The sequence below is a fragment of the Notolepis coatsorum genome, assembly GCF_963971535.1.
Source record: "Notolepis coatsorum genome assembly, chromosome: 20".
Classification (NCBI taxonomy): Eukaryota; Metazoa; Chordata; class Actinopteri; order Aulopiformes; family Paralepididae; genus Notolepis; species Notolepis coatsorum.
The window spans coordinates 11,603,466-11,747,644 of record NC_140184.1 but is presented as its reverse complement, the minus strand read 5'-3'; the positions used below and the strand labels follow the sequence as shown (position 1 = coordinate 11,747,644).

Genomic DNA, 144,179 nt, shown 5'->3' with positions numbered 1-144,179 from the left:
AAAGAGAGGTCATAGATGAACAGCCAAGAAGGTCGACAAGACATAGGGAACCTCCAAAAACCCTGACTTATCACCGACTAGGAAACCCACTAGTGACGATATTCAATATTACAGAGTCTAAGCTCAGTAATCGCAGACTCGTTAGGTGACTCTGACTCCCCAGAACCCCATAGGATTGTGATAATGTAGTCCTGGGATAATATGCACAGGGACGTGCATTAGGATAGAAGGGGAGAATGTAACCCAGGGTTCAGATTCATAACTAGCATAGGAACATAAATAGTTAATGTTACAGTAGTAGGTAAGAACTTTCTAGAAAGTAAAACATTCTAGGACCAGACTCCCCAGAACCCCATAGGATTGTGATAATGTAGTCCTGGGATAATATGCACAGGGACGTGCATTAGGATAGAAGGGGAGAATGTAACCCAGGGTTCAGATTCATAATTATCAAAGGAACATAAATAGTTCCTGTTTATCTGTGAGCTACCACTTCCTGTTTTACCATGAGGTCCCACTTCCTGTATATAGAATGTAAACCAGCGTATGATGTCATGATTGTAACTGAGGGGTACAATTCCCTGACTGTATTGAATAAGTATGGTATCATTAAACCACTACTGAGTTATGTACATTACTACTGGCCATACAGTACACATGTATATGAGATGAACACCCCCACAATAACACGGCTTCACAAGAAATACTGTTTAGAAGAATATTTATTAGAAGAGCACAAAGATTATCTTACATTACTTATCAAGATTGAGAGTTGCGCTTGTAAGGCGAAGAATGTGCATGAATAGGTCAAGAGCGTAAGTCCATGAGCATATTACGCAGGAGAATTAATACCACCTGTATCATAAGAATTATATATGGTACATTAGTAGATCAGCTGGAGATACTAAGAGGGTTCCCTCCGGTTGTAAGCCAGCAGGGGAGAGGATTTGTCGGTAGCAAAAGTCTGGGTCAACGAGGAATAAGGAGACTCCAGGTACAGGAGACAGTGCAATAATCCCTTGATCCGTAGACAAACAACAGCTATTCTCCGGTATGCAGTGCCGCATGGAGGAAAGCTAGCCAGCCTCAGAGTACTAGAGGCGGGCTCGACGGTGCTCCTCACAGGGTAGATCCCACACAGTAGTGGGTGCAGTCACATACTTCTGATGTCGCCAGATTCACCTCCCCGAGTGTTGGGAACTGGGCGGAGATCATTCCTAGGTCCACGCAGGCTGCGCGGGAGAGAAATATGCGGTCTGAGGTGTCCGTCACATACGCGATTTGGCGTGTCTCCAACCTTCGAGCATCACCACTGTTGCCGGCGAATCTGACTACCGCAGCTCTGAGGATCCGAATTCCCTTATTGTTCGCAGCCTTCATGGTCATGGATACGGGGATGAGGTCCTCTGTGCTTAGGCCCATTTGTTGAGCGACTTTAATGCCGATCAGGCAGCTTTGGCATCCCGTATCGGCCATAGCAGGCAGGGATACTGCACGGGTGCGTTTTAGGAGGTCAAAACCCAGAGCCTTGTAATCCTCGTGCTCGGTGGTGAGAGTGAGGTTGACGTATGGCTGCGGGCTGAACGCACGCTTCATCCACTTGTCGCACATGTCATCGTACAGGTGGTGAGCGAGGGGAAGCGTGCGTAACTCGCCATCTGTGCTGATTGTGCATAGCTCAACAAATGCTGCTGTCTGCTCGTCACACGTCCAGTCAGTCTCTCCGGGTGGGGGCCTAGTCGATCGGCCACCCAGGCAGGCCCTCTCGAGGTGATTCTGGCGGCCACACTTCCGACACTTTTTACCGTATGCGGGGCACTCGGCACGTCTGGCGTGCCACTGGGGTGTTTTGCCGTGGCCCACCTCGCCGCAGTGGATGCATACCCCTTCGGGCTTGGCCTTTGGTTTCTCTAGCCTGGCTCCTCCTCTGGCGCGGGTGTCCTGTTGTCTCACCCGCCTGTACGAACTGCTGACCATGTCCGCGCTCTGAGGGTCAAGCAGGCGCGATGCCGAGCGCTTTCCAGACTCCTTAGCCTCGATATACTCGATCATGTCCTTTAGTGGCATGTTCTGGTTCTTCTCACCGAGCAGGTCGAGCTGTATTTCCGAATCTGCAATGCCACGGGCAATCACGTCACGTAGGATCTCTTCCGTGAAGTCGTTGACTTGGTCGCACCCTGTCCTAGTGCATTTCATCTGGTACTTGCACGTGTCCGCCTGCCCCTTGATGCGGGCGTGGAACGACCTGCCTCAAGCTACCATGGGCTGCCCGAGCTACCATGGTGTTCTCTGCGCGAACGGCGAGTGCCTTCATGGCAGCGAGGACGTCCTCCTCGTCGTTGCCCGCTAGGCTCCTGCCTGCCGCGCGTGTGAGGTCCTTCCTCAGATCCTCCTCGCAGCACTCCAGTAGCTGTGAAACTATGTCGGGCCCGACCAGCTTGGTGCCTGTTTTATACTCACCCCAGCGGGTTACGAAGTATGACCAGGCCTCGCTCGTTCCGGCCAGTGCTATGGAGGGACGCTTTAGCTTCTCCATTTTAGCATTTGCGCCCGGCGCCCAGGGGGCTGCGCCTGCGACATGTATAGTGGCGTGTACACTTAACATGGCCGCCACCACCGCCGCCGCTACATGCTCAGCTACATAGTCACAATCCTCAATAGGGCACTCTGCATTTATAAGCACCATTGTCAGTTATTTGGATGAATAATTAATAGCTTGCTTCCAATGTATAAAAATTACTTCAGACTACAGCTGTAGCTCCAAAAAAATAATCCCTTTTGGCATCTTCCGTTGGAACTAATAATAAAAGTCCACTATAATCCAATGAAATGATCCTTTACATGAAAGCAAAAAATCCATACCAATTGTCGACGTTAACAGTGTCCTGGTCCTTTAAGTCGACAAGGTGCCGTGTTGTTTGCCGACGGCTCCATCGACTATCCGACTTTCTCCGTGGTCTGTTTGCGCACCTCGTCGTCGTCCTCTGATCCACTGATCATATCCGTTGGACTACGTCCAGATGTTTGTATATAAATAAGAACGATATTCCATTTGTTCCATCCAGTTTAATAAAAGAAGAAAACAATATACAAACAAGTCTCGGACAATAGCAGGTGTATTTACAAGTAGCGTCTCAACTTCCTGTTCTGGTCGCTGCGCTACTGTGCAGGACCGTCTGTTATAGAGGCACTGTCTAGATATTCTCTAAATACCACGACCACAACACCAGAGGAAGCTCCACAAATCATGTCCAAGTAACCCAGATTTGGCTCAAACAAGGGACTAAACACGTTTCTCAATTATGCCACAACAATGTGGAACGCCTTACCCAGAGCCGTAAAAAAAGATGTGAATCCCTACCCACCTTCAAAACCGCTCTTAAAGAGCACCTACGGCTGCAATTAGAAACTGGCCACCGTAAATGTCCAAACCCCCCCACCCTCCCACCCCCTCCTAATGTACAGTCTCCTCCCCATCATATGTATATTTTTTCTGTTAGGATCTCTGGGTAACAGTACTGTATATTTGCATATCGTATATGTCACAAATGTAACAGTACTATATACCTGTATGTCATAATGTCCCTATGTCATAAATTGACATACATGATATAATGTCATGTATGTCATGTATGTCATAAATGTCACTATGAATTGAAAATGGGGGACCCTGATGTAAACAAGACGAAAGCCTTTCTCTGGTCTGCATCCCCTTAACAATTGTGTGTATTGAGCTGTACTGTATTGTACCCATTCTGCAATCTGTTAATAAAGTTTTCATTCATTCATTGATACTACTGAGCAATAGTGTTAATCAGATGTATGTACAGAGTTGTTGTATTAATATGTATCTATCCATAATATATATTGTGACATCCTCCAGGCACGACGCAGTATACAAGTAGATTTCTTGAACTGATTTGAATGAAGCTTGTCCATTCTCCATCCAAACCGTAAAATCTGTACACAATACATACAAATGATACCATTAGCAATTGAAAGCCCATCAAAAACGTAGCTAACATCAACATATAACGAAAATCATCATCCATAGCAATCAATACCTTAGTGGCTGCGTGCCAATATAAGAGAACATCGATTGTGTTGTGTCTTTGTCCTTTTTCTTGTTTTTTTTTTTTTTATTTATCTTTTTCCCAGTGGCGAATCCTTGTGGAAGCCAACGGAAGCCATGCCTCCCTATAAATTTCATATCAAATTATGAAATATGAAAAAAAAAAAAAAAATTTAAATATAATTTTTTTTTAATATAGTTTACATTCATTTTCATCTGTGCATCTGTGTTTTTTTTTTTTTTTTTTTTTTTTTTAATGTCTCCCTCTTCTCCTTCTCACTCCCTCTAACACACTGTCAGACTGTGCTCACTACTGCAGCTAGTATAGGAGAGAAGCAGTGGGTAGGTCTCTTTCTCCATGCTTCCAGCATTATAGAGTGAGTCCAAACTCCAAATCCGATCCTAGCCAATCAGATTCGAGCTGACTGCCACTGGCCACACCCTAAAAGTTTAAAACGGAGCTGGGAGGAAGACGTTCAGCATAATATTCCACCTGGAGGCGGGGCAGGTGCCATATTTTCCCCTCTGCACTCTGAACATTGTATTAACCCGTAACTGTTCCCACGGGCCGAATATTGCCCCGATCCTCGCGAGATTAAATCCACGGGGACCTCTCGGCGTGCCGAAGCTTTTCCTAAATCACTTCCATCATCGAAAACGAGGGGAAAAGGTCGGCTCGCGACCCTGAAAATGTCGCGTGATTTTAAAAACGCTGTATTAAGTGAGCCTATTATGGGATCCACGCGAGCTTTCTATCGTGGAAACATCTGGGCGTCCCGCAACTTTTACTGATTCACATGTAGCCCCTAAAATGCTTAGAAAAGGAAAACAGAAAGCGTGGAATAAACTCGCCGAAACGGAAAAGTGTCCCACGGGCGCGCCGTGATTCCGATCCGCGTGAAAATATTCACGGCCATAGAGGAGACCGTGGGACACCTTTTTGCAACCGAATATGTGTCTCGAATTTGCTCCCACGCGGCGCGCAAAATCGCGCAAGGAAAAATCGGACCAAAAATTAACCAATGCTCCAGCAGTATTAATGACCCTGATGTAAACAAGACAAACGTCTTTCTCTGGTCTGCATCCCCTTATACAATTGTGTGTGAATGAATGAAAACTTTATTAACAGATTGCAGAATGGGTACAGTACAGTACAGCTCAATACATACAATTGTTAAGGGGATGCAGACCAGAGAAAGACTTTCGTCTTGTTTACATCAGGGTCCCCCATTTTCAATTAATCGTAAATGTGTATTGAGCCGTACTGTATTGTACCCATTCTGCAATCTGTTAAATAAATAAAAATAACGTTTGACTGGCCGCCGAGCCATACTGTAGTGTACATGGTGACTGCTTGACTTAAAAAAAAAAAAAAAAAAAAAAAAAAATTATTAATAAAAATATTGAATACTTTTTTTTTTAATAATTTTTTTTTGGCTTCCCCTGTTATTTTACCCACGCGACGCCACTGCTTTTTCCCCCTCCATTTTCCTCCGATTTTCTCCCATCCCAATGTTAGTCGTTATGCCAATTCCCAATCCCCTTCCTGGTCGCTGCGCAATTACCCCCCACAGTCGGTCTGGGAGAGTGGAGGCTACCACGTGCTTCCTCCGACACACGTCCAGCCAATCAACCGCTTCTTTTCACCGCAGCGCGGATTCTCATTGAGAGGGCGTAGCGTGTGGAAGGATCACACTATCCCACTCAAGTCCTATCCGCGCTTAGCAGGCGCCCCGACCGAACTGTAGGAGTCGCTGTTTACAACGACCCGGACCCACCCCGCCAGCTTCTCCCACCCTCTAATACTGCCAATTGTATTAGTGTGAACGGCCAGCCAAGCTGGTGACAACCCCGGAGCTGTGAGCTGGATTCGAACAGGCGAATCTAGCCGCTCCGGGGTTTGGTGACGAATGCAATCTCCGTTACGCCACCTGACCGATGTCCCTTTTCTTGTTATATTGTCTTGTGTTAGACAACTATTTTACTTGCTTGAATTGACCGCGAAGTCAAGACAGCCATCCATCAAGTCATGTCGGGTCTCAAAGAAAGGCGGAAACACGTCACCGGATATTAAGTGGGAAACAAGTCTCGCGAGACTAAATAATTGCACAAGCAAAAAGAAATCATGCGCCACTCATATTATCTATATAAACCCATATGAAATACAATCCTGAGTATTATTATTAATATGCAAAAATGAACGTATAAAATTGTAAGCGAATATAACCATATTAACAAACTGTTAACCATAGCTGCATTTACATATATCCACATCTGTCTGTAGGCTGGTGTTGTTATTCACAGCCTCAAACCTTGCATAGAAGGAATTGAGATAATTTGCTAAGGAGATGTCACTGTTCAGTTTGAGGGGGGTGCCTTTGTAGTCTGTCATTGTTCTGAGGCCCTGCCACATGCCTCTAGAGTCAGCCTGTTCAAACTGAAGTTCAACTTTATCCCTGTAACGCCGTTTTGCCTCTATTACTGCTCTCCTGACGTTGTATCTTGCCATCTTGTGTTCTTCCATGTTGCCTGTCACCAGCCCGGTGTTGTATGCTGATGTGCGCACTTTCAGAGCCTCACGGACGGATTTGTCTACCCAGGGCTTTTGATTTGGGTAGATTTTAATTTTGGTGGAGGGGATTGTTTCTTCTACCAGAGTACAGACATAGTCAATCACCGTTTCGGTGTATTCGTTAATATTGGCTGTGTTATCACGGAATACACTCCAGTCTGTGCATCCAAGTGCAGCTTGGAGTGACTCCTCTGACGTCACGGCCCAACGCTTAACCTCTCGCGAGACCACCGGCGTTCGCTTGAGACTTTGTTTGTACTTTGGCAAAAGAAATATGGCGGTGTGATCGCTTTTACCGAATGGACTAAGAGCCTGTGACTTGTACCCATTCTTAAATTGCGAGTATACATGGTCTAATATGTTCTCGCCTCTGGTGGGACAGGTCACATGCTGATAGAAATTCGGCAACACCTTTTTAAGACGCGCGCTGTTGAAATCACCCAGAACCAAAATGGCAGCGTCAACATTAGCTGTCTGGAGTTTGTTTACCTCGTCGTGAAGGTGCGACCCCAGTGTTCGCGTGTGGTGGAATGTACACTCCGATGAGGATGATGGACGTTAACTCTCTTGGGAGGAAGAAGGGTCGACATTTTATCGTGATAAACTCCAGGTCTGGGGAGCAGTGGTTAGACAGTTCCTTTGTGTTGCCTAAATCGCACCACTCCTTGTTTATCATGAAGGCAATGCCGCCTCCTTTCTTCTTTAGTGACTCTTCTGCCGTCCGGTCCTTGCGGAGAACGAAGAAGTGGTCTGCCGGTTCTATTGCGTGATTCGGGACATCTGGACTCAGCCAAGTTTCTGTGAAACAGAGGACGTTACAATCCCGAATGTCCCTCTGGAATTGGATCCGTGCTCTAATGTCGTCCAGTTTATTTCCTATCGATTGCACATTGGCCAACAATATGCTGGTGTAACAGAGGCAACTCGCCCCTGCCACGAATTTGACCATGCCTTGAGTGGGAGTCGAACCCCAGGCGTCCGCACTGCGGGCGACATCACAAACCGCTGCGCCAAGAAAGGAATTCCCTACTAACTAACCACGTCTATCCTGCCTCCGAGGATTTCTACTCCACCCAAGGCACCACTGTAACAGTCCAACACTGAACCTGCCACTTCAACTATGCCTTGAGTGGGATTCGAACCCCGGTCTCCCGCACCGGGGGCGACATCACAGACCTTTGCGCTGGGAAGGAATTCCCTACTAACTAACCACGTCTATCCTGCCTCCGAGGATTTCTACTCCACCCAAGGCACCACTGTAACAGTCCAACACTGAACCTGCCACTTCAACTATGCCTTGAGTGGGATTCGAACCCCGGTCTCCCGCACCGGGGGCGACATCACAGACCTTTGCGCTGGGAAGGAATTCCATACTAAGCGCTCAGTTTGTATGCCTCTGGGGAGTGAGTTTTACACCCGTTACATTCACCCCCCCTAAACTCACACCACCCAAGGCATCCGGGTCTACGGCACCAGTGTAACAGAGGCAACTCGCCCCTGCCACGAATTCGACCATGCCTTGAGTGGGAGTCGAACCCCAAGCGTCCGCACTGCGGGCGACATCACAAACCGCTGCGCCAAGAAAGGAATTCCCTACTAACTAACCACGTCTATCCTGCCTCCGAGGATTTCTACTCCACCCAAGGCACCACTGTAACAGTCCAACACTGAACCTGCCACTTCAACTATGCCTTGAGTGGGATTCGAACCCCGGTCTCCCGCACCGGGGGCGACATCACAGACCTTTGCGCTGGGAAGGAATTCCCTACTAACTAACCACGTCTATCCTGCCTCCGAGGATTTCTACTCCACCCAAGGCACCACTGTAACAGTCCAACACTGAACCTGCCACTTCAACTATGCCTTGAGTGGGATTCGAACCCCGGTCTCCCGCACCGGGGGCGACATCACAGACCTTTGCGCTGGGAAGGAATTCCCTTCTAAGCGCTCAGTTTGGATGCCTCTCGGGAGTGAGTTTTACACCCGTTACACTGGGCAATGTGGTTCTGTGTCGTTTGGACCTCAGTCTGTTTCGGACCCCGGCTCTCTTTCCACGTCTTCGCGGCGGCTTCTCCTGGTCTTGGCCATGGCCATAACAAAGGATCTCGGCGGGCCATTTCTGCTGTTCAGCGATCCGATCCAAATCGGTAAGTTTTCCTTAATCCAATGTCAATGATTGACTGACGGTCATACACATATAATGCACCAACAGTTGGTGCAAATAAAACTCCTAATACTATAAAAATTAACAAAAGAAAGCACAGTCTCGACGGAGCGATCAGAAAGGCAGCCATCAGTGCAGCGCCAGTTATGTTTGGGGTCTGGTTGATCAGCTGGATGTGGGAGCTGTAGACGTCTCTCTCAGGTTGGGGTCTGGTTGACCAGCTGGATGTGGGAGCTGTAGACGTCTCTCTCAGGTTGGGGTCTGGTTGACCAGCTGGATGTGGGAGCTGTAGACGTCTCTCTCAGGTTGGGGTCTGGTTGACCAGCTGGATGTGGGAGCTGTAGACGTCTCTCTCAGGTTGGGGTCTGGTTGATCAGCTGGATGTGGGAGCTGTAGACGTCTCTCTCAGGTTGGGGTCTGGTTGACCAGCTGGATGTGGGAGCTGTAGACGTCTCTCTCAGGTTGGGGTCTGGTTGATCAGCTGGATGTGGGAGCTGTAGACGTCTCTCTCAGGTTGGGGTCTGGTTGACCAGCTGGATGTGCGAGCTGTAGACGTCTCTCTCAGGTTGGGGTCTGGTTGACCAGCTGGATGTGGGAGCTGTAGACGTCTCTCTCAGGTTGGGGTCTGGTTGATCAGCTGGATGTGGGAGCTGTAGACGTCTCTCTCAGGTTGGGGTCTGGTTGACCAGCTGGATGTGGGAGCTGTAGACGTCTCTCTCAGGTTGGGGTCTGGTTGACCAGCTGTAATGCTCTGCTAATACCAGCTGTTCTCAATCTTTTTGGTTTGTGGCCCCCGACAGAAAGAGGGATACTTATTTTCAACCCCCAATGTTTTTCTCTTTACGATAATAATAATAATGATACACTTTATTTGTATAGCACATTTCATACAAGAATTGCAGCCCAAAGTGCTTCACGGCAGTGATGTAGACGCAAAATAGGCATCAAATGAGCAGAGACATTGATATTGAAACAGCCCTGCATTTCTTTAAAAATGTAAATAGATTTTTTTCATTAAAACCTATGAAAAAAAGTATTAAGAAATATTGTAATACATTTCTGTTATAAAAGCAGCCACGTTTCTTTTGTTTACTTACAGTAGCAGTGGGAAAGTGGGAAATTGGACAATAGCAATATTGGCAATAGCAGCTGGTAAAACGTTGGCGATTTATGGAATGACCGTTGTTATGTGTCCAAAGCCCGAAATAAAAAATAACTGAACTGAACTGAAAGTGAAACAGGGCAGTTCAGTTAGATGTTTTGTTTACATAGCAGTGGGATAGTGAAACAGGGCAGTTCAGTTAGATGTTTTGTTTACATAGCAGTGGGATAGTGAAACAGGGCAGTTCAGTTAGATGTTTTGTTTACATACTGTAGCAGTGGGATAGTGAAACAGGGCAGTTCAGTTAGATGTTTTGTTTACATACTGTAGCAGTGGGATAGTGAAACAGGGCAGTTCAGTTAGATGTTTTGTTTACATACTGTAGCAGTGGGATAGTGAAACAGGGCAGTTCAGTTAGATGTTTTGTTTACATACTGTAGCAGTGGGAAAGTGAAACAGGGCAGTTCAGTTAGATGTTTTGTTTACATACTGTAGCAGTGGGATAGTGAAACAGGGCAGTTCAGTTAGATGTTTTGTTTACATACTGTAGCAGTGGGATAGTGAAACAGGGCAGTTCAGTTAGATTTTCTAAATTCAACAATCAGAAATATGATGCTCCATCCCAACCACGTCTCTGTCTGGATGTATTGAAGATGTCATTGTAGAATTGTAATCTCCCAGATTAATTGAATCTTTCAGATGAAGAACTATATTATGTCCCAACGATTTCAAACCTATATCTCAAGATGTTAACTCATTCTGCGGCAATCACGTAATATTACGTGTTTGCTCGCCAGCGGTTGAGTGCCAAACACGTAATATTACGTTTTTAGATCCTTTGATCTTTTTCCTCTGATCCCCGTTCTAAATCATCATCCGGGTCATTCTAGCCGTCCCTGGGTCGTTTGTATACGTTGGAATTGCAATGCCGATCGAATATCACTAGGTGGCAGTATCGCCTACCTTTTGAACTCGGATAGAAAGGCAACAGGATAGTCAGTGAATGCACCGGACTATCGAGGCTCGCTCTGTGGGGGAGGAGCTCTTCCAAAGCAACCGTTGGCGGATCTGATCGCATCGGAACCTTATTATTAATTATATATGAACGGGTAATCGCGATCGCAGATGGGATCATTGGAATTATTCTTTTTGGATTACCTTCTGGCTGAGGTAAGGACCCCCTATGTCTATTTTACCAAACGTGAAACATGTTTATGTAACGATCACAGTGGCTTAATTTACCGGTCATAAACAAGGCTTTTTCTAAAGTCCAATGCATACGGCTGGCGACCGATGTCGCCTGGCGATGCGATCGTCTGTCGCTCAACGACAATCGCTTAGCGCCCCACACCAGACCCGACCGTTAACAGGTATAATAAGCTATTATGTGTCGCTCTGTTTAGCTGGGGGGTGTTGTTTCCCCCCGGGAGATATGGGAGGACGGACCGGACGTTAGGTTGTCGTGAAGCGAGCATATTAGCAGGTAGCGGTGTTGTGCATTATGAGGGAAGTATTAACCTGTAAAACCCATATTGAGCTGGAATTAAACCACCATATACGAATACAACCTCTCCTCATTCTTCCTGACATTACTGCATCACTGATCGCTACAATACGTTCACTACCACCGATTGGACAAGTATTGTAATACACCTGCTGAAAGAGAATGTTTTTTCACGGAAGACGCTGTTCTGTTCTCAACCATCATTTTCTTTGGACAATAAACCTTACAAACTACATCAGCTGCAGCCTGGACATTAAACTCTGTCAACATCCACAACTTCTTTTGTTACCAGAGTACAAAACCATCTAGTAGGTGCATCGTGGCACATTGTCAATTTATTAGTTAATGACAAACGGCCACTATAGCTTCTCCAACTAACGTTATTTATTTAAATTGTTCCTGTTAATAATAATTAACATAAGTAGCATGGTAATAATACGTAGGTTATTGATCAATGAATGTATTGATAAAATAATTTATATTACAAATGATACACCAGTAGAAGTCATGTTATTTGCTCATTGTCCTTGCTGTGTCGCCTGCCGTCGCCTCAAAAAATAGGATTGCGGCGATATTTAGCCAGGCGACAGAAGTTGCTCCGCGATCATCCCTCGAAAATCTCCTGCCGTGTGGGTTGTCTCATTCATAACAATGGAAGCGATACAATTCTGTTGGTCGCCTCGCTTAAAAAATCGCCCGCTGTGTGCATTGAACTTAACAATCTACATGTGTGTAACAAACTATTTTTCCATGTTGAACTACAAGTAGTGTCTGTCAAATGAGCCACACCATTGTCTCCACAGCTACAATACAGAACACACACAGCTCTGCAAACATCGTGAAACACCGCAGACATGACTATTTTAAGCTGGCCTTCTAGCGGCAGGGATGGGGATTAAGCGTGGCGCTGAAAGTGTTAAAGAGGCACTTCACAAAAAAAGTATGCAACTACAAAAACATGTAATCTTATCTCACACATAATTATGAAATCAAATATAGGCCAGGGCTTTACAACTTAATAAAGAGATTGAATATATATTAAATGGGATATAAACTATATTAAATATAGCACAATAGAACCAAGGTCGCTTATAGGGGAAGACAATAGAAACAACAAACAGACACAACTTTAAAAGTGGGAAATTAGGGGTTAAAGGCCAAGATGAAGAGGTGGGTTTCAACTTGGCCTTTAACCCCTAATTTCCCACTTTTTTGTAGCAGGTTTATAGAGGGGGGGGGGGTAATACAAATTACAAACAGACTGTTAAGGATCGGTGTTGGCGAGGACCCAATTGCAGAAGAGGATGAGGAGGAAGCAGGCAGGACACAGAGGTAAAAAATATAGTTTACTTAAAGGCAGCAACAAAAGGATAATCTCAAACGAGAGCACAGTAAATGCTGGCAGAGAGCAAAGGTACAAAACAACAAACGAAAAGCACAGCAGAGCTGGCAGGGAAAAGGTACAACCTAACTACAAATAAAACACTAAGAAACAAGACGAACTGTAACACGTAAACAAAGATGGTTGAAACAACAAAACACTAGAAACACTTACTGACAAGGCACAGGATACAGAGAGCATGAGCAAGCACGAGGAACCTCAACATGGAACACTAAACATCATTCTACAATGGCATGCAAATATCTTGATTCTGATTGGCTGAGTCAAGTTAGACGTTGTTATATCGTATAACACACTCCACATGACCCCAGATCCCTCCCACAACCGAATTACTTAAAAAATGAGTCCGCCATAGATAGACAAATGGAAGTATGAATATCTTTTGAACGAATCCGCCAAAAAAGATAGTCAACTCACTGGAATATGTTAGTTCGTTACACATATGTTGGATTATGTAATTGGTTTGTCATGACCCATTGTGAAACAAAAGAAAAACTGCGCCCTTAAAATAAAAAAAATAAAATGGCCGCTGATTATTACTTATTTATTTTGGTCAGACCATTGGATCTACTTTCTCTGTGGATGGTTGTGAATAAATCTCCATTATGCTTCAATTACTGTGTTTATTGTATAGCAATACGGTTGGGTGAATTGGGCCATTGTATAAAAGCATTAAATCACTTGAAGTTGTATGTTACTCATTAGATCACGCCTAGGGGGGGGGGGTCTAACAACCACCCCTAGGCATGATCTAATGAGTATAACACACACCTGCGCATGATTTAATGCTTTAACACAAACATGGACATCAAACTGACCATCGAGTACAGGAAACAGCAGATATAGGGAGAACAATTAACACATGGGACACAGCAGGGCTAATTAGCTAAACGAGAAACACATGGGGAGAGAAACAACCTGACAGGAAACAGACAAGAAAAGACTGAACACAAGACAAGAGTAACATAACATACAACAAGGAAACTAACAACTAGGAACATAACACTTAACAGGGGAACATGAAGGGCAAGAGACACAGTAACAGGGGAAGGACACAGAGGAACGTGGAAACAATAAAGAGCCACCACTGCAGCAGGAGGGTATGGTATGCACTGGTGAGGGTAGTCCAAGGGTGAATGATGGGAATTGTCCAGCAGGTGGGGGAAAGTGAGGAGCAGGGAGAGGAGTCTGGGCAGGGAATGGTGGAACGTAACACAGACACAACTTTAAAAGTGGGAAATTAGGGGTTAAAGGCCAAGTTGAAGAGGTGGCTGGAGTTGGTATCTGCCGTCACCTATGATACAAAAGCACATACTTTTTCCCCCCATACATTTGCAATGAATATTACAGCACAAATGTTTTCTGAAAAATACTTTCTTACCCAGTAACCAGGTATTGCCATACATGGCTTGCATCATTTGGTATAGACTGCTGTTCTGAAAGATGTAGCTGTCATGTATTGACCCAGGGAACTTGGCAACCACATCAGTAATTAAATTATGGGCGTTACACACCACCTGGACATTGACGGAATATGTATGTTTCCTATTTCGGAAAACGTGCTCATTTTCCCCGGGTGGTACAATTGCAATGAGAGTGCAGTCAATCGCGCCCACGACATTGGCTTGGGGACATTTAATGTACCTCGCCACGCTGCGCAGAATGGCTGGAACTACGTCCCACATCGCCCTGCTGATTGACGACTGGGCTATTCCAGAGCCACCTGCAATCGGTGTCTGAAAGGAGCCAGATGCCAAATGTGTTTATTTAGTTTATTCCGTATTGTATTTAGTTTATTTCGTCACCAGATGCCAAATGCGTTTATTTAGTTTATTCCGTATTGTATTTAGTTTATTTCGTCACCAGATGCCAAATGTGTTTAGTTTATTCCGTATTGTATTTAGTTGATTCCGTATTGTATTTAGTTTATTTCGTCACCAGATGCCAAATGTGTTTATTTAGTTTATTCCGTATTGTATTTAGTTTATTTCGTCATTGCATTTGTTTGTCATCCACAAATAAAGAATTTTGAGCTTTATGGATTATGAGCATATTTTGAGAATTATGATGAATTGAAAATGGGGGACCCTGATGTAAACAAGACGAAAGTATTTTTCTGGTCTGCATCCCCTTAACAATTGTGTGTATTGAACTGTACTGTATTGTACCCATTCTGCAATCTGTTAATAAAAATGTCAATCAAATCAAGCAGACTGTCCATATTGCAGAATATTTATACCGAATTTAGGCACTGTGCCAGTGAAGATATTTTCTAATTACCGAATATTTAGAGGGAGCAAGTTGTATTTAATGTTTAGTTAGTGTTATGGTTTGTAAACAACCCCAACAGCACGACACAGACAGGTAGTTCAGAGTTAGCCAAAAACGAAGGGCGTATTTATTTTCACAAAACAGAAATGTGAAACAATAATATTAATCCATTTGAGGGGAATGTCCTTTAGCCAAGTTGGGCTCTGCGGCTCTGCAGCACTGCCCTTAGCAGAGTTGACTCTGCGGCTCTGCAGCACTTCCCTTAGCAGAGTAGACTTCATAAATGGTAAGGCAAACATACTGTGCTTCTCAGAAACTAAGCTTGACGATTCTGTAAAAGATCCAGAGATAGAGATTGAGAACTACTCAATAATTAGGAATGATAGGAACAAACATGGAGGTGGTGTCTGTATGTACATACACAAAGACACCAAATTCATCAACAGAACTGACCTGAATCATGAATCAATTGAAACTGTATGGGTGGAAATCCTATTTGAAAGGGCGAAATTCCTACTAGTTGGCTCAATCTACAGACCGCCAGATCATAGTGGCTTTTATGATACACTTGACGGGTGTTTAGCTGGAGTTGAGGATGTAGACAAAATTCTTATTGGAGACTGGAACACGGATATGCAACGAAAAGATGCACCCGTCTTCAAGTCATTCAGTGGGTTTTGTGATCTGCACGGCCTCAGCCAGCTAATCACCCAACCCACACGTGTATGTGAATCAACTCAGACTACCATTGACCTCATCCTGACCTCTGACAAGTCCAAGATCTCCAATAAAGGGGTTATAGCATGCAGGTTAAGTGTGAGGTTTGGTCCGCTCCCCACCCACACGCTCCGTTCCTTTAAGGTACTTTGTTGATTAATTGCATTCCCCGCCACACGCTCCGTTCCTGTAAGGTGCCGTGTTGATTGGTGCTCTCCCCACCACACGCTTCTGGAGCAATGATCAATTTCATCCCGCAGCTGTCACAGCTTGTCATCAGCGCCCTGTGGCTTTATATACCCTGATCCCCCTAATATCGATGTTGGATCGTTTTGAATATACTCCTGCATTTGCCTGTTCTTCCCCGTCGCTGTTTCCCTGTCTGTTGCTCCCCAGGACTTTCGTGAAGTAATCCCTGTGGAGAACCTGATTCCCCGTTCGAAGCTGCGCCTCGTTATCAGCCCGCTTTACGCGTTGCGCTCTGGTGAGTTTTTGGAAACAGTTCTTTTTGGATCACCAGTTTTTTGTGTGTTAGTGAAACACCGAAGAGATCCCGTTTTTGTTTATACTGTTCTCACCTATTTTTTGTGTTGGATTTACACTTTGGATTACCGTATTGTTTTTTCTCTGGACTCTGCTAACTGTGTGTATTACACCGAAGATCAAGTCACTTGGATATTTATTTGGATCAGTCACCTCTCTGTTTCTGTTGTGCGCTGGGCTAACTCAGATTTCTCTCTCTCTCCGTTTCCACCTGGAGTGAAAGCTGGGAGGATCTGCAGAGCGGCTTCAGACGTCACAAGCTAATTCCTCACCACCACCTACTGGGAGAATCTGCAGAGCTGCAACGATCTTCACATGCCAGATTCCCCGTTTGTTCTGTTGCTCAACTTAATTCAATCTTGTGACTCTGAGAATAAATACGCCCTTGCTTTGGCTAACTCTGAAACAACTCTCTCTGTGCCGTTGCGCTTGAGGTCGGTTACAAACCCTAACATTCAGGTCACTGCTGGTGAAGGTGCAGTGATGACATGAAGAGAGAAGCTTCACCACCACTGCCCCTGGAGTCCATTCACAGAGGTCCAGATGTTGAAATGTGTGTGTGGCCTCCACCGGTCCTCATCAGACTAAGGCTGCACAATACTCACAAAGAAAATCATATAGCAACATCTTTATTGCGATTGTGGTATGAATTAAAGGTGCACTGTGTCGTTTTGAGAGATAACCGTTTACATTTTCAGAGCCTGCTACTTTAACTCTTTCAGCGCCGCGGGCCTAGGCTCTCTTTGTTCCTACTGCGCCACCGCTCTAAGAGATAGGGATACGTGGCAGTGTTTGCAGGGCTATATCTATATTCTAGCTATGGATACAATACTATGGCTCGTTTGACATTGGGTAGTTTTTTGATGCTTTGATCGTCACCAACGGCATACGTTCCGGAGTATGTTACACATGGTTAGAGCCATATGAAATCTGTTTTATTATTTTCCAAATTCCATTTAATTTTTTCCCAAATTCCGTTTTAATATTGCAGAATTCTGTATTTTGCTTTTTATGCTCCTTTTACCATCAGAAATAGTGTCTAATAAGTGGGAATGAATAAATGTCCACAATTTAATAAGATATAACAGTCCATTTAATGTTTTTAAGTGCTGCAACTCAGAAATACAGTTAAATTGTACACAATATTTTTCAAATAATATTGTGACAAAATAAAAATGCACACAAAATAGAAATACACATTTCAAGTGTAAACAATAGATACAGCTAGCTACTACTGACATTATCACAATGACAATGTCAGTAGCCTAGCTATATCTATTATATTGTGATGAAATATAGTAATGCATAATTTAGGCACCTTTAGTTTAGTTTATTTAGTTTATAAGGGACAGTGTGTACTGACAATCATTTGCATTAAACAAATGGATGGGTGCACCAGATTTAGCAAGAAGCTATAATTAATTTTTTTATTTTTATTATTATCTTTTCCCCCCTTTCTTTTTCCGTTTTTCTCCCATCCCAGTGTTAGTCGTTATGCCAATTCCCAATCCCCTTCCTGGTCGTTGCGCACTCTACCCCCTACCGTCGGTCTGGGAGGGCAGAGACTATCACATGCTTCCTCCGAAACATGTGTAGCCAGCTCACCGCTTCTTTTCACCTGGCAGCGCGGACTCTCACTGGGAGAGTGTAACGTGTGGAAGGTCACACTACCTCTCCCAGATCCTTCCCTTGCTGTGCAGGCGCCCCGACCGAACTGTAGGAGTCGCTGTTTACAACGACCAGGACCCACCCACGCCGGCTTCCCACCCGCTAACACTACCAATTGTGTTAGTATGGACGGTCGGCCAAGCCAGAGGCACCACAGCCGGATTCGATCCCACTGGCTCTGTGGTGGTAGACAGACGCTTGGTCCGCTGCGCTACCCGGCCACCCAAGAAGCTATCATTTCTATCTATAGTCCTATGTACTGTAACGTTACATAGCTATTTAAGTTTATTTCGTTTATAAGGGACAGTGTGTACTGACAATCATTTGCATTAAACAAATGGATGGGTGCACCAGGTTTAGCAAGAAGCTATCATGTCCATCTATAGTCCTATGTACTGTAACGTTACATAGCTATTTAAGTTTATTTCGTTTATAAAGGACAGTGTGTACTGACAATCATTTGCATTAAACAAATGGATGGGTGCACCAGATTTAGCAAGAAGCTATCATTTCCATCTATAGTCCTATGTACTGTAACGTTACATAGCTATTTAATCACAATAGTGTCAGTATTTAGCCTCGCCCTCTAGCTGTATCTATTGTGATCACCAGGGATCATCGTTAGAGAGCTGGTGTGTTTTGGGAAGCACAATGTTTTTCCGTGTTCCTGACATGGCTTTTGGAGTGATCTTCGCATGTCTTTTTGCGGGTCCAGTCCATGGTACGTTGACAGAATTTGCAAAACACCATATTGCCAGAGGCATAAAAGTCATTAGGATACTGCTCTGCTCTGAATTTAGGACTTATTGCGGAATTTCTTAGCTTCAGACGCTTGGACACTGCTGCGTGTTGTGTGTAACACGCTGTAGCGTCCCCGGTCATGTTTGCTTTGCACCAAATGTTCCATCTCCTCCCGAAAACGGAATTTCAGTCCAGATTAGGCCAAATTCTGCAATATTCCACGTTTTACAATTGATTCAATTTTATTTGTCAATTCCGCGATTCCGTCTGCGATTCCGTGAACGCGGATTTCATATGGCTCTACACATGGTCGTTGCGATCGATGAGAAATCATGGTTGGATCAAAGCAGGATTGATGTCATATAGTCCTTACCTTCACTAGGAGGTACCCCAAAAAGGATATTCCTGATTGTCTGATTGTCTGATCGCGATTTCCAGTATTGGTGTCCATCGTGTCGCCAACATAATCCACCACAACACATACATCGGGGGCATTGGATGCGTTTCAATGTTATTGAGTGAACCGCTAGACTCGCCTGACCAGAAAAACGGCACCCGGAGTGAATTAAACATAACACCGGGTGTGAAAAAAAGGTTTCGAAGGGTGGGCGATACTGCCACCTTCCAGGATGCGGCCGGTATTGCACTCTAGCGATCTCAGAATGATTCTCTATGGTAACCCCGAGGTCTGTGTGAGAGAAATGAATAAATATATTGAATAAAAGAAATAACGATGAAAACCCGACTATACTCGGGTCTGGCGCTGAACGGTTGGCGAGTTAAACCGACTATCCTCGGGTCTGGCGCTGATTGAGTTAATGTAATTATTTGAATTATATTCTAATTGTTTTATCGTAAATTCTATACATATATTTGAAAACAAAATGTCTGGCTCTGCAATTGTAAACAACAACAAGAACAACAACAACAACAACAACAACAACAACAACAACAACAACAACAACAGTGAAATTATCATTATACAGTGTCCCAGGGACAGTTCTTTACAGACACACCCCTGGACCAATCACCTAGATGGAGCTGAGGTCCCCTAAAGTTTGATGCCCCTGATATGCATATTTTCATATGCTATAGAATTTAATCTCAATTTATATATCCCCCAAAATGACATACTGCACATTTAATACATGTGATGTGGACACAGCTGTTTCTACATCATTCATTGTTCTGTATTTGAAAATAAGATTGGGATTGGGTTGAAATACTAGTGCCTGGGTCAGAGATTCTGTTCGCTTCTGTGCTATGTTAGAGGTAGCTGTCATTCGGAATGTAATGCAGAATTCCGAATGACGGCGACCTCTAATGTTAAACAGCAGCTAGGATTATGCATTATACTACAGGGCCTTATTTAGGAGATTGTTTGAAATGCCACTGATTTTGTAGAAAATTACAATGCAGCACTTAACACATCAAGTGCCAGTCAGCAGGGGGCACTGTGGGCTAGTACTATGTTCAATGGGGAGAATGCCGTGTTTGCAGTGCTACAAACTATATTAAATATTATAGCTATGGATCTAATAACATTGTCGATTGTCAGTGAGTTTCTTCCAGTCAACATGCAAAAAACAGATAATTTTTTCATACATTTCCGTTTTATACCGTGGTGAATATAAGTATAGTTTTAGAGTGATCCTGTCTAATCCCAAGAAACTCCAGCAAACAGCGCATCAATGCATTTCCTTAGAAATTGTGCCATTTCTCGCCTGATTTATGAATCATTCTGAAATAAATGCTAGATTATCGGTATTATGTTTCATCATGCATGCACGAAAGCGGGGGAGGAAAAGCCGCTCCTCCGTGCTTTGATCGCAGCCAACGGCACGCACACACACACATGCTGTGATCGCTGCGAAAAAAACATCGGATCAACGCAAGATTGGTAACAGAGTCCTTACCTCGTCTATGATGTACTGCAAAAAGAATAATCCAATTATCTGATCGCCATTCCAAATATTGATCGCGTCGTGTGTCCAACGTTTATCCACCAAAACACATGATTCCACGGTGCTCCAGTGTCCCCAATCCGTGTGTTATAATGTTACTCATGCCCAAGAAGGAAAACCCGGACCGGACTTCTTAGATCGATGCACAGCCCAAGCCAGAGGGATTCCAATGATGTGCAATACCGGCCGCAAGGCGTTAGGTGGCGGTATTGGCCGTCTGCGATCTCAGACACATTCAGGACAGCATGCACAAGGTGCCTCAATGGATTATGAATGGCAATAGCGAATAAAAGAAATAACAAAACAGAAACGTAGATCTACGTTTTTGGCACTCAACTGTCGGGCCACAGAAACCTAGATCTACGTGAACGGCAGTCAATGTGTTAATTGTGCAGTCACAATTGCTGCATTGGACAAGTAATTGGCTTAATCTTTTCGAAATGTCCAAAGTTAAGTCAGCCAAAAAACTGAATTGGGCACCAGTAAGACCACTAGACTAGCTACAGTACCAAGACCACTAGACCAGCTACAGTACCAAGACCACTAGAAGCCAACTTCCACTTGCTTGTTATCTATACAGTTCTGTAAATATTCTTTATGATTTATATGTATGATCCCATATGATTTAAGAGCATCTGTAAACAGTGTCTCCTCCAGTCACTGTTTTACCATCAGTAGTTGACCGTGCTTTCTGTGAACAGCTTGCTTTGACTTATCGCATCATTTCAAATAACTTTTTTATTTTTTTTTTGTTATCCACTTTTTCTCCCATTTTTCTATATTTTCTCCCATCCCAATTTCGTATCATCCAATTCAACCCTCCCCTGTCACGAACGCTGTTTCTTGCCTCCCACAAGCCGGCTGCAATGTGGACTAAGTCATACATAGCACAAGTCCCCTCCGGTACTTGAGGTAACAGCAGTCGCATCTTTTCACCTGCGCAGCTCGATCTCTCAGTGGCGAGGAGTAACGCGTGGGAGGCACACGCTGCCCCCGATACTTCCTGATTCTACTGCGCAGGCGCACCAACCGACCTGTAGGAGTCGCTGTCCACAACGCCCCATCCCCACCCATCAGTTTCCCACCCCCTAATACGGCCAATGTGTATTAGTATGGACGGCCAGCTAAACTGAAAGCAATGTGGAGCGCTGGGCTCGAACAGGCAAGCCCAGCGTCTCCGTCATTCGTGGCGAGCGCCTTGCCCACTACGCCACGTAGCCGCCCCCATTTCAAATAACTTTAAAGGGTAGAAGCTCTGAACTTGTAACACGCAGCCCCACTTCCTGCTGAACAGCGGCGTTGTTGAGCGGTAGAGTTCTTTCTCAGCAAAATCCATGCTGTTCTTCGCTCTGGACGCATGCAGCAATGGTTAGTTAGCCGCTCCAGTCTGTCCAAGCCTCACAATATTTATTTTTATTTAACTTTGATTTGACAACATCATTGGTACAATAAGTAGGAAATAGGGAGGTGTAGTGGTTACGTCATTGTTGTTTCCAGCGGGTCCACCTCGCTTGAAATTGCAACGTATTTCCAATCCACACATTTCTAAATCGTCTTGTTTAAAACAAATAAAGCATGAACATTGGCATGGTGTACCTTTCTGTGTGTATTCATCCACAACCTATAGCTCAAAATGAAACAATTCGCAATTAATCGTAAAATAATTCAAATGGAAAACTTGCCAATGTTCACGAGGCAGAATTATTACAATAGCCTGTAATATCCTAGGGATATCTGTGTAGCCCATAGCCTAACACAGCACAGCAATGATGCGTGCGTGATGACGTGTTACGTATTCCAGTCATCTCATATGCAGGCATGGTTCCTACGTGTTGTCATTGCTGCCCGGGACGTGTGAATAAACGGTAACCCAATAAGCAGTCGCCCGATTCTATCATTCCCTATAGACACTAAGAGTGACATTAAGCGGAATATTACATGGTGCCAGAAGCCGGATCTTTTTCGAACCCATGCCAAGAAAGAGAAAGAGAAAGAAGGACAATATGGAGGCTGCAGCAGTACCAATGCTGACGATGCATTGGGAATCCTCAAACCTACCTGACGCATGGAAAAAATTCCGCCAGCACGTCGAGCTAATGTTTAGCGGCCCGTTCAACGGCAAGACAGAGGAAATCAAATGCAGCTACCTCCTATTATGGATCGGGGAAAAGGGAAGAGACATCTTTAACACCTCGCAGCTGTCCGACGCCGACAGGAAGAAGCTTAAAAGCTACTACGACAAATATGAAGAGTATGTTATGCAAAAGGCGAATCCCATATTTGCAAGGTACAAATTTCAGGAGAAGGTCCAGGGGCCTAGCGAAAGTGTTGACCAGTTTGTTACAGAACTAAGACTGCTCGTGAATGACTGTAACTATCCCAATAGTGAGGAGATGGTTAGAGATATAATTGTTTTCGCTACAAACTCTGTAAGGGTCCGTGAGAAGCTATTGAGCCACGGGGCTAACGCTAGCCAGGACGTGCACGCGGTCGGCAAGAAGCCGTACGGGGCACGTGCACAGCGCCCAGCCGTGGACAAATACAGAAGCAACAGAGAAGACTCGACAGATAACACATGTAGGAACTGTGGAAGAGAGCGCCACATGGAGTCAGAAGACTTCCCAGCTAAAGGTCGCAAATGCAATAAATGCCAAAAATTCAACCATTTTGCAAACGTGTGCAGAAGCCGCACAGACGTGCACGGCAAGAGGAAGGACGTGCACGAGGTATCAGAGGAATGTGCCTGTGCGCAACAGGATGACGAATGGTTTGTGGACTCCATCGTAACGGAGCACGCAGACACGAAGCGAGAACAGGCGTTCACTGAGTTGGAGGTTGGTAAAGTCAACAAGCACAAAATAAAGTTTAAAATTGACACTGGTGCACAAGCGAACGTAATGCCAACAGCAACCTTCCACCAGATGTACGGAAAAGTGACACTAGGCCCACCATCCAGCCGACTCTCAGGATATGGTGGCCATGCTCTCAAGGTAGAGGGGTCATGCAAACTCACATGTAAGCATAAAGAAAATGTGCAAATGTTGGACTTTGATGTTGTGACCACTAATTCCCCCCCTGTATTGAGTTTAAGAGCATGCCTAGATCTGAACTTAGTAAAAATGATACACGTTGTGGATGCACAGGTAGAGGGCCCTGTTAACGTCAGGCAGGAGTTTCCAGATGTGTTTCAGGGCATCGGGCTATTCCCAGGGGAATGCAGTATCAGCATAAACCCAGCGGCAACGCCAGTCATATACCCCCCCAGGCGCATTCCATACGCTCTCCGTGGGCGTCTCAAAGAGGAACTGGACAACATGGAGAAGTCAAACGTCATAAAGAAAGTGACAGAACCCACAGACTGGGTCAGCGCCCTCGTCGTTGTGGAAAGACGCGACGGTAGGCTACGAGTGTGTTTGGACCCCCGAGACCTCAACAGGGCGATCCAGAGACCACACTACCCGCTCCCAACATTGGACGACATAACCCCAAGGCTCGCCGGAGCAAAGTACGTCAGTGTACTCGACGCAAGATCGGGTTACTGGGCGATCAAACTGACTGAACAATCATCAAAGCTAACTACTTTCAACACGGTGCACGGAAGATACAGGTTCCTACGGCTCCCATTTGGGATCATCTCAGCGCAGGATGAGTTCCAGAGGCGGATCGATGACACATATGAGGGACTGTCGGGCGTGTCCGCCATCGTGGACGACGTGTTGGTCTACGGCCACACCAGAGCCGAGCATGATGCCAACCTGCACGCCATGCTACAAAGGACAAGGGAAAGAGGGGTGAAACTCAACCCAGACAAGAGTGTCATCTGTGTGACCGAGGTAAGCTACTTCGGTCACAGACTGACACAGGAAGGCATTCGACCAGACCCAGACAAGGTCAAAGCGATCAGGGAGATGAAGCCGCCAAAGAACAAGGCTGAGCTGGAAACGATCTTAGGAATGGTCACATACCTCTCAATGTTTGCTCCAGGACTGTCCGACGTGAACGCGCCACTGCGCCAACTCGTGAAGGAAAGCAGTGAATTCCAGTGGGACCCTGTGCACGACCAAGCATTCCAACAGATGAAAGAGCTCATAACCCGTGAGCCGGGCCCCGTCCTCACATACTTAGTTCGACCACACCAAACCTGTGAGACTCCAGGTCGACGACTCAAAAAGCGGACTAGGCGCAGTCTTACTGCAGGACGGTAAGCCAGTCGAGTACGCATCTAAAGCTCTGAACAAGACCGAAGAGAACTATGCGCAAATAGAAAAGGAGTTGTACGCTGTCCTTTTCGGATGCAAGAGGTTCCACCAGTACCTGTATGGCCGACAGGTAGTGGTAGAGTCAGACCACAAGCCACTCGAAGCGATCCTCAGAAAATCGCTCGCCGCTGCGCCGCCGCGTTTGCAACGCATGATACTGCAGCTCCAAAGGTATGACATCGTCATCATGCACCGCCCAGCGAAAGACATTCCAGTGGCGGACACCCTGTCGAGAAAGTCTATCACCTACCACGACCGCACACTGAGTGAGGGTATGGACACACAAGTACACACAGTCCTGAGCACCCTGCCTGTGAGCGACAACAAAATGACTGAGATCAAAGCAGCCACCGCCCAAGACCAACAGCTCATCACCCTAAGACAGATCTGCGAGTCAGGATGGCCTGAGACACGAAAGACGTGTCCACCCAGTGTTGCCGACTACTGGAACCACAGGGACGAGATCACAGTGATGGACGACGTCCTCTTTAAGGGTGAGAAGATTATCGTGCCACACACGCTGAGACAGGACATGTTAACACGCATACACACAGGCCTCAAGGGTATAGAAAAGTCTAAAGAGAGGGCGAGGGATGTGCTATTTTGGCCTGGAATGGGTAGACAAATAGAGGAAATGGTAGGCTCATGCAGCACATGTCAACAGTATCGTAGCTCCAACCCCAAAGAGCCAATGATATCTCATCAGATACCTGACCGACCATGGCAGACCGTCGCCACAGACCTCTTTACATTACATGGAGAGGACTACATAGTCACAGTAGACTATTATAGCAGGTACATTGAGGTAGACAAACTACGCAGCACCACTACATCAGCCGTCGTGCGAATGCTCAAAGCCCAGTTCGCAAGGCTAGGCATACCAGAAACCGTAGTCAGTGACAACGGCCCATGCTATAGCTCCAGTGAATTTAAGACATTCGCACAGGACTGGGACTTTAGACATGTAACTAGCAGCCCTACTTACGCCCAGAGCAATGGCCTCGCAGAGAAGGGAGTCCAGATTGCAAAGTCACTGTTAGAGAAGGCTAGAGTAGACAACAAGGACCCCTACTTGAGTCTGTTAGAATATAGAAATACACCAGTTGACAACCTCAAGTCACCCGCACAACTACTCATGAGCAGACGCCTACGCTCTATCCTCCCCACCACCAGTCAGCAGTTACGACCACAGGTTGTAAACCAGAGCACAGTGCGCGCCAAGAGAGAACTATGTCAACAAAGACACAGTTACATTACTATGATCGGACAGCAAGACCGTTGCCCACTCTGCAAGACGGAGAGGCCGTCCGTTTCCAACAGAGTAATGGACAATGGAAGCCCGCCACTGTCATTCAACCAGCAGGCGCTGAAAGGTCTTACCACGTTCGTACTGATGAAGGCCAGGAATACAGGCGCAACAGACGTCACCTGTTACAGACAAAAGAGACTGACCGAGGTACCCACCGAACAATGGCACAGGAGGCCAACACCCAGCCCCAGCAGCCTGAGATGGCATCACCGGAATGTCCACCACCTGAAGGTCCAGATGAACATTCTAGGTGCATCACTACCAGATCTGGTCGCATCGTTAAGCCAAGAGTAAAGCTTGACATTTAAGATCCTAAGACCCTACTCAGTGGACCCTGAATCATTACGGCCACGTGAAATTGAAATGCATGTAAAAAAACAAAAAAAAAAAAAAAGGAGAGAAGAGAAATATTGTAATTATCATAATAATTGACATGTTTTGAGACCGTTTTCTACTTATATTGTTTCAGTATACCGTTTCTACTTATATTGTTTAAATATAAATAATGTTCCACAGGTGTGTGAATATAGAACAAACGGTACCGTATATTGTAAAGTAATGTTTTCAGGATTCTAAGTTGCCACCGTGAGTTTCATCTTAGGAAGGGAGATGTAATATCCTAGGGATATCTGTGTAGCCCATAGCCTAACACAGCACAGCAATGATGCGTGCGTGATGACGTGTTACGTATTCCAGTCATCTCATATGCAGGCATGGTTCCTACGTGTTGTCATTGCTGCCCGGGACGTGTGAATAAACGGTAACCCAATAAGCAGTCGCCCGATTCTATCATTCCCTATAGACAGAGTGACATTAAGCGGAATATTACATAGCCGATCATATATTTTCCCAGTGATAAATCCCTATACGGGTGGACCGCGCGGGAAACTAAAGTGACGTCAGTACACCTCCCTATAGGGCGTCCAAAATGTTGAACTTGCCCTTTAATGACTATTACAGGCCCATGTGGCACAGGCTCTTTATGCTGCCGCCCAGCGGGTGGCGCTATTTGCCAACAAAATTAATCTTTCTACGTAGTGATCTACCTCTACCTTACTGGCATAATTAAACGGAAAATCGTCCTGTTTTTGCAAATACTGACTCCTGATTAAAAGAAAGAAAGACTCTAACACACAGGCTATTGTTGTTGTCTGGTCGCGTTTTGAAACCCGCTGCCTTTTCCACTTAGTTTGAACAAAACCAACAACCCCAGTTGAATTAACTCTCAAATGGTTTGTCTTTATATTATGCCCCGTCAATCGTTTAAGCAAAGCCTAGCTCTCTGGGTGACGGACCTTGTGTCTGTGGATTGTGAACTACCTTTAGCAGTTGATTGTTCCAGACAGCGAGGGGTTAACGTGACGTCAGTAAGAGGATGAATGGATCTTGTAGCAAAGCAGCGTCTGATTAGTGATGGGGAGTGTGGCGCTTTGAAGAGAGCTGGATATGTTGGCTCCGTTCATTTCCAAGAACTGTTCAAAATAACGGATTAAAAGAAACTCAGGGCTAGATCCACAAAGAATGGATTGCACGGAGCAAGTTGCACCCTTACTTACAATTCATTATTAATTGAAAATGGGGGACCCTGATGTAAACAAGACGAAAGTCTTTCTTTGGTCTGCATCCCCTTATTGTGTGTATTGAGCCGTACTGTATTGTACCCATTCTGCAATCTGTTAATAAAGTTTTCATTCAATCAATCACAGTGCAGATTGATTGATTGAATGAAAGTTTTATTAACAAATTGCCGAATGGGTACAATACAGTACGGCTCAATACACACAATTGTTAAGGGGATGCAGACCAGAGAAAGACTTTCGTCTTGTTTACATCAGGGTCCCCCATTTTCAATTCATAATGAATTGTAAGTAAGGGTGCAACTTGCTCCGTGCAATCCATTCTTTGTGGATCTAGCCCTCATTGTTTTGCGCTTGGATTGAGAGAGAGGCCGAGTGAAGTGAATGATACAATGTTGCAGTTTTGGGGAATTCCACCCTTTGTATGAAATGTGTCACGGCTCCCACCAAGCAGGGCTCGGTTCCCTTCGTTCGTATTCCCCACCATAGGTATATATTTTCTCCCCACCGTATATATATATTTTCTCCCACCCACCCACCCCCTCCTAATGTACAGTCTCCTCCCCATCGTATGTATATATTTTCTGTTAGGATATATGGGTAACAGTAGGCCTACTGTATATTTGCATATCGTATATGTCACAAATGTAACAGTACTAAATACCTGTATGTCATGTATGTCCCTATGCCATAAATGTCATGATGTCATGTTTGTATATCTGTATGTCATAAATGTCACTATGAATTGAAAATGGGGGACCCTGATGTAAATAAGACAAACGTCTTTCTCTGGTCTGCATCCCCTTAACAATTGTGTGGGGCTGTCCCCGACTAAGGATTTGGATAGTCGACTTTGATTGGCCGAAATGAGCCGATAGTCGACTATTAGTCGACTATGACATTTTTTTTTATAATTCTTTTAATTTTTTATCATTCCATTTGGGCTGTGGGGGGTGCTTAATGTCTGAAGGAGTCGACTGAAGGCTTCTTGTCCTCTGCAAAAGCATGCAATTGGTCCACTGATGGATACATCTTGATATTTGTAGTGTGTTCATTAGATGGGTGAAATCCTCTTTCAGTGCCTCTGTGCCTGTTTTCTTAGGAAGTTAGCCTCTGGTATGCGTGCCATTAGCGTTAGCCATGCTTCTAGGCCTCTTTTCTTTTGGGAAAGAATGATAAAAAAAAAAGAAAAAACGACGGCTCCTTTCGATCCATTAGTCGACTATTCAACTAATAGGGGTCAGCCCTAGGCCTAGAGTGTGTATTGAGCCGTACTGTATTGTACCCATTCTGCAATCTGTTCAATAAAGTTTTCATTCATTCATTCGTTCGTAGTACCAAAGAATCGTTCAGAAGACACGAGTCGTCCGTGACACGTCACATCACCACGTCTGATCACAGAGCCCCGCCAGTCACACTGAGCAGCCACATAGTTGTGTGTTTTACACAAGTGGATCGCCCTCCTGTAGTATTTCCCTTTGCCTATATTTGACGGAAGTGTCACATTCTTTACGGTGGGAATAGACAATCGATCATCACAGAAAGCCTCGGAATGTTGATAATTTCGCTGTGATGATGGCCGGGGATGTCTGCGCGGGCCCGTGTTTGTCTTCGAAGAAGTGAACTTTATAATCAACGCGAAATGTCGCGGTTTATCTGAGGCGAGGAGGAGTATAATCAATCAATCGTATTTATTGTATGAATGAGAGAACAGCCGAATGCGCAGTTGACTGTTGTTTATTATTATTCCGCGAATCCGCTTGAGGAGAAACGACTGTCGTGTGTCGGACGTGGATATATGATCGGGACGACTGCTGCTCTATAGTCTCAGGTCGGAGCAACACCCCACTGCTGCACGGGGGTTCAACAGGTAACACACACACACACACACACTGCTGCAACACACACACTGCTGCACGAGTGCTGCCTGCAACACACGCACAAACACACACACACACTGCTGCACGAGTGCTGCAACACACACACACACACAGCTGCACGGGCGCTGCAACAGGTAAGGAACTACACACACACACACACACACACACACACACACACACACACACACACACACACACTGCTGCAACACACACACACTGCTGCACCAGTGCTGCAACACACAAACACACACACACACACACACAAATGGGGGACCCTGATGTAAACAAGACGAAAGTCTTTCTCTGGTCTGCATCCCCTTAACAATTGTGTGTATTGAGCCGTACTGTATTGTACCCATTCTGCAATCTGTTAAATAAAGTTTTCAATTCATGCAATCACAATCAATCAATCAATCAATCAATCAATCACACTGCTACGCGGGCGGCGTGTAGCTTAATCCCAGCGGAAGAGTGCGCACGCGCACGGGCGCTGCAACAGGTGAGGGACAGATGGAAACCAAGCCACATGCGACTGATGCGAGTCGGTACTAGGGCTGCATCCTTGCTTGCCTTGGTGCATTTGTATCTATCGGTTTCTATTATGTCTCCACCGCTCGACTTGATCTTAAAACACGTTACGCGAACACGCAGGGGCTTAAACAAAAGCTACATTTGGAATAGGGACAGCTCCTGGGGACTTAAATACATCATGTCTGTGTCAACAACAGCAAACTAGTACCCCGCCGCCACTATAATTTTGACTGAGATGAACTATTCAGCCCATGGGCGTTGACAGCAAGCCAGTTGAATTGTAGCCTAGAACTAGAGCCTCCTCACACTCCCAGTATAGTAGGACAGAATGTATGGGTGGGGGTGATGTGTGGAGTGCCTATGGTGCCACCCCCTGTCCCCAAGCTCTTTCTAGAACACCAACATTATCCCCCATGTAATGGAACTAAAGCAATTATGGTCGGAAGATGATACCCCCCCCCCCCCCCCTCTCTCTAGCTGTTTGAGTTGTTTGTGTTTTTATGGCGTATATGGTATCTAGACAATCTCTAACATATAATCTTATTACATTATGATGTAAAGAAAACAACAATTTTAGAACATTTAGCCTACTGATTTTTAGATTTGTCTGTCCTAAGATACTCTGATTGCTGAGTCACAAGAGTTTTTCTATACCACCTAGACCAGGCTAGTCCTGGTGTTTACAAAGGGATGGGGTAGCCAGAATGGAGGGAGAGAGAGGCGAGGACACTTGAGAGTTAATGTTTGGCAGTACTGGATGCAGTTTACAGTACTAGACGGTGCCAACTTGCCAAGTCAGCCCTTTGGCGCTGTTCACTGAGCCAGAGTGCAGCCAGAGGCACCCTTGCCTGCGGTACCGCTCTATCTAAAGCCCGGGGCACTGGCATGGCTGCTATCCTGGCCCAACATGGCCCCACTGATGTGGTTAAGAAATAAGAGCTCCGGGCTGCATGGAAGCACAGCTGTCCTTGAGAACAAGGCTGAGTCATCCTTCTCTTTTAGCTCCTCTCTGGTTCTCACTCTAATCACCTCCTCCACTCTCCTCTGGTTCTCACTCTAATCCTCTCCTCTCTGGTTCTCACTCAAATCTTCTCTCTCCTCTCTGGTTCTCACTCTAATCTTCTCCTATACTCTCCTCTGGTTCTCACTAAAATCTTCTCTCCTCTACTCTCCTCTCCTCTCTGGTTCTCACTCAAATCTTCTCTCCTCTACGCTCCTCTCCTCTCTGGTTCTCACTCAAATCTTCTCTCTCCTACGCTCCTCTCCTCTCTGGTTCTCACTCAAATCTTCTCCTCTACTCTACGCTCCTCTCCTCTCTGGTTCTGACTCAAATCTTCTCTCCTACGCTCCTCTCCTCTCTGGTTCTCACTCAAATCTTCTCCTCTACTCTACTCTCCTCTGGTTCTCACTCATCTTTTCTCTCCTACGCTCCTTTCCTCTCTGGCTCTCACTAAAATCTTCTCATCTCTGGCTCTCACTCTAATCTTCTCTCTCCTCTCCTCCTCTGGTTCTCACTCCAATATTCTCCTCCCTCCTCCCCTCTCTGGTTCTCACTCCAATCTTCTCTTTCCTCTCCTCTCGTCTCTGGTTCTTACCCTGATCTACTCTCCTAGCCTCGCCTCTCTCTCTACCCTCTACTCTCCTCAACCGTACTCTACTCTCGGATCTGCCCGTGCTCAGCTTTGTTATGATCATTTCAGTTGGACCCAGTCCCAGGTTGTTCACAGTATGAGATGAGTTCATGTTCTGTGATCCAGAAGGTTGATCGGACCGGTCAGTGAGCTCGAGAACAAGGCCTGTCTTTGTCCACCGCTGTCAACAGGTTGCCAGCTCTCTGCCACCAACTGCAGCATCCAGGCACGGCAGTGATCTGCATGGGACAAGAGCACCTGGTGACATGCAGTTGATCTCAGTCCAAACCCTCTCCTCTCCTCTCCTCTCTCCTCTCCTCTCCTCTCCTCTCCTCTCCTCTCCTCTCCTCTCCTCTCCTCTCCTCTCCTCTCCTCTCTTCTCTTCTCTTCTCTTCTCTTCTCTTCTCTTCTCTTCTCTTCTCTTCTCTTCTCTTCTCTTCTCTTCTCTTCTCTTCTCTTCTCTTCTCTTCTCTTCTCTTCTCTTCTCTTCTCTTCTCTTCTCTTCTCTTCTCTTCTCTTCTCTTCTCTTCTCTTCTCTTCTCTTCTCTTCTCTTCTCTTCTCTTCTCCTCTCCTCTCCTCTCCCCTCTCCTCTCAATCTAGCTCCTTCCCAGTGGGGCCGTTTTATATTTTTAGTTGTATATATATCGGTGTCCAGTTGGATTCAAAGCCAATAGGCCATATTCCCATGGAGGAGGCTGGAGTCGCACAACTTCATGAAGCGACTCTGACTCTGGTCGAGACAGGATTGCTCAGCCACTCCCAACAACTTATAAAGAAATTAAATGTGAACAGGAATTGTTAAAGACCACTTCAATGTTAAAATTGTTATTGTATAAGATGATTAATAGGGCAATGTGTTGGGATACTGATAGAACTACAGGATATCTGGCAATACCAGGCTAAAACGGGGTATTGGTAATTTCCCACGATACTAAAATCCCATACCAGTGCGTGTGTGTAGCATGACAAATCACAGCAATTTTACTGCATTTTGGCACATATAAGCATGTTACTGTAGATCGCTTTTATGGGTCAAATTGATTAAGTTATCTAGGGGTGGGGTGGGGGGGGTTGATGCAGCATAGTATAATTTATTCATCCTGTCAGAGTAGTAACATTGTCACAAACAAACGTCTAATAATAATACAAATGTACCTGAACTGGGTTGTTGTGAAGCCAACCCAGTCAGGTCCAGGTAGGAGGAAATAATAAAGCGTTTTTCAAAGTAAATTATATTTATTTAACATAAAGGGGAATGAAACCCACAAACGGGGATAAGGCAAGGGAGAACAGACAGGAATATACAATGTGACGAACAACACTGGGTAGAGGGGTAAACACTAAAAAACAAGTGTCACAAGACACAACCAAACCCCCACAGGGTAGGGACACTGGTAAACCAACCAACCAGCACAACACAAGACACAAGGCTATTACAAAATACTAGAGTGCCACAAGACGCAACAAACCTTACCCGGTGGAAACCAGTAAGGACACAATAAAGCTACTAAGTAGCAGTGTGAACACAAGGAACACACAGTCCCCACACAACAGTGGAAATAAAGGCCAACACTACAAACGATCCATCCATCCAACTCAGTGGCAAATGGCAAAAAGGCCAACATGATATATCCACTCAATAGTGGCAAATGGCAAAAAGGCAATCCAGTCCGCCTATTCTTTAATCCCAGCCGAAGAGTGCTGCCGAGTGCTTCCGCGTTTTCCCTGATTGGCTGCGACACGCCCCGCGGCAGAGCGGAGCGGCAGAGCTTGCGGCATTATGTAGCCGTAATCCCCGCTGTTTTTCCATCGACGCTTAGCTCAACTGGTACGCCGCCGTGCTGTGGAGCCTGCGGTGCGGTTGGTCACAAGTTCGAATCACTTAAATTTTTTATTTTAATTTTTTTTACGTTTATCATCTCTCGCTATAAACGTGCATTCTTTCGCTGGTTAAGTTTAGGCATTCTTTCGGAGTTGGTTAAGGTTAGGGTTAAGTTAAGGTTAGGGTTAAGGGTTGGCATTATTTCGGAGTTGGTTAAGGTTATGGTTAAGTTAAGGTTAGGGTTAAGGTTAGGCATTATTTCGGAGTTGGTTAGGGTTAAGTTAAGGTTAGGGTTAAGGTTAGGCATTCTTTCGGAGTTGGTTAAGGTTAGGGTTAAGGTTAGGCATTCTTTCGGAGTTGGTTAAGGTTAGGGTTAAGGTTAGGCATTATTTTGGAGTTGGTTAAGGTTAGGGTTTGTCACAGAGAATGCCTGTCTGTCTTTCTTGACGTGGAGGATGCAGCCTATTTCCGCACTGCCGCTCTCTCGCGCTGCCGCGGTCACATGGGCGTCATGGCCAATCAGAGAAACGCGACGCACTCTTCGGCTGGGATAAATATAGACGCATCCAGTCCACACAACAATGGCAAAAGAGACGCGCAGAGTGTGTGTAGGCTCTCAGGCTTTATTCACCCGCCCCTTAATGAGTGATTGCCCTCAGCTGTAGTCATCATCGAGTGGCACCTGAGCAGGGGAAACAAATAAAGGAGATTATTATCAACGTGAACACAGCACCTATACAAATACAAATTAAGGCTGTCAAAGTTGATGCGTTAATTAACGCAAGATTAACGTTCATTAAAAAATAAATTGTTACTTTAAATTTGTATTTTTTTTTTACTAGACTTCACTCGGGTGTATTATTGATACTCTCATTGATACTATGTTTGCTTCTGACTCAGTGTGTGTGTGTGAGAGAGAGTGAGAGAGGGGGGGGGGGGGGAGTCCTCACTCAGCCCTTGTGTGGGTGAATGTAACAAGTTCCTAAACGTTTTTCTTTCCCCTATTATTTCATGCACACTTAATTCATTGTTTTAAATAATTTTCTTAGTCACTTACTTACAACGCTATGTTTTGAATTTGATGCAAATTTGCAATGCATGAGGAGGGTCATCCTTTTGTGTTAAATGGCTGCATAAAGCAAGCATTTGTTGACTCATGTTGATAAGAGTATTAAAACTTGAAAAATATCCATTTAAGGTAGATTTAGAACGGATACAAAATATGCGATTCATTTGCGATTAATCGCGAGTTAACTATGGACAATCATGCGATTAATCGGATTAAATGTTTTAATCGATTGACAGGCTTAATACAAATACAATAAGGAGGGGGACCAACCTACCTACATCACAAACATCTAAAACAACACACCCTGTCAGAGTAGTAACAATATCTAAACCCTGTCAGAGTAGTAACATCTAAAACAACACACCCTGTCAGAGTAGTATCATTATCTAAACGACACACCATCTCTCTGACTCATCTCCTTGTCCTCCCGCTCTCCTGATTTCCCCGTCAGGTAATTTTAGAGGTGTGAGGTGGCTCCTCTGACCTGCTCACACAGGGGCCGCTGTTTTCCAGCCGTCTCATTAGTCTCCCACTACAGGCTCCATGTGTGGCATTTCACCCCGACGCCCAGAATCTGCCACCTTGCAGGGTCCTGGTCCTATAACAGGGGGCTGGTCCCGGGGCCCCGCTGCTCATTCAAACAGGCTTGGGATCTGTGGAGAGAGTGGCATCCACAACGACCTGAACGACCAGGCCCGAGCTTCAGGGGATCTAACTGCATGCCGCTGGCTGACTGTACAGCTTGCTAACAAGTCTCTCTCTCTTGTTTCTCTCTCTGTTTTCTGTACGTCTGTCTGTGGATTTCCTTTGGGAATTCTGTCTCTCTCTCTCTCTCTCTCTCTCTCTCTCTCTCTCTCTCTCTCTCTCTCTCTCTCTCTCTCTCTCTCAGGCCTGCAGAGACACATCCTTCTGTCTTCTGCTTGGACATCTGTCCATCTCTGTTTTCATCTTAGATAAGGTAAGTCTCCTCCGTGTTCTCACTCTGGGTTCTGCTCGTACTCTGTGTCTACTGTGTATGCAGTGCGGTTCTACAAGTCCTCTGCAGCTTGTAATTGGTATGCTGCGTCTGTGTTTTTGTTGATGGGATTAAACGCATTCTTTAGCGTTGCCTGGTTATCTCAGGATACGCTGGCTGCTGGCTGTAAACTGATTTCATTAACTCCACGATTTAGTGATTTTTGGGTTGATTTTTACGAGAGAGCAGCCTTTGGTCTGACGGGCTGTGAAGATAAGAAGGTGTATTATCGTCAGTCATTTACCTCAGTATGCATGCCTTAGCCCCCAGGCACCAACACTGGACCTGGCAGAACACTCGAGTCGAATCAAGTCCTCTTTCAATTTCAAAGAAGACGGTGTAGTAAAACACCAGCACAGGCTGAACCATGGTTAGACCTATACTAGGGTTAGACTTATACTATGGTAACACCTATGGGTTAGACTTATACTATGGTAACACCTACTAGGGTTAGATTTATACTATGGTTAGACCTATACTAAGGTTAGACATATATACTAGAGTTAGACCTATAATAGGGTTAAACCTATAATTGGGTTAGACCTATACTATGTGTACTCACAAATGTACTCTTGAAACAGCTACTAAAAACATTAACGTTTATACGATGCTGGTGGCCATGTTTTAAATGAGGCTTGAACTGGGGGCTGAGAAATCGTACCCTAGTTTGCGACCAGGAACCCTGAGTTGACGCGCCGTCTTATTAGATTTCCCCTAGTAGGAAGTTGACCTCTGACCTCCGAGTTCTAATCGAATGCCATGGAACCAAAGGCAGTGAGACGGTAGGGTTGCGTCTATTCGAATCCTAACGCTTGGGTACCGTTCACATTTGAACTGGTACCGGTACCTGTGAATCGATACCGGTACCCAACAACGGTACCTTTTTTCTGTACTTTAGTCTCTTTAAATGTAATCTACCTACCTCAGTTGTAAAAAGAAAAAATCCAAACTTCAAATAATTTATTATCATTATTATTTATTTAGAACAATTTGTTATATATAATATATAATATTGCAGCGAGCGTTGTCTGCATCTAGCTTTGTAAAGTGTAACCACACTTGTGACAGTTTTCGGCTTGCCATTGCCCCGACTGCTTTGTTCTTGAATCAAGTCAAATCCTAGGTAAGCGTGTATTGTGCGCGTGAACGTGCGGCACACTTCATAGGTTTTGTTTCGCGGTAAATGAAACGTTGACATCATCAGACTTAAAAAATATATATATATATATTTTAGACCGTGATTCGGTCGATACCCATTCACTCATACTCATACTCATTCAGCACCATAAGCTGTCCCCATCTCTGCCGCTTCAGGCCAGCTTAAAATGGTCATTTTTGCGGTGTTTCACACTGTTTGCAGAGCTGTGTGTGTGTTCTGTATTATAGCTGTGGAGACAATGGTGTGGCTCATTTGACAGACACTACTTGTAGTCCAACATGGAAAAAATGGTTTGTTTCTACAACCTGTAGTTTGTAGTTTATTACACGCTAAACATTGCGCATTTCCAAGATAATCCAGTCTTTTTCCATAGATCACGAGATAAAACGTGTTTATAAGCCCAAACCGTTCTGGTTGATCCCCTGAAACCCCAAATACTCCCAAATCAAAGGTATATACCATGTACACATGTACCTTCACAAAATCATCAATCATAATGTCTGTCAAGTTTAATTAACTTCTTATGCTGCTGCGAATGTCTCGAGTCGAGTTGATGTCGTCATCAGTCCGCGCACGTTAGCAGTTAGCCGACAAGCGGAGTATCTCATGACAATGTAATAAATATGACACTAAAATACTCTCTTCCGCCACAATATATTGAAACGACGTCCACTGTATACCCCACACTACTATAAACGTGGCCTCAGAATTCACGCCACACACATACTCGGCACGTAAATATATAAAACAGCGCCGTGCAAGCTAGTTATCCTAGCCAGCCTGTTGTTTCTAAGCGAATGTCTCGAGTCGAGTTGATGTCGTCATCAGTCCGCGCACGTTAGCAGTTAGCCGACAAGCGGAGTATCTCATGACAATGTAATAAATATGACACTAAAATACTCTCTTCCGCCACAATATATTGAAACGACGTCCACTGTATACCCCACACTACTATAAACGTGGCCTCAGAATTCACGCCACACACATACTCTGCACGTAAATATATAAAACAGCGCCGTGCAAGCTAATTAGCCTAGCAAGCCTTGTTGTTGAGTGAGTCCTACCTCTGGGTCTCCTTCCGGGTCTCCTTCGCTCTCGGCCATCTCCTTCACTGATTGGTTGTTAGTGCGTGTGCTCATATCCAAGCTTGGAAAATCGATATATCGAAACTTTGCGACCACGTTTCATGTTTATTTCGAGGAAATAATTTATCGCGATAGTTATCGTTATCGTTTTATCGCCCAGCCCTATGTGATCGTTAGAAAAACATGTTTCAGGTTTGGTAAAATAGACATAGAATATACCTTACCTTAGCCAGAAGGTATTCCAAAAATAATAATTCCAAGTGATCGCATCGCCATTGCGATTACCAGTCTACGGTGATACAGGTGTAAAGACCAGTGTCTATACACGTTTTGAAGGGGAAATACGCTTCGGCAACGGAATTTCGAGGCGATCGATGTGAATCTCTGTTCAAGCAGGAGGAGGAGCCCTTACCAAAAAAAGGAAAACGTGTATCCACGCCAAGCCATTCCAATTCAAAGGTAGGCGATACTGCCACCTGGTGATATTCGATCGCCATTGCAATTCCAACGTATACAAACAAGCCAGGGACGGCTAGAATGATCCGGATGATGATTTAGAACGGGGATCAGAGGAAACGGATCAAAGGATTAAAACCTGACTATACTCTGGCATGGCGCTGAATGTGTTAAGTACCGGATTCGGTACCCATCCCTATGAGACGGTAGGGATGGGTACCTTTCACATTTGAACCGATACCGGTACCCAACGGTACCTTTTTTCTGTACTTTAGTCTCAAGAAATTTAATTGACCTACCTCAGTCGTAAAAAAAAAAATCCAAACTTCAAATAACTACAATTTAGACAGTTTTCGGCTTGTCATTGCTCCGACTGCTTTGTTGTTGAATCAAGTCAAATCCTAGGTAAGCATATATTGTGCGTGTGAACGTTGACATGAAAAGAAAAAAGTAAAAAAAAGAAAAGTAAAAAAAGAAAAATTAATATTTTTTTTTTCTTTTTTTTCTTTTGGTTTCTCACTTGATTCGATACTCGGTAGTACCGACGTGTTTCGGTTCGGTACCTCAAAAGTACCGAATTCGGTACCCATCCCTATGAGACGGTGTTGCTCACAGTCCCTCCCCACAAAGTCTGTTCCCAGGTTGTCTGTCCCCAGGACGTCTTGTCTTTGGAAGCGCCTTTTTCTGCGCAGATATTTAGCGAGTGGCCATGTTCCAAGCTGAGCTTTTGAGAAACGCAGAGCAGAGCAAAACCTCATCTTCAGATCAGTGTTTATTTCAGATCAGTGTTTACTTTAGACCAGTGTTTACTTTAGATCAGTTGTTGACTTCAGCTGTAGAATATTTCTCGGGCGTCACATTGGTGGGACTGTAGCACCGATGTCTTTTTTACCCATGGGGGCTCCTCCTCACACACGGCTACCACATTCACCACCGGGAGCTGCACACCGTTACTACATTCATTTCAGCAGGGGTGTAAAGTACTTGAGTAATTGTACTTCGTTACAATACTTACGTACTGTTTTGGGGGGATTTGTACTTTACTCAAGTATTATTAGGTTTGTATACTTGTACTTTTTACTCAATTACATTTCAGAAGAAAAAAAAAACATACTTTTTACTCCTTATTTAAAATGGAAACATTCTAGAACATTTGTGACGTCACAGTATGATGTCATAATCAAACATTCTAGAACATTTGTGATGTCACAGTATGATGTCATATTAACCAAACATTCTAGAACAGTTGTGTATCTATATATATTCAACAATTCTCTCTAAAGATGGCACACCACTAGTGTAGTATAAGAACTGAGGAGGGAAGAAATACGCCAAGAAAGAAGAAGAAGAGACCATCAAAAGAAGTGCGGAGGGCAGTAATACGCCACGATGCGTCTAGATCTCATTGTGCATCTTGAAACAGTACTGAACAGATAGACTAGACAACATAGATTGAAGCCTGCATTTCTAGACCCGGGTGCCTTGCCTACCGTTTTGCTGTGGAAAGAGCCGGCAAGTTGATTTACGGCTTTCCAGTGTGGAGGAATTTTGTCATTTGTTGAGTCGGCGGTGATTTTGGAGACTGGGAAAATAGTTTTCTGACCTTGTAGTAGTGACGTGAATATTTAGGAAAATAGCTTTAGGATCACTTCTGTAAAGAAAGACTTCGCTGTGGAAGAGAAATAAACCATTTGGATATCTTTGTTTTACACTGGAGCGGCTGTGGACATTATTTTTCTTTATCAATGAACGTACTACTCGCAAGTAAGCAACTTTAACCAGTAGAGGTGGAACGTCGGCCCTCATATTAGTAAGAAAACTCTGTTCCAAGAGGAAAAAGGAATCAACACGAACTACTGGAGCGCTGAAAGAAGGATAACAACAAAATGTCGGCGCCTAAGAAGGTTGAGATGACACAAAAGGCCTATGAGGAAGATGTCCGTCATGCCATCAATAAGAGGAAAGCTAAGCGATGTCAGCTAACTGTTCGCATGAATCACATGAATCAATTAATGGAGGAGGATGACAACGGTAACTTGGAAGGTGTACAGACAAGATTGGTAGAATTCAACAAGCTATTTGGAGAGTTCTGTGAGCTTAATACTTCAGTCCAGGTGTTACTAAGCAAAAACATAAGCAAGACATCGGAAGAGGAGATGAAGACGGATCAGGATGGATGGTTAACGCCGAAGGCTGACACATTTTACAACTTCACAGTAAAGGCTGACGCGTGGATGAAAGGGGTGAGTCAGCGTATATAGCGGAGTCTAGGAAGCACCAAGATTTAGATTCGTTTAAAATGTATTGTCATCATACAGCACAAGTACAGTACAACGAAAATACGTTTGGCATCCAACCAGAGTGCAACTGTAGCAGTAAAGTGCAACAGTAATATACAATGTACAGGTGATTTAAACTGGGTACAAAATATATAAATGAGTACTACTGAGCAATAGTGCTAATCGGATGCATGTACAGAGTTGTATAATATATATGTACAGTGATACAGGTGTAAAGACAGTATGGTAGTGGTCATACTGGCCAGCAGCGTAACTAGTAAGAGTAGGATTATGTACAGATATAGATGTAGTAAAGGACTGTGTGCAGGTAAGGCAAAGTAAAATATATTGTTGGTTTCCTGTTGGTTGTCAGTTTGACCATGGGTAGGTAGGGAATTTATTTTATTTTTTTATTTTATTCTTTCCCACGGCGACTATGGATAGGGAATTTCTTTATTTAATTAAAATGTTCACAACAACATGGATGCATGTACTCTGCCAGCATGTTTAATATCCATAATACTAAATGTTTGACTAAGATTTCTATGAAACTTTATTCTAAAAAAAAAAAAAATGTTTAATTTTTTTTTTAAAACTCATAAAATATATTGGGTCGCACCTAAATCGGCAGGGTCGGTCGGCAACCGGAAACCAACTATTAATTTTGTTAGACCTAAGTACAGTGAGACACTGATGCTGGGCTAGTGAGGTACAGTGCAGTGGGCAGCAGAGCACGGGCCTCCTCCTCACAGCAATGCTGTTAGTGGACATTAATCACATTAATGACTGAGAGTTTCCAGTGGAGCTTATGAGGTCTGGTCACGCCCCTCACCCCCCCCCTTCTTCCTCCCTTCTCATCCTTCTCTTCTTTTCCCTTCTCTCCTCCCTCCCTCCCCCCCGCCCGCCTGCCATGACCCACTTCTGCATAAACCCACTGCCAGAATCTGTCTCTCTCTCTCTGTCTGTGTTTCTCTCCCTCTCTCTCTCTCTGTTTCTGTCACTCTTTCTGTCGGTCTCTCTTCTCTCTCTCTATGTTTCTCTCTGTCTCTGTTTCTGTCACTTTTTCTGTCTGTCTCCCGCTCTCTCTTTCTGTCTATGTCTGTCTGTCTGTCTCTCTATTCCTCTCTCTTTCTCAGGCCTGTGGTTGATAGCGTAGTTGATTTAGATGTCTCAGGTTGTGTTGACATTGCCCTACTGTGCTGTTGGTATCTGCCGTAATCTCTAGGGTTTGTGATTGATTTGTTTAGGGTGTGGGTGTGTGTGTGTGTGTGTGTGTGTGTGTGTGTGCGTGCGTGTGCGGAAGAGCGAGCCAGCGCATGCAGCACGTGCATTTGAGTTAGTTTGCTGTGCGTATGAGTTTTTGTGTGTAAGCTATGTAAACCAGTTCCACATGCTTACATGTTGTACTCTAGGAACCACATCACAAGGAGGCTGTGTACAGTATGTGTGTGTGTGTGTTTCACTTAATGGTTTCCCAATGTGTTGCCATGTGCTATCCAGCCCCCCCCCCCCCCCTCCACCCGCCGATTCCCATTGTCCTATATAGACCACCAGCTAGACCTTTTCCACCAAGAGAGCAAGCGCCATTCACCTCCATATCTCTCTCCTCTCCTTCTCGTCCTCCACTACCTCAGCCTGGCTCCTCGTTCCTCCCATGTTGTTCCCTCCATCCCTGGGGGTGTTTTCTTCTTCGGTGGTGCTGCTGTGTTGTGTCAGTCAGGCCTGGCAGGCAGCTAAGTGGCCTCCAGAGGGTTGTCTGTCCTGCTGCTGTTGGAAGTAGCCCCCTCTACTCTACTCTACTCTACTCTACATACTCTTCATCCTCCTCTCTCCTCTTCATCCTCCTCTCCTCTTCATCCTCCTCTACTCTACTCTCCTCTTCATCTTCCTCTCCTCTTCATCCTCCTCTCCTCTCCTCTTCTTCCTCTCCTTCCCTTTCCTCTTCTTGTCCTCTTCCTCTCCTCTCTCCTTCCTCTCCTTTCCTCTCCTCTTCCTCTCCTCTTCTTCCTCTCCTTCCCTTTCCTTTTCTTGTCCTCTTCCTCTCCTCTTCTTCCTCTCCTTTCCTCTCCTCTTCCTATCTCTTCTTCCTCTCCTTCCCTTTCCTTTTCTTGTCCTCTTCCTCTCCTCTCTTCTTCCTCTCCTTTCCTCTCCTTCCTCTCTTCTTCCTCTCCTTCCCTTTCCTCTTGTCCTCTTCCTCTCCTCTCTTCTTCCTCTCCTTCCCTTTCCTCTTGTCCTCTTCCTCTCCTCTTCCTCTCTTCTTCCTCTCCTTTCCTTTCCTCTTCCTCTCTCTTTTCTTCTTGTCCTCTTCCTCTCCTCTTCCTCTCTTCTTCCTCTCCTTTCCTTTCCTCTTCCTCTCTCTTTTCTTCTTCTCTTCTTGTCCTCTTCCTCTCCTCTCTTCTTCCTCTCTTTCCCTTTCCTCTTCCTATCTCTTCTTCCTCTCCTCTTCCTCTCCTCCTCGTGTCCTCTTCCTCTCCTCTCTTCTTCCTCTTCTCTTCCTCTCATCTTGTCCTCTTCCTCTCCTCTCTTCTTCCTCTCTTTCCCTTTCCTCTTCCTCTCCTCTCTTCTTCCTCTTCTCTTCCTCTCTTCTTGTCCTCTTCCTCTCCTCTCTTCTTCCTCTCTTTCCCTTTCCTCTTCCTCTCCTCTCCTCTCTTCTTCTCTTCCTCTCCTCCTCTTGTCCTCTTCCTCTCCTCTCTTCTTCCTCTCTTTCCCTTTCCTCTTCCTCTCCTCTCTTCTTCCTCTTCTCTTCCTCTCCTCCTCTTGTCCTCTTCCTCTCCTCTCTTCTTCCTCTCTTTCCCTTTCCTCTTCCTCTCCTCTCCTCTTCCTCTTCTCTTCCTCTCCTCCTCTTGTCCTCTTCCTCTCCTCTCTTCTTCCTCTCCTCTCTTCTTCCTCTCTTTCCCTTTCCTCTTCCTCTCCTCTCTTCTTCCTCTTCTCTTCCTCTCCTCCTCTTGTCCTCTTCCTCTCCTCTCTTCTTCCTCTCTTTCCCTTTCCTCTTCTCTTCCTCTCCTCCTCTTGTCCTCTTCCTCTCCTCTCTTCTTCCTCTCCTCTCTTCTTCCTCTTCTCTTCCTCTCCTCCTCTTGTCCTCTTCCTCTCCTCTCTTTCCCTTTCCTCTTCCTCTCCTCTCTTCTTCCTCTTCTCTTCCTCTCCTCCTCTTGTCCTCTACAGCAGGGCTGCACAGAAGCCTGATCTGGGATCTCACCAAAAGTTTGAATGCTTTAAGTTCCATTTGCGCCATTAACCCTTTCACCACCACACTACCAAAGGGTTAACCCTTTCAAGGTGACAATGCAGAAGGTTAACCCTTTCACTACCACACTACCAAAGGGTTAACCCTTTCACTGTGACAATGCAGAAGGTTAACCCGTTCACTACCACACTACAGCCTGTTTAACCGTCTGTAGTGTGGTAGTGAAAGGGTTAACCTGTAGTGTGGTAGTGAAAGGGTTAACTTACTGTTTAACTAGGATGATGTTGTTAACTTACTGTAGAACTACTTACTCCTAATTCACAGTTCCTTTATACAGAAAACTTGCTAACTGTATATGATTGAAGAGACATCTATTTTTAGCAATATTATATACAGGTCCCTATGGTTCCACGCTCGGCAGACCCGCTGTCTGTATTAGTAACTGATCTACCGGTCATCTCTCCATCTCCTTGTCTGTTCCAAATCTCCCTCTCTTCTCGTAACCGCCCAGTCAGCTTCACTCTCCTTATGGCCGTATGCATCTTGGAGCAGGGATGCCGATTTGAGAGCAGTTTAGCCATGTGACCTGACCACTGACCACGACCACAGATCAGTACACACGATATTCACAAAGCGTCTCATAAAATTGTACATGTAAGTTAATCTAAAGATTGTTCTTTGAGGCAGTATTATAACGTTTTTGGGGATAAAACATGTATTAAAAATATACTCCAAGGACACCATGGCAAAACTACAAAAGAAAAAGACTTAAAAAAAAATAACGAATACAGTCGCATGCTGTCATACCGTCAAAATAAGATGAATATTGTGAAAAGATATTTTGAGCACATCACCCCCAGCCCTACTTACACCAATGTTCAATAGCTGTTGCACGTCACTCGCTGCCTGGATGTATTAATGAATGACATATAGTCTTCCCAACAGGGCGTTGTGACTTCCCAGTCACAAACTACATTTATAAAGAGGGTGGGTCTCTCCGCCCCAAACATTCAGCACAGAGACACTACACTACTTCTCAGAATGTGATTGATTTGTCTCTCGCTGGTAAAGGGGAAGCCGCTCTCCGATGTTCCTGTGAGACGGAGACACAGACTCATCCGTAGTATGAATAGCCAACGTTTTTTTTTTTTTTTTTTTGGTCTTTTTCCCCCTCCATTTTTCCTCCGATTTTCTCCCATCCCAATGTTAGTCGTATGCCAATTCCCAGTCCCTTCCTGGTCGCTGCGCACTTACCCCCCACAGTCAGATCATCTGGGAGAGTGGAGGCTATCACGTGCTTCCTCCGACACACGTCCAGCCAATCACCGCTTCTTTTCACCTGGCAGCGCGGATTCTCATTGAGAGGGCGTAGCGTGTGGGAGGACCACACTATCCCCCTCACGTCCAATCCGCGCTTAGCAGGCGCCCCGACCGAACTGTAGGAGTCGCTGTTTACAACGACCCGGACCCACCCCGCCAGCTTCTCCCACCCTCTAATACAGCCAATTGTATCAGTGCAGACGGCCAGCCAAGCTGGTGACAACCCCGGAGCTGTGAGCTCGATTCGAACAGGCGAATCCAGCTCACAGCTCCGGGGCTGGTGACGAACGCAATCTCCGCTCGGCCACCTAACCGCCCCTGAATAGCCGACGTTTTTAAACGCATGAAGAATCCAAAAATCTCATTTGAATTGTGACCTTAAAAATCTAAATTCATATTGAATGTGAAAGTGTGTGTGTGTGTGTGTGTGTGGTTTATGCCCCTACTGGTCACATACACCTCTCTCCTGCCCACCCCCACCCCACCACACCCCCAGCAGGCCCTTGTCCTGCTGCAGGGTGGTCCAAGGTCTCTGGGTAAACCGAGGGAACTGAACCAAGCAGGCAGTCACTGACCGATGGAACATAAACATCCTCTGAGAGACACACACACACACACACACGCACACGCACACGCACACGCACACGCACACGCACACACACAGACAGACACAGACACACATAGACACACACACGCACACGCACACGCACACTCACATAGACACAAGCACAGACACAGACACACATAGACACAAGCACACTCACATAGACACACACACACACTCATAGAGACACACACACACACACACACACACATAGACACACTAACATAGACACAAGCACACACTCAAATTGACACACGCACACACTCACAGAGACACACACATACATATGCACACATACATAGACACATATGCACACATACATAGACACAAGCGTACACTCGCATTGACACGAGAACTCGCACAGACACACCCACACACCGAAAGGGGAGTGTGGGTCGGACAGTCTGGATGGGCATTGCATGGCAACTCAACATCGATTGAACAGAGTGATTGGAGTGGGGGAATGGAACAAAGAGGAGAAGACTGGGTAGAATTGCTGTTGAAAGCAAAGACAACCAGAGTATGTGTTTTGTGTCTGGTCAGGATGCCTGTCTGTACTCTGTGTCGGGGTGGCTGTGCTTGTCATGTGTGTGCAAGTGCCAATGTCCATGTTTACCTCAAACTTGTTTGCACTGTTAGGTAGATGTCCCCCGGCTTGCGCAGCCCTTATTACTAGGTGCAGACGCCGGCATGACTCCCTGAGTAAACAAACAACAAGTCCACACACTGCACTCGAGACGGCTGGAGGGCCTTCTCTTCTTCATAACCACCCTTTTTGTGAGCTGAAGTTTGTATCTTTGCACTTGTAAAAGGACATTTATTGCAATCAAAACGGAGGACATTTTCACTCAATGTATTGGCGTCTCTATATCATGTTGTCATGTCGTCAGTGGTTTAATTGAGCTGCTACCACGTCCTCGTATCTATGACAACGGTGAAGAAAAGGGACATGAAGTACAAAATCTAAGCTAAGCCAGTTTAAGCTGTCCGTTCAGTATCTGTTCAATGAGGGAGTGTATTAAGTACCGTACTGTATGGCCGTCCCAAAGAGATTAAAGCTCAAGTGTGCACTTCCTATGTACACCGGCGTAGGCGACAGCCAAGGGTTCCCATTGCTACTGTGCCATTGGAGGCAAATTCCTGTTTTCTACCCAGAGATTCAGTGGTGGTTGGAACACTGGATGTTCTGCATTGCTGTCACTTAGTGGAAAGAGTGACCGGAATCAATAACCTCACTACAGAATGAATCGGAGTCTCTAGTTGGGCGGTATACATTTTAGAACGGTCAGTTTCCCCTCCATAAATTGGAAGATTATCTGACTCAAATGGCCTTGGGCCATGAGGAACAGTGCACACTCGATACATCTAATAATCTAATGCAACTAATATGTCTCTACTACTCTGCACTCAACACTGCAGCATCCACGTTTCAACTTGTTACTCAGCTGAAAGAGTTGTACCCTTCCTGCTGACTTGTCGTACAGAAATTGTAAGTCGCTTTGGACAAAAGCATTCAGCTAAATGACAATCGATCTCACAATGATCTATCCCACAATGCAAAAGTGTTTTTAACACATCCTCCTTTGCTGTTGGCTAACATTAGCACTAGCGTTAGCTACCAAGAATTAGAGTTGATGTCGGCCAAATGTTACAGGCAGCTAACTTGGATGCTGTTGATCAAAAACAATATTTGACTAATGGCAAGTAGTGTTAGCTGTAACATTTTGGTAGCTAACATAACGGCTCCAATGTTCGGTTGCAAATGTTAGCACAAACGCTTGCTAATGGCTAACATGGGACGGATGCATTGTGGGATAGATGGACAATTTCTTATGGCATCGTTGATGGGGGCGGCCACACTTATACACAGTGTATCAAGCCTATTCGGTTCAAATTAAACGACCCTAACTCCATTCTATCAACCTGTTCGTAATAACAACAGGGCTAAACATTGAGAATATATCAGTAAAACAAATTCCAATTTCTGACCATTATTGTGTGTTCTATGGTACAAGCCTAATATTACATAAGACCAGAAGCGAATTCCTAGTTCACAGAAGGCTTCTGGACGCTAGAGCTGAAGCAAAATTCTCTAGTATGATGAAATCATACGACCAATGCAGTGAATCCTCCTTAAATCAGCAAGTGCAAAACTTCCACAGCACCTTGTCAACTGTGTTAGATACTGTTGCCCCTCTAAAGGTTAAAAAGGTAAAAACTGATAGAATCTCTCCATGGCTAAATAAAACCAATGTTAAAGATAACAAGAGAAAATGTAGGATAGCCGAGCGAAAATGGAGGAAACTCAAACTCACAGCTCACTTTAATTTATACAAAGACGCCATGGGCGCATACAATAAGGCAATACAACTTGCGAGAAAGGAATATTTTTCCAAAATGATCTCAGAAAAAATGGGTAACTCCAGGGTACTTTTTTCCACCATTGACCGGCTGATTAACATACCACCCCCCCATATACCGCAGCAATCAGCCACAAAATGTGAAGAGTTCGCAGTTTTCTTTAATGAAAAAATATCATTGATTAGAGCAAGCATTACCGCTGATATGGATCTGGCTATGAGTGAAACCCCACCTGAGATAACTATGGGGGAATTCACATGTATTACATTACCTGACCTCTGTAAGATTGTCTCTGAGTGTAATTCCGCCACCTCCTGCCTCGATCCTATACCAACAGCATTTCTCAAGCGGGTGTTTGATAGTGTCTCAAATCATGTCCTTGAAATCATAAATATGTCTCTTCAAACAGGCACTTTTCCAGATGCATTAAAACAGCTGTAGTAAAACCACTACTAAAGAAAACAAACTTAGATGTAAACGAACTAAAAAGCTATAGGCCAATATCGAACCTTCCATTTATCAGCAAGATATTAGAAAAGATAGTCTCAGTACAAATAAACTCCTTTCTCAAAGATAATAACATCATGGAGGAACTACAATCAGGTTTCAGAACAAATCACAGCACTGAAACTGCCCTTACCAAAATAGTTAGCGACCTCAGGCTAAACTCCGATGCTGGCAAAGTCTCAATTCTTGTCCTATTGGACCTTAGTGCAGCGTTCGATACGATTGACCATAATATCTTGATCAGTCGTCTAGAAAGACTGGTTGGCTTTTCCGATCATGTACTAAATTGGCTCATAACATACATTAAGGGGAGAAGGTTCTATGTTAAGCTTGGAGACAATGTATCCGAGGAACATGACAGCAATTTTGGAGTCGCACAAGGAAGCTGCCTTGGTCCATTACTCTTCTCACTATATATGCTGCCCCTCTGGGACATCATTCGAGACCACAATGTATGCTTCCATAGTTATGCTGATGATACACAACTATATATCTCCGCAGAACCAAATAACACTACAGCCATACAGTCCATTACAAATAGTCTGTTAGCAATAAACAAGTGGATGAACAATAACTTCCTAAAATTAAACGAAAGCAAGACCGAAATCCTATTGATCGGCCCAAAAGCGAAAAGGGAAGTGCTTTGTAAAAACCTGGGGAGTCTGTCATCCTATGTAAAGACTGAGGTTACAAGCCTAGGTGTCATCTTGGACTCAGACCTGACCTTTAAGTCTCATATAAATAAGGCCATGAAAACGTCATTCTTCCACCTAAGAAACATAGCGAAAGTAAGACCTTTCGTAAATAAAAAGGATGCAGAGAAACTTATTCATGCTTTTGTATCAAGTCGGCTTGACTATTGTAATGCACTGTTCACTGGTCTTCCCAAAGCAACCATTGGGAAGCTTCAGCTTATCCAAAACTCTGCAGCTCGATTACTAACTCATACAAGGAGAAGAGAACATATCACTCCAGTCCTGGCCACTCTGCACTGGCTTCCAATAACTCATAGAATTGATTTTAAGGTCCTTTTCCTAACATATAAAGCTCTTAATGAGCAAGGCCCAAAATACATAGCAAATTCCCTAGTTAGTTATCTGCCCTCAAGAACGCTACGGTCATCCACTACAGGTTTACTAGACACGCCCAGAAACCAAAAAAGGATAGGAAGTATGGCATTTGCCAACTATGCCCCAAAACTATGGAACACACTACCAACACACATCAGAAACGCCAGCTCTATACACATTTTTAAAGGAAAATTAAAAACGTACCTATACAGTCTAGCTTACAAATAGTTATGGCTTGGAAAAACCTGATGGATCCATGAGGCTAGGATAAGCCTTGTGGACCCAACTTTTTAGATGAAGGAACGGGTACATAGGAGACACGCCTCCAGTTTTTCAAAAGTTTTTGACACGCCTCAGCTTCTGAGCTGAAGGCGTGTTTTTGCGGACCTCCCAAACGTTCAAACTTTTTAGATGAAGGAATGGGTACAATAGGAGACACGCCTCCAGTTTTTCAAACGTTTTTGACACGCCTCAGCTTCTGAGCTGAAGGCGTGTTTTTGCGGACCTCCCAAACTTTCAAACTTTTTAGATGAAGGAATGGGTACAATAGGAGACACGCCTCCAGTTTTTCAAAAGTTTTTGACACGCCTCAGCTTCTGAGCTGAAGGCGTGTTTTTGCGGACCTCCCAAACTTTCAAACTTTAGACTGTTTTCTTTATACGTTTTTCTTTTTCTTTCTTTCTACCACAAGACGCGGCCACTGATGGGTCCATGGGACTTGGATAAGTCCTGTGGACCCAACTCTGGCCACTGACCACATGAGCGAACGGGTACATACGCACACAATACACGGCCACTGATGGATCCATGGGACTTGGTAAAGCACTATGGACCCAACTATGACCACTGATAAAAACGTAACTACACTAGCATTATAAGACCTAAACATTGCTACCTACCATACAAGTGCATTGGTTTAGTGCACTTCCGGTTGCCACTGAGCGGAAATGTTTGTGCGGACCTGTTCTCCCAAACTGGTAAGCAAATGACTGTTTTTACGTTATTTTCATTTTTACGTTACTATTATTATTATTATTATTTTTTTTAAACATTGATCTTAACGGATCACTATGACTTTATTGCTTTTATCGTTATATATGCCTATAATTGTGTACAGCACTTTGAGCTACATGACATGTATGAAAGGTGCTTTATAAATACTTACTTACTTACTTACTTACTTACTTACTTACTTTTTACATATCGCTGCTGTCGGGACAAAACCTCATAACTCCAAAAACCCAACTTTTCAGCAGATGAAAAAAACTAACACAGATTTGAGGGTGAATAGAGTTAGGAGGTTTAGACAGATGATCGGTTTAATGCTTTCCCATTGTTTAAACTTTGTAAAACCCACACACACATATGGAGGATGATCTACGGAGTTGATTTATATAATAAAAGAAAATTCAAAAAATGGAGTTATGAGGTTTTGTCCCGACAGCAGCGATATCTAGCTTTGGCATGGATTGATTGTTTAGATCGCTAGCATGGCTAACAAATGCAAAATGTATTTTTTAGTCTGCCCCGTTTTTCTGTCCAGGATTACGTTCCTTTCTGCTCCGGGGGATGCGCGCATACTCTGGTGTCTGATGTATACAGCGAACAGGTCTATACAACACGGTGTAAGAGCCATCGGTAGCCATGTAAGCTAGCCTGTGGGCCTGCAGGGTAATGGCTTGGCTTGGCAGTGATGTAGAGTAGACCAGGGTGGAATGAGGTCAGGTCAGTCGGTCTGCAGGTCAAATCACAGTCTAATCCTCCTCCTCCTGCTGCTTGATCAGGATGGAGCCGCCCTCTCCAGCTGCCTGGCACATGCATACAGGCACACAGGACATTAACAAAGGCCAGTTTGCCAGAATATGTCAGTTTGTTTCAATCGGTCCATTGTGAACACCGTATGAAGAGCTTTCTTGGTTGGTACATGGTAATACATGTGTGTAGGTGTAGTGGGGTGGTGGGTGGAGGGCATATTGTATGACACTACACACAGTAGTACACAGACACTACACACCGTAGTACACAGACAACATTGTTTTCCTGGGACGTCCTCTCACTGTCCCCCCTCTGTAGAGAACTGGAGGTTGACTGACGGACAGACTTGGTGATGAACCAATATGATACTGGTATTGGTATGGGATATCTATCTGATACCAGGCTAAAATACTGATACTGGTATGGGATATCTGTCTGATACCAGGCTAAAATACTGATACTGGTATGGGATATCTGTCTGATACCAGGCTAAAATACTGATACTGGTATGGGATATCTGTCTGATACCAGGCTAAAATACTGATACTGGTATGGGATATCTGTCTGATACCAGGCTAAAATACTGATACTGGTATGGGATATCTGTCTGATACCAGGCTAAAATAGGGTATTGGTATCGGAGAATTCCCGACACTAAATTCTGATTCCAGAAATCAAAGCGAAGTGATGTGATTCGACAATATCAGATAGACTCGCCACAATATCACCCACCACAATATCAGACAGACCCACCACAATATCCCATACCCACCAGTAATATCACAAACTGTACCTACCACAATATCAGACAGACCCACCAGAAATTAATTTCCTTAAGGTGATCATCCAGCAGGTTGTAGATGTTGTATCATGTTTACAATGCCTATATTGTAAAGTGAAAGTAAGTAATGTATTGGATCAATTCAGTGCTCTGCATGAGCCAATATCTAACCTCCGTTTGTCGGTACCATCCGACTCATCCGCTTCCTTGGGAGAACCTTTTTCGGTCGCCAATATCTAACCTCAAGCCTGACTTGGTTATTGGCCGTGTTGAAATGATATTGGTGCATTCACTGCTACTTGTTGAACCCAGTACGGTTGGTACTTTAATAGAAAGTTGCTGCACAACACGCTTCTTCTAGCAGATGTGGGAAACGAAACAGGTGGAAGCAGACCAGCCCAGCTTGTCTTCATTGAGACGCGTGGCCACACACACACACACACACACACACACACACACACACACCCCCCACACCCCCACCCCGCCCCCCCCACACCCACCCACCGTCCTGTGGGATATGGGAGCAGTAATTAGCATGTCCTGGTGAAATGAGCTTCTCATACTGACTCCTGTTCTGGCATGCTGGTGGCAGATGTCTCCTCTGCTAGCATACTTTCCAACTCACCTCTGACACACACACACACACACACACACACACACACACACACACACACCACTGTTGTCACACAAAGTCCTAGGGCCACATGAAGCTTGTATAGGGCTTGGGAAGCTGATGCCAAATTTCTGGAGCAAGCCTCCATTATGTAAAGGATCGCTCCCAAACTCGCCACTCCCAAAGTAAAGTACACTAGCTAGCTGCGTGTCGACAGGCGGACCTTTGGGTTAGGTAGTGACTACATGACCCCATGTCTTTGCCCCGTTCATCCTAACCGATTACACCTGACATTTGAGATCTTACACCCAACTGAGATTTATATTCTAGCCTTGATAGAAGCTCTAAACCAGAATTAAAACAACAAACATTGTATGGCCTCATAAAGTCAGACATCACCACCACTCGGAGGCTCTGATGTATAGGAGTGGTGCGTGTACAAATAGTACATGTACTGATTGAACTGTGAGGCACACAAAGAACATGTGAATTCTTAAAATGGGTGGCATCCCCATTTAACCCTTTCTGTAGTGTGGCAGTGAACGGGTTAACCTGCTGTTGTGTGGCAGTGAAAAGGGTTAACCTTTTGTGTATTGTCGCAGTGAAAGTGTTAACCTGCTGCTGTGTGGCAGTGAAAGTGTTAAGGACTTGTTCATTAAAATCGAAACTCGGCTGTATTATAGAAATGGCATGTATGTGAATTCTATTTTAAGGTGAATTTCCTTTTAACGGTCTATGCTATTATAATATACAGTCATGTTCACATGGCATCATCTCGCTAAACTTTGACTTTTGAGAGAACTTGAATGGACAGAATGGGTTCTCAAGCCCCGCCCTCTTTTCCTTGATCCTCAGCTGTTGTCTGAGAGGTCAATTGAGAAGCATGCAGCTGTAGAGCCGCAGAGCCAGCGGCACTCTCAGGGCCGCGCTCTGACGGCCGCGCTGTGAGGGCCGCTCAGCAGCGCCACCCACCCAATGGCTGAATTGGAGTATTGCACTGTGCGGGCACAGCTGTGAGATCCTCGCGAGGCCAGAGGATTTACATACTGTATGAGTAAATTAACTATACTTTTGCTCACACAATATCTTGAATGAATGCGTTTATTTATTTTGAACATAAATTGAAAATAAATAATAATAAAAAACAAGTAATAAACAGATTAAAAAACAAACAAACAGGAGTAGGAGGATGAAGTGTAAACGTATGTATTCCTACCCCCTTGATTGATTGATTGAAAACTTTATTAAGAGATTGCAGAATGGGTACAATACAGTACGGCTCAATGCACACAATTGTTAAGGGGATGAAGACCAGAGAAAGACTTTCGTCTTGTTTACATCAGGGTCCCCCATTTTCAATTCATCATAACATAATGACATACATGACATACAGATAGACAGTATTCAGTATACCTTCACACTCTATCTTATGCAACTCATATTCACTCCACAAACTGAAATATACATACATTGTTGAATGAACAGCCTGTTTCTTGAAGTTAGACTCTCCTCTAAATTGAACCGTTTGTCGTAGAGACTTGCGAGTTGTACCATTGTACTCAGTAGGAATATCCTCTTTCATTGGTCTATATTGACCACGTCCTTAGGCCGCGCCCCCTTTTTGTATCTTTTGAACCGTTTGTCAGAGACAATACAGACCCTCTCCCATTGGCCGGCGGTGCACAGGCATCACCCACACTTTCACAATTTCCCCGCACGGAATTGTCTATTTTTAGTCTATTTGTCTAATTGTCTATTTTTTTTTATTCAATTTTTTTTATTAAAAACGAAGGTTCGAACGTCCGTTCGAAGAACCCTGATGAAGTTTGAAGCAAAAAAAAAGGTTTCGGGGACAGCCTTACCAAACATATTATTTATATTATTCAAATGGGCCTCAAACATGTTCCGTTGTGATGTCACAGTATGATAGCATAATAGAACATTCTAGAACATTTGTGATTTCACAGTATGATGTCATAATTGAACATTCTAGAACATTTGCGGTGTCACAGTATGATGTCATAATCAAACATTCTAGAACATTTGTGTATCTATTCAACAATTCTCTCAGAAAAGATCTCATTGTGCATCTTGAAACAGTACTGAACAGTACTGAACAGATAGACTAAACAACATAGATTGAAGCCTGCATTTCTCAACCACCCTTGCCTACCGTTTTGCTGTGGAAAGAGACAATACAGACCCTCTCCCGTTGGCCGGCAGTGCACAGGCATCACCCACACTTTCACAATTTCCCCGGCGCGTAATTGTCTAGTTTTTTATTATTATTTATTTTCAATTTATGTTCGAAATAAATAAACGCATTCATTCAAGATATCTGGCCTCGCGCAGATCTCACTAATCGCTTCTCTGCCTTTTGTAGGTAGGTAGTTGTAGAATGTAATACATTTCACGCTAAACCCCTCCTTTATCCGGTCGCTGTTCTTCTTCGGGTCGCAACCATCTTCCGGCCTGACTTCCTGTGCTAACGTTCTAATCTACAAAAATGTCAACGCCGTTTGAAAAGCCTCAAATAATCCCCCACATTCAGAAAAGTTTGAACTACACACTTTTCGACAGCAAATGGATTGCGCACAGCGCAAAGTTCGTCTGTCTGGGAAACTTCGTGCGAGGGACCGGAGTGATGCAAATATATGAGGTGCAACACGGAGAGCTTCAACTTGTGAAAGAGGTTAGTTCTTACCAGATGCCATGGCGAAATATTTTTATATTGATCCCAAACACATGATACGCCGTTGTTGGCGTTCAACGCAAGCTGGCAATAACGATTTACGCCGTTTATGGCACACAATGTGTTAATATTTGGTTATGTGTGGCTTTCTGGAAAACAATAAATGTTTACGTTTAGGCACCCCTGCGATCGTCACACTTTTTCTGTTTCAAACTGACCCCGACCCCCACCAGAGAAGGGAAAAGTTATGTGGCCCTCACAGGAAAAAGTTTGGGGACCCCTGGGTTAAAAGATGGTCGGGAACATTTAGGTAGTTTTAGTAATTTCTCAATGCAAATCGATAGAAGTGATCGTCCAAAGATGGCGACCGGTGTCTGTAGCAACAAGTAGTCACCGCAAAACGTATGACATATATCATGCCAGTTAGGGTACCTTCTTATTTATACTGCACCTGTGTATATATTGTATACTTTACTTACTCATAGTATATATTCAGATTATAAGTGTTATTGATTAAGAGTATATTATTGTAACGTATAATATAACTGATGGGGCACACGGAAACCTCATCTGCACCTTTGATTACCTGCTTGCTCATATGCTTTTATTCAGATTTAATTATATTGTTTAAACTGCTTATTTGTACTTTTTCTACTATAATATTATTGCCTATATTTGCGTCTTTCTACTATTACCCTGCCCATACCTGTACCCCCCTCCCCCATGCTGCTATGATGCCTGAATTTCCCCAAGGGGATCAATAAATGAATATCTTATCTTAAAACCACTTAAAAAAAAGAAAGTCCCTGTAAAGGTAACTTTCCGGAGATTCATAGTTTTCATTCAACCGGAGAAAGATAATTTCTCTCATTTCCAACTCTGTGTATTATTGTGTTGTCCTGATACGCTGGAGACTAGAGTATTGTGTATTATTGTGTTGTCCTGATCCGCTGGAGACTAGAGTATTGTGTATTATCGTGTTGTCCTGATCCGCTGGAGACTAGGGCTGTCTTAAATACTTCGAAGCTTCGTTCGATGGGCATGGGATTCTAATATGAAAATAAAATTCGATTATTAAATCTTTTTTTATATATATATGATTTTTTTTTATTTTTTTTGTAAAATCAACTCTGCCTCTCTTTGTTAACTACAACAAGCAATGCTGTTTGTTATTTAAGATGAGGTCGGACTCGGCACTGACAGATTTGTGTTCATTGTGCTGCTTTTATAACACCTCAAATGACGGCTTACAATATTTCATGAAAGCAAAGTGTTTTGTTTGTCTAAGATTTAAAAAGGTTTAAACTTTACAGCACTGACAAAGTTGAACAAAGTTCTGTACAAGTCCAACAACATAAAAAAAATATATATATATATATTATATATATATATATATATATATATATATATATATATATATATATATATTTTATCTCGAAGCTTCAAATTAAAATCGAATCTCGGCCCCGAAGCTTCGAATTCCAAAAAAAAACTTGAAGGTCAGCCCTACTGGAGACTAGAGTATTGTGTATTATCGTGTTGTCCTGATTCGCTGGAGAGTATTGTGTATTATCGTGTTGTCCTGATCCGCTGGAGAGTATTGTGTATTATTGTGTTGTCCTGATTAGGGGTGCACCGATATATCGGTCGGGTATCTGTACCGGCCGATAAGTGCCTTGTTGACTGCCATCGGCCTATCGGCCGATAAGCTCAAATGTGCCGATGGCAGTGTCCCATAAATATCCGTCAATCTGGTCCACACGTTCAAACTTTGAAAAAAGTTTCAGTCAAGCGACCTGCACACACAAGCTACTGCATCAAAGTTACTTATGATTAACAAAGGCATTCATTTTGTGGCATTAACGTTATATAGTTACACGTTCAATAACATCAGCATAATTTACCCGAACATAGCAAGCATTACTCATTCATATCTCTCACTTCCTTCCTTTGCTCAGAGAGCCCGTACTGAATTGTACTATTCTGCAATCTGTTAATAAAGTTTTTAATCAGATAAATGTATAGAAAAGCTTTTATTATAACATTCGTTGCAGTAAAATCATTATGCCTTGTTTGGTCATCCTGCAGAGCGCTGGTAGTCTACTCGTGGCCGGCGGGGAGCTAGCATTATTAGCTATTAGTTTGTTGTAGTTCTCGCATGCAGATCAATGGCGGACTTCCCGGAAGTAAAAAACAAATAAGCGATTGCCGATTGGTGGTAAGAACAGCAGAGGCGGGTGCAAGCGGTGTGACGTAATTGGCAGAATCGACTGTCAATCAAAATTGTTCTGTTGCCATCTACCTGCATTGCTTTGGTTGAGAGAGATAGTGCTCTCTTATTAAAACTCATAAACGTTTTTGAAAGCCAGTGAGTATTGTATGACTCAGACTTCAGCAATAATCATGACTCATGAGCATTATAAAATAAAAACACACATGGCATGGTGGAATTAATACCATAAACATATTTCTTGATGTTTCCTTTTTTTAAGTAAGTAAAGAGGCCTATGTTCATATCAATTTGTAACACAAAAAGAGACGTGTAGCCTATTTTATTTATTTATTTAATATTTTATTTATTTTATTATTATTTTATTTGTTGCCATGCCTAAAATAATAGTCAAGCATAGGGCTAAAACATTTTCATAAACAATAATATAATTTTTTGTTATATGGTTATAATAAAAGCTTTTCTATACATTTGTCTGATTGATTGATTGAAAACTTTATTAACAGATTGCACAATGGGTACAATATAGTACAGCTCAGTGGACTGGAGGATGAAGACCAGAAAAAGACTTTCGGCTTTTTTACATAAGGGTCCTCCATTTTCAATTCATCAAACATTTAGAGACATACAAATATACAGTAGTTTCATAATTTTTTATATTATATATATATATATTATAATATATATATATATATTTTTTGCCACAAATATCGGTATCGGCCGATTGTGTTAGTTGAACAATTGGTATCGGTATCTGTGGCAAATTTTCATATCGGTGCATCCCTAGTCCTGATCCGCTGGAGAGTATTGTGTATTATCGTGTTGTCCTGATCCGCTGGAGAGTATTGTGTATTATCGTGTTGTCCTGATCCACTGGAGAGTATTGTGTATTATCGTGTTGTCCTGATTCACTGGAGAGTAGAGTATTGTGTATTATCGTGTTGTCCTGATCCGCTGGAGAGTATTGTGTATTATCGTGTTGTCCTGATCCGCCTGAGAGTATTGTGTATTATCGTGTTGTCCTGATCCGCCTGAGAGTATTGTGTATTATCGTGTTGTCCTGATCCGCTGGAGAGTATTGTGTATTATCGTGTTGTCCTGATCTGCTGGAGAGTATTGTGTATTATCGTGTTGCTCACTGCCGTGGGAGTGTCAACAAACGGATATCAGTTCATCTCAAATGTCACTGTCTGTGACTCACTCCTTCAGACAAAACACACAGACACAACACACACACACACACACACATGGCTATGTTTAGCCATTAGCACAAATGACTACATACAGTATAGTCTCCTCTTTAAGCTATCCGGTCTATCATAGCAGTGATAGTGCTTTAGCCTGTGTTGAACACACACTGCAGACACTTAAAACACAGTGTACTCAGAATGCTCATGAAGGCTACTCTGTAACCGCATCATGAATAAACAAGCTGCTTCCACAGTAGTTAGTTGGCGACAGCAGCTTCAAGCAGCAGCACCAACTATTCACCATGCCGCCTTCAAAGGTTTAGCACTTTATGTCGGCTAGAGACAGCGGTAACCAAACGGCAACAATAATGGCGCGTACGTCACGTTGACAGACCACCGTATTGTTAGAGATTTTGAGTGGAGGCAGACGTCCTTCTGGCCGTAATCGCACCATTCTGGCCGGAAATCAGGGATTGACCAATATGTTTTTTTTTCAGGACCGATACTGATTATTAGTATGCTGATATTTGGGGCTGATGTGCAGTTTGCAGTAAAAACACACAAACCCTAACACAAAGCTGCCTTTAACCTCTCAAGCCCTAGCCATATTTTCAGAATATTTCCTTAAAATGAAAAAAAAAAAAAAAAAGTAAATGGAAGATTGCTCCACTTCTACATGGTCCATTTGCATGTTCTAGGGGCATCACCTTTGATGGTGAATAACACCATGCTAACATCGACCAGATGTGAGCTCATTCAGCACCTTCTTGAGATCATGTGTACAGAAAATCTAAGCAAATGAATAAAGGGGAGATGATTTACAGGGTTTTTTGTAGATTTTGCCATCCGGACATATGCAATTTGAAATATGAATATAGAATGACCTTATTATGGCCAAGTCACACATCTATGGATCGGGCCAAATCTTCTCTTTCCAATGGCAAGAGTTCAATCTGGATTTACTACCACCAGGCGTCCCTGACAGGGCAGCAAGAACCGTGAATGAAATCGACTGTACGTACTAGGGGTGTGTAACGGTACGTGTATTCGTCCCGTGAATGTACGGTACGTGGCTCACGGTGTGGTACGTGCAGCCATACGAAGAATACGTCTCATACAGACTAGGTGAACATTTGACAAATCTATGCTCAATATCTTTACTTTACACTGGCTTACTAACAGTCTTAACTAGGGATGGGTACCGAATTCGGTACTTTTGAGGTACCGAACCGAAACACGTCGGTACTACCGAGTATCGAATCAAGTGAGAAACCAAAAAAAAAAAAAAAAATTATTAATTTTTTTCCCTTTTTTTTTTAACTTCTTTCTTTTCATGTCAACGTTCACACGCACAATATATGCTTACCTAGGATTTGACTTGATTCAACAACAAAGCAGTCGGAGCAATGGCAAGCCGAAAACTGTCGAAATTGTAGTTATTTGAAGTTTGGATTTTTTTTTTTACATTTCTTGAGACTAAAGTACCGAAAAAAGGTACCGTTGGGTACCGGTATCGATTCACAGGTACCGGTACCGGTATCGGTTCAAATGTGAAAGGTACCCATCCCTAGTCTTAACACAGAAGGTCATTCATTTAACGTTGCATATAAGCTTGGATTGCCACATTTAGATGATGAATAAAACGCTGAAGCTTGTAAAGGCATGAACAAGCAGACAGAACAAATGAACGTGCACTCTGCACTCGGCTGTTTCTCCCCTCTCCTCCTCTCCTCTCCTCTCCTCTCCTCTCCTCTCCTCTCCTCTCCTCTCCTCTCCTCTCCTCTCCTCCCCTTACCTACAGGTGTCACTGAAACAAAACCAACCATGAATGATACAGTATGTTTGGAACACAGCATATACAATAGGCTGAACATTTTCATTGTTTTCTTGTTCGCATAATAATGTTAACGCGCACACGCACACACACACACACCAACTTTCTTCTGCGCTACTTTCCAGCTGATCAGAGAGAGAAAAAATGGAAAAAAAACACGCAAACGTACTTTTGCTGATCTGGACTGGTCCTTTGAGCTCCTCTCCAGACGAGCTGCTACGGTTTTTAAATCCAAAATAGTGATAAATCCTCTCATTGTTGTGTAACATGGCATCTCTTCTCTAGTCTTTCTCTTCGTCACGTGAAGTTAAATCTACTCTAGAAGTGAAAGTGAAACTATACAACGGTGGGGGGTGGGGGCAGTCTAGGCAATTCATTTACTCAAGTGGATTCCTGAACACAGAATGACACCGTTATCACTGACTGACTACCGCAGCAAGCCTAGGTGGAACTAAGTATAACTTAATACAAAATAATTATATATAATAATTATTATTATAATAATTATTATACATAATAATCATAAATATTGTTTTCCTGTGTACCGAAATCGTACCAAACCGTGACCCCAAAACCGAGGTACGTACTGAACCGTGGCTTCCGTGTACCGTTACACCCCTAGTACTGTACAGTTACTTTTCTAATGTAAATTGCTCCGCCATTTTTCATCAGATTGCAACACGTTTTTGCTAGATGTTCACAGAAAGGTAGAGAAACTAACTACATTCTATTTTATGGCAATAACGTTCTGGTTTGTTCCACCCGTGAGATATGATCCCGAAAATAAAGGGAGAAATAAAAGTTTCACGCTGAATGTCAGATGGTTGACGGGCTGGTGTGAGCTGGGAAGTGTAGTTCTATGAAATTCGAAAGCCCTGGGTCTCTTCTCTCAAAAGACTACACTCAAGTTAGGTTGCGCCATGTCCTCTCGTCAATATGCGCCTTTTTCCGACTCGATTTCTATAAACTCATATTTCACTAATAACACTTAACTCATTCCCCGTCGGGAATTAGACGGAGCCCGTCAGCACTGCTAAAAGATAGGAGTGCGTCACCTTGTTTGTAGAGCTATAACTATATTCTATATTATAGCTATGGATTCAATACTATGACCCATTTGACATCACCTATCTATCGTTCAATATGTGAAAAAGAATACATTTTTCCATCCATACATATACCGTGGTGAATATAAGTATCATTATAGCGTGGTCTGGGGTAATTCCTGAAAGGCTGTGTTATAGCCTCATACTGTACGTGAATCCTACTCTAAGCGATGCCGTTTCTTGCCTGTACACGCTATTATTCGCAAATCAAATCTATATCATAGATATTATGTTCCATCATGAATGCATGAAAGGGGGGGGGGGGTGGTAGTTTCTGATTATTTGATTGGCAGTAACGGCATTCGTATTGAACACTAAGAACGCTTATCAGCCCGATCGGTATAAAAGCATTGCAGGATCAAGCTAAAATTGACGTCAGATAGTCCTTACCTGTGATCGGGAGTATTCCAAAAATAATATTCCAATTGTTTGATCGCCATCTGGTACATCCGATGTCCATTTGGTCCACGGCATAACCCACCACAACATATGGATTGGGGATATTTGACGTGCTTCAATGGAACCGGGAGAACCGCTCCATTCGGCCGACAAGGAAAAGTGAAACCGGAGACATTTGGCCATTACACAGGCCAAGATACAAGGTTTCAAAGGGTGCTTGATACCGCAGGTCTAGCTGGATGCGGCCGGTATTGCACTTTGGCGAACTCAGACTAATTCCCTATGGTAACACCAAGGTCCCTGGATGAATAATGAATACAAATATCGAAAAAAAGGAAAAGCGATCAAATAACCAGTATACTGGTTGTTGCCGTTCAATAATTAATACGTTCTGTATTGATTGATTTATGGCGTGATAGCAATCTCTTACCGGACCGCTCAGGCTTAAGGGGTTATATGAACATGTGTTTAATAGAATACTCTGTAGAACATGGAAGGAGTTACTGACCTTTGACCTATCTTCATAATATTTTGTCACCTATTCTCCAGCATTACTTTTTCCTCTCACTTCCCTTAGTTACCTTTTATTCATAATAGCCTACTTCTATACATTTATCTGTTTCCCTTCATTGATGCTACATATGCCACAGAAGGTTTATACAGTTACTTAGGACTAGTCATGTGTGGTACGGTTGGCCCCGTTTATGTGTGGAACTATCTGATTCCATAGTTTATAGTAATGGCCAACTTTGGTTTGCATTCTAAATATAATTGGCAAACACTTCAGAAGAAACATCAAACACTGAGGCCACCATGTTCATTCCAGTTAAGTGAACTCTTACTAAAACACCATGGACAACTCTCTCTGATCAGCTCTTTGTGATCACTATTAAATGAACAGTTGATCAATGTTCCCTGCAGACTTTTTTGCGATATATTGATCCAGGAAGGTGCAACAGACCAGACCGCACAATGCAATGGCAACTCAAACACAAGTCCATACGACTGGTGTGCAGGCACTGCCGATGTGAATCGCTCTCAAATACGTTATATGAAACATTAACGGGAGATGTGACAATTGAGCACAGCAGGAGGAGAGGGGGTTAAAAGAGCCACGAAACACTGAAACGAGATCAATTGTGTTTTTAGCCCGTCTCCATTGGAAAGCCATCGCAGTGGAAATCATGTTCTCTGTTTGAATTGACCGTCTGCTGAGTTCATGTCGGACAGACGGGGTAAACCTCAAAAGTAGATAGTGGAGTTTAGTGGGCTGCTGCTAACAGTCCATTACTGTGTGTCGGTACATTGTAGGGCTGTCCCCGACTAAGGATTTGGATGGTCGACTATGATTGGCCAAAATGTGCCGTTAGTCGACTATTGGTAAAAAAAAAAAAACGTATAATATTTTTTCATTTAATTTTAACTCATGACACACATGCTGTACATAGACACTTAGACAGACACACACACACACACACACATTGGAGAAGTGGCTGGCTCCTCCTCGTCCTGGTAGGTTGTTGTGTCTGCCACAGGAAGTAGTTTGGCCTTGGCACAGGGATTCCTCCAATGAGGAGGCGGCGGGGAGGAAGTGGATGTATGGTGTGTACAGAAACGAGGACAGAGTGAACTCTGACTGACTGTCACCAACAGACCAGACGCACAGCAGATCCAGCCCCAACATCACACAGCTCAGGATGGAGCTTTACATCGGAGAAGGATCCGCTGTGTAAATCAACCCTCCGGAATCCATTGTGTTTAAATCAACCCTCCGGTTTCCGTTGTGTTTAAATCAACCCTCCGGAATCCATTGTGTTTAAATCAACCCTCCGGTTTTCGTTGTGTTTAAATCAACCCTCCGGGTTTCGTTGTGTTTAAATCAACCCTCCAGGATCCTCTGTGTTTAAATCAACTTTAGATTCGTTTGAAATGTATTGTCATCATACAGCACAAGTACAGTACAACGAAAAGACGTGTGGCATCCAACCAGACTGCAAAAGTAACAGTAAAGTGCAATAGTAATATACAATGTACAGGTGATAAAACTGGATATAAATTAGTAGGCTACTACTGAGTAATAGTGCTAATCAGATGTATGTACAGAGTTGTAGTATTAATATGTACAGTGATACAGGTAGTAACTGGTAGACACTATGGTAGTAAGTCATACTGGCCAGCAGCGTAACTAGTAAGAGTGGGTAAGGGATATTATGTTTGATTGATTGATTGATTGATTGAAAAGTTTATTAACAGATTGCAGAATGGGTACAGTACAGCTCAATACATACAATTGTTAAGGGGATGCAGACCAGAGAAAGACTTTTGTCTTGTTTACATCAGGGTCCCCCATTTTCAATTCATCATAACATATATGACACACACGACGTACAGATAGACAGTACTGCTACATCTATACATTTATGACATACCAGATTTGCAAATACAGTACTGTTTGTGATACAAAAATAGTCCAGAAAAGAGAGTATACATTTTGACGTAGAAACTGTACATTGGAGGAGGTTGGGTAGGTGGGGTTGGGTAGGGTGTGGGGGGGGGGGACACTGTACACTGTACATTGGAATATTGACAAAGCCATACTTGGTCATTTACTGTACATTGGAGGGGGTTGGGTTAGGACATTTGCAGGGGCCAGTTTCGAATTGCAGTCTCCCGTAGGTGTTCTTTGAGAGTGTTTTTGAAAGTGGGTAGTGATTCACATTCCTTTACAGCTTTGGGTAGGGCGTTCCACATTGATGTGGCATAATTGCTAAACGTGTTTACTGTACTAGTAGTATCTACAGATTCCAGTATCCTCTGTGTTTAAATCAACCCTCCAGGATCCTCTGTCTTTATATCAACCCTCCGGTATCCACTGTGTCAATGGATCAATTCCTAGTTATTCAGTGTGTTTAAATAAGATTGTCAATATCTTTTGTGTGTAAATCAAGCCCACATGATCCTTGCACTTTGGAATTAGCTTGATGATCACAGACTGAGCTGGAATCGTGCCGGGAAACTTCAGATGACCATGACGACGGCTCTACCTACTACCTAGCCTAGCCACTGTCGCCCTGTTAAGATATAGTTGATTTTAATGTATGTTTAACATTTGAAATAGCTGGACAAAATACATACCATGGTAATTTTAAATTACAGCCTGCTCGATTGACCACAACCAACTTGGAATTCAAATGGTTTGCATTTCATGCTAATGCTTCAACTGAGACGTACTCCCTGCTGGTTTCACGTGGTTTCACTGCTGTGGTCCATAGCAGCCTTGGCTGGTGAGGTATGTGGTTGACGTGAGGTGGTTTATACTTGCTAGGGCTACCCTCCGTAACCAATTCATCCAATTAAACCGGGTTAATTGTAAAAGTGTAGCGTCTTATGTGTCAACCTTGAACCTTGTATGGTAGTGTTTGCTGAAATTAGTGTAAGCTGGTGTTTGGCTTTATATACAGTACTTGAATGGGTTTTAAACGCTGCTCCAATGCTCCATGCTCTGTGTGTGCGACAGGCTTGGATTAGAAAAGCATTTTATTAAGTCAGTCAGCCTCTTCTTCCTCTTCCTCATCATGTCTTCCTTCATTGCCTAAGATGTCTGCTTCTTCTCCTCACTGTAGCTCCTCACAGCTCTCCCCTCTCGATCTCTCCCTAGAGGGAGGAAGGCAGTTGTGTATAACAGTGGTGCAGAGGCAGATAGCAGCTGTGTGTTAACTAGATAGTTGTGTATAACAGAGGCAGATAACAGCAGTGTGTTAACTAGATAGTTGTGTATAACAGAGGCAGATAACAGCAGTGTGTTAACTAGATAGTTGTGTATAACAGAGGCAGATAGCAGCAGTGTGTTAACTAGATAGTTGTGTATAACAGAGGCCGATAACAGTGTGTTAACTAGATAGTTGTGTATAACAGAGGCAGATAGCAGCAGTGTGTTAACTAGATAGTTGTGTATAACAGAGGCCGATAACAGTGTGTTAACTAGATAGTTGTGTATAACAGAGGCAGATAGCTGTGTGTTAGCTAGATAGTTGTGTATAACAGAGGCAGATAGCAGCTGTGTGTTAACTAGATAGTTGTGTATAACAGAGGCAGATAGCTGTGTGTTAGCTAGATAGTTGTGTATAACAGAGGCAGATAGCTGTGTGTTAACTAGATAGTTGTGTATAACAGAGGCCGATAACAGTGTGTTAACTAGATAGTTGTGTATAACAGAGGCAGATAGCTGTGTGTTAACTAGATAGTTGTGTATAACAGAGGCAGATAGCTGTGTGTTAACTAGATAGTTGTGTATAACAGAGGCAGATAGCTGTGTGTTAGCTAGATAGTTGTGTATAACAGAGGCAGATAGCTGTGTGTTAACTAGATAGTTGTGTATAACAGAGGCAGATAGCTGTGTGTTAGCTAGATAGTTGTGTATAACAGAGGCAGATAGCTGTGTGTTAGCTAGATAGTTGTGTATAACAGAGGCAGATAGCTGTGTTAACTAGATAGTTGTGTATAACAGAGGCCGATAGCTGTGTGTTAGCTAGATAGTTGTGTATAACAGAGGCAGATAGCTGTGTGTTAGCTAGATAGTTGTGTATAACAGAGGCAGATAGCTGTGTGTTAACTAGATAGTTGTGTATAACAGAGGCAGATAGCTGTGTGTTAAGTTGAAATATGACTGTAATACAAACAGTTCAGTTTGTCAGGTACATGCAACACAGATTACAGTGTTTACATCTGTCTGCTTGAGAAAATACCATGTTCTGCAATAAAAATGATTGAAGTGAGATGAACAGACTGAACTTTATTTTATTAGATAAAACATGTTGATAAAGTTTTACTTTGCAGTTGAAAAAAGGTAATAAATTAAATTTGATAAAAATATATTTTTTCCCCCCGCAATACTCAGCGTATCGCGATATATTTAGTATCGCGATACTATCTTATCGTGACGCAAGTATCGCAATAGTATCTTATCGTGAGGTCTCTGGCGATTCCCACCCCTATTATCTAGAGCAGGGGTGTCAAACTCATTTTCACAGAGGGCCACATCAGCATTATGGTTGCCCTCAAAGGGCCAAAGACCGTATAAATGTTAATGTAATGTAAAATAAATGTAGCTACACATTTACATATTGTTAAACATGGTGTTTCTGTATTTATTACTTATTCAAGTTATACATATTGCATATTCATTTGCATAAATGTAAAAATATATGTTAGCTTATGTTATTTTAACAAATAATTGTAGTTTATCAGAACCCCATATTACTCCACCAATCAATGATCAAACCATTCAAGTAAATAACAAATAAGAATATCATCAAATACAAGCTATGACATTAAGTTTGTTCAAAACCTTTTTGTCACAGTCAAGAGGGGCAGAACTAACAACTGTGAGCTGCAAAGAACACGTGGGACAGATGTAGCAGATGTTACAAAAACAAATGGCTGCACACAACCTTGCAGAGGCCATACATCCAACTAATGGAAGATAGTTTAATTAACTTTAATTAACAGATTGCAGAATGGGTACAGTACAGTACAGCTCAATACACACAATTGTTAAGGGGATGCAGACCAGAGAAAGACTTTCGACTTGTTTACATAAGGGTCCCCCATTTTCAATTCGTGATGAAATTGCTATTATGTGTCTGCATGAACACACAACTGTAACTGTACTCAAAAATAACAATAAGGGTTGTCTCAGTTCACAACTATATTGGTCAAGTTTTGGGTGGGACTTGTTTGCGTCCCTACAGCTTCTTATTCAATTGAGCGAGATGCTCGGTTATGTCACACAGCCAGTTTGCATCTGACAGTTCAGACAATATTTCTTCAACCCTTTGTTACCTATTCCGCCTGGATCTTTTTTGTATTTTGGGCTGTAAAATTGTCAAAGAATGTCTGAGGAGTAAGTGCTTTTGGCTTTTTTCCTTTGTTACCTCAGATGTTCAACATACATGTATGTGTAAGAATGTGTAATAACTAAGGCTGTCAAAGTTAAAGCTTTATTAACGCATTAACCCACAATTATTTTAACACTGCTATTTTTTAACCCAATATTAATGTAAAAAAAAAAAAAAAAATTTTTTTTTTTTTACCTGAGCTCTTGGGGGGCCACATCAAATGACGTGGCGGGCCGGATTTGGCCCGCGGGCCGTGAGTTTGACACCTATGATCTAGAGAGTTGTGTATAACAGAGGCACATAATATTAGTGTGGACACAGTAGGTGGATGTGGTAAAACATGGTGCTGCTTGTTGGTGTCATAGTACTTTATTTGTTAATATATATATATATACTTAGACATCGAAAGATGCTAAAAACCCAGGGCCTTTTCAAGATATGAAACACACATGCCAACGCTTAGAATCTTTAACAAACATGCCTGTTAACATCAGCAATGCCTGTACCTATATTATCTTGATTGATAAACGAGGCCCATTGTGTGTGTGTGAATGGGACTTTGATAACATAGCCTCCAGGTGTGGTAATGGAGCAGGCTGGTGTGAATGCAACTGGCCAGATGGCGTGGGGGGGGGGGGGGGGAGAAATAGCCTTGTGGCTACTGGGAGGACTTGATGACAGGGCCTCAGCCTTGAATTGGGAGAGTCCCACAGGTTTAAATAGCCTGAGTGCACGTGGTGCAGAGCATAGTGGGTGCAGAGTGTGCTCTTCTCATGCTGGAGACCAGGGTTGTATATATAGACAGCAGCAGGGTGTTTTTGTTTTGATGACCCGCTTCATCTTTCTCCGTTAAAGTGGCATTGAGCGAGTCGTTGACGGGGTGCTGTAGACATGGCTGATCCCTCTCTAGTGCAGCGGTACCCAAACTTTTTTGGCCGTGCACCCCCTGTCACCTCCCGACCTAGCTGACGCACCCCCCCCAATGGGTTTCTGTTCGAAAAGATTGTTGCTGGTCTCCGTGCACAGATTACATTTTTTATTTTATCTCTTCCCACGGCGACTATGGATAGGGAATTTCTTTATTTAATTAAAATGTTCACGACAACATGGATGCATGTACTCTGCCAGCATGTTTAATATCCATAATACTAAAGGTTTGACTAAGATTTTTATGATTCTCTTTTTTTTTTTTTTTTAACACCATTACGCACCACAGTTTGGGAACGTCTGCTATAGTGAAATATCTATCTTGTCTTAATATAGCATTATTATATAATACAGCATATTATAGCATCTGATCAGAATTTAAAAAGTCTAATTACTGGGAATTAGATCGTCAGAATATCCCTTTAAGCCGGACGCATAATATGCGTTTGTCTTAAAGGGATATTCATACAATCTAATTCCCAGTAATTAGACTTAAAAAATTCTGATCAGATGCTATAATATGCTGTGTATATACTATATATATTTATTCCCACCGCATATATACCTATCCTCACCTGTCCACTAGTAGTCATACTGTCTTTATTTATCTACTACAACTCTTAACACATTGACCGCCAGCAGCAGGGGGCGCTGATCCCCCTTCATCGCCAGATCTTATTCAATGGATATAGTTTTAGACTGCGACATTTGCGAGTGCTTAAAATATATCTTATATTATATCTATGGGTCTAATAACGCCGTAGAGTCTCAGTGAGTTGCTTCCAGTCAACATGCCCGAGACAGATTGTTTTTTCATCCGTACATTTCCGTTTTATACCGTTTTGAATAGAGTATGGTTTGGGTGCTTTTCAGTAATTCCAGGAAAAAGACGAGAAAAAGGAATTTGACTGTGATCCAGTCATCACGTTGACATTTTTCGGCTGATTATCTAATCATCCTGAAATCAACGCTAGATTATCATTATTATATCTCGTTGTGCATACATGAAATGACCGTTGTAGCAGGGCGCTCGCCCCCCCCCCACCCCCGCCCCCCACCGCAGTCAACGGTAATAAGCACAACACGGTCCACACAGATAGCTGTGATCGCGGTAGAAATAAATGTCAGATCAACGATCAAATTTATATATAATGTTGTTCTTACCTTGTATCTGATGTAATGCAAAAGAAATAATCCAAATATCTGATCGCAATTCCAAATACTGCTCGTGGAGGCCCGTACCACACTACCGACCGTTTCACAATGACGGGCGGGCGGGGGTTACTGTTCGATGCCATCGTTGTATAGAACTGGCTCGCCTGAGTATTTAAAGCCCGCCCGCCCGGCTCAGATCGGCTCCTAAAACACACCAGCCCATTTTCAATGAGATGCAATAGCTCCGCCTGGCAGTAGAGGGCAGTGTTGACCGTCTGCCAGCTCAGACAGGGTCTGAAGGCTATACCAGAGGCTGCAGCTATGAATTATGAATAGATAAACAAAATAACGATCCCAAAAACTAGTTAACTCGTTTCTGGCGCTGAACGCATGGCGGGGCAATAACGAGTTAACTCGTTTCCGGCGCAGATTGTGTTAACCACCTGTAGGCCTACTTTGTATATTACTATTGCACTTTACTGCTACATTTGCACTCTGGTTGGATGCCAAACTTATTTCCGTTGTACTGTACTTCAGATTCAGATTCAGATTCCTTTATTAAGCCATTTGTGTAAAACACATTGGTAATTGTTGCAGCAATACAGTGTATGCATTTTTTCCCTTTCTTTTTTCACAGTAAACGACAAACACCAACACAGACACAGGACAAAAAACAGTGCAGTGGAGGATTAATCAATTAAATACATATATATATATATAAAGTGAAGAGTGCAGAGTTCCAGTAAGGACTAGTGCAGTGCAGTCAGTGTCATTGTGCCATTTGTACATTGTGCAGCACATTGTACTTATGCTGCATAATGACAATACATTTGAATCTAATTAAAATTTATAAAATACATGGCTGCTTCAGTTTTCTGTGTGTACAGTAGGGGTGGGGGGAAAATCGATACATAGTAGTATCGCGATACTTTGCGTGGCGATACTGTATCAATATTTAATTATTCATAAAAAAAACGTTTTTTTTTTTTTGTATAGGAAGTTGCATTGTTCATTTCAATACCTGTAATAGTACAGTAGTCCACACACACACACATGTGAATTCAGTTAAGTTGGAATATGACTGTAATACAAACAGTTCAGTTTGTCAGGTACATGCAACACAGATTACAGTGTTTACATCCGTCTGCTTGAGAAAATACCATGTTCTGCAATAAAAATGATTGAAGTGAGATGAACAGACTGAACTTTATTTTATTAGATAAAACATGTTGACAGTTTTACTTTGCAGTAAAAAGAAAAAGAAAAAAAAATGTATAAAAAAAAAAGAAGGGGAAAGAGAGCGAGCAAGAGCCCATGTATTGTCTTTTAATCTACATTCATTCTGATTTAATTACTGGACAGTCATTATTGTTATTATTGTTTCTGTTATTGTCCTGTGATTTATCATTGATTATTACTGTTACTGTATTGTTTGTCTAGTTTCATGTTAAGAAAAGGGGAAATAAAAAACATTTGTTCAAAGAAAATAAAAAAAATCGCAATATTCGCGATATATCAAGTATCGCGATAGTATCGTATTGCGAGGTCTCTGGCGATTCCCACCCCTAGTGTACAGTATAGTTTCAAGTTTCTTTAATATTTGTCATACAGAAGTACAGAATACTTTTATACAAAATGCTTCTTACTGTTACGTTCCAGAGACTGTGCAAGACAAGATAAGTATGAAATAAAATAACATAGTAAAATTAGAAGTAAAAAAAATGAGGTCACAGTGTTCAGTTTAGACATATGTACAATATATAACAGTATATAATATATGTGTGTGTATCATGCATGCATGTGTCCATCCATCTATCTCTCTGACCAGCCCTCTCTCTCCTCTCGACCCCCAGTCTCCTCCAGCCGCCACCATTCCGTGCTGTAAGGGCGACCCCAAGATGTCTTCTAATGGAGACCTCAGCGACCTAGGGAGCTGTGACAGCTTCTGGGAGGTGGGTGACACACACACGCACGCACGCACACGCTACTTATTCAGAATAGGTTTTTATCTGCCAAGAGCTTTAGCAAGTTCAAGGAATTTGGCTTGGTGCTTGCTCACACAGAGAAGACAAAAACAACACAACTAGAATAACCATATGAACTAAGAACAAGAAACTGGATTAAAATGTTAAAACAAGTGTATATACAAGGAAGTGTTAGAGGTATTATGGCTTCCCTTTCTGCTCCACCATGTAACATGAAAACGTTGATGAACGTTCTGTTGCTGCATGTGATGAGAGCATGGAGCGTTCATATGAAACCGTGACCGCAGCACCGTACATGATACATCTGCTCTCTTGAGACGAGCTGGGGAGGGACGTCTAGCTCTGAGACGAGCTGGGGAGGTGCGTCTAGCTCTGAGACGGGCTGGGGAGGTGCGTCTAGCTCTGAGACGCGCTGGGGAGGGACGTCTAGCTCTGAGACGAGCTGGGGAGGTGCGTCTAGCTCTGAGACGAGCTGGGGAGGTGCGTCTAGCTCTGAGACGAGCTGGGGAGGTGCGTCTAGCTCTGAGACGAGCTGGGGAGATACGTCTAGCTCTGAGACGAGCTGGGGAGGTGCGTCTAGCTCTGAGACGTGCTGGGGAGGTACGTCTAGCTCTGAGACGAGCTGGGGAGGTACGTCTAGCTCTGAGACGAGCTGGGGAGGTACGTCTAGCTCTGAGACGAGCTGGGGAGGTGCGTCTAGCTCTGAGACGAGCTGGGGAGGTGCGTCTAGCTCTGAGACGAGCTGGGGAGGTACGTCTAGCTCTGAGACGAGCTGGGGAGGTGCGTCTAGCTCTGAGACGAGCTGGGGAGGTGCGTCTAGCTCTGAGACGCGCTGGGGAGGTGCGTCTAGCTCTGAGACGAGCTGGGGAGGTACGTCTAGCTCTGAGACCGGCTGGGGAGGTGCGTCTAGCTCTGAGACGAGCTGGGGAGGTACGTCTAGCTCTGAGACGGGCTGGGGAGGTACGTCTAGCTCTGAGACGGGCTGGGGAGGTACGTCTAGCTCTGAGACGGGCTGGGGAGGTACGTCTAGCTCTGAGACGAGCTGGGGAGGTACGTCTAGCTCTGAGACGAGCTGGGGAGGTACGTCTAGCTCTGAGACGAGCTGGGGAGGTACGTCTAGCTCTGAGACGAGCTGGGGAGGTACGTCTAGCTCTGAGACGGGCTGGGGAGGTACGTCTAGCTCTGAGACGAGCTGTGGAGGTACGTCTAGCTCTGAGACGAGCTGGGGAGGTACGTCTAGCTCTGAGACGAGCTGGGGAGGTACGTCTAGCTCTGAGACGAGCTGGGGAGGTACGTCTAGCTCTGAGACGCGCTGGGGAGGTACGTCTAGCTCTGAGACGGGCTGGGGAGGTACGTCTAGCTCTGAGACCGGCTGGGGAGGTACGTCTAGCTCTGAGACGCGCTGGGGAGGTGCGTCTAGCTCTGAGACGAGCTGGGGAGGTGCGTCTAGCTCTGAGACGGGCTGGGGAGGTACGTCTAGCTCTGAGACGAGCTGGGGAGGTACGTCTAGCTCTGAGACGAGCTGGGGAGGTACGTCTAGCTCTGAGACGAGCTGGGGAGGTACGTCTAGCTCTGAGACGGGCTGGGGAGGTACGTCTAGCTCTGAGACGAGCTGTGGAGGTACGTCTAGCTCTGAGACGAGCTGGGGAGGGACGTCTAGCTCTGAGACGGGCTGGGGAGGTACGTCTAGCTCTGAGACGAGCTGGGGAGGTGCGTCTAGCTCTGAGACGAGCTGGGGAGGTGCGTCTAGCTCTGGGGACAGGAAACGCAGGCTCACGGCGGACCGTCTGAGGCAGCCAAGGTAGTCGGGTTAGATGCCGACCTCGGCTCTGTTTGGTGTTTAGAGAGAAACATAAAGACACTATGAGTTCCTGCTTGACTGATGGTTCCCCTTGCAGCCCCCCCCCCCCCCCCCCCCCCCCCTGCAAACCCGCGCACCCGCCGCCACACACTGCAAAATAAATCTCCCTCTTATAGTAATGTAGGCTAATCATGTCCTAGAACAGCTTTGTTTTTTTCTTTGTCGTTTTTTTTTTAACAAGTGAACGTTTCTGCCAATGGAGTGAGATGATGTCACTAGGGCCACTTTCCGATTACCGTCGACACGACGAAGAACACGTCGGAAGTTGGCCGTTCAGTCCACACATTATCACATTAGCATGTCTTGAAAGAAGGCCGATCACTGATAACTGAGTCTGGCAACCCAACATGTCCTAATGGATTCTTTTAATATTTTATGGATGCACTTCTGCTCGCGTTGTTGTGTTGGAACAACCAGGGTTACCGTGGCGATGGTGAAATTTCCCATGATTAATAAACCCATGATTCACAACAACAACACCGGCTATTACCGGTGACACCGGATATCTTACAAAACGACGCTAAAACTCCTTTCTCCCCTTCACGCAAACATCTACTCCTAAGTGAAAGTGGCACTTAAGCTAAACACCACTGTGACTCCGCTGCACAGACCTGTAGCATTGATCCGCTGTCCACGCAGACACGTTCAGTTCATAATGCTGTCATAATGTTGTATAAAGTACAGTGGAAAAAAACACACACCGGTGGTGGCGGTGGGCATGTAATGTACCTGATGCCCTGAACACCGAACAGTGTCTCAGGAGGTAGAGCCGTCGTCTGGTTATCGGAAGTTTTGCGGTTCGATTCCCGCTCCTCACGGGCGGCGCGTCTTATAAGTGTCCTTGAGCAAGACACTTGACCCCTAACTGCTCCTGATGAGCAGGTCGGGCACCTTGCATGGTCGGTCGCCTCCGCCCCCTCGGTGTGTGAATGTGTGAGTGAATGGGTGAACGTGAGGAACAAAATTGTAAAGCGCTTTGGATAAAAGCTGTTCTATAAATGCACCATTTAACATGTAACACCGGTAACCACGACTACTGCAGCAAGTCTAGTAGTCACTAGGGGTGGGACGATACATCGATCCAGATCGATACATCGATGTAATTATCAACAATCGAATCGGATCGATGCGATGTAATAAGATCGATTCATATCGATACTCTTATTTTGAAAATCCTGTGGCGAGTCTCATATCCGCCCAAGAACAACAGCAGTAGCTCCGTGTGTGTAGACGTTACAGCATAGCATTCTCCCTTTCTGTGTGTGTGTGTGTGTCTTTGGAAAGACCAGATGAGGTCAGAGGAGTTTGATGTTTAAATGTTATTTAAACATAAACAATATAATACATAATAAATGTAGGCCTATACATGATCATGCAACATCAACAAATTGTTGTAGGAACGGTTTGGGAGAGGGAGGTTGTGAGTTTTGAGTTCCAAAAAATTTAGCTTAAAGTTTAAAGCTCAATATATAAAAACGTGGCACTTTACAGTGAACAGGAGGTCTATTTGTATTAAAAACAATAGATTGATTTTCCTTTAAATGTCTGGAAGAGCTCAAAAATACAAATGTCAAATGATATTTTCATTACCTTTTTTTTGTTGATCTAAATGTTACTGATTGTGTTAAATGGGCATATGATATCATCTCATATCGATGGCAGGCACCTGAATCTAATCGTATCGTATTGTATCGTGAGAGACTTTGTGATATCGGCAAATATCGTATCGTTGTCCAAAGAATCGATATCGTATCGTATCATGATGAAACTGGTGATTCCCACCCCTAGTAGTCACTCGCCCCAGGCCAAGCTCTCTCTCTCATTCCTGTCCACTTTTCTCATTGTGTGTGTGTGTGTGTGTAGCCGGGGAACTACAAGCGCACGGTGAAGCGGATCGATGATGGACACCAGCTGTGTAACGAGCTTGTGAGCTGCTTCCAGGAGAGAGCCAAGATAGAGAGGAGCTACGCTGTCCAGCTCAGCGACTGGGCTAAGAAGTGGAGAGGAGCGGTGGAGAAAGGTGCTGTGTATATTATGCTGCCTAGCATTCAATACTCTGCACTTTACTCTCTTGTAAGCTCAATTCTTGAGTTCAAGTATTGAATTGAAATATTGGTGTTGTTGTAATATTGAATAACTTCAATACTGTACCGTAACACGTTTCACTATAATGTCACTAATAATGTTGTAAGAGTAGGAGTCACACTTTTATAGCATGAGAGTGAGCTGGACGGTGAGATGCAGTAGAGTGGGCAGTCCACTCACCTTATTATTTTACCTTTATTTTGACAGTAGGGTGGCTGAGAGGGAGACCGAGTAGGGGAGACACAGGAGAGAAGGTTCTTTATTGAGACAGTACGAAGGCTGAGAGGGAGACAGAGTAGGGGAGACACAGGAGAGAAGGTTCTTTATTGAGGCAGTAGGGAGGCTGAGAGGGAGACAGAGTAGGGGAGACACAGGAGAGAAGGTTCTTTATTGAGACAGTTGGATGACTGAGAGGGAGACAGAGTAGGGGAGACACAGGAGAGAAGGTTCTTTATTGAGACAGTAGGAAGGCTGAGAGGGAGACAGAGTAGGGGAGACACAGGAGAGAAGGTTCTTTATTGAGACAGTAGGAAGGCTGAGAGGGAGACAGAGTAGGGGAGACACAGGAGAGAAGGTTCTTTATTGAGGCAGTAGGAAGGCTGAGAGGGAGACAGAGTAGGGGAGACACAGGAGAGAAGGTTCTTTATTGAGACAGTAGGAAGGCTGAGAGGGAGACAGTAGGGGAGACACAGGAGAGAAGGTTCTTTATTGAGACAGTAGGAAGGCTGAGAGGGAGACAGTAGGGGAGACACAGGAGAGAAGGTTCTTTATTGAGGCAGTAGGAAGGCTGAGAGGGAGACAGAGTAGGGGAGACACAGGAGATAAGGTTCTTTATTGAGACAGTAGGAAGGCTGAGAGGGAGACAGTAGGGGAGACACAGGAGAGAAGGTTCTTTATTGAGACAGTAGGAAGGCTGAGAGGGAGACAGTAGGGGAGACACAGGAGAGAAGGTTCTTTATTGAGACAGTAGGAAGGCTGAGAGGGAGACAGAGTAGGGGAGACACAGGAGAGAAGGTTCTTTATTGAGGCAGTAGGAAGGCTGAGAGGGAGACAGAGTAGGGGAGACACAGGAGATAAGGTTCTTTATTGAGACAGTAGGAAGGCTGAGAGGGAGACAGAGTAGGGGAGACACAGGAGAGAAGGTTCTTTATTGAGACAGTAGGAAGGCTGAGAGGGAGACAGAGTAGGGGAGACACAGGAGAGAAGGTTCTTTATTGAGACAGTAGGAAGGCTGAGAGGGAGACAGAGTAGGGGAGACACAGGAGATAAGGTTCTTTATTGAGACAGTAGGGTGGCTGAGAGGGAGACAGAGTAGGGGAGACACAGGAGAGAAGGTTCTTTATTGAGACAGTAGGAGGGCTGAGAGGGAGACAGAGTAGGGGAGACACAGGAGAGAAGGTTCTTTATTGAGACAGTAGGAAGGCTGAGAGGGAGACAGAGTAGGGGAGACACAGGAGATAAGGTTCTTTATTGAGACAGTACGAAGGCTGAGAGGGAGACAGAGTAGGGGAGACACAGGAGAGACGGTTCTTTATTGAGACAGTAGGAAGGCTGAGAGGGAGACAGTAGGGGAGACACAGGAGAGAAGGTTCTTTATTGAGACAGTAGGAAGGCTGAGAGGGACACAGAGTAGGGGAGACACAGGAGAGAAGGTTCTTTATTGAGACAGTAGGAAGGCTGAGAGGGAGACAGTAGGGGAGACACAGGAGAGAAGGTTCTTTATTGGGACAGTAGGAAGGCTGAGAGGGAGACAGAGTAGAGGAGACACAGGAGATAAGGTTCTTTATTGAGACAGTAGGAAGGCTGAGAGGGAGACAGTAGGGGAGACACAGGAGAGAAGGTTCTTTATTGAGACAGTAGGAAGACTGAGAGGGAGACAGAGTAGGGGAGACACAGGAGAGAAGGTTCTTTATTGAGACAGTAGGAAGGCTGAGAGGGAGACAGTAGGGGAGACACAGGAGAGAAGGTTCTTTATTGAGACAGTAGGAAGGCTGAGAGGGAGACAGAGTAGGGGAGACACAGGAGAGAAGGTTCTTTATTGGGACAGTACGAAGGCTGAGAGGGAGACAGAGTAGGGGAGACACAGGAGAGAAGGTTCTTTATTGAGACAGTAGGAAGGCTGAGAGGGAGACAGAGTAGGGGAGACACAGGAGAGAAGGTTCTTTATTGAGACAGTAGGAAGGCTGAGAGGGAGACAGAGTAGGGGAGACACAGGAGAGAAGGTTCTTTATTGGGACAGTATGAAGGCTGAGAGGGAGACAGAGTAGGGGAGACACAGGAGAGAAGGTTCTTTATTGGGACAGTAGGAAGGCTGAGAGGGAGACAGAGTAGGGGAGACACAGGAGAGAAGGTTCTTTATTGAGACAGTAGGACGACTGAGAGGGAGACAGAGTAGGGGAGACACAGGAGAGAAGGTTCTTTATTGGGACAGTACGAAGGCTGAGAGGGAGACAGAGTAGGGGAGACACAGGAGAGAAGGTTCTTTATTGAGACAGTACGAAGGCTGAGAGGGAGACAGAGTAGGGGAGACACAGGAGAGAAGGTTCTTTATTGAGACAGTAGGAAGGCTGAGAGGGAGACAGAGTAGGGGAGACACAGGAGAGAAGGTTCTTTATTGAGGCAGTAGGAAGGCTGAGAGGGAGACAGAGTGGGGGAGACACAGGAGATAAGGTTCTTTATTGAGACAGTAGGAAGGCTGAGAGGGAGACAGAGTAGGGGAGACGCAGGAGATAAGGTTCTTTATTGAGACATTAGGAAGGCTGAGAGGGAGACAGAGTGGGGGAGACACAGGAGAGAAGGTTCTTTATTGGGACAGTTGGACGACTGAGAGGGAGACAGAGTAGGGGAGACACAGGAGAGAAGGTTCTTTATTGAGACAGTAGGAAGGCTGAGAGGGAGACAGAGTAGGGGAGACACAGGAGAGAAGGTTCTTTATTGGGACAGTAGGAAGGCTGAGCGGGAGACAGAGTAGGGGAGACACAGGAGAGAAGGTTCTTTATTGGGACAGTAGGAAGGCTGAGAGGGAGACAGAGTAGGGGAGACACCGGAGAGAAGGTTCTTTATTGAGACAGTAGGAAGGCTGAGAGGGAGACAGAGTAGGGGAGACACCGGAGAGAAGGTTCTTTATTGAGACAGTAGGAAGGCTGAGAGGGAGACAGAGTAGGGGAGACACAGGAGAGAAAGTTCTATCAGTATTGAATCCTAAACCAACTGAGATCTACTACATACAGGGTCTGCACAAGGTCCTTGAAGTGCTTAACGTGCTTGATTTTTGACCAAAAAAAGTCCAGGCCTGGAATTCCTTAAAAACAGCACATTTTTTATAACAAGGTGCTTAAAAAGTCCTTTAAATTCAAATCAACCATTTGCATTGAAAGTTTTGTTCATCCACGATAAAATTGTCCTGAATCAAGAAATAAATATTTATTTTATTTAAAGTATAACTAATTGTTGGAAATTGGTTTTAAGCCATAAATATTGGATCAGAAAGTCCTTGAATTCCATTTTGCAATGTCTGTGGCAACCCTGTACTACATCATCTCTGGGCCCGGCGTGCAGTGTTCTTCAATCGGCCCTGTGTCTCCACCCCCTCCAGGCTCTCAGTACGGCACACTGGAGAAGGCGTGGCACGCCTTCATGCAGGCGGCCGAGAGGCTGAGCGAGCTGCACCTGGAGCTGAGGGAGAGGCTGGCAGGAGAGGACAGCAACAAGGTGCGCGGCTGGCAGAAGGAAGCCTACCACAAACCCATGATGGGCAGCTTCAGGGAGACCAAGGATGCCGACGAGGGCTTCCGCAAGGCGCAGAAACCCTGGGTCCGCAAACTGAAGGAGGTGAGAGCCCTCTGACCGTTCATTGCCATCAGTAGTAGTAGTAGTAGTAGTAGTAGGTAGGTAGGTATATGCTGGTGTACACCACTCTTTCTCTGGAGTATAGTATACCCATCTATCAGCCTATAGCCTATACCCATACCAATGTGGTGGAAACCAGACTCATCGATTATATCGTAGACGGATCTTCTGATCAAAACGGGTTTAATAGTGAAAACGATTAATACAAATGACATGTGGGTTAAATGAGCTTTGGCTGAGAGGAGTGCTCTCCTCTGGCCAGCTAGGAGACACTGAGGAAGAGGAGTGCTCTCCTCTGGCCAGCTAGGAGACACTGAGGAAGAGGAGTGCTCTCCTCTGGCCAGCTAGGAGACACTGAGGAAGAGGAGTGCTCTCCTCTGGCCAGCTAGGAGACACTGAGGAAGAGGAGTGCTCTCCTTTGGCCAGCTAGGAGACACTGAGGAAGAGGAGTGCTCTCATCATGGCCAGCTAGGAGACACTGAGGAAGAGGAGTGCTCTCCTCTGGCCAGCTAGGAGACACTGAAGAAGAGGAGTGCTCTCCTCTGGCCAGCTAGGAGACACTGAGGAAGAGGAGTGCTCTCATCATGGCCAGCTAGGAGACACTGAAGAAGAAGAGTGCTCTCCTCTGGCCAGCTAGGAGACACTGATGAAGAGGAGTGCTCTCATCGTGGCCAGCTAGGAGACACTGAAGAAGAGGAGTGCTCTCATCATGGCCAGCTAGGAGACACTGAAGAAGAGGAGTGCTCTCATCATGGCCAGCTAGGAGACACTGAGGAAGAGGAGTGCTCTCATCATGGCCAGCTAGGAGACACTGAGGAAGAGGCGGAGACAATTGATCTGAAGTATAAGCTGTAGCCTTTGGCCTCTCAGCTAGGTGTGAATTAAGCTATTGTTTGGAGCGGGAAACCAAACGGGATTCCTCAACACCAACAAAATACCAAAAACAATAGTATAGACAATAGTTTCCCCCCATACACACTATATGGATTTACCATTGAAATACCGATTCATAGTATTTCTGTGTTTTTTTTAGGGCTGTCAGTTTATCGCGTTAATTCGATAAATTAATTACACAGCAAATTATCGTGTTATGAAAATTAACTCAAAATGTATTTTAATTAAAAAAATGTATCATTCATTCCATAAGAACGAATACACATTTACAAACTTTAAATTTTTTTTTTCCATTTGCATGTTCTTGGTATCTGATTCTAGGGACATCTATGGATCTCAGGGACCAGTGTCAGAAATACTGTGTCTGTTACTAGGCTTGAGTAAATAGTAATGAACCAAATGAGAATATCAATAATTTTTTTTTACTGTGAATAACACCATGCTAAAATTGACCAGACCTGAAAAATCTAAGCAAATGAATAAAGGGAAGATGATTAAAAAGAAGGTTTTGTAGATACAGTACTGAATTCTGCCATCCGGACACATGCAATTTGAAATATGATTCTAGAATATAAAATATCAGGCCTAAAATGGTTATGCGATTTAAAATGCAATTAATTAGATTAATTGTTTTAATCGCCTGACAGCGCTATTTTTTTTCTTTCATACACACTATAGCTTTACCAACCACATACTAACCATAGTACTTCTGCAGTGGAATATTATAGAAATGTATGGTGAATCACTACTGTAACTGAGGGGTACAATTCCCTGACTGTATTACTAGATATGATACTTACTACCACTACCTTTGTACTTAATATTCGGCCACCCAGTACACGGCATAAATATATTATGATGAACACTGTCACGTAGATGAAACGGATCCAACACAAATGTACGAATTAGAAATAGGTCTTTATTTCTACACAGCGATGGTGTGTAGAGCAAGCACTTAATCAAATCAATCACATTTATGAATGGGAATTAGTATGCACTTTTATGGCAAGAGTATTCGTCGGTATATCAATAGAGAATGTCCAATCTGAAGGCGCAGGTGGTACATATACGACCTGGAATAGTTTAAGGAATAACAGCAATGATACTTTAATGATTATAGACTGGATACACTAGGGGGGGGGTTAATCCGGTCGCTTGTAAGCCGACAGGAGTAGGAAGGGGGGGGGGGGTAGAATCCGGCTGCCTCATCCGGCCAAGGGTATCCCAGGTGAACCCACTGTAGTGCCGTTCAATGCGCCGGCGATCCTTGGACCACAGATGAAAGCAGGTGGACTCTTTGTGGGCCGGCGTCCTCCGGTCCACGGAGGAGAGACGTGAAGCGACCTCGTCTTGCAGAGCGTCTCCTCACCTTGCGTCCTCTCCAGGGGGGGGGGGTTCCAACACACGGCAGTGTCGGGGGTCTTTATCCATGGAATAATCAACGTATACAAAGCATAATCCGTGCCGGGGAAGGCGGGCTGTCGTCGGTAGAATAATCCGGTATACAGGTCCACTCGCTCGTCGGCTCTGGGGCTCCTCGGGTGCAGCTTCACGTGGGGTCAACCACCCTGGATAAGCAGCCAGTTCTCTGCCCGAAACGATGGGGTACTGACTACGGTAGTATTCTCACCGCACGAAGCACTATATATTAACAGACTATTATTAGCTTAATAGACTACGTCCAACTCGACGATATAGTGCCAAATATGACTATTCAAATATTAATATACACGATGTCTCAATACCGATGGTAAGCCGAACTTGGCCTTACTCCCACACGTGGCGTCGCGGGGAGGCTTTACGTCTGTGACTCTATTGGAGGGTAAGAAACTGGACTGAAAAGGAAGTCCTACTTTAGTAGCGCAGTATATATACGCACTATGAACAAATAGTCCCATTAGTGGTGCGGTAGCCAGATTCCTACGCGGAACTAGGACTTGTTCGTACATGTTGAGCGGTACGTTTGAACTGGGTCTGGGAGGTATGGCAGCCTGGCACCAAGGTCTCGACCAATAGTAGAATGGAGACTATTATGGGATGTTCAGTAGGCTAGAATGGATATTCAATGCATATTGTACAAGGAATATACAAGGGATATCAAGGAATATTAGAGAATATACAAATACAATTAAATATATATAATAAATATATATATTCGGTTTAATCTGGCCCTTCACAACAACTACTGTAATCCTATGATTTTACCATAGAAATGCTACATTTTAATAGTGATTCACTATAGCATTTCTATAGTAATCGGTGCTTGCATGAAGGCTATAGTTGTACATTTTCTTCCATGAAAACTCTACACAAAAAGGCCCGGGAGATACCTGGCAACCTGGTCCCCAAGCGGGAATGGAACCCAGGACCTTCTTGCTGTGAGGTGACGGTGTTAACCACTACACCAGTGCTTCTCAAACTTTTTCTGTCAGGCCCCCCTTTGGTGGACCAAAATATATTGCCCCCCCCCCCCCCCCCCCCCCTCGCCCCAACAAAATAGTCATGAAATGGGCCATGTTTAAATTTATTGAAATAACACCAATATCGTGACCTTTCAAATTGGCCCTATATTTTGTTTTCAGAGCTGTCATGGATGAAAAGCCAGCTTCGCACAGATACTGTATGTGGTGCTGAATGGTATCAACACCTTAACTGCTGCATCATGAGATACTTGGTACTCAGCACCACACTCTGAAACGAGCTCTCCAGGTGGTATCAGATGAGATTTCAAAGAGTTCTTCCAAGAGTTTGGATGGAGATGTGTTTTTATTTTTTTTTTTTTTTTTTATAAATCTCAAGGCCCCCCCTGTCATGCCTCTGCGCCCCCCCTGGGGGGCGCGCCCCCCACTTTGAGAAACACTGCACTACACCAATGTGCCAATTATACTCCATCTAGCTCTAGTTACTGCATCTAGCTAGGCTTGCCGTGGTAGTCTGTGATACTGGTACAGGATCCACTGAGTACAACACTTGCCCTCTGCCCCACCAGTATATGTTTTGTTTAAATTTTTTTATTGATTGATTTGATTGATTGATGAGATTGGACTGTTAAAGCTTCTTCTACGATGTTACTCAGCTGTAACTGCAGAGCAAATACAAACCAAACCCACATATTAAACACAAACATGGGATTTGGGCATATTATTATATAGCTTGTGTGTGTGTAATAGCTGAAACCCTGACAGTAGTAGAGTCATGCTCAGAGCACCCTGACAGTAGTAGAGTCATGCTCAGAGCACCATAACCCTGACAGTAGTAGAGTCATGCTCAGAGCACCATAACCCTGACAGTAGTAGAGTCATGCTCAGAGCACCATAACCCTGACAGTAGTAGAGTCATGCTCAGAGCACACTCTCCCAGCTCTCTTTCTCTCTTGCCCCTTCCTCATCTCACTCACTCACTCACTCACTCACTCACTCACTCACTCACTCACTCACTCACTCACTCACTCACTCACTCACTCACTCACTCACTCACTCACTCACTCACTCACTCACTCACTCACTCACACTTTGAGTCAGAAACAATCATAGTATCAATAATACACCTGAGTGATGTCTACTAGTAAAGGAAAATGATTATATATATTTTTTAAACGTTAATCTTGCATTAAACAAATAGTGGCCTTAAAATAATTGTGCGTTAATAACGCGTTGACTTTGACAGCCTTTTAATTTAAACATGTGTATTTGTGTGTGTGTGTGTGTGTGTAGGTGGATTCCAATAAGAAGATATACCACCAGGCCAGGAAGGAGGAGAGGACTGCCATCACCAGGGAGACGCACGCCAAAACAGATACCTCCAAGTCCCAAGAGGAGGTCCGCAAGTTCACCACCCGCGTCGAGCGCTGCAACGAGGAGGCTGAGAAGGTACACACACACACACACACACACACACATACACGTGGGGTGACAGTGGCTCAGGAGATAGACCGTTCGCCTGGTAATCTGAAGGTTCCCGGTTTGATTCCCGGGCAACGCGTTGAAGTGTCCTTGAGCAAGACACTTAACGCCCTAATTGCTCCCGATGAGCAGGTTGGCACCTTGCATGGTTGCCTCTGCTGTCGGTGAATGTCTCAGTGAAACGGGTGAATGTGAGGAACAAAAATTGCGCTTTGGCTAAAATAACTATATAAATGTACCATTTACAACACACCACAGTCCAGGGTTACAGAAGTAACCCTACTTCACTACAGTGTGGGTGTATCAGACAGTTGGGATTCACATACCTGGGTGTTGTTGCACCGTGACCCAGACACGACCAGACCTGTCGGCTGACAATAGTGCTGCCGTCTCCCTAGTGACTGCCGTCCGCTCTGGTTTCACCAGGTAAACCCCACCTGTGAAGAACACAGATTTGCTCCATGTTCCAAATTCCTTATACTTTTTTAATCTATTTTTATCTAGCACACTCTCAGGAGCTCATACAGAAAAAAAGCATTTAATGGAAAGGTATTCTGTATTTTACTATGACAACTATTAAAGAAACTTGAACTTGAAACAGAAGAGGAGAGGAGAGGAGAGGTGCACATCCCAGAATGCTTTTAACTGGCATCTGCGTGTGTTTTCCTCCTGGGTGATGTCGGAACGAGGGATTGTCAGTTGTTTGACTCACCATTTAGGAATCTGTGGGAAATGGGCTGAATCACACCCAAGTAGGGCTGTCATGATTCGTCGACCATGAAATGTCGTCGATTTGCATATTCATGATCGACGACGCCGCATCGTATCGTTGTTACTGTACTTGTATGTGCCTTTTGCCCATTCCATCATTTCCGACCTACAACTCTTATATGTTGTGTAGACGTACTTGATGTGGTGGGCGCTAACGTTAACATTTGAATGATGTGTTTGTTCCTAAATATCAGATCAACGATCAAATTTATATATAGTGTTCTTACCTTGTATCTGATGTAAAATATCCTACTTTCACCTCTGCAACATTGCAAAAATCCGTCACTGCCTCTCCCCCCCTGCTGCTGAATCCCTCATTCACGCCTTCATCTCCTCCCGCCTGGACTATTGCAACTCCCTCCTCACTGGTATCACCTCCCGCTCCCTCCATAAACTGCAAATGGTCCAAAATTCAGCCGCCCGCCTCCTCACTAACACCCGGTCCCGCGAACACATCACTCCTGTCCTCCACTCCCTCCACTGACTCCCGATCAAACACTGCATAAACTTTAAAACACTACTCCTCACCTTCAAAGCCCTCCACAGCCTGGCCCCCCCCTACCTGACTGATCTCCTTCTTCCCTACCGCCCCACCCGTTCCCTCCGGTCCTCCTCCACTGCCTCCCTCACTGTCCCGACATCCAAGCTTAAAAACTTCGGAGATCGGGCCTTCTCTCGTACTGCACCCCGACTCTGGAACTCCCTCCCCCAGTCCATCAGAGACTCCCCTACACTCTCCACCTTCAAAGCTCGCCTCAAAACCCACCTGTTCTCCCTTGCCTTCAACCCCCCCACCCATAACCCCCCCCCCCCCCCCCCTCCAACCTGATTGATGTCTGTCTCCAGTCTTTTTGTGCTATCATGCTGTCTTCCCTGTTCCCCCCATGGTCCCATGTTCCTTTTGTTTTTGTTTCTTTGTTGTTTCTTTGTTTTTGTTTCTTTGCTTTTGTTTCTTTGTTTTTACTTTTGCTCCCGACTATTGTCAGTGACTTCGGGTTATTGAGAAGCGCTATATAAATTAAATTAATTATTATTATTATTATTATGTAATGCAAAAGAAATAATCCAATTATCTGATCGCCATTCCAAATACTGCTCGTGGAGGTCCGTACCACATTACCGACCGTTTCACAATGACGGGCGGGCGGGGTTACTGTTCCAATGCATTGTTGTATCTGCGTACCTCGCCTGAGTATTTAAACCCCGCCCGCACGGCTCGGATCGTCCCAGAAAAGAAACGATACCATTCCCAGTGGAGTGCAATACCCGCTGGAAGGCGTAGGCGGCGGTATTTGCCCTTTTGCGAGCTCAGACCCATTCCTAACGATAACATCAGGCTGGATGTATGAAAATGAATGGATATCGCTAATAAAATAAATAACGATTAAAACCCGATTATACTGGGCGGTCAGGTGGCGTAGCGGAGATTGTGCTCGGCAAGAACGCAGGAGATGCTGGGTTCGAGCCCAGCTCTCGCCGTTGCTACCAGCTTGGCTGGTCGTTCATACTAATACAATTGGCAGTGTTAGGGGGTGGGACGCTGGTGGGTGGGAATCTGGCGTTGTGGACAGCGACGCCTACAGGTCAGGTCTCGGCGCTTGCTCAGCGGGGCAGGACTTGGTGGAGATAGCGTGCCCTCCCACGCGTTACACTCCACCAATGAGAGTCCTCGCTGCCAAGTGAAAAAAAGCGTCACTGGCTTGGCGGCGCACGTCTCGGAGGAAGGACACCCTTGTACTGACTCGTGGGAGAACATGCATACAACAACCAGGTAGGGGAGGGGTGGAATTGGCACAATGACTAAATTGGGACGGGGAGAAAATCTGAGAAAGAGAAGGTTAAAATATATATATATAATTTTTAAACCCACTATACTTGTGATTGGCGCTCAAACGATGGCGAGTTAACATCGTGACTGGCGCTGAATGAGTTAATGATGTATAGGCTTCACTTCAGATTAGGGCACACAATAGCATCTGCAAATGATTTATAGATGTTTTATGAATGTCTTAACAAATCATTTGTTGAACATGATGAACAAATAAATGGAGATACAGTATAGTTGTTTTTTCATATCCATTTTTCAAAGCATCTACAAATGTGTTACTACACATCAAACAACATTATTTAATGATGAACAAATCAAGTACAAACAATGTTGATAATGAGTTATAAATAATGTAGAACTAATCTGTAAATGTTATACAAATATAGTTATAAATGATTTAATAATAATCTACGAATGTATATAAATGGTTTGTTCACGATTAGTTCATTATCTACAAATACCTTATAAAGGTCTTATAACTGAGTGTTATTATAAAGTGTCACCATGAATTCTTATGTGTTGTGTGATTTGGTCTTCAAATAAAGCATGTATTTTGTGTGTGTAACTTGGTTCCTTCATTCATTGATGTATGTGTGTACAGCATTGCATGCATGCATATACTACTACATACAACTGAGTTTCTGTGTGCATTCCTTTGTGAATAAAAATAATACAATGATGTTAATTGAGGCGGTTAGGTGGCCGAGCAGAGATTGCGTTCGTCACCAACCCCCGGAGCTGTGAGCTGGATTCGCCTGTTCGAATCCAGCTCACAGCTCCGGGGTTGTCACCAGCTTGGCTGGCCGTCTGCACTGATACAATTGGCTGTATCAGAGGGTGGGAGAAGCTGGCGGGGTGGGTCCGGGTCGTTGTAAAACAGCGACTCCTACAGTTCGGTCGGGGCGCCTGCTAAGCGCGGATAGGACTCGAGGCGGATAGTGTGGTCCTCCCACACGCTACGCCCTCTCAGTGAGAATCCGCGCTGCCAGGTGAAAAGAAGCGGTGATTGGCTAGACGTGTGTCGGAGGAAGCACGTGGTGGTAGCCTCCACTCTCCCAGATGATCCGACTGTGGGGGGTAAAGCGCAGCGACCAGGAAGGGACTGGGAATTGGCATAACGACTAACATTGGGATGGGAGAAAATCGGAGGAAAATGGAGGGGGAAAAAGACAAAAAAAAATAAAAATAAAATGATGTTAATTGTGTGTGTTTGTCCGCGCGGCAGGCCAAGGAGCGCTACGAGAAGGTCCTGGAGGAGCTGAACCGCTGTAACCCGCGCTACATGGAGGACATGGAGCAGGTGTTCGACTTGACTCAGGAGGCCGAGCGGAACAGGCTGCGCTTCTTCAAAGACGTCCTGCTGGACCTACACACACACCTGGACCTGTCCTCCAAAGACGGGTAGGAGACGACGCATAAATGGACTGCATTTATATACCTATTTTTTTTTTTATCCAAAGCGCTTTACATTCACACACACACACCGACGGCGGAGGCGACCGACCGTGCAATGTGCCGACCTGCTCATCGGGAGCAGCTGTGGGGGTTAAGTGTCTTGCTCAAGGGGACTCCGAGGAGCAGGAACCGAACCGGGAACCTCCGGATTACCAGATGACTGCTCTACCTCCCGAGCCACTGTCGCTCCACAACACACACACACACACACACACACACACACACACACACACACACACACACACACACACACACACACACACACACACACACACACACACACACACACACACACACACGCATAAATCAAATCAAATCAAATTTATTTATAGGGCCCGACAACACACGTTAATGTCCCCATGGGCCGTACAGGTCTTCTTTAAACAAGTCAAGAAGAAAACATAACAATAAGTCAAGAACAGAACAAGAACACCATAAGGTCCAAACATTTTTTAGATGAATGCAAATAAATGAAAGAATGCAAACACTCCCAGACATACCCCACGCGAAGGTAAGGAAAAACTCACTAAAACCTAACAATAGGGAAAAAAGCTCCACAGGCAGTGTGGAGGAGAGAAACCTTAGAAGGGCCATTCAAGGGGGGATCTCCCTTCTTAGATGTCGGTGATAGTAGTGTTGCAGACGGACAGTTGGTAAGCATGCACTCATGTGTGTGGTGAAACACAGATGAGTGCATGCAAGCGCACACTCACACGAGAGTAGGGGTTATTGTATTTGAACCATGACTCGGAGTCGGAGCATCATAGGTATGCAGGAATGTCAATATCATAGAACCTGCCTGCGTGTGTTTGTGTGTAATAATACACTGTATGAGTGAATGTGTACACAGGGGTGAATGTTCAACTCGCAGCGTTGTCCATTAACCGCCGACCTCTCGTCCTTTCCCCACTCTCTGTTTAAACGGCTCCTAGTTACCACGGCGACGCTAATCAGAAGTCACGGCAGGACCGCTGTTCAAATACCGAGTGGAACCTGCCGCTTTTCTGATTGCTGCCATTTTACGCAATGCAGATAAAGACACAATGAAAAAGACCCATTCACATTCACTGTACCGAAACCTTAGGGAACGTTCCTTCGGGGCGTGTGGAGCAATAGTTGTGATGGGAGGATCAAGAAAAGTCTGTATTTGTGTAGTGCACATTGCTACATTGTTATGCAGGCATGCGAGATGGGCGACACACATACTGTAGGAACACGTGTTCTTCTTTCTTTTGGGTCGCTGATGAAATTCCTCTCTGCTCTGTGAAAGGGTTAAACATTATGCTAATAGCAGTAGCCATAACATATCGCCAGCTAAAATGGGGGAATTACGTTTCAATATACTGTATTGAACGTACAATTATTTCTGATTTTTCTATTCTGTATTGAGATTGTTGCACCCATAAAAACAGGTGTGGAGTTTTGCTGGTGTTGCAGCTCTCAGAGGTTAATGTTGACCTTGGTGTTCAGAGGTTAATGTTGACCCTTGGTGTTGCAGCTCTCAGAGGTTAATGTTGACCTTGGTGTTCAGAGGTTAATGTTGACCCTTGGTGTTGCAGCTCTCAGAGGTTAATGTTGACCCTGGTGTTGCAGCTCTCAGAGGTTAATGTTGACCCTGGTGTTGCAGCTCTCAGAGGTTAATGTTGACCCTGGTGTTGCAGCTCTCAGAGGTTAATGTTGACCCTTGGTGTTGCAGCTCTCAGAGGTTAATGTTGACCCTGGTGTTGCAGCTCTCAGAGGTTAATGTTGACCCTTGGTGTTGCAGCTCTCAGAGGTTAATGTTGACCCTGGTGTTGCAGCTCTCAGAGGTTAATGTTGACCCTTGTGTTGCAGCTCTCAGAGGTTAATGTTGACCCTGGTGTTGCAGCTCTCAGAGGTTAATGTTGACCCTTGGTGTTGCAGCTCTCAGAGGTTAATGTTGACCCTGGTGTTGCAGCTCTCAGAGGTTAATGTTGACCCTGGTGTTGCAGCTCTCAGAGGTTAATGTTGACCCTGGTGTTGCAGCTCTCAGAGGTTAATGTTGACCCTGGTGTTGCAGCTCTCAGAGGTTAATGTTGACCCTGGTGTTGCAGCTCTCAGAGGTTAATGTAGGCCCTGGTGTTGCAGCTCTCAGAGGTTAATGTTGACCCTGGTGTTGCAGCTCTCAGAGGTTAATGTTGACCCTGGTGTTGTAGCTGTCGGGTCAGAGGTCAGACAGGTGAACCGGTAAAGGCTTTCCTGTCGTCCTCCAGTAGACACAAATATTCATAATAGTTCATCTATAAAGTAACATGGTCAACACTATCTGGAATTCCATCTTAATAATAATAATAATAATAATAATAATACATTCAATTTGTAGGGGCGCTTTACATTTTGTGGAACAAATCTCAAGGCGCTACAGTGTAGATTAGACATAAACATGAAATGTGAAGGGCTAAAACTAGTAAAAGAACAAAAATAGGAAGGGTTAAAACTAGTAAAAGAGTAGAAGAACATAAAATAAGAAGGTTTAAAACTAGTAAAAGAGTAAAAGAACAAAAATAACAAGGGCTAAAACTAGTAAAAGAGTAAAAGAACAAAAATAAGAAGGGCTAAAACTAGTAAAAGAGTAAAAGAACAAAAATAAGAAGGGCTAAAACTAGTAAAAGAGTAATAGACCTGGCTAAAACTAGATAAAAATCAACAAAAGGCTCTATTAAAGAAAATGGTTTTGAGGCCCTTTTTTAAAAGCATCCACGGTCTGTGGTGCTCTCCGATGATCAGGTTCCACAGACTGGGAGCAGATGAGCAGAAAGCCCGATCTCCAATCTTCTTCAACGGGAGCTAGAATGAAGCCCTTCCAGCGTCCAGTTTATGTTCAAGGTGTCGTTTGCTTTACTGATTTTAGAAGTAGGCCTACGAACAATGGGGTCCAAACGGACCACAGAACACACACTATACAGAAGTATACCTAACAAGACTCTTACAAACTTCTTCAAGCAGCTGCCGGGTGCCTGTTAAGAGTTAAATAGAATTCAGGAATGTAGGGCATTTACCATTTAGGTGGCGATCAGCGTGACATGCTTCTATGGTTACGGAGGATACGTGATGCAATATGCCCACATTTGAAGTTTAACTTTAACTAGTTTTATGGTAGCATAGCAACAAGTGCTAGGTCACCTGCTTACTAGTTTGTGTTCTGAAATGGTGCTCCATTTAAATAGGGGGCTTCTGATTGGCCAACCGGTGGTGGATTGGTTGATCACTGAATTACCGGTTGTCTTCTTATTGGTGGATCAATGAGTCACAGGAACCTGGATCGGAATAAGATTAGATATTCCTTTTTTGATCCCCTTGAGGGAAATTCAGGCATTATAGCATCATGGATAGGGGGGGGGGGGGGGGGGGGGGGTACAGGTGTGGGCAGGGTAATGGTAGAAGACATAAATATAGGCAATCAAATGATAGAATAATAAATAAACGGTGTAAACAATATAATTCACTCTGAATATGAGCAAATATGCAGTGTAATCAACGGTGCAGATAAGGGTCTGTAATGCCCTATCGGTTATATTATACATTACAATAAATAGGGTCAGTAACGCTTATAATCGGAATATATACTATGAGTAAGTAATGTATAGTATATACAGTATATAGGCTACACATGTGCAGTATACATAAGGTACCCTAACTGCCATGATACGACTGGGGTGACAGTGGCTCGGGAGGGATAGCAGCCGTCTGGCAATCCGGAGGTTCCCGGTTTGATTCCCGCTCCTCCGGGCAGCGTGTCGATGTGTCCTTGAGCAAGACACTTAACCCCTAATTGCTCCCGATGAGCAGGTTGGCACCTTGCATGGTTGTCGCCGCGGTCGGTTAGTGAACGTGTGAGTGAACGGGTGAAATGTGAGGAACAAATTGTAAAGCGCTTTGGATAAAAGCGCTATATAAAAATGCAGCCATTTACCATGCAGCCATGATACGTTATACGTTGTAGTCCGTGCTGCTGGTTGGGTAAGAGTCAGACAAGTGATCAGACATTTCGAGTAGTTCTCGAGCTCTTCTGTCGTTAGTTCTCCGGCTGCTGACAACAGTTGTGGAGCCTGATGGCCGCTGGTACGAAGGACCGGCCGAGAATAGCAAGGTAGAGAGAGAGCAAGACAAAGGAGAAAGAGAATACAACAGCCACATACTTGCATGTAACAATTTAATTTCCTTTTGACGGTAGGCTAATGGTCTGTATCTTCTTGTCTCTCTCTGTACTGCACACACAGAGATGAGTAGGGTTGCTATCTTCTTGTCTCTCTGTACTGCACACACAGAGATGATAAGGTACCTATCTTCTTGTCTCTCTCTGTACTGCACACACAGAGATAAGGTACCTATCTTCTTGTCTCTCTCTGTACTGCACACACAGAGATGAGAAGGTACCTATCTTCTTGTCTCTCTCTGTACTGCACACACAGAGATGAGAAGGTACCTATCTTCTTGTCTCTCTCTGTACTGCACACACAGAGATGAGAAGGTACCTATCTTCTTGTCTCTCTGTACTGCACACAGAGATGAGAAGGTACCTATCTTCTTGTCTCTCTCTGTACTGCACAGAGATGAGTAGGGTTCCTATCTTCTTGTCTCTCTCTGTACTGCACACACAGAGATTAGTAGGGTTGCTATCTTCTTGTCTCTCTGTACTGCACACACAGAGATGAGAAGGTACCTATCTTCTTGTCTCTCTGTACTGCACAGACAGATGAGAAGGTACCTATCTTCTTGTCTCTCTCTGTACTGCACAGAGATGAGTAGGGTTCCTATCTTCTTGTCTCTCTCTGTACTGCACACACAGAGATGATAAGGTTCCTATCTTCTTGTCTCTCTCTGTACTGCACACACAGAGATGAGTAGGGTTGCTATCTTCTTGTCTCTCTGTACTGCACACACAGAGATGAGTAGGGTTGCTATCTTCTTGTCTCTCTGTACTGCACACACAGAGATGAGAAGGTACCTATCTTCTTGTCTCCCTCTGTACTGCACACAGAGATGAGAAGGTACCTATCTTCTTGTCTCTCTCTGTACTGCACACACAGAGATGAGTAGGGTTGCTATCTTCTTGTCTCTCTGTACTGCACACACAGAGATGAGAATGGTACCTATCTTCTTGTCTCCCTCTGTACTGCACAGAGATGAGAAGGTACCTATCTTCTTGTCTCTCTCTGTACTGCACACACAGAGATGAGTAGGTACCTATCTTCTTGTCTGACTCTGGGGAAGACGGCAAATAAGCTTAACAAAGCTGTGTGCTTGTTTACTGAGACTAGGCAAAACAAAACATGTGAAATGTGGTCCATACGCTTTCTATGAGTGACATAGCTTAAAGGAAACATCAAAGAGAAGCCGCCTATTTATTCTCAGTCCTTGCCCCACAATGGTGGAATGAACTACCCAAAAAAAATCTAACCCTGACTAACCTTACTGTCATGCACTTGTCCTAATAAACTAACCTACACTGTAACACGCAACACTTTGATGAACATTGTTACTCAGCTGATAGAGTTGTACCCTTCTTGCTGTCTTGTCGTACAGAACTTGTAAGTCGCTTTGGATAAAAGCGTCAGCTAAATGACTAAATGTAAATGTAAATGTAAAGGAACACGCCAACTTTTGGGGAAATTTGTTTATTTGCCATCTACCCTGGAGTTAGACAAGCAGATACATACCCTTTTCTTCTCTGTGCATGCATTAGGCTTAGGGAACAGCCGCACCGTTAGCCTAGCTTAGCGTCATTCACTGGAAGTAGGTGTGCCAGTGTAGCCTAAAAAGACCTTTTTTTTTTCTTCTTTTTTTAACTTTGCTTTTGAGGTGATGAAATCACTGCGCCCAGGCAGCAGTGGTTCGGCAAAAATTGTTCAGAGTATATATCTGCTTAGAAAACGTGGTGAAAGTGTCTAATCTTTTTTATTTTATTTTTTTATCGTGGTAAATACACAGTTCACAACATGTTTACAGGAAAGTTCTGGAGTTGTATTTGGAGTGTATTTTCGTTACTGTTGGGAACTAGGCTACACTGGCACACCTACTTCCAGTGAATGACGCTAAGCTAGGCTAACGGTGCGGCTGTTCCCTAAGCCTAATGCATGCACAGAGAAGAAAAGGGTATCTATCTGCTTGTCTAACTCCAGGGTAGATGGCAAATAAACAAATTTCCCCAAAAGTTGGCGTGCTCCTTTAAGCTATGTCACTCATAGAAAGCGTATGGACCACATTTCACATGTTTTGTTTTGCCTAGTCTCAGTAAACAAGCACTATTTGCCTTCTTCCCCAGAGTCAGACAAGAAGATAGGTACCTTATCATCTCTGTGTGTGCAGTACAGAGGGAGACAAGAAGATGGGAACCCTTCTCATCTCTGTGTGCAGTACAGAGAGAGACAAGAAGATAGGTACCTTATCATCTCTGTGTGTGCAGTACAGAGAGACAAGAAGATAGGTACCTTATCATCTCTGTGTGTGCAGTACAGAGAGACAAGAAGATAGGTACCTTATCATCTCTGTGTGTGCAGTACAGAGAGAGACAAGAAGATAGGTACCTTCTCATCTCTCTGTGTGCAGTACAGAGAGACAAGAAGATAGCAACCCTACTAATCTCTGTGTGTGCAGTACAGAGAGACAAGAAGATAGCAACCCTACTAATCTCTGTGTGTGCAGTACAGAGAGAGACAAGAAGATAGTTACCTTCTCATCTGTCTGTGCAGTACAGAGAGACAAGAAGATAGTTACCTTCTCATCTGTCTGTGCAGTACAGAGAGACAAGAAGATAGTTACCTTCTCATCTCTGTGCAGTACAGAGAGACAAGAAGATAGGTACCTTCTCATCTCTGTGTGTGCAGTACAGAGAGACAAGAAGATAGCAACCCTACTAATCTCTGTGTGTGCAGTACAGAGAGACAAGAAGATAGCAACCCTACTCATCTCTGTGTGTGCAGTACAGAGAGAGACGAGAAGATACAGACCATTAGCCTACCGTCAAAAGGAAATTAAATTGTTACATGCAAGTATGTGGCTGTTGTATTCTCTTTCTCCTTTGTCTCGCTCTCTCTCTACCTTGCTATTCTCGGCCGGTCCTTCGTACCAGCGGCCATCAGGCTCCACAACTGTTTCAGCAGCCGGAGAACTAACGACAGAAGAGCTCGAGATTTCCCAAAAAGTTGGAGTGTTCCTTTAAAGACTTTTGAGTTAGGTGGTAGACCAGAGTAAAAAATTATTATACTGTTCACATCTTCCCCTCTTGTAATGTAGATATCTCTAGTGGCATTTGCTTTGACATTGCCCGACTCATTAAATAACCATTTTTGTAATAACATTATTAATGTAGAGGCTATAGTATAGAGAGATTGTGTGATTGACAGCTACTTTGTCCTAATAGGTTCAAGAGCCTGTACCGCGACCTGGGTCAGACCATCAACTCGGCCAATGACACGGAAGATCTGAGATGGTGGAGGAACACCCATGGACCTGGCATGAGCATGAACTGGCCCCAGTTTGAGGTACAGTGGGACACACACACACACACACACACACACACACACACACACACACACACACACACACACACACACACACACACACACACACACACACACACACACACACACACCTACACACCTACACACACACACACACACTATTGAGAGCGTTCACGTTTATTTCATGGCTTAATGTGTATTTGTAAAACAAACCCAAATAATTATTACTATTACTAATAATACTTCTTATTAGCAAACTGGAACATTCTTGACATTCATTCATTCATTCATTCATTCACATTTACACATTTTATTAAGTCTAAATACAGTACATGAATACTGTAGAAGCTGCTAAATGTGTGTGTGTGTGTGTGAGAGAGAGAGAGAGAGAGAGAGAGAGAGTGCATTTTAAACAGGCTGCCAGTGAAAGCCTTGTTGTGTGACTGAGAACCTGAGTGGGCCTTGGAATGTTTGGTGACTGACTGAGCCAGAGACCCTCCTCCGTACACACACACACGCACCCGCGCGCGCGCACACACGTGTGTGTGTGTATATATATATATATATATATATATATATATATATATATATATACTGTAAATACACAAGCACAGCAAGGTTTATGTAATACTTAGTGGAAAAGTACAGTGAAGCTGTCTGATTGAAAATGCTGCTGGCTGTAGACACTGGTATCCTGCCACAGTGCTACTGGCCTGCATGCCCACCCAGCCAGAATACACAGATATATGCTCGATCTATATCTGGTGCAGGGAATTTTATTGTATGCTGTCCTTGTCAAACAAACAAATCAATACATTGAGATAGAGCAACCCCTTACACACGGCTGCTGTGATTTGCCTGCATTGTGAGCCTTGTATTCAATCTTTCTTGCCTTGAAAATGTCTTTGCCATTATATTTGTATATATATATATATATATATATATATATATATATATATATATATATATATATATTTGTTTGATTGGTGTGTGTATTGCTCCAGGCCTGTTTTACAAGGAGCATCGGAATCACTACGTCGCCAGTTACATAGCATACAAGGAATCTGCCTATAGGTGTGTAATTTGGTGTTCATGTTACACATCATTTAAAAGACAACACGCATATGAATCGGACAGGACCTGACATAATGATACTGGAATAGTGGTTTTTAAGAACTTCAATTGGCAGCTGTAATTGTATATAGTGGCATTGTATAGTAGAAATCCCTTAACTCTTGTCTGGTGTAGTTATTGTTTAAACCTGAGACTCATTAACCTCGGCTCATATTCTGTAAAATAACACATTTTCAATGAGTCCCCCCCCCCCCCCCCCCCCCCCACCACCACACATTTGGGTCCTGAAAGTGAGGAAATTGTAAGTGAAAACTAGTAAACAGTGTAGAAATTAAACTATAAGATTTACTGAGTTCACGGTATTCGTGTTTCTTTCTCTTTTTTTTATATACAAATATTAGCTTTTATCACAGAAAACCAATTTAATTTAATTTAAAACCTTTATTTAAACTCGACAGGCAACTGAGGTTTCCCTCGTCTACAGTCACGTTGAGTGTACATACAGAAATAAGCAAACAAAAAAGGCATGTAAAATCGCACAGCATATAAAATCATAACAATAAGACAAAAGTAAGGATAACTACTCAATTAAAACATGTATAACTTGATTGACAATGTTTGGAGATCAGGCTTTAAACTCTGCAACAGAGGGGAGAATCCCAAGCTTTAAGGACTGTTGGCATCATAACAACTCAGGGGACCTTACCTCAATAGCGGCCAACAACGAGTCAACTCGTTATAGCCCGCCAAATCGAATTCTGCCAACAACGAGTATACTCGTTTTTGGAACGTTATTTCTTTCTTTTTTTTTTTTTTTTATTGGTCTTTTTCCCCCTCCATTTTCCTCCGATTTTCTCCCATCCCAATGTTAGTCGTATGCCAATTCCCAGTCCCTTCCTGGTCGCTGCGCTTTACCCCCCACAGTCAGATCATCTGGGAGAGTGGAGGCTACCACGTGCTTCCTCCGACACACGTCCAGCCAATCACCGCTTCTTTTCACCTGGCAGCGCGGATTCTCATTGAGAGGGCGTAGCGTGTGGGAGGACCACACTATCCCCCTCACGTCCAATCCGCGCTTAGCAGGCGCCCCGACCGAACTGTAGGAGTCGCTGTTTACAACGACCCGGACCCACCCCGCCAGCTTCTCCCACCCTCTGATAGAGCCAATTGTATCAGTGCAGACGGCCAGCCAAGCTGGTGACAACCCCGGAGCTGTGAGCTGGATTCGAACAGGCGAACCAAGCTCACAGCTCCGGGGCTGGTGACGAACGCAATCTCCGCTCGACCACCTAACCGCCTAGAACGTTATTTCTTTCATTCGCTATTTGCATTCATAAACATGCAGGCAGCTGTGTGTTATCACAGGGGATGGGTCTGAGATCGCAAAAGTCCAATACCGCCGTATAACGCCTTGCGGCCGCTATTGCACTCCATTTGAAACTATGTGGCTTGTTGTCTGAGCCGAGCTGCGGCGTGCGGGCGGGGTTTAAATACTCCGGCAAGACAAGCGCTTATAACGCATGCATCGACGAGGGTCCCCCCCCCCCCCCCCCCCCCCCCCCCGGGTTCATGTTCAATGCTGGATTACGTTGGAAACACGATCGCGATCAGTATTTGGAATGGCGATCAGATAATTGGATTTTGCAGTACATCATAGACAAGGTAAGGACTATATGTTATCAATCTTGCGTTGATCCGATAATTCGTTCCCCGTGATCGGAGTGTGTGTGTGTGGTGTGTGTGTGTGGTGTGTGTGTGTAACGTATCCCGTTGGTAGCGATCAAAGCACGGAGGGGTGCCCCGTCCCCCTTTCATGCATGCATGATGAGACATGATACCGTGAATTGCACTAAAACGATGTTTAGCAGCGTTTCCCGGGATTACACAGAACTACCCTAAAACTATACTCATATTCACCACGGTATAAAACGGGAATGTATTGATGAAAAAATTATCTGTTTTTTGCAACTTGACCGGAAGAAACTCAATGACAATCGACTGTCATTAGATCCATAGCTATAATATTTAATATTGTTTCAGCACTACAAACACCGGCATGTACCCCCATTTCATTACAGCGTTGGTACAAACAGCCATACGCCCACGGCGACCTCTGGCGTCCAATGAGTTAAGGTCAGGACCAGTCACTAAAACGGGTTCCATACTGTATGTTCCAAAATTCCATTCCAATAAGGATGTAGTGTAAGGAGGTATCTTATCAATAACGGCCTTAAAATTAACAAATACCAGTGGCTGTTGCGCCTTTCCATCAGAGAGGACCAACCAACCTTCTCATAAAGGACACAGTGATGAGTGTCATATCTATCATTGATTAAGGGCATCTGAGTGATAGACAGAGTCCAAGGATTTAGCACTTTTTATTGATGTGATCTAACAGAGGTAAATGTAAACTAAAAGATGTGATCTAGCAGAGGTAAATGTAAAATAAAAGATGTGATCTAACAGAGGTAAATGTAAAATAAAAGATGTGATCTAGCAGAGGTAAATATCAAATAAAAGATGTGATCTAGCAGAGGTAAATATCAAATAAAAGATGTGATCTAGCAGAGGTAAATATCAAATAAAAGATGTGATCTAGCAGAGGTAAATATCAAATAAAAGATGTGATCTAGCAGAGGTAAAAGTCAAATAAAAGATGTGATCTAGCAGAAGTAAATGTCAAATATTAACCATATTTACTGTCTGTTACCTGTAATTGAGATAAAGTCATGAACATCTGTTCAGTATTTGTACATAAATGGTTATGGCCGTATTGCGTTAGAAGCCCAGTAATGTAGGTCCACCAGACCGTGGGTGAATAACAAGAACGTGAACACCACACAGGGGTTAAAGTGTTATAGCAGTATTGTAGAAATGGCTTAAAGGATCATTCCAGGATAATTATGGCTTAAAGGATCATTCTAACCCTTTTGGAATGAAGTATTGTGCTGCTGCAATGAAGCCCTGGCCTATAAATCGTGTTCTCAGAAAACATCTCCGTTTACTACATCAGCAAGAGACCAAGGAGCTGGTGGGGGAAGAAGAGGCCCACAGCTCCACCAGAACAATAGCAGCAATGGACCTGTCTCAAAACCCTGCCCTCTTTTCTTGATCCTCCAATCACAGCTGTCGCTTACCTCTGACTTCCTCGTACAAACAAAGTTTGTACGAGGAAGTCAGAGGTAAGCGACAGCTGTGATTGGAGGATCAAGAAAAGGGGCAGGGTTTGAGACAGGTCTATTAGGGGTTAAGTGTCTTGCTCAAGGACACTTCGACACGCTGCCCGGGAGGAGCGGGAATCAAACGGGGAACTTCCGGATTACCAGATGACTACTCTACCTCCCGAGCGACTGTCGCCCCAAGTCTTTTATATATATATATATATATATATATATATATATATATATATATATATATATTAGTGCTGTCAAGAGATTACATTTTCTTTTACTAATTAATCTCAAAATGTTCTGTAATTAATCTAGAGGAATCTAGATTAAAAATCGCATTTTTCTACTTAAGACCGAAGCTTGTAACAGATATTTACTTGAGTAAAATCATGGAATTAATGTAAAATCAACACAAAGAAAGTATATTTAGATTCAAAGACAATTTGAATAGTTTCTCTCCTGTGAAATACAAATGTTCAACAAAATCATCAACATTGACTCAGCTAGACCTCTTTCTTAAATTATATTGAAAATGGTTCACTCCATAGATTAATCTAGATTAATTTGTTAACGTTTTAAATCATTTAAATTAATCTCCAGAGTTAAAGCATACATTTGGACAGCCCTAATATATATATAAATTATAATGTATATATATTCTTATAATATGTATTTGTTTTACATTACGCTGCCTGTACCGCCCCTCCCCCTCCCCCTCTGCTGTGCTGCTATGACCCCTGCGTTTCCCCAAGGGGATTAATGAAGATACATCTTATCTTATTTTACCTTATCTTATCTTACAGACCCCTGGGGCAAAAAAGCACGTGATCATTTTAATAAAAAAAAAAAAAAAAAAAAATTCCCTCTAATATTGTGAGTCATATCGCTATTGCAATATCTGTAAAAACAATAATTGCAATATAATTTTGCCCATATCGTGCAGCGCTATTTATTAATCACAGGAGAGACTAACGGTTAGTCCATGAGCCAGAGGGCTGGGTGTGGTGGTGTGCCACATTTTACATAAGGAAGCAAAACATGGCACTTAATATTGAATAAAATGTAATGTAATGTAATTTTGAGACATTTAGGTGATCTGCTCCTATGAGTCTTGTTCGTTTTGGCGTCATTAGGACCTACATTCTGCTGAAGCTTGAATTGGAAATCCAACCCAAATCCTGAATGATACACTATCAGGCCAAACGACCATCTGTCACAATACTGTGGACTTATCCTCTAGCTACTGTGGCGATAAGCTGATCAATGATTCCCTAGTAGTACGACTCTCCATTCCCACAATGGAACCCTCAAAATATGATGGATTATTAGCGCCCCCTGGCACCAGTAAGTGTAATAATGGTAAAAACTAAAAAAAGTATGATAAAGGTTTACTTGGGAGTGAATAGGGATACATGGCTAAAGTGGGAATTCATGTGAATATGAAGATTTGTAAAATCTATTCTTGCTGGACCTCGTCATAATTTTCACTTAAAAAGGTTGTTTAATATTTTTGACTGACTACACCGTGGGAGTGTGGACTCAGTTCAGAAAATGATCATCTATCCTACCATTCCAACCTTCTTCACTCGATGCTGCATTCCGAGAAGAATGAAGGGATATTGAGTGCTTTAAAATATATATTTTTCGGGTTTTGCATCATTTGGAGGGGGAAGAAAAACATTTATGACTCCAGCAGCCATTATGGCCTTTGGATGAAAACGCCAGTTTCTGGCCAAGACGGTCTGATCGAGCGAGAGATACAATGAAACAAGACAGTCTGATAGAAAGATACAATGAAACAAGACGGTCTGATCGAGGGAGAGATACAATGAAACAAGACAGTCTGATAGAGAGATACAATGAAACAAGACAGTCTGATAGAAAGATACAATGAAACAAGACAGTCTGATAGAAAGATACAATGAAACAAGACAGTCTGATAGAAAGATACAATGAAACAAGACGGTCTGATCGAGGGAGAGATACAATGAAACAAGACAGTTTGATGGAGAGAGAGATACAATGAAACAAGACAGTTTGATAGAGAGATACAATGAAACAAGACAGTTTGATAGAGAGAGAGATACAATGAAACAAGACAGTTTGATAGAGAGATACAATGAAACAAGACAGTTTGATAGAGAGATGCAATGAAACAAGACAGTTTGATAGAGAGATACAATGAAACAAGACAGTTTGATAGAGAGAGAGATACAATGAAACAAGACAGTACGGTGGAGGGAGACCCAGGGGCACGGTGGAGGGAGACCCAGGGGTACGGTGGAGGGAGACCCAGGGGCACGGTGGAGGGAGACCCAGGGGCACGGTGGAGGGAGACCCAGGGGTACGGTGGAGGGAGACCCAGGGGTACAGTGGAGGGAGACCCAGGGGCACGGTGGAGGGAGACCCAGGGGCACGGTGGAGGGAGACCCAGGAGCACGGTGGAGGGAGGCCCAGGGGTACAGTGGAGGGAGACCCAGGGGTACGGTGGAGGGAGATCCAGGGGTACAGTGGAGGGAGACCCAGGGGTACAGTGGTGGGAGACCCAGGGGTACAGTGGAGGGAGATCCAGGGGTACAGTGGAGGGAGATCCAGGGGTACAGTGGAGGGAGACCCAGGGGTACAGTGGAGGGAGACCCAGGGGTACGGTGGAGGGAGACCCAGGGGTACAGTGGAGGGAGACCCAGGGGTACGGTGGAGGGAGACCCAGGGGTACAGTGGAGGGAGATCCAGGGGTACAGTGGAGGGAGACCCAGGGGCACGGTGGAGGGAGATCCAGGGGTACAGTGGAGGGAGACCCAGGGGTACAGTGGAGGGAGACCCAGGGGTACGGTGGAGGGAGACCCAGGGGTACGGTGGAGGGAGACCCAGGGGTACAGTGGAGGGAGATCCAGGGGTACAGTGGAGGGAGACCCAGGGGCACGGTGGAGGGAGATCCAGGGGTACAGTGGAGGGAGATCCAGGGGTACAGTGGAGGGAGACCCAGGGGTACGGTGGAGGGAGACCCAGGGGTACGGTGGAGGGAGACCCAGGAGCACGGTGGAGGGAGGCCCAGGGGTACGGTGGAGGGAGACCCAGGGGTACGGTGGAGGGAGACCCAGGGGTACAGTGGAGGGAGGCAGGCAGGAGGAAGTGGATCACTGCCGTCCTCTTGGGAATCTCCTGGCATTCCCTCAATTCTCCTAATACACACAGAGCACCATTGTCCCCACACACACACACACACACACACACACACACACACACACACACACAGGGCTTGTATGTGTCTACCTAGATAGAAGGGAAATATTGTCCTCCTGGTCAACTCTGTGAAAGTAGGTAGTAACTATATCCTTAGCTAGGTAGTTCTGCCGGCACCCTTTCAATGTGTGTGTGTGTGTGTGCGTGTGCACGCCTGTGTGTGTAGTTTGGGTTACACTCGTGTAGGCTGGCTGTCTCTTTTTAGTTTCGTCTCTGGGTGTGGTCTGATGATCTGAATTGATTATTTACACAATAGGGACACTTCGGCACAAGTTTTCTCCACACCCATGTACACACACGCGATCGTGCGTGTATTTACATTAGGGACGTCCTTGACTAATGAGGTCACACAGTGTGTCATCGATACGACGCATTCTTGCGTAGATGGGACTGGTTTTCCAGTTAAAGTGCCATCATGCCCGTGATTGACTGAATCGGTGACTGGATGAATGAAGGAGGAGTTAAGGCCAGTTCGGATCACATGTGTTGTGCAGAGACCACCTGTTTTTAGAACGTTGCAGAGGAGATTGCAGTGCACTGGTTAGATTGGTATTTTCATAAGTGGCGTGCTGCCCCATGCCACCATATCCCTGCACCACCAAACCGTGGGAAAATCGCTCCCTCCAGCTATCGGATAGAACAAAGGTTGACCACATGATATAATAATAGGCTACATGTTTTATCTCCGATTTAAAATAATATGTAACATGAGAAGCCAAACGCAACATTTACCATAACGAGGTTTGGTAGAAAAAAGCTCATGGCACATAATCAACTTGTTTCCCTGGAAACACACAGAGCAGTGACTGACCGGTAACTCACACACCAACACAGAGCAGTGACTGACCGGTAACTCACACACCAACACAGAGCAGTGACTGACCGGTAACTCACACACCAACAGAGAGCAGTGACTGACGGGTAACTCACACACCAACACAGAGCAGTGACTGACCGGTAACTCACACACCAACACAGAGCAGTGACTGACCGGTAACTCACACACCAACACAGAGCAGTGACTGACCGGTAACTCACACATCAACACAGAGCAGTGACTGACCGGTAACTTGTACAGTGTTGCCTCACAGCAAGAAGGTCCTCTGGGTTCAAACCCCAGCAGGGGGCCTCTCTGTTTGCATGTTCTCCCCATGTTTGTGTGGGTTTCCTCCCACACCATAAAAATACATGCATGCTAGGTATATATACTCCTGCCATTTCCCTTGACCAATGATACTGGCGTTACAACTGGAGTTGGTCTCTTGACCAATGATACTGGCGTTACAACTGGAGTTGGTCTCTTGACCAAGGTACTGACATTACCTTGACCAAGGTACTGGCATTACAACTGGAGTTGGTCCCTTGACCAAGGTACTAACATTACAACTGGAGTTGGTCTCTTGACCAGGGTACTAACATTACAACTAGAGTTGGTCTCTTGACCAGGGTACTAACATTACAGCTGGAGTTGGTCTCTTGACCAAGGTACTGACATTACAGCTGGAGTTGGTCTCTTGACCAGGGTACTAACATTACAGCTGGAGTTGGTCCCTTGACCAAGGTACTAACATTACAGCTGGAGTTGGTCTCTTGACCAGGGTACTAACATTACAACTGGAGTTGGTCTCTTGACCAGGGTACTAACATTACAGCTGGAGTTGGTCTCTTGACCAGGGTACTAACATTACAACTGGAGTTGGTCTCTTGACCAGGGTACTAACATTACAACTGGAGTTGGTCTCTTGACCAGGGTACTAACAGGGTACTAACATTACAACTGGAGTTGGTCTGTTGACCAAGGTACTAACATTACAACTGGAGTTGGTCTCTTGACCAGGGTACTAACATTACAACTGGAGTTGGTCTCTTGACCAAGGTACTGGCGTTACAACTGGAGTTGGTTCCTTGACCAGGGTACTAACAGGGTACTAACATTACAACTGGAGTTGGTCTCTTGACCAGGGTACTAACATTACAACTGGAGTTGGTCTCTTGACCAGGGTACTAACATTACAACTGGAGTTGGTCTGTTGACCAAGGTACTAACATTACAACTGGAGTTGGTCTCTTGACCAAGGTACTGGCGTTACAACTGGAGTTGGTCTCTTGACCAAGGTACTAACATTACAACTGGAGTTGGTCTCTTGACCAAGGTACTAACATTACAACTGGAGTTGGTCTCTTGACCAAGGTACTGGCGTTACAACTGGAGTTGGTTCCTTGACCAGGGTACTAACAGGGTACTAACATTACAACTGGAGTTGGTCTCTTGACCAGGGTACTAACATTACAACTGGAGTTGGTCTCTTGACCAAGGTACTAACATTACAACTGGAGTTGGTCTCTTGACCAAGGTACTAACATTACAGCTGGAGTTGGTCTCTTGACCAGGGTACTAACATTACAACTGGAGTTGGTCTCTTGACCAAGGTACTGACATTACAGCTGGAGTTGGTCTCTTGACCAGGGTACTAACATTACAACTGGAGTTGGTCTCTTGACCAGGGTACTAACATTACAACTGGAGTTGGTCTCTTGACCAGGGTACTAACATTACAACTGGAGTTGGTCTCTTGACCAAGGTACTGGCATTACAACTGGAGTTGGTCCCTTGACCAGGGTACTAACATTACAACTGGAGTTGGTCTCTTGACCAAGGTACTAACATTACAACTGGAGTTGGTCTCTTGACCAAGGTACTGGCGTTACAACTGGAGTTGGTTCCTTGACCAGGGTACTAACAGGGTACTAACATTACAACTGGAGTTGGTCTCTTGACCAGGGTACTAACATTACAACTGGAGTTGGTCTCTTGACCAAGGTACTAACATTACAACTGGAGTTGGTCTCTTGACCAAGGTACTAACATTACAGCTGGAGTTGGTCTCTTGACCAGGGTACTAACATTACAACTGGAGTTGGTCTCTTGACCAAGGTACTGACATTACAGCTGGAGTTGGTCTCTTGACCAGGGTACTAACATTACAACTGGAGTTGGTCTCTTGACCAGGGTACTAACATTACAACTGGAGTTGGTCTCTTGACCAGGGTACTAACATTACAACTGGAGTTGGTCTCTTGACCAGGGTACTAACATTACAACTGGAGTTGGTCTCTTGACCAGGGTACTAACATTACAACTGGAGTTGGTCTCTTGACCAAGGTACTGGCATTACAACTGGAGTTGGTCTCTTGACCAAGGTACTGACATTACAACTGGAGTTGGTCTCTTGACCAAGGTACTGACATTACAGCTGGAGTTGGTCTCTTGACCAGGGTACTGACATTACAACTGGAGTTGGTCTCTTGACCAGGGTACTGACATTACAACTGGAGTTGGTCTCTTGACCAGGGTACTGACATTACAACTAGAGTTGGTCTCTTGACCAGGGTACTAACATTACAACTAGAGTTGGTCTCTTGACCAGGGTACTAACATTACAACTAGAGTTGGTCTCTTGACCAGGGTACTAACATTACAACTAGAGTTGGTCTCTTGACCAGGGCACTGGTGTGTTGGTCCCTGGGGGCTGCACTGTGTGTGTTGGTCCCTGGGGGCTGCACTGTGTGGCTGCCTGCCTACTGCTCCTAAATAGTTAGGATGGGAGGATGCAGAGGATGAATTTCCCCAAGGGGATTTATATAGTGCGTGCCTGGACTTGTTTCCCTATTTTTTATGATTTATATAAGTATAACTTAACTTATCTGTGTGCGTATATTCACACCTGTGTGTGTGTGTGTGTGTGTGTGTGTGTGCAGGAGTGGTCTCCGGAGGCCAGCCACTCCATCGTCAGGAAGGAGAAAAGCAGCCGGGGGGAGCAGGATAACGTGGTCACCCTCACCAACATTGTCTCCTCTGGGGTAGAAGAGGCCCCTCCTACCCCCAACACCCAGGACACTACCGGGTAAGACCTCACATGCCCCTCCTACCCCCAACACCCAGGACACTACCGGGTAAGACCTCACATGCCCCTCCTACCCCCAACACCCAGGACACTACCGGGTAAGACCTCACATGCCCCTCCTACCCCCAACACCCAGGACACTACCGGGTAAGACCTCACATGCCCCTCCTACCCCCAACACCCAGGACACTACCGGGTAAGACCTCACATGCCCCTCCTACCCCCAACACCCAGGACACTACCGGGTAAGACCTCACATGCCCCTCCTACCCCCAACACCCAGGACACTACCGGGTAAGACCTCACATGCCCCTCCTACCCCCAACACCCAGGACACTACCGGGTAAGACCTCACATGCCCCTCCTACCCCCAACACCCAGGACACTACCGGGTAAGACCTCACATGCCCCTCCTACCCCCAACACCCAGGACACTACCGGGTAAGACCTCACATGCCCCTCCTACCCCCAACACCCAGGACACTACCGGGTAAGACCTCACATGCCCCTCCTACCCCCAACACCCAGGACACTACCGGGTAAGACCTCACATGCCCCTCCTACCCCCAACACCCAGGACACTACCGGGTAAGACCTCACATGCTGTCTCAAACACTAATGTCTGTATGTACACACAAACACTCACTATAGTGTTATTCTCTTATGTTTTCCCATGGGAACCAGACGCATAACTAGCTAACTTTTATTTGGTGCCTAATTAATCACGGTCTTATTTATTGTAGATGGTTTTTAATTTTTTTATATGAGATCCCTAAACGCACCTGCATGTATACCACACACACACACACACGCACACCTCTATACTTACTGAGGTTTCAAAACAACACGTACCTTTGGGCTGTTTCAACCCGACAACATACTACTGTAGACTACAATTATCTTTTTAACTGTACGTGTGCGTGTGTGTGTGTGTGTGTGTGTGTGTGTGTGTGTGTGTGTGTGTGTTTCTATTCTAGTCCTGTTGTTTCTTCCTAGCCACCAGAGGAGGTACCATCCTGTGCCTAGCACACAACACACACTTAATTACTAGCTAGAATGCTGAGTCAGAGCACACACAAATTGTGAAAGTGTGTGTGTGTGTCCCTGACTGCAGGGCTGAGCTGATCCACCATTTAACCCATTACTGTACCGTCCCTCCTGCTCCCCACATCAATAAATCAGTTTATGTTTTATGAAAGCATACTTTGTTTTTGTATTCCAACAGTATACAGAAATTGTGTTAAAAGTTGTGCTTAACGGGTTGAGTGCCAGCCTCCGTGTCCTATTTACCCCCTTGAGTGCCACCGCCCACTTCAATGATGGCGCTCTCATATTTGCGAACGCATAAACTACATCTTAAATTATGTGTCTAATGTGGCCGTCGCTTATCAATGACTTGTTTGCAGTCAACATTGTCGAAATGGATTGTTTTTTAATCTGTTAATTTCCGTTTTATACCAGTTTGAAAAACGCTAGTTTCTTGAAACTTCCAGAAGATTTCAGAAGATTCTGTGATAATCGCCCTTTACTGTAATACACAAAACACGTTGTCATTTTTCGCCCTATTTATGAATCGTTTTCAAATAACCGCTAGATTATCGATAGTATGTGTACTTATGCACGCTATAGAAGCGGGCTGAAAAATCTATTCTCTTATTTCCTGATTGCACGCACACACACACACACACACACACACACACACACACACACACACACACACACACACACACACACACACACAGGGCCCACGTTGAGATATCTGTGAAAAAAGCTCTGATTATCCTAAGACTGTTAAAATAGATTCTTTACCTCAGATCAGATGTTCTCCAAAAAGATTATTCCAATTCCAAATTATTCCATTCCAAATATCGATCGCGTTTATTGATCCAACGCTGGGTGCTCGAACACATTATTCCACGCTGTTCTGCGGGACCACAAAGACTGCAATCGGCTCCGGTTACTTGCCTGAGAAGTAAAATGTGGATTCCGGAGTGTTATTTTCCCATGCGGTTCATTCAATCCATTCCAAAGCGGGGTGCAGTACCATCCGGGAGACGATAGGGGGCGGTATTTTCCCAATGGAGCGCAGAGAGAGTTTGCAGCACTAACGTGAGGCTAGATTGATGAATGGAAATCGCTAATAAAAGAAATGACGATTAAAAAAAACGAGATTTCTCGTCCGTGGCACTCAACGGTCGGCATGAAATAACGAGAATTCTCGTCTGTGGCACTCAAAGTGTTAACCCATTCTGCGCCAAAGACGAGTATACTCGTTATTGCCGTCCAACCGTGGAGCGCCAACAACGAGTAAACTCGTTTTTATGATCGTTATTTCGTTTATTTGCTATATCCATTCATAATTCATGGCTGCAGCCTCTGCAGACCCTTCAGACCCTGTCTGAGCTGGCAGACGGTCAACACCGCCCTCTACTGCCTTGCGGAGCTATTGCACTTCATTGGAAACGGTCTGGTGTGTTTTCTGAACCGATCTGAGCCGTGGGGGCAGGGTTTAAATACTCAGGCGAGGCAGGCCTTTACAACGATGGCATGCAACACTAACCCCGCCCGCCCGTTCATGTGTAACAACCCCCCCCCCCCCCGCTACGAGGGCCATTTCATGTATGCACGAGGAGATATAATAATGATAAACTAGCGTTGATTTCAGGAAGATTCGATAATCGGGCGAAGAATGACAATGTGATAAGTGTATTCCACTAAAACGCTATTATCGCGTCTTTTCCTGGGATTACTAAGAATCACCAAAACTATACTCCTATTCAAAACGGTATAAAACGGAAATGTACGGATGAAAAAACAATCTCTTTTGTACATGTTGACTGGAAGCAACTCACTGACAATCGACGGGTGTATTAGACCCATAGCTATAATATAAGATATATTTTAACTCAAGCACTCGCAAATTAGCACTCGCAAATTTGGCATTCTAAAACTATATCCATTGAATAAAGACCTGGCGCTTTATGTGTTTAAGATGTGTTTAAAGGGGCAGTTCACCCAAAATTAAATAATTAACATAGTTCCCCGCTTACCTGCAATCTATCCATCCAGATTGTTCCAGTGTGATTGTACTTTAATGTAGATAGATTATACTTACAGCTAATGACTATCATACTAAACATGTGCTTTCAATTAGTACATGAAAGCACATAAGTACCAAACATATTGTTTTCCATTTTATTGCTAGAGATTAATGATTTGTTTTTGTTTTATTTTGTTTGTATTTACATGTTCCAAATAAAGATTTAAAATCAAATACTCTCATATATATAATATATATGAGTAGAAATATATTTTAACACATTGTATATACTAAAGAAGAATATACTTTACTATAACTTACTGGGATGCGTCTATACTTTTACCAACAAACTTCCAGTTCTGCGTTCGCGTTCTGCGATCTGATTGGCCACTGACGTTTCTGGTCATGTGACATGTGCGCCAATCGCGTGACGCCCGTTTCTGCGCCTATTTCCGCCTCTTAACAGCCTGCAAACTACCTAACGCCTAGTCATATCACTGGTTAAGCTTAAGCGACTCTTTCGAAGTTGGTTAAGGTTAGAGTTTGGAATCAGGGCTGGTGTTCTATTGCCCTGCTCTAAGACAAACTCTAACCTTAACCAACTTCGAAAGAGTGCCTAAGCTTAACCAGTGATAGAAACAGGCATCACACGATTGGCGCAGATGTAACATGACCAGAAACGTCAGTGGCCAATCAGATCGCGGAAAAATGCAAGTTAGTTGGTTAAAGTATTGACGCTACTGGGATACACAACCCTTACTAGTGAACACAACCCTTAGTAGTGAACACAACCCTTACTAGTGAACACAACCCTTAGTAGCTCCCACATCTACCATGTCCACACGTATATGGATATTTTTTTTAAACACAGTATTTTATCTGCATGTATTGGTGTGTGTGTGTGGGGGGGGGGGGGGCAGGCAGAGGAGAGAGAGAAGAGGGAGGGAGGCAGAGGAGAGAGAGTGAAGAGGGAGCGAGGCAGAGGAGAGAGAGTGAAGAGGGAGGGAGGGAGGCTGGCTTTGACCGGGAACTTGGCTGCCGCTAGTGTAGAATATCCCTGAAAAGTAGGCTATTGTTACAAAACCGGTTTAGTAAAAGGGTCCTTTATAAATGTGTTACTGGCACGAAAGTAAGACGTCCGTTGACAAAATAGTAACATTCCTGGGCATAACATCCATATCGTTCTTTTTTTTCTTCTTTTTATAATATTGATTAGTAAACCCAGTAAAGTGGTAGCCACCTTTCTTCCCAAATGGACACTATTATGAATTATTAATATTATACTAATATTGCTATTGTTAAGAAAGCTAAGTCTCATGAGGCACTTGTGTCACATCCTGGTTGTGGCTTTGGGATCTGTGTGTGATTTCTTCCTGTAGTGTAACATTATATTATGACACAGTGGTTACTGCTGCCCCCTGCTGGTTGCTAAAATCAAACAAACAAACAAGCTATTTCAGGTAATCCACCTAAACCTCCCTTGAATTACTTAGTCATAGTACATAGTAGGACATTCAGAGAAAATGAACATGTGTTAAATACAAATACAGTGCACTAGAGTATTTCATACGTATGAGTATATCTGTTCTGTTTGATGTAGGCTACTATCAGAATCAGAAAAGTATTTATTACCAAGTAAGTTTGCACATACAAGGAATCCGTCTTGGTCATTTGGTGCATCAACATTTACAGACAATATCAACACTTACAAAGCAAGTAGAAGTAAATGAATAAAGTAAATTGAAGTAGAATAAAATGGAATATGTAAACGAAATAAGAATAAAGATACAATATAATATAATACAGGACAGGGCTGTACAATTGTGCAAGATTGTTGTAGACTAAACAATATTAGATTGCCAGTGGTTCCCTCAGGTTCTGAAGTTGTTTTAATTTATTGAACATATCCTTAATTTATCCAGGAAGGTCCTTGAGATACAAGATCTCTTCTCTTCAAGATCTTTAGTTCCTCATAAAAATACTTTCACATAATACAACAACATACAAAACATAAAGGCTACACAAGGGAAACAGTAAAAGAAGATATATATATATATATATATATATATATATATATATATATATGTATGTATGTATGTATGTATGTATGTATGTATGTATGTATGTATGTATGTATGTATGTATGTATGTATGTATGTATGTATGTATGTATGTATGTATGTATGTATGTATGTATGTATGTATGTATGTATGTATGTATGTATGTATGTATGTATGTATGTATGTATGTATGTATGTATGTATGGATGTATGGATGTATGTATGGATAGTTATATGGATAGATGGATAGATGGATATATGTATAGGTAGATATATGTATAGATAGTTATATGGATAGATAGTTAGATAGATAGATAGATGGACAGACAGACAGACAGACAGACAGACAGACAGACAGACAGACAGACAGACAGACAGACAGACAGACAGACAGATTTATTTATTTTTAGATTTGTTTTATTTGTCCTTGGGAGGAAACAGTCTTCCACAGTAGATAACACACAGTAGATAACACACACACTCACACTAGATAACACACACACACACACACACACACACACACACACACACACACACACACACACACACACACACACACACACAGTAGATAACACACACAGGAGATAACACACATACAGTCGATAACACACACACACACACACAGTAGAACACACACACACACACACACAGTGTCACGTGCAACACTAGACATGTTTTGCAAAACATTAAATGTCTTTGGAACCGTTTGTGATAAAGCTTCACCTTGAATTTGATCTGAATCTACTACTATGGAGTTTATTTTAAAAAAAAAGTTACGTTAAATATTGTATACTCACACAAAGGTAATTTATGATGGTGACTTTACACTGCACCAGAAATAAAGGGTGGGTTCCCCTGAATCATAAAAGGTAGAACACTTGATACCGACTCAAAGAATAAGCTCAGAACTGGCAAAAATACAACCCTATGTCCAGGCAAACCTCTGTCTATGTGGGCTTTAGGGGGTCAAAAGGTGACTTGTTTAAAGCTTGTATGGCTGTGGGAACAAAGCTCTCGCTAAAACGAGCCTTTCTGCACACGGATAGTCTATACCTGCTACGACCAGAGGGAAGGGGGGTAAAGTGCTGGTAGACTGGGTGGTCTGGGTCATGAATGATGGTGAGTGCTTTGTGGAGTAGAGGGCCGTACAGGCCACACCAGCAATATCCCTTAACACAGTCCACTTCAAGTCAAGGTTATGTAACACCGCAACGTGTTTCCTTCAGGGCGGTTTGTAAGAGACCTTTTAAAGCTACTCGAAGGAGGGGGTGCTTCTAAGGTAGCGGCGTTTTAGAAGAAGAAGATTACTTTATTGTCAATGTACACACGGCAATTCCTCATATCCCTCCTAGTGACACATACACACAGTCCTCATGTCCCTCCTAATCACATACACACACAGTCCTCATATCCCTTCTAGTTACACATACACACAGTTCTCATATCCCTACTAGTTACACATACACACAGTCCTCATATCCCTTCTAGTTACACATACACACAGTCCTCATATCCCTTCTAGTTACACATACACATTACACACACAGTCCTCATATCCCTTCTAGTTACACATACACACACAGTCCTCATATCCCTTCTAGTTACACATACACACACAGTCCTCATATCCCTCCTACTTACACATACACACAGTTGCAACACCAGAGGCGGTAACATCCTAGATCACTGTTACACGCAATTTAAAGGTGGCTACAAGGCTCATTCTGATAGTGGCTTTGGTAAATCAGATCACGCGTCAATCTTTCTTTCACCAAAGTACAAACAGAGAATTAAAAGTACTCCTGTAGTCTCGCGAGAGGTGCAGAAATGGGATTTGACGTCAGAGGAGACGCTCCGGTCTGTGTTTCACTGCACAGACTGGAATGTGTTCCGCGACACAGATAACATTAATGTCTACACGGAGACAGTGCTGGACTATGTTTGTACTAGGGTGGAAGAAACAATCCCCACTACCACAATGAGAGTTTACCCAAATCAAAAACCCTGGGTAGACAAATCCGTCCATGAAGCTCTGAGAGAGCGCACCAAAGCATACAACGACGGCCTAGTGGCAGGCAACATGAATGACCACAAGGTGGCGCGATACAACGTAAGGAGGACAGTGTCAGAGGCCAAACGGCGCTACAGGGATAAAATTGAACTCCAGTTTGAACAAGCTGACTCTAGAGCTATGTGGCAGGGGCTCAAAATGATGACAGACTACAAAGGCGCCTCCCTCAAACTGAACAGTGACATCTCCTTAGCAAATGACCTCAATACCTTCTATGCAAGGTTTGATGCTGGTAATAACAACACCAGCTCACAAGCCACGGCAATGGGGGGGGGGGGGTCGGCTGCTGATGGAGGCGCAGTGTTCAGGGTAACAGAGCATGAGGTGAGGCGGACCTTTAAAAAAGTGAATATCAGGAAGGCAGCAGGTCCGGACGGCATCCCCGGCCGCGTCCTAAAAGTCTGTGCCGACCAACTGGCCCCAGTATTCACTGACATATTTAACCTGTCCTTAGAACAGGCTGTCATCCCCACCTGCCTGAATAAGTCCACTATTATCCCTGTACCCAAAAAATCCAAGCCTGCTTGCCTCAACGACTACCGCCCTGTAGCTCTCACCTCCATAGCCATGAAGTGCTTTGAGAAGCTAGTAAAGGGCTACATCTGCTCCTCCCTCCCCATCAACATGGACCCCCTGCAATTTGCATACCGCCCCAACAGGTCCACGGAGGACGCCATAGCCCATGTGCTGCACACAGCAGCATCACACCTGGACAAGAGGCAGGGGAACTATGTGAGAATGCTATTCATCGACTACAGCTCGGCATTCAATACCATAGTCCCCTCCATACTCATAGCCAAGCTCAGGGACCTGGGCTTGGGCTATGACCTCTGCCAGTGGGTCTTGGACTTCCTGACTGGCAGACCCCAGGTGGTGAGAGCAGGCAACTGCACCTCCTCATCCATCACCCTCAACATAGGGGCCCCCCAGGGCTGTGTTCTGAGTCCCCTCCTCTACTCCCTGTACACACACGACTGTGTGGCTCAGCGGAGTAGCAATACAATCATCAAATTTGCTGACGACACAGTGGTGGTGGGCCTGATCTCTGCCAACGACGAGAGGGCCTACCTGGAAGAGGTCAAGGTCCTGGCGGGATGGTGCCAGGAAAACAGCCTCTCCCTGAACGTCAGCAAAACAAAGGAGATGATTGTGGACTTCAGGAGGACGGGGGTCAAGGACTACAGCCCCCTCAGCATCGACGGGGCACCGGTTGAGAGAGTCAACAGCTTTAAGTACCTCGGAGCCTACATATCCGAGGACTTGACATGGACCACACACATTGACAGTGTTGTGAAGAAGGCACGACAACGCCTCTACTTCCTCAGGCGCCTAAGGAAGTTCCAAGTCAGTCAGAAGATCCTTAAGAACTTCTACTCATGTACAATAGAGAGCATCTTGACCGGCAACATCACCTCCTGGTTTGGGAATAGCACTGCACAAGACCGAAGCAGACTACAAAGAGTGACACGTTCAGCCGAACGCACAATTGGAGGGGGGCTCCCCACCCTCCAGAACATTTACAACAAGCGTTGCATGGGCAAGGCTAAGAGAATCATTAAAGACTCCAGTCACCCGAACAACTGCCTCTTTGAACTGCTGCGGTCAGGCAAGCGATACCGGAGTCTCAAGGCGAGCACAGAAAGACTCAGAAGAAGCTTCTATCCCCAGGCCATCAGGCTGCTAAACGAACAATGAATGAACACTACACAACAACAACCACCAAACGCACATAGCACACACATCCACACGCACACACTCACTTTAAACAAACACACTGTAGCACCCACTCCACACACTTTATAGCACACACCCACTTTAAACAAACACACTGTAGCACCCACTCCCCACACTTTATATTTATTGATGAAGGATTGCACTACAACTCGTACACCTTACTGTAAATTGTACCTAAAATTGTACCTCATCCCATTTCTGCTTTGCACTAGATAGTACTGTACATTAGTACACTGCATAGTATTGTATATTATATGGTAACTCAGAACATTGTACATATGTCTATACCGAACACTGTGACCTCATTTTTCTTCTTCTAAATTACATGCTATATTATGTTATTTGATACTATCTTGTCTAGCACAGTCTCTGGAGCGTAACAGTAAGAAGCATTTTGTATGAAAGTATTCTGTACTTCTGTATGACAACTATTAAAGAACTTGAACTTGAACTTTGATATGACATCACAAACTGCAGTAGTTCTGAACAGCTTGCTTGTTAATCTGAAGATTTAGGGATGTTCGATATTGTCTTTTTTACCTATACCGATATTGTCCAACTCTTAATTTCCGATACCGATATCAACCAATACCGATATATGCAGGGTCCCCCCCCCCCCCCCCAGGTAATTAACATTACATATCTCTTGTCATGGAATTAACACAACATTATGCATACTTTTGACAATAAATAAAATCATAATTTGTTCTTACTTGCTTGCCTGGGCAAATAAAGGTTAAATACATGTAAAAAATTAAAATATATATATTTTTTTAAACCGATACCGATAATTTCCGATATCACATTTTAATGCCAATATCGGCCGATAATATTGGACATCCCTACTTGGTATGATTCTGCCATTTTCCAACATATTCCTAACATGCACACACACAGAACCATTGTCTACTCTGTACACATTCACCTCCACCCCCTTTCACACACAAACGCACAAGTACGTACTGTACAAACAAGCCCTCTCTCAGCCCTCTCTGTCTCTTGTGTCGTTCTCCAGGGTGAGGGACTACTCGTCGGACTGGTCAGATGAGAGTCCTAAGAAGGTTCTCACAGTCAACGGCGTGGGGGCGGCGGAGGAGACTGAGGAGGAGGAGGAGGAGGAAGAAGAGGAGGAGGAGAAGAAGAAGGAGGAGGAGGAGGAGAAGGTAGAGGCGGTGCGTGTTCGTGCACTCTATGATTACCATGGCCAGGAAGCCGATGAGCTCAGCTTCAAAGCAGGTATTAATCCCTACTAATGCTCATTACTAACCGTTTCAGGTGTATACGTTTTTTCAGAATGGCCAGTCGCCATGGTGACGTCGTCATTGGAGCGTCGAGTCCTCGAAATTCGAGTCTAGACTTGAAATATGATCATCACTCACACGGCGCACAAATGTATAACGCGCGTGCACACAGAAACGCACACTCTTATACTTTAGGGCTCATATAAATGGTAAATGGTGCATTTATATAACAGCTTTTATCCAAAGCGTTTTACAATTTTGTTCCTCACATTTTACCCACTCACTCGCACATTCACACACCGACGGCGGAGCGACCATGCAAGGTGCCGACCTGCTGTTGTATTTACTACTTTCATTTTCACTCCGACCCTTAATATAATGACGTGAGTGTCTTATTTGTTTCAGTTTGGAACTCATAAACACCACTAATGGTTCTATAAAGTAAACACCATGCGATGGCATGTGGACAGAAAACAAGACCCTGAAAACAGACTGAAAACTAATTCACTTTACTGGATGAAAATAGTCAAACCGAAGGACGTGGCTTCTGCAAATGTCCCAAATGTAGCTACAGTACCAGCCGCAATAATGGAGCTACCAGCAGCAATGATGTAGCTACCAGCCGCAATAATGGAGCTACCAGCAGCAATGATGTAGCTACCAGCAGCAATAATTTAGCTACCAGCAACAATAATGTAGCTACCAGCATCAATAATTTAGCTACCAGCAGCAATAATGTAGCTACCAGCAGCAATGATGTAGCTACCAGCAGCAATAATGTAGCTACCAGCAGCAATAGCTACCAGCAGCAATAATGTAGCTACCAGCAGCAATGATGTAGCTACCAGCAGCAATAATGTAGCTACCAGCAGCAATAGCTACCAGCAGCAATAATGTAGCTACCAGCAGCAATAATGTAGCTACCAGCAGCAATAATGTAGCTACCAGCAGCAATCATTTAGCTACCAGCAGCAATCATTTAGCTACCAGCATCAAATGTAGCTACCAGCAGCAATAATTTAGCTACCAGCAGCAATAATGTAGCTACCAGCAGCAATAATGTAGCTACCAGCAGCAATGATGTAGCTACCAGCAGCAATAGCTACCAGCAGCAATAATGTAGCTACCAGCAGCAATGATGTAGCTACCAGCAGCAATAATGTAGCTACCAGCAGCAATAATGTAGCTACCAGCAGCAATGATGTAGCTACCAGCAGCAATAGCTACCAGCAGCAATAATGTAGCTACCAGCAGCAATGATGTAGCTACCAGCAGCAATGATGTAGCTACCAGCAGCAATAATGTAGCTACCAGCAGCAATGATGTAGCTACCAGGAGCAATAATGTAGCTACCAGCAGCAATGATGTAGCTACCAGCAGCAATAATGTTGCTACCAGCAGCAATAATGTAGGCAGCAATGATGTAGCTACCAGCAGCAATGATGTAGCTACCAGGAGCAATAATGTAGCTACCAGCAGCAATGATGTAGCTACCAGCAGCAATAATGTAGCTACCAGCAGCAATGATGTAGCTACCACCAGCAATAATGTAGCTACCAGCAGCAATAATGTAGCTACCAGCAGCAATAATGTAGCTACCAGCAGCAATAATGTAGCTACCAGCAGCAATGATGTAGCTACCAGCAGCAATAATGTAGCTACCAGCAGCAATAATGTAGCTACCAGCAGCAATGATGTAGCTACCAGCAGCAATAATGTAGCTACCAGCAGCAATGATGTAGCTACCAGCAGCAATGATGTAGCTACCAGCAGCAATAATGTAGCTACCAGCAGCAATAATGTAGCTACCAGCAGCAATAATGTAGCTACCAGCAGCAATAATGTTGCTACCAGCAGCAATAATGTAGGCAGCAATGATGTAGCTACCGCCAGCAATAATGTTGCTACCAGCAGCAATAATGTAGGCAGCAATAATGTAGCTACCAGCAGCAATGATGTTGCTACCAGCAGCAATAATGTAGGCAGCAATGATGTAGCTACCAGCAGCAATAATGTAGCTACCAGCAGCAATAATGTTGCTACCAGCAGCAATAATGTTGCTACCAGCAGCAATAATGTAGGCAGCAATGATGTAGCTACCAGCAGCAATAATGTAGCTACCAGCAGCAATAATGTAGCTACCACCAGCAATAATGTTGCTACCAGCAGCAATAATGTAGGCAGCAATGATGTATTTATGAGCAGCAATAATGTTGCTACCAGCAGCAATAATGTAGGCAGCAATGATGTTGCTACCAGCAGCAATAATATAGGCAGCAATAATGTAGCTACCAGCAGCAATAATGTAGCTACCAGCAGCAATGATGTAGCTACCAGGAGCAATAATGTAGCTACCACCAGCAATAATGTAGCTACCACCATCAATAATGTAGCTACCAGCAGCAATGATGTAGCTACCAGCAGCAATAATGTAGCTACCACCAGCGATAATGCTTAAAAAATAGCTTTAAATTATTTATTTGAAACCATTCTGCTCTAATATGTATCCATGTTAAATGTGGATCATGCTGAAATTGGAAAATCTAGCTTTTATTTTAGGTCACTCGTCTAATGGTCACCTAATGATCATCAATTATTTATTAATAATATAAGTCCATTTGGAAGATTCTTTCAAACGTACAATACATCCCTAATTCTGAGTGAGTGAACATTAAAATCGTCATTGAATCTATGTAAGACAATGTGACCGCGTCGACCGCAGTGAATCGTATCGGCCGCACAATTTCTCCCTGATATCCTAGCCTGCAATGGTAAAATGGTAAAGAACTAGGACACTGTCGTTCTGCCTCAAACAGTCTTGTTTCATTAACAGTAGGATCGTGTACAGTACATAAACAAACTGTCAAGTAATCTCCTCAAACAGCCTTGATATGGTCAATGGGTCCTCGTTTGAAATGCATTCAGATTAGTAGCACGTGCCTCAAAATGTTTAAACTGATCTATTTGGGAGCAATGGGATCCCAGTTTCTCCTCAGACGGTCAATCTCGTAGAACGCTGCTCCTGTGTAGAGAACACAGCTCTGTTAGAGACTGAACACTTACACCCAGGAACCTCAGGTACGCATTCTTGTTAAACGTAGGCACATGTTGAATGTTCTTTGGGATATTCAAAGAACTATAGGATTACCCAGATTGCCAAATACCTGTAATTATTTGATGGACAAACCTTGGTTATTGGTCGATCTGTCATTTACAGGGTTTTGAATAGTTCTCTAAAAGATATAGCTCAAATGAACATTCAAAAATGGTGTCACAAGAATGCTGTTCTCTGGTTCCTCTTAACTTGAGTGATTATCTTTGCGATAATCGTATGTTTCCAAACTCATTCCACGCTCATCGGCATGCCAGGTAAGTGGACATTGTGGGATTTCCCACCATGTCAGTGTTTTGCTTCTGTGTTTTGTTGAATCACTATCATGATGTCTGTACTGTACTGTTCATGTTACCTTATCTGTGGTTGGTGCCAAGACTATTGACACGTTCGATTACCGGCGAGTTTCAAGTCTTGTTTTATTTGTCACATTTAAGGTACATGCACATGATAGTGAAATGCTTGGTTCTGTATGAGCCTCCTGAGATTGTGCTTCATACAAGTAAAAGAGGGAATGGGTTCTCACCAGTTGAATGATTGGTGGGGTGTATTGACTGCATGGCCCTACATGGATCATTAACTAGTTAGCTACTGTTTCAAAGCAAGGTTAAGTAGGGTTTAAACTGTTAATTTTAGACCTTTACCAGCTGATGGTTTATTTCTGTTGGCAACCTGGCACAATAAATATGTTGTTGGGGGGGGGGGGGGGTTGGTTTATGTGGAAGGGGGTGGTCAGAGGTGTGTGGTGGTGGTGGGGGGGGGCGGGTACCTTGACCCTTTCACTACCACACTGCAAAGGGTTAACCTTACGCTACTTTCCCTGAGGTCCATAGATGTCCCTAGATACCAGATAAAAACATGCAAATGTACCTTGTAGTTGTGGAGCTATTCTTAATTGACTTGGGTATGTACTTTTAGGCACATTTTCTGAAAATATGGCTAGGGTTTAACAGGTTAAGTCAATCTAAGTACCGTACTTTTCGCACTATAAACCGCACCTGAATATAAGCCGCAGCAGCTAAATTGAATGATGTGTACATATATAAGCCGCACTGGACTATAAGCCGCAGGTGTTTTAATGTTTAATTACCATATGTAATTAGCATTGGGACACAATACAGTCGGACAAATAACAAGAAACTCATTTACAAGTTGTATTAAGTTTAGCAAATAAGGGAACAGATAAATAACATTTCAATGCAGTCAAAAATATATATATATTTAGATTTGTACATTTTCGGGTTTGGTCACGTCGAGTCACATATAAGCCGCACCGTTATATAAGCCGCAGGTTCGAAAAATGGGGGGAAAAGCCGCGGCTTATAGTCCGAAAAGTACGGTATTGTTCCTTGCAACAATATTATAATCATTTTGGGATCGATTTTTTTATTTAAAATATACCGGTTTGAATTAAAAACATTGACAATAGTATTACAAAAACATTAGGACTGTCGATCAATAAAAATGCAAAGCATGATTTGCTTGTGTAACATCGAGTTAATGCATATTCAGAAATGCATCTGTAGGGGCTGCAGTAATTAAGAAATGCATTGGGGAAAGTATTCGGGTAGTATTCATAAGTACTGAATGGTGACCCGAGCAGCGTTAAGTAGAATTTGTGACAGAAATGGAGTGGAGAATAGACCAGATGACCAGAATGGAAAGATGAGAAGAGACTATTTTGAAGAAAAGCATTTCTGGTGACGCCCTGACCTGAGGGGAGCTGGAGGGATCTCTACTGAGGGGAGCTGGAGGGATCTCTACTGAGGGGAGCTGGAGGGATCTCTACTGAGGGGAGCTGGAGGGATCTGTACTGAGGGGAGCTGGAGGGATCTCTACTGAGGGGAGCTGGAGGGATCTCTACTGAGGGGAGCTGGAGGGATCTCTACTGAGGGGAGCTGGAGGGATCTCTACTGAGGGGAGCTGGAGGGATCTCTACTGAGGGGAGCTGGAGGGATCTACTGGGGGGAGCTGGAGGGATCTCTACTGAGGGGAGCTGGAGGGATCTCTACTGGGGGGAGCTGGAGGGATCTACTGAGGGGAGCTGGAGGGATCTACTGGGGGGAGCTGGAGGGATCTCTACTGAGGGGAGCTGGAGGGATCTCTACTGGGGGGAGCTGGAGGGATCTCTACTGAGGGGAGCTGGAGGGATCTCTACTGAGGGGAGCTGGAGGGATCTACTGGGGGGAGCTGGAGGGATCTGTACTGAGGGGAGCTGGAGGGATCTCTACTGAGGGGAGCTGGAGGGATCTACTGAGGGGAGCTGGAGGGATCTGTACTGAGGGGAGCTGGAGGGATCTCTACTGAGGGGAGCTGGAGGGATCTCTACTGAGGGGAGCTGGAGGGATCTACTGGGGGGAGCTGGAGGGATCTGTACTGAGGGGAGCTGGAGGGATCTCTACTGAGGAGCTGGAGGGATCTACTGAGGGGAGCTGGAGGGATCTGTACTGAGGGGAGCTGGAGGGATCTCTACTGAGGGGAGCTGGAGGGATCTCTACTGAGGGGAGCTGGAGGGATCTCTACTGAGGGGAGCTGGAGGGATCTCTACTGAGGGGAGCTGGAGGGATCTCTACTGAGGGGAGCTGGAGGGATCTACTGGGGGGAGCTGGAGGGATCTCTACTGAGGGGAGCTGGAGGGATCTCTACTGGGGGGAGCTGGAGGGATCTACTGGGGGGAGCTGGAGGGATCTCTACTGAGGGGAGCTGGAGGGATCTCTACTGAGGGGAGCTGGAGGGATCTCTACTGAGGGGAGCTGGAGGGATCTGTACTGAGGGGAGCTGGAGGGATCTGTACTGAGGGGAGCTGGAGGGATCTCTACTGGGGGGAGCTGGAGGGATCTCTACTGAGGGGAGCTGGAGGGATCTCTACTGAGGGGAGCTGGAGGGATCTCTACTGAGGGCAGCTGGAGGGATCTCTACTGAGGGGAGCTGGAGGGATCTCTACTGAGGGGAGCTGGAGGGATCTCTACTGAGGGGAGCTGGAGGGATCTACTGAGGGGAGCTGGAGGGATCTCTACTGAGGGGAGCTGGAGGGATCTCTACTGAGGGGAGCTGGAGGGATCTCTACTGAGGGGAGCTGGAGGGATCTACTGGGGGGAGCTGGAGGGATCTGTACTGAGGGGAGCTGGAGGGATCTCTACTGAGGGGAGCTGGAGGGATCTCTACTGAGGGGAGCTGGAGGGATCTCTACTGAGGGGAGCTGGAGGGATCTCTACTGAGGGGAGCTGGAGGGATCTCTACTGAGGGGAGCTGGAGGGATCTCTACTGGGGGGAGCTGGAGGGATCTCTACTGAGGGCAGCTGGAGGGATCTCTACTGAGGGGAGCTGGATTCTCTATAGAGGGGAGCTGGAGGGATCTCTACTGAGGGGAGCTGGAGGGATCTACTGAGGGGAGCTGGAGGGATCTCTACTGAGGGGAGCTGGAGGGATCTCTACTGAGGGGAGCTGGATTCTCTATAGAGGGGAGCTGGAGGGATCTCTACTGAGGGGAGCTGGAGGGATCTCTACTGAGGGGAGCTGGAGGGATCTACTGAGGGGAGCTGGAGGGATCTGTACTGAGGGGAGCTGGAGGGATCTCTACTGAGGGGAGCTGGAGGGATCTCTACTGAGGGGAGCTGGAGGGATCAAGTGATAACGGGGCTTGATGGGTCCCTGGAGAGAGAAGCCCACGTTTGAAACGGCTCAGTCCAACTTGGCTCAACCGTGCTTAGCCTACAGCAAGGCCAGGACAGAGGCCAGGTAGGACAGACACCAGGCCCAGGTAGGACAGACACCAGGCCCAGGTAGGACAGACACCAGGCCCAGGTAGGACAGACACCAGGCCCAGGTAGGACAGACACCAGGCCCAGGTAGGACAGACACCAGGCCCAGGTAGGACAGGTAGGACAGACACCAGGCCCAGGTAGGACAGGTAGGACAGACACCAGGCCCAGGTAGGACAGGTAGGACAGACACCAGGCCCAGGGCAGAGGACAGGTAGGACATATTGCAGTTCAGTGCTGGTGTCGTCCACTTTAAAGGACCATACCGTTAATGGGGATAAACACCTTAACACCAGTCACACGTTGTGTTATATTTATTTTATCTTCTATTCGTCAAAGTTACTTGATTTGTGCTGAAAAGCAATTTACACGTCTGCCTTTTTAAAGTGAATTCACACGTAGAGCAGAGAGTAAAATAGTCCCTCAAGAAAGCCATGTTTTTTTTAAGGAGCGATGTCTCTGTTGGCGTGACCAGGAGATAATTTAGGGTAGGCTTATTACCATAACGTGATAAACCTATATATATTATTATTTTTCTTTTTTTATATATATATGTTTTTGTCTATAAAAACACAGTTCTTCCTCAGTTAAATGGTGTGGAAAACGCCTGTGTCCCTCCTCTCTCTTCCTGTCCCCTGCTCTCCCATCTGCTCCTCTCTGCCTACTTCCTCCTCTTCCCTCCTCATTTCCTGTTTCTCCCTCCTCCCCCCTGCCTCCCCCCTGCCTCCCTCCAGGAGAGGAGCTGTTGAAGCTGGGAGAGGAGGATGACCAGGGCTGGTGTAAAGGACGTCTGAGTGGCGGCGTGGTGGGCCTCTACCCTGCCAACTACGTCCAGGCCGTCTCATCTTCCTGACGTCCCGCCCCCTCCCGTCACCCGGCCAATGGTACTCGAGATCCAGACACGAGGACCGCTCACAGGCAGACGTTCTGCGCAGACATCCCCACTGGGAAACCGCACGATTGGCTTTGGTGATTGGCTGTGATAATCGCCGCTCACTCACAATTTCATGAGCATTTGGTTCAATGTGGACCAAAACGTTAGTTTTCATTAAATAATTGTCTTTATTAAGCTCCTCTCCCAACACACCTGCAAAAGAAATATTGGATGTGCAAGTTCTTCTTCAATTGCTAGGATTTCTACCAGTAGAAAGTCAACTCATGTTTCCCTGCCAAACTAAGAGGGTTAGAGGGGGGGGGGGGGCTGTAATTATCACCTCAAGTCACGTTATTTTTAGAGCATGTTTTGCAAAAACTGGTTTGAAGATGCTTTACAGGAGAATAAAGTGAGGAATTGATTCCGGAGACACATTGACCACAGCAACCAGAATACACACAGAAAGAGACTTGTATCAGAAGTGAAAAGACACAATTAGAGGTGTCCCAATCAGAAGTAACAGTGCCTTAGAAGAGGAAGCCAGAGATGTCTGTGCTATGCCGCACCCTGCTGTTGACTGGGGATTGAGAGCCCTCTGGTGGACCGATCCTCTCATTACAGCTGGCCCAGCTCAGATGATGACCTGGTACTTTGACGCTTCTAATCACTTACAGTATTTAACTGGAAGTGGTATCTAGTAGCTCGCCTGGTACCTGAAGTAGACTTGGGTATATGTAATATGCATATTTGATATGTTTTCAAACCGTGTGGGTTGGGTACAAGGCACTTGGTTTGCCACAGACACGACAAACTATGCTTGACGAGGCAAATCAAATCAAGTTAAGTATTTTGAATGTTTGACTATTTCTTTTTTGCCTGTGTCCAACATGCATTTTATTTCTCCCATTCATCTAGATTGTAAATGATAAGCCGTACCTGGGATATACAGTAGTAGTTATGTATGACGGTCCATTCCTATCCTTGTTTTGTTCATTCTTTTCATGTTATACACTTGAATGTTTTCTCTAGCCATATGTTTAAGATTGATTTGATTTTCAATACACTGTTTCTTAGATATTTTTTTTTGAAGATTAGAATTTTTACAGACAGGCAAACTTGCTTTATAATTTATTCCTGCGTTGAAATCATTTTAATCATCTATTGTTTTCCTTATGAACTAAACTGACTAAATGGGGAGCGCATGATTTAAGAGGCTAGTGGGTCATGTGACCTGTGTGGGAGAAAATTCGTAACTTGTTTTTTTTGCATGGCTGGACTGGGGTCAACTTGGTACCAAAACAGTACATATAACTCTGTAATAAAAAATAAACATACTTTTTTGAGTGTGTATTGTAAAGATGCCAGCTTTTCACTTTCATGTTTTGGTGAAACGTTCTTTTCTGATTTGGAAAGTTGATCCCAGCCATTGTGTACGTGGGCCGTGTGAGGAGAGAGGGAGACTTGTCCCCTCCTATTTGCGTATAGACCACCGCAACACTTCCGGTACTTTGAGGAGAGCGCGGGGGGATTAATTGAATTAATTTGTATTCAAGGCTTGACGTAAGTGGTTGTAGCTACGGCTAGCTCCCCCCTCACAAGCTCCATGTAACGCGGAAGTGCAGTGGTCAATTCACTTTGCCGCCACGGAACAGATACGGAAGTGACCGTTCCCTTCAATGTTAAAACGTCGCCATAAAGATCCCATTAAACACCTGAAATAGTCGGGCAACAACTGGCAGAACAGTAACAGACTATCGGAATTACAAGCTCGTGATGTACCCGGTTGATTTTCTCCGACATAGTTTTCGTGTTTTGAAAAGTATAAATAAATTATTCATCTGCTCATTGGAATGAGTTAATAGCGATGTAAGAAGATAAAGATGGCGGCAAAGTGAATAAGGCAAATGGTCGCGCTGAACAAGCGTGACGCGAGGCTATACTCTAACGGGAGCAGAGCTGGAGTTAACCAATGTAGGATTCAAAATAAACACTTGAACCAAATCTCAAAGCTACTGTGGTGTATCCCTTCTATTCCCTCGTCTTATTAGAAGTATATTGCCAAGTAAGCTTGCACATACAATGCATTTGTCTTGGTCGTTTGGTGCATCAACATTAACAGACAATTAAAGTAGAATAATCAATATAATATAGGACAGGGCTGTACAATTAAGGTTTGTAGTAGAATATATACATATATATAATATAAATTCAAATTAGAGGTTGGCATAGATAATTTTTTTTAATCTAGATTAATCTATGCAATCCTGGATTTAATCTAGATTAATCTAGATTAAAATGGCTAAAAAAAAAAAAAAACTGCCGAAGGCATTCAAAATATGTGTGTTCTACCCAAATAATGACCAGAAGTAAGTCCTTACTTTTTCTTTCCTCCTTGTTTCTCAGGCCAGGTGGCCCATTACACCATGAGCCCATCTCCCGTTTCCAAAATGCATTACAGACTGTTTGAAAAAGCTGTTTTGCTATGATAATTGGTAATGAAATATCAAAATAATGTTCAATAAGATGTACTTGTGTTTAATAAGTTGTTTTATTCAGAAGTTAACACGAATAAATAATATTACCAGTACAGTACAGTATCTAGCACACTCTCAGGAGCAAAACAGAAAGAAGCATTTCAAACTTGAACTATGTGACATGGCTTGACTCAATCAGTCCAATCTCTATTTCTCCTTATTCCACCAGTCACTCAGGCAGACCAGCTTGTTTTATGTAGCGGTGTCTACTTATAGTGCCTATAATATTTTTCCCGTTGGGTGCCAGACAGGGCCAAACCCTGCCAATGCAAATCAACTGCTCCAGTGGAGTTGCTCAGTGGCCAATGGTGTCAACTGTGGTTGTACTGGGCGCGTTTTCCTTAATGATAAGCAAGCAGTGCAAGAATGCGGAAGCATTCTACCGTAGTGGCGTGCGGTAATGCGCCTTTCATTTTCCGCCGCCCAGCGCCCGTGCGTGCACCGGCGGCGGCGTGCTCGCTCAGGTGCGTGCGTGCGCCGGCGTGCTCGCGCGAGGTGCCCGCGCATGCGCATGAGATCCCGCCTTGGTTCGACACGAGCGGAGCTCAATATATATAAGTCACCGCCCCTTATTCAGTATCTAGAAATAGCTCAATTGGCAAGACTACATGGCTGTGGATCCTATGGCTCGTTTGCTGGCGAGTTTGAATCCCATCGAATATTTTTTTTTTAACGTGATTTTTTTTTTTAACATGTATTCTTTCGCCGGTTAAGGTTAGGCATGGTTAAGGTTAAGGTTAAGGTTAGGCATTGTTTCGGAGTTGGTTAAGGTTAGAACGGTTAAGTTTAGGCGCTGTTAAGGAGCTGGTTAAGGTTAGAGTTTGTCAAAGAGAATGGCAATATAATTTCTATGGTTAAGGTTAGGCATGGTTAAGGTTAAGGTTAAGGTTAGGCATTGTTTCGGAGTTGGTTAAGGTTAGAACGGTTAAGTTTAGGCGCTGTTAAGGAGCTGGTTAAGGTTAGAGTTTGTCAAAGAGAATGGCAATAGACAGCCTATTTCCGCGCGACAGCTCCCAAAGCGGGCCTGAAAAGAAAGGCGCTTTACCGTAGTGGCGTGCGGTGACGAATGCTTCCGCATTTTTGCACTGCTTGCTTATCATTAAGGTAGACGCGTACTGGGCAGCTCCCAGGTGTGAATGTAACTGTGAATGTGAAGCAGGGCGTTCCTGAAAAAGAGCATCTGTGCTCAGACAACCTACCCTGGGTAAATAAAGGTAAAAAAAAAAAATGTAATTTTATTTAAAAAAAAAATTAAGATTAATGCGTTAATTATATTATCGCGCGATACTAGTATCGTGTTAACGCTAGGGATGGGTACCTTTCACATTTGAACCGATACCGGTACCGGTACCTGTGAATCGATACCGGTACCCAACGGTACCTTTTTTCGGTACTTTAGTCTCAAGAAATTTAATTTACCTACCTCAGTCGTAAAAAAAAAAATCCAAACTTCAAATAACTACAATTTCGACAGTTTTCGGCTTGTCATTGCTCCGACTGCTTTGTTGTTGAATCAAGTCAAATCCTAGGTAAGCATATATTGTGCGTGTGAACGTTGACATGAAAAAAAAAAAGTAAAAAAAAAAAAATTAATAAAAATATTTTTTTTTTATTTTTTTTTTCGGTTTCTCACTTGATTCGATACTCGGTAGTACCGACGTGTTTCGGTTCGGTACCTCAAAAGTACCGAATTCGGTACCCATCCCTAGTTAACGCAGCACGTTAACGCCGTTAACGGCCCAGCTCTAATTAATAGAATAATAGAATAGAAAATAATAGAATGAATGGAATATGTAACGGGGCTGTGCAAGAAGTGTGAACAGTTGTGTTCAGATGCTCAGTTTTTAGTATAATGTGCAAAATATATAGTCGGGAAAGGTGTGTTAATGTAACATGTCTTGGCAGGTGTGGCTAGCAACCATGACGCTAGCTGCAAGCAAATAACGTAAAGACTGAGCATGCTGCCAATCTCAGAAACCCTTCACTGTAGTATTACCAAAGAGTTAACGGGATATTTTGACATATGGGTGGTGTGAAATGGCACTACATGCAAACAAAGGATTTAAGCATCCACAACGGAATACTGCGGTCCAAATGTATTTCTAATGCTTGCTTCTTCTCTCAGACTGACATGTCTGAATGATTTTGTTTCTTGAAGAAGCCAGCTAGTTCCAGCCAGGACTCCGATGACTAGAAAAGGAATCCATGAAGCCCCAGGGAAAATAAAAGAAGACCTGTTTTTGGTAGAGAGAGATTTTAAATTGGCACATTTGTCTGCAATATAACTCGAGTTAACGTGTTCAGAGTAGAAAAAATGTCATTGATGAAACTCGTGTGCACTTACTGCCTATTTGCTTCAATAGTATAAATCTGCAGTGCCGAAGCCCCATACAGGCAGGGGCCTGTACTGTGCGGTGCACTACTGCGCATGCAGATGAGGGGGGGGGGGGGGGGGGCTTTCTCGCTCTCTCGTTACGTGTTATACTGAGACATTAGCGGTCACACGTGTTACTTTCAATTCATAATGACATTTATGACACACAACATACGGATATACAGATATAAGAATCTAACATACAGATATACAGTACTGTTACATTTGTGATTGATTGAACATTTTATTAACAGATTGCAGAATGGGTACAATACAGTATGCTCAATACACAATTGTTAACCCTTTCACTGCCGCACTACCAAACGGTTAACCATTTCACTGCGACAATACACAGACGGTTAACCCTTTCACTGCCACACAACAGCAGGTTAACCCTTTCACAACCGTCGGTAGTGTGATAGTAAAGGGTTAACCTTCTGTAGTGTGGCAGTGAAAGGGTTAAGGCGATGCAGCGAAAGACTTTCGTCTTGTTTAAGGGTCCCCCATTTTCAATTCATCATAACATATATGACATACAGATAGACAGTACTGTTACATCTAGACATTTATGACATACCAGATCTACAAATAATAATTATTATATATTATTACATGGCGTTTTCACATTCGCCGAAATGCTTGCTTGTGATTGGTCAATAGCGCGCGTCAGAGGTCCGATATTACACAATAATGACCGCTGTGGGACAATAATGACCGCTGTGCGCAGCTGTTCGCAATCAAGCCCACTGACATCAGTGCAATCAGACACTGCCGGCTGCCGGGGAAGCTGCTGGGGGGCGGAGCGACGAGCACTCAGCGGAGCCAGAACCAGTGTTGTGAGTCGATGTAAAATGAATTGGGTATATTGTTAGTAAGTTAGCCATGTAATAAGCGGGATAATGTATAGCTATACTCGATCATTGTCGCAAAATAATTGACCTTCACTGACATTTAAAACACCTCGCTGAGGCGGCTCTGTATTTTAAACTCTGTGTCGGTCAATTATTTGGCGACAATGACCTCGTAGCTATACATTATCCCTTACATAATAATAATTGTGTGTATTGAGCTGTACTGTACCCATTCTGCAATCTGTTCATTAAAGTTTTCTATCAATTCAATATACAGTACTGTTAAATGTGTGACATACAATATATGCAAATATGGTTAGTTACATAGATGGAGAGACTAATGAACTAAGTATACCAGTCTTCTCCTCAGACATAAAATCAGTTTTTCACATTAGGATCTAACATCCCAACAGGCCACCTTGTTTATGGTTTGATTCAGTTTTAGTAGAATGTGAAAGACATGAATGACATTGATGTGACATACTATAAAATCAGTGCAATGAAATAGTTCTGGATTACTGTTACTGTACAGTTCAAAGCAGGGCCGGACTGGGGAAATAATTCATACCGGGAGATATAGCGTGAAATATAGCCCCAATCAGGCCACTTTTTAAGCGGGGGGTCTGGGGGTCCCCCACCCGGAAATTCTTTGTTACAAAGACTTAATTTCCTGCATTCTGGTGAATTTTAGTGCATGTGAATCACAAACTTCAAGTTTCTTTAATCAAGTTTCTTTAATAGTTGTCATACAGAAGTACAGAATACTTTTATACAAAATGCTTCTTACTGTTGCGCTCCAGAGACTGTGCAAGACAAGATAAGTATAAAATAACATAGTAAAATTAGAAGTAAAAAAGTAAAAAAAATGAGGTCACAGTGTTCAGTTTAGACATATGTACAATGTTCGATGCAGAATAGACGTAGTTACCATACAATATACAATACTGTGCAGTGTACTAATATACAATACTATATAGTGCAAGGCAGAAATGGAGAAATGGGACGAGGTGCAATTTAGGTATAATTCACAGTAGGTGTACGAGTTGTAGTGCAAATCCTTTATCAATAAATATAAAGTGTAAGTGTGTTTGTGTGATCTAAAGTGTGGAGAGTGGGTGCTGCAGTGTGTTGTTTGTTTGAGTGAGTGTGTGGGTGTGTGTGCTGTGTGCATTTGATGGTTGTTGCATAGTCAAACTAATGAGCCAACAATTGCTTAGTACAATGTACTGTTATGAACCTCAAATAAAACTGTTGTGGCACTAGCAATGCTACTCTCTCCACCTTCAAAAAGAAAAAAGCAAGAGCACAACATATTTGTCTATTTACTATTATAATACAGTTAACCACTCTCTCCACCTATTCAAACAGAGCAAGAGCACAATACCATATTCACTTTATGATGCACTACCCATCAACAGTAAAAATAGCCCTTTACACAAACATTAAATAACAGACCTTTCATTACAATACTATAATAACAGTAGCCACTGCCAGAATAGTGACACATGTATCGCGTGTGGTGAGCACACGCATGCATGCACAACGAAGACAAGATTGCATTGTCTCAATCATTTTAACTATAAAATGAGCTCAAAGTATGAGCTCACTGACTGAAATTTTCAACAAAAAGCATCAATTGTAAAAAATAATATTGATCACATTAACTAGACTAGATGTTTTTGAGGAAATTAGAAAGGGAACAACAACTTAACCCTTGTGTCTGATCAGATTCTTATTTTTTTGATAACTTTGCAGTGATTATGTTTGTAGCCAATGTGGCAAAGGTGTGTAATCTTTTAATTATCTTGGAATTATTTTGACTTTCTCTTTCATAAATTGTTTATTCAACTTCAGCCCCAATCATAACCACCACATATTGTTTTTTGTAATGTCAGATTTAACAACTCCTTTCAGAAAAGTGGGAGTATGCCATCTGCCATTCCATTCGCCGCCTCCGCTGTCAATCAGTTGTAATGCCTGGTCCCGCCTCCACCAATCACAAGCGGCAGCACGGCTCCATTGTGTGTGTGTGATCCGCGTGAGGGAGAGAGAATCAGATAGTTCTCCAACTCTCTCCGATGGCCAGTCCGGGCCTGGTTCAAAGTCATCTTTAACTTCTGTTTGGTATCCACAGTTTAAAACCTGACAGTTCCCTCTTGTCTGATACCCACTCTTAATGGTTTATATGGTATATATCAGTAAACACAATGGGTTTGATAAGCGATTGTTTTGATAAGGACCCCACAGAGATGCAAATATTCTATTCGAATCCAGGTACTTTCTGTGTGGAGTTGGCATGTTCTCCCTGTGTCTTTGTGGGTTTCCTCCCCGCAACTAACTGGTGTTTTACAGTTCAGACCGATCTAACAGTAGCTCTGACTGTGGGGTTTTATAGTTCAAACATACACAGCTTCTGTCAGAGGAGAGGATTTGTCGGGCAGCTGACTCTCCTCCATCACACACAGATGACCAGATACACATTCCACACAGGTTCAAGTTGAAGAAGTTTAATTTTAATGTACTGAATAATACAGGTACTTAAATGAATGTTCAATTCATCCAGACATTTACAGACATACAAATATATGTAGCCTACTATGTAAGAAAAAGCATCAAGTCATGTTTATCATTTTGAACTAAAATAGAGGAATGTTGCTCAAGGTTATAAAACGCTTGAACCTGGATTTGATTCAATAAGCAACACATGTGTTTTTTACAATGACGTTTACAATGTGTGTATTGTGGTGGACAATAACAGAATGTGAAGTTGAACACTTTCATGTTTAACATAGCTTTAACATTAGTTCAACATTAATAAAGTAGTCAAAACGTGGGCCAAAATAATAGCAACTTCATATTCACATAGCGTTAGTTGGGTGTTTACAGGGAATATTAGCTAACGTGCGTTAGCTAGCTAACGTTAGGTTAGTGCAGAACTAGCCCCCAGCTGCAATCCCAGACCGTGTGTTAGCTGAATGAATGAATGAAAACTTTATTTAACAGATTGCAGAATGGGTACAATACAGTACGGCTCAATACACACAATTGTTAAGGGGATGCAGACCAGAGAAAGACTTTCGTCTTGTTTACATCAGGATCCCCCATTTTCAATTCATATAGACATTTATGACATACACAACATACACAACATTTATGGCATAGGGACATATAGGTATTTAGTACTGATACATTTGTGACATATACGGTATTCAAATATACAGTACTGTTACCCATAGATCCTGACAGAGTATATACATATGATGGGGAGGGGACTGTACATTAGGAGGGGGTGGGTGGGTGGGAGAGAAATATACATCCAGTGGTGAGGAGACTACATTAGGAGGGGGTGGGTGGGTGGGAGAGAAATATACATATATGGCGGGGAGAGAATATATACATGCAGTGGGGAGGAGACTGTCTATTAGCTAACGTTAGCTCACCACTAAAGCAAATGACAGATGGAAAATAGGCCCTAATGTCCAAAATAGCGAAGGTGCCCCGGCCGCGTCTATGCTTTCTACAACGCTGTTCGGTTTCCGGGTTCCTCTGATTGGCCACTAAGCCCACGTGACCCTACGCTAGCACGCCCCCCTTATCGCCGCCAGTTATCGTGTACGCCCGCGCATGCGCATGAGCCGCGACAATCGCCTTCAATGACAGAGCTCTCATATTTGCGAATGCATAAACTATATCTTAAATTATGGCTATGTGTCTAATATGGCCATCGCTTATCAATTGACAGCTCTCATATTTGCGAATGCAACAGCGTTCACCCTGATGTAAACAAAACAAGTCATTGATAAGCGACAGCCATATTAGACACATACCCATAATTTAAGATATAGTTTATGCATTCGCAAATATGAGAGCTCTGTCATTGAAGGCGCTTGTCGCGGCTCATGCGCATAACTGCCGGCGATAAGGGGGCGTGCTAGCGTAGGGTCACGTGGGCTTAGTGGCCAATCAGAGGAACCCGGAAACCGAACAGCGTTGTAGAAGGCATAGACGCGCCCCGGCCTAAGGTACTTACATTTTCACTGAAAGACATATTTGGTTATTTTTCAACGAAGAAGAATGAATGTTAAACCAGAGCTAGAAGTAGAAACTCATATTTGCTGAGTCATTCCACCAATCCAGTCCGATTTGGACTTTGGGATTTTAATTTTTTTACCAAGAGGTATTAATTTTCTGAACACCCCACAAGATGAATGACATATTTAACTTCCAGAAAAATATATTTTCCCATCTCAGGCATGAAATCTCTATTATTTTTGGTCATTATTGTATGATATGGACACCATTATTCTTCAACCCCGTTATGGACACTCTGGAAGCTCTCTGAATAAGATTAAAACATGTATTTGTGCTAAAGTCAACATTTCTATAATAATTAGATGTCCTTCACACCATTTCTATAATTGCTTGTCTAAAAATTACGTAAAATCCTATACTTTTGCTATTCTGAACCCTGAAATTTGCCTTTTTTTGACAGCGGCCGCAAGCTTTTTCAACGTTTGCTCTAAACGTTTCAGACAAAATTATTCAAAAGTTGAATTTGTTTTTCATAAGTTTCAAGTTTCAAGTTTCTTTAATAGTTGTCATACAGAAGTACAGAATACTTTTATACAAAATGCTTCTTACTGTTACGCTCCAGAGACTGTGCAAGACAAGATAAGTATGAAATAAAATAACATAGTATAGCATGTAAATTAGAAGTAAAAAAAAAAAAAATGAGGTCACAGTGTTCAGTATAGACATATGTACAATGTTCGATGCAGAATAGACGTAACTGAGTTACCATATAATATACAATACTGTGCAGTGTACTAATATACAATACTATATAGTGCAAGGCAGAAATGGGATGAGGTGCAATTTAGGTACAATTTACAGTAGGTGTACGAGTTGTAGTGCAAATCCTTTATCAATAAATATAAAGTGTGTTTGTGTGATCTAAAGTGTGGAGAGTGGGTGCTGCAGTGTGTTGTTTGTTTAAGTGAGTGTGTGCGTGTGTGTGTGTGTGCTGTGTGCATTTGATGGTTGTTGCATAGTGTTTATTGTTCGTTTAGCAGCCTGATGGCCTGGGGATAGAAGCTTCTTCTGAGTCTTTCTGTGCTCGCCTTAAGACTCCGGTATCGCTTTCCTGACGGCAGCAGTTCAAAGAGGCAGTTGTTCGGGTGGCTCGAGTCCTTAATAATTCTCTTAGCCTTCCCCTTGCACCGCTTGTTGTAAATGTTCTGGAGGGTGGGAAGCCCCCCTCCAATTGTGCGTTCGGCTGAACGTGTCACTCTTTGTAGTCTGCTACGGTCTTGTGCAGTGCTATTCCCAAACCAGGAGGTGATGTTGCCAGTCAGGATGCTCTCTATTGTACATGAGTAGAAGTTCCTAAGGATCTTCTGACTGACTTGGAACTTCCTTAGGCGCCTGAGGAAGTAGAGGCGTTGTCGTGCCTTCTTCGCAACACTGTCAATGTGTGTGGTCCATGTCAAATCCTCGGATATGTGGGCTCTGAGGTACTTGAAACTGTTCACTCTCTCAACCGGTGCCCCGTCGATGCTGAGGGGGCTGTAGTCCTTGACCCCCGACCTCCTGAAGTCCACAATCATCTCTTTTGTTTTGCTGACGTTCAGGGAGAGGCAGTTCTCCTGACACCACTGTGACAGGTTCTCTACCTCTTCCAGGTAGGCCCTTTCGTCGTTGGCAGAGATCAGGCCCACCACTACTGTGTCATCAGCAAATTTGATGATGGTGTTGTTGTTCCGCTGTGCTACGCAGTCATGTGTGTACAGGGAGTAGAGGAGGGGGCTCAGAACACAGCCCTGGGGGGCCCCTATGTTGAGCGTGATGGATGAGGAGGTGCAGTTGCCTGCTCTTACCACCTGGGGTCTGCCCGTCAGGAAGTCCAAGACCCACTGGCAGAGGTCATAGTTCAAGCCCAGGTCCCTGAGCTTGGCTATGAGTTTGGAGGGGACTATGGTATTGAATGCTGAGCTGTAGTCGATGAACAGCATTCTCACATAGTTCCCCTGCCTCTTGTCCAGGTGTGATGCTGCTGTGTGCAGCACATGGGCTATGGCGTCCTCCGTGGACCTGTTGGGGCGATATGCAAATTGCAGAGGGTCCAGGTTGATGGGGAGGGAGGAACAGATGTAGCCCTTCACTAGCTTCTCGAAGCACTTCATGGCTATGGAGGTGAGGGCTACAGGGCGGTAGTCGTTGAGGCAAGCGGGCGTAGATTTTTTGGGTACAGGGATGATGGTGGACTTCTTCAGACAGGTGGGGATGACAGCCTGTTCCAAGGACAGGTTGAAGATGTCAGTGAATACCGGGGCCAGTTGGTCGGCACAGACTTTTAGGACGCGGCCGGGGATGCTTAAAGAAATAATTAATAAATAAAAAAATAAAAAAATAAAATAAACTTAAAGAAATAATTAATAAACATGTAGCTGTAACAGGGTTGAGTCTAGGGTAACGTGTGAGCACACACACACAGCAACATGCACATTACAATTAATATGTATGTGGCATAAGCATGTTGAAAAAGCTCAATAATTAATTTAACTATTATTGTATAACTTCAAAATCAGTGTTAAAATCACAACCCTGTTACAATCTCACAACCCCGTTACATTCAAACGTTACATTCAAACGTAACGGGGTTGTGATTTTTTGCACAAAATGGTTGCTACTCCACATGTGGTGAATACCAGGAGAGCACATGGCATGCATGATATTAACACTTTCTTCGCCAGGCTTATGTACATCATTATACCCCTCTCTGCCAGCTCTATTTGTCTATGGAGAAGTTCCCCTTCTTTGCAGGGCTATAACTTTTTATATTGCTAAATTGACATTACTATGGCCCATTCAACGTCAATTATCTATCGTTCAGGACGTAGGAACGTTATACTTTTTCATTCACATATTTATACTAAAATACGGTGTAAAGTATAAATATGTTTTTATCGTTTTCTGCAGCTTTCTCCAGAACGTGATTTATAACCCTAAATGCATTATATTGATGATCAAATACAGTTTGATAGCGATCTGCGCGAGATAAAAAATTTCAAATGGACGTTGTGACATACCTGGGTACGTGGGTTGGTCATTACCATTATTACTGTATTTATGACACCTTCTGAACATCAGGTTAGTATATTTAATGTGTTATGTTTTGTATATGATGTGTGTGTGTGTGAACATGAGAGCTAATGCTGTCTCTTCTCTCCCTGTCAGGTGCTGCCCATCCCTACTGAAGAGTGCTGATTGCCTAATGAATGACAGCTGATTGGCAATCACCTCGAGAGGGATGGGTAGCCAAATACCTGACAGCACACACACGTCTGCGCGCCTCATTCTGTCAATTGCTGGTGACTAGAGAAGAGTGAGGTTGCCACTGTTGTGTTCATATATATATTGTTGGCCTATGTGCCACTTCTCTAGCTGGGTGAGTGTCCTCTTGTTGGCCTTTGTGCCTGTTCCCACTGAGTGTGGACTGATACTTCACTGCCCTTTTTGCTGTTGTTTCATTCAAGTGGAGCTGTATATATATATATATTGGTAGGCTGTATGCCATTGCCACTTTGCGTGGACTTGTACCTTTGGTACGTTTTAGCGTCGGTGGACGCTAATTTTGTTTATTTATTTATACTTCCCTTGTTTGTCTCCCCTTACCTTTTTCCCTTTGTGTGTGTTCTGGGTTTAAATCCCCTCTAAAATAAACATCATTCTCCCTTTGGGGAAAGCCGTGGGTTTCAAGCCCCACCACAATAAATATTATTTACCATTTGAAAACGTCTTTGCTTACTATCTGCCTACCCGGGACTGTTTTGACAAGCATTTTTCTACTGAGGGGGTTGTTTCTGCTCATGTACCACCTGCCCAGTTAACTATCCTGTATGGTCGTTAGACCTCTGTACATGACATGGGGGCTCGTTAGTTTGCACAATTGTATGGTTCCTTGTTGGTTATATAACATGGTGACTTGTCAATTGGAGCATGTCAGGTAGGTTGCGTTTTTTCATTTGGTAAGTTATATTATTATATATCCATTTTTCTGTGCTGCACACTTGACTGTTGTAAACCATTGTTGTGAGTTATGCTCTTAACCATTCTATTTTTTTCCACATAGGTAAAGGGTGGATCGCCTGCTTGGCTAGGGGGAGGGGGGCACGCGTTGTCTATTCCGGTGGAGTGCGCAATGAAATCGGTAAGCGACTGAAGATATGTGTAGTCCTCATTCCGCTAGGGAAGTAGTTTAGACGGGGTAGTTAGTGTTACCCAGTGTGATCCTAATTAGGTGGTTAGAACCGACATTTATTGTTTTCATGAATGTTAGATGTGGATATTGAATCGAATTGGTCAGGTTGTCATACTGCATAATGTGGCTGTTGAGTGTTGCACAGGGACATTATTGAGTACTATAGGTGAGTAGCTATTTTGTGGGGCTTATTGAAGTCTGATTCGGTGTAGTATTGTGGGTAGTATTGTGTGTTGCTTTCTTTCATAAACTGTATACTGTATACAGAGTACAAAGTGCAGAGTGCCGAGTATAGATTTTTTTTTTATGAGTAGAGCTATGGAGGTTTGTGATCAGGATGTTGGTGTGTCGGATCATGAGAGTTTTGACTCTGCATTAGGTTCAGACCATGGTTCTATTACTTCTGCTGGTGAGTTGAGCACACTGAGCGCTGAGCTGCGTTTACCCTGTCTAGAGGAGAGAGACAGGCAGGACAGAGAGAGAAACAGAGAGAGAGACAGAGAAGAGAGAAAGGAGGAGAGAGAATGGGAGGAGAGGAAGGTAGAATGGGAAGAGAGGAAGGAGGTGAGAGAATGGGAAGAGAGGAAGGAGGAGATTGCAGGCCTGCCTTTGTAAGCGACAGCAGTGAGGTAGTAACTTTTCAGGAAGCTTTCTAGAGGACAGTATATTTATTCAATTGTGACGATGTACCATTGGACATTATTCACTTCTCACAAAAACTGTAGTGCACCTTTTAAACACTGTTTGCCCAACAACCCTGGTAACTCGAGTAGTTAGTATTTTTGAAAGGTTTGGCAGAAGAACATTATATTTTTGTATTTTCTGTGATATTTTCTTCACTTCAACTTTTTCTCTTTATACAAAAGTATCAATATGTGAAGCTGTTTTTGTTGACTTGCTGCTGCTGTAGACTCCAGTTAACAATCAGAATGACTTCTACTAAAACCATTGAGGTGTGGAGAAGACTGGAATACAAAGCGTCAAATTGTGTTGCCGATGAGATGTGGTTCCACCCGTTTCCCGGAGGCGATACCTCTGAGGAAAGTTATTGTTCCAGGCGTTGCCAAGGTTCTAATTTGAGTGGCATCATTTTGGATCCTGCCCATGTTATTTTTGTGACGCCATTTTTTGAAAGGGGATGGGCGCTGTGATGGTGCCAGGGCAATGTGCTGATTTTTGTTTCCCTGTGTGCTGTCCTGTTAAGCGCGTTGAGATGATTTTTTGTGTTTTGTTTGTTTTCCCAGGAAGTTTCCAGTTTGTTGTCTCCTGTTGACAGGACGGTATCGGCGGAGCGGCCTGTCAAAGTAGAGGTTGTTGTTGTTTCTGTTTTCCCTGGGGTGTGGTACTAATCGGATGTTGGGTAATAAGTAATAATGTTTTGCTAACCCTACAGGTTCGCTCTTATGGGGGGAGGTGTGACGTACCTGGGTACGTGGGTTGGTCATTACCATTATTACTGTATTTATGACACCTTCTGAACATCAGGTTAGTATATTTAATGTGTTATGTTTTGTATATGATGTGTGTGTGTGTGTGTGAACATGAGAGCTAATGCTGTCTCTTCTCTCCCTGTCAGGTGCTGCCCATCCCTACTGAAAAGTGCTGATTGCCTAATGAATGACACACACACACACACACACACACACACACACACACACACACACACACACACACACACACACACACACACACACACACACACACACACACACACATATTTGTGAAGATATATTCTTAAGACCTTGGGAATACATATATTCTTAATTGTGATGATATATTCTGAAAACTTTTGGAAATACATAAATACATATTCTGCAAAACCATGGAATACACACTTTCTGAAAAAAAAAAAAAAAAAAAACTCCTCCCCTTCCGAAAACCGGATGTCCCTCCCTCAAAACCGGATGTCCCGCCTCCTTACATCCTAGACCAATCAGAGAAGCCCTAGGGGGTCATAAATCATCTCAAAATAACCTACCCTAAGTCCCGCCCCATTAAACCTCTCGACCAATCAGAACGCGCCAAATTCCAAGAGGGGCGTGGCTACAATCAATCAAACTAAAAGGGGCGTGTTTTGCATAAACTGACAGGTGCCGTATACCACCTCTCTCTCTCATTTCAAAGCACATTTTGGTAACTGATTAGATAAAAGACTTAAAAACATCAGAGGGACTCAAATCGGACCGGATTGGTGGAATGACTCCTATATGCTCCACGCGCATGTGCACTATGGGACCAGAGTTAAGGGCATGGCTACAAGATACGGAGTTGGACCTCTGACGTTACATAAAAGAAGAAGAAGAAGAAGCCCCACCCAACATCGCATGCGCAGTAGTGCACCGCACAGTACAGGCCCCCAACGCACAGTACAGGCCCCTCCTATGTATGGGGCTGTGGCACTGCAGATTTATCCTACTCATTTGCTTTTTTACAAAGTCAGGCGAGTTTAAGAGAAATTGAAATCGGGTTGAGGGATAGAAATGAAAATAATTGTATTCTGTGCACAAGTCTCAGTTCAATACAGAGAGTACAAGCCAATCTGAGAAGTGAGAGTCGAGGTTCACCCTGAGCTTTATATAAACAAGGTTTAATGTAGAAGAAACTGATAAGCTGCACCTGCTAACAGGACCTGGGGTTCGTAGTTATGAGAAAGTTGGTTGTTAGGAGTAGTTTAAGACGAAACATGTTCTCTGTACACTACTGTACATCCTGTAGTAGTGACTGTGTTGTCTTGAGACGCAAGGAGCAGTCTCAGGCAGATGGACGACCTAAAGCGGTTGGTTTAATCCAGACAGTGTGTGACATACCAGGTCCCAGTTACGATCCGTTTATGTCGGACGGGTTGGTCTCGCTCAGTGGCAGTGAGTTGGACCAGCGTCCAGTACACATACTGCGGGATACTGGGGCAGCACAGTCATTTATCATATCAGACATGTTACCATTTTGTGATGAGTCATCGACTGGCTCTAGTGTGTTGGTGCAGGGGATCGGCATGGGCTTTGTGTCAGTTATCAGATACAGTTAACCTGCGGGTTGGCAAAGGGGGTGTTCATTACCAGTGGGTGGCGTCACCTTTTTGTTAGGTAATGACATTGCTGGTGGCAGAGTTATGCCATGTGTTAAAGTTTTGGATCACCCTACTGTTTTGTGCCCTGATGTGTTTGCTCCGTTGCTCCCAGATGTATTGCCAGTGTGTACGATCACCCGTGCTCCACAACCTGTAGTTGTGACGAGTGACAGGGTGACGATTCGACGGGGAACACTAGCCTCTGAGGCAACACGGTTACCCAGGACTTGTGGTAAGCTGGTAGTTGCCCAGAGTGAAGACGCTGGTTTGGCCACATATTCAGTTACTGCTCCTGCTCCAGGGATAGCTGGAAGCAGAGAGGTGGTCAGTTCTGTTGTAAATAGCATTCGGTCGGTAAGCAGCCTTTTTAGGCTGTTAAGGAGGCAGCTGATGGGAGAGACTCTTCACAACAATCCTCAGGTGAGGGGTTTGTTGTCTTGTGTGTGCAGGCTTGAAAAGTGGCTGCATGGGGCTAGTGCTGTCTCTGAGGGGGGTCTCTCTGCTGCTCAGCGTATTGTAATGCTGCATTTTGTATTGTGCTGTGTGGACTTTCTCACATTGTATTATGTGTTTTTCTTTGTGAGAGGGAGGTGGGCAGCAGTCTGCCATTGTGCATTTTAACCGTGGACCATCCCTCTGTTTTTTTTGTGAGGTGCCTTCTCAGACCACGGTCTTAAAACTTTTGATGTTGGTGTTGGGACTGCTGTACCCCTGGACATTTTGTGTCAACAGCACCCCTGATCGTATCAAATGCTACCAAGAGAGGTATGAAGAGGCGGAAGGTGATGGTCTGGTTGGTTGATGGCAGTGGTGGATGTTTTGTTTTTTTGTTATGATGTGTGTTCTTTGGAAAAACAAATGGGGGGCTTGGGTTGTATGGTGTGTTGTCGCCAGCCATGGGCTGACTCTTTATGGGGGGGGGGGGTGTTACGGACGGTGTCCTTATGTATGTATATAGAGGGAGTAATGTATGTTATCTGTTGTATATATAGGCATGTTTTGTTTGTTGTTGTCTTGTCTCCCTCTTGTGTCTACATATCCCATTCTCAGGGCCCTATTCCCCGTACCTGGTTCAACTAAGTCGATCAAGAGTCCCATTATCCAGATTCAATTAACCCGATGTTTGAAGCCGGGATTTTCCTGTTCCTCGAAGGTGGATTCAGTCTTGTTAACTCGAACCAGACTTGAGACCCAGGATAAGTGCGCGCGGCCGCTTCAGTTGAAAAGCCAGCACGTATCGATAGCAGAAATCCTGATTTTCTAACGGCATTGATTGAT

General features: G+C 44.1%; 1 protein-coding gene across 2 annotated transcripts; it reads left to right on the top strand.

The window, feature by feature from the left end:
• The first annotated feature begins 29,282 nt into the window (after window positions 1-29,282).
• pacsin3 (protein kinase C and casein kinase substrate in neurons 3) lies at window positions 29,283-127,785 on the top strand. 2 transcript variants are annotated; one of them, XM_084337355.1, is made up of 11 exons: window positions 29,283-29,735; window positions 35,689-35,757; window positions 72,272-72,370; window positions 76,128-76,284; window positions 79,945-80,180; window positions 84,806-84,961; window positions 88,819-88,994; window positions 96,430-96,550; window positions 107,776-107,921; window positions 117,843-118,063; window positions 125,676-127,785. In XM_084337355.1, the coding sequence occupies exons 3-11, from the start codon at window positions 72,317-72,319 to the stop codon at window positions 125,792-125,794; spliced, it is 1,386 nt and encodes a 461-aa protein (XP_084193481.1). In that variant the 5' UTR covers window positions 29,283-29,735; window positions 35,689-35,757; window positions 72,272-72,316; the 3' UTR covers window positions 125,795-127,785. The 2 variants fall into 2 exon arrangements, with proteins under 2 accessions (XP_084193481.1, XP_084193482.1); XM_084337356.1 differs by lacking the exon at window positions 35,689-35,757.
• The last annotated feature ends 16,394 nt before the right edge of the window (window positions 127,786-144,179 follow it).

Bases quoted from the DNA above. Each gene is read 5' to 3' on its own strand.
- pacsin3 (XM_084337356.1), top strand. From the start codon at position 72,317: ATGTCTTCTAATGGAGACCTCAGCGACCTAGGGAGCTGTGACAGCTTC. The intron at 84,962-88,818 runs GTACACACACAC...TCCGCGCGGCAG, and splicing joins GCAACGAGGAGGCTGAGAAG to GCCAAGGAGCGCTACGAGAA. The intron at 107,922-117,842 runs GTAAGACCTCAC...GTCGTTCTCCAG, and splicing joins AACACCCAGGACACTACCGG to GGTGAGGGACTACTCGTCGG.